Genomic DNA, 110022 nt, shown 5'->3' on the forward strand with positions numbered 1-110022 from the left:
GCCCTGATTAATTTCCATACATTGCACAGCAATTCCACGTATTGACATAGCATCTGGAGTACAATAAGGGTCCTAAGGCCCTTCAAAGAAGTCAAATAACTTAAAGGAGACAACAGTGGCACTTCGTAGATAGCTTTGGGAAAGAATTACCAGAGTTTAGGGCCTGGGCAGGTGAAGACACAGCCACCAAAGGTGGAGCAATTAAAATCGGGATTCTGAAGAGACTAGAATTAGTTGAGCCAGAAATTTTACAGGTGGTGGTTCTGGACAATATTAGAAGGTTGGAGTGGGTTTATTTTGAGGTCAAAATTTGCACCGCCATTGTGATTGGTCTGGTTTAACCTTAGGTAGTTGCTTGAGAAAGGCTCGAAGTTGGGAATGAGTTTGTTTTAGTGTTTAATTGAATGGGTTTCGCTACACAGTATTTAATTGAAGGAAATTTCTGCTGTTCCAGTACAGGCTTTCAGATCAACTGTCTGTTAATTCAGTAACCAGTGGAAGTGTCCAGAATGATGAAGCTGAGATAGAACTGTGTTATGTCAGCATACACTTAGAAAGTGAAGCTTTCAAATGATGTCAGGAAGGGATGAGGGCTTTTGCCCGAAATGTTGACTCTCCTGCTCCTGGGATGCTGCTTGACCTGCTGTGCTTTTCCAGCACCACACTCTCCAGCATCTGCAGTCCTCACTTTCACCAAGATGTCGGTAATGTCTAGAATGTAGATAGATCTCAGTAGATGCTAGAGGGAGGAGTAGCAAATACAGGTGATAAAACCAGTGGGAAGAGTAGCAACTACAGGTGATAAAACCAAACTGTGGATGCTGAAAATTTGAAACAAAAACAGAAATTGTTGGAGAAACTCAATAGATCTGGCTTCATCTGTGGAAAGAATGTAGAATTAATGTTTCAGCTCCAGTGAGCCTTCTCGACTGAAGGGTTACTGAATCTGAAATGATAACTAATTACACTTGATACTATTGCTTGGATTACATAGGGAAAGTGGAACCAGAACCAAAGTACTTTTCAGGGAAATATGTTCAATGATCTCAGAAATAAGGACTATACTCACTGGAGTTTCGAAGAATGAGGAGGGATCTCATAGAAGTCTATAAAATTCTAACCAGGACGAGACAGGATAGATGCAGGAAGGATGTGGTCAACGTCTTAGGGCACAGGGTAAACCATTGAGGACAGAGATGAGGAGAAATTTCTTCACCCAGAGAATTATGAGCCTGTGGCATTTGCTACCACAGAAAGCCATTGAGTCAAAACATTAATTGGTTTCAAAAAGGAATAGATATTGCACTTATGGCAAAAGAGCTCAAAGAATATGGGGGAAAAGGAACAGGCTATCAGCCATGATCATAATGTATGTCAGAGCAGGCTCAAAGGGATATATGGTCTACTCCTGCTCCTATTTTCTGTGTTATCTATGTTTCTATGTTAATAAATGTTTTAAAAATAGTAAAAGAATGTATATTTCCATTTTTGAGATTTCACGTTGAAGAGTTTTAAATATCATTTAGTAATAATGAATCCATAAGATTGATGTATGGTAAGGTGGTTAGCCATCTCACACTGTAGCACAGACGAACTTCGGAAAACAAAGGAGAACCACCTATACAACGAATTCAAGAATGGATACTCAAAAAATACAATCTGCAGATTCCTCAAGAACAAACCACGACAAGCAGACCAAACACAGCCAGAAACCCTAACCACCTTACCATACATCAAAGAAGTTTCAGAAATGACAGCCAGACTACTAAGACCCCTCGGAATCCTAGTAGCACACAAACCCACCAACACTCTCAAACAAAAACTAACAAACTTAAAAGACCCAGTACAACCCATGGACAAAACCAACGTCGTCTACAAAATTCCATGCAAGGACTGCCACAAACATTACGTAGGACAAACAGGAAGAAAGTTAGCCACCAGGATACACGAACACCAGCTAGCCATAAAAAGACACGACCCTCTCTCCCTTGTAGCCCTACACACGGAGGAAAAAAAACCCCACCATTTCAACTGGGACAACATCTCTATCCTGGGACAGGCTAAGCAAAGACATGCCAGAGAATTGCTAGAGGCCTGGCACTCTGACCACAATGCCATAAACAAACACATAGATCTAGATACCATCTATCAACCCCTCAGAAAACGAACAGGAAATTACATCACCACAAACCCCAGGAACCCCATCCACAACAAACATATAAATAGAAAGCAGGAGACAACAGCTTAGCTTCACTTGGAGGTCACCACTGATGATGTTACCTAGCCAGGTAATGAAACGTCTGGATATCAAACCTATAGCTCAGCAAGCAAACCTACACCCTAAAACTCAACCTGAGCTACAAACCTTCACAAACCTTGCAAAAATAACTTGGCAAAAAAATCCAACTGGCTCAAGAGTGCAAGGCTTCAGTACTATTTTCAGAATGTTGTCAGGGCCAATAGGTTTTGCAGTATCAAGTGCTATCAGCCATTTCTTGATATCAAGAAAATCAAATTGTCCAGACACTAGCACCTGTAATGATGGGGACTTCCTGAATGAATCATCCCCTCAGGACCTCTGGCTGAAGATTGTTATGAATGCTTCAGCCTTATCTTTTGAACTGATGTACTGGGCTCCATCTATTATTAACAATGGGTGTTTGTGGACCCTGCTCCTCCACAGAATTGTTCAATTATTCACCATCATTCATGTTTAGATATGGCAGGATTGCAGAGCTTAGTTCTGACCAGTTTGTTGTGACATCTGTTAGCTATTTATCACTTGCTGGATATGTTGTTAGGTATGAGGTAGTCCTGATTTGTGGTTTCACCAGGTTGACACTTTCTTTTTGGGTATGACAAGTGCTGCTGCTGGCATGCCCTATTACACTCTTCACTTATAAAAACATAGGAACTTGGAGCAGGAGTAGGAATTCAGCCACCTGAGCTTGCTCCATCATTTAACATAATCTTGGCTGAGTTCATCTTGGCCTCAACTCCACTTTCCATTGATGTCATAGAAGAAGTACAAATAGTGTTAAATGTGACAGTTGTTGAGACATATACTGGGGTTGATGTGAAAAGAATTTAATGAAGAATGGAAAGGTACATTACATCCAAGGTGATAGTGTTTCCTAGATTGGAGGTAAAGTCATTTGCAGGAGATGAGTGTACTGGGGCAGTGCAACTAAATGAGGTCAGTCTAACATTGAGTGATTTTACAACACACCATACCAGGTTATAGTCCAAAAGGTTTATTTGCAGGCACTAGCTTTCAAAGCACTGCTTCATCATCACATGGTTGTGGAACAAATGATGACCACCTGATGAACCAGTGCTTTGAAAGCTAGTGCCTCCAAATAAACTTGTTGGGCAATAACCTGGTGTTGTGTGATTTTTAACTTTGTCCACACCAGCCCAACACCAGTACCTCCAAATCATAGAGTCATAGAGATGTACAGCATGGAAACAGACCCTTCGGTCCAACCCGTCCATGCCGACCACATATCCCAACTCAATCTTGTCCCACCTGCCAGCACCCGGCCCATATCCCTCCAAACCTTTCCTATTCATATACCCATCCAAATGCCACTTAAATGTTGCAATTGTACCAGCCTCCACCACTTCCTCTTGCAGCTCATTCCATACGCGTACCACCCTCTGCGTGAAAACGTTGCCCCTTGGGTCTCTTTTATATCTTTCCCCTCTCACCCTAAACCTATGCCCTCTAGTTCTGGACTCCCCGATGTCAGGGACAAGACTTTGTCTATTTATCCTATCCATGCCCCTCATAATTTTGTAAACTTCTATAAGGTCACCCCTCAGCCTCCGATGCTCCAGGGAAGACAGCCCCAGCCTGTTCAGCCTCTCCCTGTAGCACAGATCCTCCAACCCTGGCAACATCCTTGTAAATCTTTACTGAACCCTTTCAAGTTTTACAACATCTTTCCAATCGGAAGGAGACCAGAATTGCATGCAATCTTCCAACAGTGGCCTAACCAATGTCCTGTACAGCCGTAACATGACCTCCCAACTCCTGTACTCAATACTCTGACCAATAAAGAAAAGCATATCAAACGCCTTCTTCACTATCCTATCTACCTGCGTCTCCACTTTCAAGGAGCTATGGACCTGCACTCCAAGGTCCCTTTGTTCAGCAACACACCCTAGGACCTTACCATTAAGTGTATAAGTCATGCTAAGATTTGCTTTCCCAAAATGCAGCACCTCGCATTTATCTGAATTAAACTCCATCTGCCACTTCTCAGCCCATTGGCCCATCTGGTCCAGATCTTGTTGTAATCTGAGGTAACCCTCTTCGCTGTCCACTACACCTCCAATTTGCGTCATCTGCAAACTTACTAACTGTACCTCTTATACTCGCATCCAAATCATTTATGTAAATGACAAAAAGCAGAGGGCCCAGCATCGATCCTTGTGGCACCCCACTGGTCACAGGCCTCCAGTCTGAAAAACAACTCTCCACCACCACCCTCTGTCTTCTACCTTTGAGCCAGTTCTGTATCCAAATGGCTAGTTCTCCCTGTATTCCATGAGATCTAACCTTGCTAATCAGTCTCCCATGGGGAACCTTGTCGAACGCCTTACTGAAGTCCATATAGATAACATCTACTACTCTGCCCTCATCAATCTTCTTTGTTACTTCATCAAAAAGCTCAGTCAAGTTTGTGAGACATGATTTCCCATGCACAAAGCCATGTTGACTATCCCAAATCAGTCCTTGCCTTTCCAAATACATATACATCCTGTCCCTCAGGATTCCCTCCAACAACTTGCCCACCACCGAGGTCAGGCCCACTGGTCTATAGTTCCCTGTCTTGTCCTTACCACCCTTCTTAAACAGTGGCACCACGTTAGCCAACCTCCAGTCTTCTGGCACTTCACCTGTGACTATTGATGATACAAATGTCTCAGCAAGAGGCCCAGCAATCACTTCTCTAGCTTCCGACAGAGTTCTCGGGTACACCTGATCAGGTCCTGGGGATTTATCCACCTTTAACTGTTTCAAGACATCCAGCACTTCCTCCTCTGTAATCTGGACATTTTGCAAGATGTCACCATCTATTTCCCTACAGTCTATATCTTCCATATCCTTTTCCACAGTGAATACTGATGCAAAATATTCATTTAGTATCTCCCCCATTTTCTGTGGCTCCACACAAAGGCTGCCTTGCTGATCTTTGAAAGGCCCTATTCTCTCCTTAGTTACCCTTTTGTCCTTAATAGATTTGTAAAATCCCTTTGGATTCTCCTTAATTCTACTTGCCAAAGCTATCTCATGTCCCCGTTTTGCCCTCCTGATTTCCCTCTTAAGTATGCTCCGACTTTCTTTATACTCTAAGGGTTCACTCGATCTATCCTGTCTGTACCTGACATATGCTTCCTTCTTTTCCTTAACCAAACCCTCAATTTCTTTAGTCATCCAGCATTCCCTATAGTTACCAGCCTTCCCTTTCACCCTGACAGGAATATACTTTCTCTGGATCCTTGCTATCTCATTTCTGAAGGCTTCCCCTTTTCCAGCCGTCCCTTTACCTGCGAACATCTGCCTCCAATCAGCTTTTGAAAGTTCTTGCCTAATACTGTCAAAATTGGCCTTTCTCCAATTTAGAACTTCAACTTTTAGATCTGGTCTATCCTTTTCAATCACTATTTTAAAACAAATAGAATTATGGTCGCTGGCCCCAAAGTGCTCCCCCACTGACACCTCAGTCACCTGCCCTGCCTTATTTCCCAAGAGTAGGTCAGGTTCTGCACCTTTTCTAGTAGGTACATCCACATACTGAATCAGAAAATTGTCTTGTACACACTTAACAAATTCCTCTCCATCTAAACCTTTAACACTATGGCAGTCCCAGTCGATGTTTGGAAAGTTAAAATCCCCTACCATAACCACCATATTGCTCTTACAGATAGCTGAGATCTCCTTCCAAGTTTATTTCTCAATTTCCCTCTATTGGGGGGTCGATAATACAATCCCAATAAGGTGATCATCCCTTTCTTATTTCTCAGTTCCACCCAAATAACTTCCCTGGATGTATTTCCGGGAATATCCTCCCTCAGCATAGCTGTAATGCTATCCCTTATCAAAAATGCCACTCCCCCTCCTCTCTTGCCTCCCTTTCTGTCCTTCCAGTAGCATTTGTATCCTGGATCATTAAGCTGCCTGTCCTGCCCATTCCTGAGCCATGTTTCCGTAATTGCTATGATATCCCAGTCCCATGTTCCTAACCATGCCGAGTTCATCTGCCTTCCCTGTTAGGCCCCTTGCATTGAAATAAATGCAGTTTAATTTATTAGTCCTACCTTGTCCCTCCCTGCCTTGACTGTTTGACTCACTTCTGTTCTCAGCTGTACGCATCTTAGAATCGATCTCTTTCCTCACTGTCTCCCTGGGTCCCACCCCCCCACCTTACTAGTTTAAATCCTCCCAAGCAGTTCTAGCAAATTTCCCTGCCAGTATATTAATCCCCTTCCAATTTAGGTTCAATCCGTCCTTCTTGTAGAGGTCACTTCTACCCCAAAAGATTCCAATGATCCAAAAATGTGAATCCTTCTCCCACATACCAGCTCCTCAGCCATGCAATTATCTGCTCTATCCTCCTATTCCTGCCCTCACTAGCTCGTAGCACTGGGAGTAATCCAGATATTACTACCCTTGAGGACCTCCTTTTTAAATTTCTACCTAACTCTCTGTAATCTCCCTTCAGAATCTCAACCTTTTCCCTTCCAATGTCGTTGGTTCCAATGTGGACAATGATCTCCTGCTGGCCCCTCTCCCCCGTGAGAACATTCTGCACCCTCAGACATCCTTGATCCTGGCACCAGGGAAACAACACACAATTCTGCTTTTTCTCTGCTGGCCACAGAAACGTCTGTCTGTACCTCTGACTACAGAATACCCTAACACAATTGATCTCTTGGAAGCCGACGTACTCCTCATTGCATTAGAGCCAGTCTCAATACCAGAAACTTGTCTGTTTGAGCTACATTCCCCTGAGAATCCATCACCCCCTACATTTTCCAAGACAGCACACCTGTTTGAAATGGGTATATCCACAAAAGACTCCTGCTCTAGTTGCCTACCTCTCCTACCCTTCCTGGAGGTAACCCATCTATGTGACTGTATTTGAGACTTGCCCCCCTTTCTATAACTGCCATCCATCACATACTGTTGCTGTTGCAAATTCCTCATCGCTTCTATTTGTCTCTCCAACCGATCCACTTGATCTGATAAGATTCGCATCCAACAGCATTTATGGCAGATATAATCCACAGTAACCCTTAAACTCCCACATCTGACAAGAAGTACATATCACTGCAAAGGCCAATTTTGCTCTTTCACAATCTACAGACCCAGAAAATAACACTGTCTTATTCCTCTACAAACACTGCCCCAGGTTAAATTAATAGCTATGGCTTATATTTTAAGTTTAATCAGGAGACTTATCTCCAAAAACATATAATCAAGAAAGAATCCACTGTACTCACTACTACAGCCTTTCTCTTGGACAGACTTAAAACAACAATTAACTTATCTGATTCTATGTTGTGAACTTCGCCCAACAGTTCCTCCAAGATTAGTTGTGAATTTCACTGTTTGTTAATTTTCCCAGATGCACACCGATGTCCAGCAATGCATGAATTCAAACAGCAAAGGCAGTAACTGTGCAGGTTTTCTCTCTCTCCTGCACTGTGCTTCCTTTGTCTGCTCTTCTCCCTTTTAAACTGCTGTTTTGACTTTTTTTTTCTCCAAAGCACATGGTGAGTGATGATAACATTAAATATCTCAGATAAAAGTAGAACGCATAATGTATTACGGCAGTAACAAAATGTGTTTAGTCAATCTGACCTTGACAGTCTCAATTTGAAAGGGTGGGTAGGTCCGGTGGAGGGGGTGGGAAGTGGCGGCAGATCTGAAGCGATTTGAACAGTAACTAATAGGAAAGAAAGGAATAGGATTGGATGGGAAATAATATGCTGTGCGTCAAGCTGTGATTCAGTCAGAAAGTTGCAAGCTTTGAGTCCTATTCCTGGACCTAAACACAGTAATCTACTCTGAAACTCCGCAGCAGTATTAAAGGAATGGTGCGCTGTCAAAAGGAATCATTTTTCAGATGAGCGATTAAAGTGAAACTGCATTTGCCTCCAAGATCAATGTAAAAGATGTGGAGATGCCAAAGTTGGACTGGGGTGGACAAGATCAAAACTCAAACGACAACAGGTTATAGTCCAACAGGTTCATCTGAAATTGCTAGCTTTTGGAACTCAACTCCTTCATCAGGTATGGCATGATACAGAGGTATAAGACACACTGTTTATAAGCAAAGAGTTAACTTTAAAAGTAGCTGCCCTTGTTGAATCCTTTAATTAATTAGGAGGTAGACTGGTGATTAAAATGCAAAATCCAGATTCCTTTCAAGTCTTTATCCCTAGATAATTAAAGGTATTATCAATGTACATGAGGTGATATCTCAATTAGACATTGCACTTTAGGTGTAAGGTCCTGCTTTGAATCTGTCTGCGTTTTAAACTGAGGTTGGGTTTTAGCTTTTTTTGACAGAAAAAAATCTTGAATGGAATAATTTCCCCCAGTGTATGCATGTGTAGGGGTGAGAGAGAGAGAGAGAGAGAGCATATATGTGTGCCTAGATTAGAGTGGTGCTGGAAAAGCACACCAGGTCAGGCAGCATCCCAGGAGTAGGAAAATCGACGTTTCGGGCAAAAGTTCTTCATCAGGACTGAAGGCAGGGAGCCTCCAGGGTGGAGAGTTAAATGGGAGGGGGTGGGGGTGGGGAGAAGGTAGCAAAGAGTACAATAGGTGTATGGGGGTGGGGAAGGTGGTGATAGGTCAGAGAGGAGGGTGGAGTGGATAGGTGGGAAGGAAGATTGGAAAGTCATGAGGATGGTGCTGAGCTGCAAGTATGGAACTGGGGTAAGGTGGGTGGAGGGAAAATGAGGAAACTGGTGGAGTCCACATTGATGCCCTGGGGTTGACGTGTTTCGAGGCGGAAGATGAGGCATTCTTCCTCCAGGCATGGGCTGGTGAGGGAGTGGCAGTGGAGGCCGCCCAGGACCTGCATGTCCTCAGCAGAATGGGAGGGGGAGTTGAAATGTTGGGCCACAGGACAGTGGGGTTGATTGATGCGGGTGTCCCAGAGATCTTCCCTAAAGTGTGTGTCTGTCTGTGTGGGTGGCAGAGAGAGAGAGAGAGAGAGACAGACAGACAGACACACACACACACACAGACATACGAGGCTGATTTCATTCAAAATTCTTGTTTGTCAAACAAATAGATAACACCCAACCTCGTCTTAAGACAGACATATTCAAAGCAGGACCTCACACCTAAAGTGCATTATCTAACCTGAGATTTTATCCCTTGTACATTGATAAAACCTTTAATTATCGACTTGAAAGGGATTTGGATTTTGCATTTTAATCATCCGTCTACCTCCTAACTAACTAAAGGATTCAGCAAGGGCAGCTAGTTCTAAAGTTGTTAACTTTTTGCTTATAAATACGATATCTTATACATCTCTATCATACCACTCCAGAGGAAGGAGCTGAGCTCCGAAAGCTTGCAATTTCAAATATACCCGTGGAATTAAAAAAGATGCCACAGCATTACTTCAATGCTCCTGCTCCACTAGCTACCTGATGAAGGAGCAGAGCTCAGAAAACTTGTACTTTCAAATAAACCTGTTGGACTATAACCTGGTGTTGTGTGATTTTTAACTTTGTCCACTCCAGTCCAACACTGGCACCTCCTCATCATTATTTCAAAGAGTAGGAGGGTTAGCCCCAGTGTCCTTGTCAATACTTACACTTAATCAACAACACATGATCTGGTCATTATAATCAGTTGCATTTGAGAGCCTGTCATACGCAAATGGCTATTATATTTCCTGTATTACAATAGAAATTACATTCCCAAAGGATATAATTCCCTGCAAAGTGCCAAGAGATTTTCTGGGACCCTGAAAGATGAATTTTAGTCATTTTCCTTGCCCATGTTTAGAAACATGGAGTGAGAAGAAACATTGGAAATAGAATGGTAGTTGGAAGAAATAGAGGAATCAAAAATAAGCCATGTGAATGGGATGACGGTGGCATTTTTGAAGAACAAAGGAAAGGGCTGAAATGGAAGGTGCCATTGACAACATTCAGTCAAAAATCACACGATACTCGGTTATAGTTCAACAGGTTTAATTGAGACAAGTTTTCGAACCCCCGCTCCTTAGCTGCCTAAGGTGGTTTCAAATAAACCTTTTGGACTATAACCTGGTGTCGTGTGATGTTTGACTTTGTTCACCACAGTCCAACACCGACATCTCCGAAATATTGACCAGTGCTCGCTAATGTTGGTAATCAGCAAGTGGTGTGTGATGCTGATGCACAGGACAATCAGTATCTTTGATTATTCCTCATTATATAGTCTCTTGGTTCAGAAAATTCAGAACTATAATACTCAACTTTAGTTTAGGAAAATAATTTAGAAGCTTAATACAGTTTACAATACAAAGAAGCACCTTTTTACTACATAGCAGTATGACACAAGACATGTACAAAATGCCAACTTTCAAACATTCTTTTATATTAATATCAAATACAGTTTGAGTCAATGACATAATGGAACAATTCTACAATTCTTCAATAATAATGCACTAATGGCAATGGTGTGAAATTATGACCTGACCTAGTGGGAGATGATAGTGTTCTAACCAAACAGGGCCATACAATGTACATTCTATACTAGAATTCTCCAAATAATTTAGTTAGTACATGCTGTCTTAAATCCTGAGAGAAGGAATGAGTCATCAAATTACTCAGGAAAGCAGGTAAGATAGCAGGACTGCTCTCAGGTCAACACAGGCAAGACTTATGTTGAGAATAATTGATCATAAAACTAAAAAGTTCACAATAATGTGACTGGAACTAAAACTCTTCTGATGTTAGAAAACTGCAGGGCCCTAAGGAGGAGAGCAATAACAAGAAATTAAGATTACAGTTTCAACAACAGAAACAAAATGTCAAAAGCTCCATCTGTCAGAAGTTAGCCATGTATTTGAAATGATCAGACACACCATCATGCTTAAAATTGTCTAAGCATGTAGAATTTCTGTTTCACAAGAATGGGAACCAGTCCTCAGGGTATACACCGTTCTGGATATCTTTAACATCGATCTGCAGAGTGAATGTTTTGGGACATTTCTATAAATAGCACCCTGGTGAGTGTTACTAATCGACCAGCTAATCCGACTTCCTAATGGAATATGGAAGAATTGAAGTGGGAACTAGATTTCTTCCAATTATGACTATGGAGTCTCACCTCATATTTAATAGGTAAACCTCTTTGCAGTTTGGACCATAATGTACACAGCAGCGGTGGGGGTGGTTGTGGGGGCGGCATTGTTTGACAGGACACTCTGGAGTAGGGCTGTGGAATGCCAGTTTCCACCTTCCTTGAGTACTACAAGCCCACAGCCATTGAGAAAAACTGACTGCTTAATAGTCTACATTGTCAACTTGCTTTATTCAGGTACCAGATTACTAGTGTGCCATTGATGGATGAATTAATTCTAAATTTCCATTGCCACATTTATCATTTGCCATCTCACATTTAAGGAAATACCATTTGAAGACTCTGACGACACCTCATCCCTAACCCAAAAAGGGGTACAGGGGTGGTAGTCACCGATCAGTAAATCTTAAGCCCCCAAATATTACGAGTTTACAAATTAATTTGATGATTATTCACTGAGGTTCCTATTCAATAATCAAGTAGTTAGAATAATTCCTTCTACTGAAGTATGAAATTTTTCTCCCCCCTACAAAACTAATCTTGGTGTCTAGCTTTCCTTCAGTACTTCAAACAAATAGGCTCAACTTATGGTGCTTGGATAACATATTTTCCAATTCAGTGATGATGGTTTATTAAATAAATGTTTATAAAGCAAATCTGGAGTCAAGTTCACCAGCAGTTAGTCTATCATCATCACAATCAAACTTGGATCTAGAATAATGTCTCGTTTTTCCACCATTCCTGAATTACAATCAGAATATCAATTGATATATTGTCAAATATAAACATTTTCAAGCACTCCCTCAAGGAACTCAGATGATGCATCTAATAGTTCGAATAACTGATTCTTCTGTGACTACCAGAGGTGTCAGCCCATCATTCCCTAATCTTCAACAGCAACTTCAGCAAATGAGCCTCAATAACCTGTTGAACTATAAAAAAAATTCTTGAATTAGAAAATACAAAAACAAAATGGGACCAATGTAAGATAAACAGTGCAAAATAGCTTTCATGAACAGGGAAGAATGAGTAAGAAAGCATCATTTCCGAAGTACAATATAATTATATTTACTTAACAATATGCACCAGCAAGAAAGAAATGACAAAGCAGGAAGATGGAGTTCTACTTAGTGTTATTACTTGCAAGATAGTTACTGCAAGTAGCAAAATGATAAATCATTCTTTTCTAATGTTAATCAATATAATACTCCACATTTTTGAAGGAATTACACAGCTTAAATAAATTCCTGAATCAAACAATTTAGTTTGTTATTTTTCCTAGAAAGATATGCAAAATACTTAACAAAATAGCCTCAAATTTCTTGGCAGTTTGTTATAGTATTGGAAACATAATGGTACAGTACTTCACTCACCAGCCTCTGCTCTACCTTGACTTTTGACTCCATCTCAACCTTTGGAGTTGAAGCCATTTGTACAATACAGTTAGGCACCCACAGTACTACATTGGGTGGAATTTTTAAAAAAAATCCAACTTGTAGTTGCTGCTTCTCCAGCTCTGCAAGTGAGTATTGCATTAAAATTGACTCAAACAACTAGTGGATTCAAAATTGGTCTATTACATAGGTGACAAGAATTCAACACCCAGGCTACTGTGGTCATGTGGATAGCATCATCTTTGCCAAAGAATTTGGACTATCTTCAAGGTCTGTTTCAAACAGACTGCAGAGCTATTCAAGAAGAGGAAACCTCAAGTTTTCAAAGAAAATAAAAAGTGCCCAAACACATGGACTCAGGATTCTCTAGAACAGTCTAAATTGGAAACAAGCAGCAAGTGATATTTTCAAAGTTGAAATTCATAGTGCAAGATCAACCAAGAAAGAAGACAAAGCTATCCTCCTGACCACCTGTCTATCATGAATGCAATGGCTCAAAATACCTTTGTGAAGAATACTTTTTGTTATTACTGTTAAATATTTTAATGCTTAAATTAATTTTGTCTTATTTAATTTTGTCACAGTTCTATTTTTAATGACACATCAGTATTTATTCAAATTACAGCATTTGAGTTTGCAGCTTTTTTCTGAAAACTTTGGTGACATTACTGCGTACTTAAGCCAATTGGGGGACAAAGAACAAGTTTATTCAAGGAGCCATTTTCCTAAGTCACGTCATGGTTGGGCCTATCTCCTCTGGAATATGGCACCTACATAGATTTTATGATTGCTTCATACAGGTATAGAGTTCTTTGAGGGCAACTAACGAATTTAGGATATTTAACAACAATACATCACTCTTGGTTCTTCTAGCGTGACTTTCATGGAGCATGACAAAAATGCACAGAAATCTGTAAGAATTATGTTCTATTGATTTGAATCACAACACCAAATTAAATTAAAATTAATTTTAAGACTAGCATTCTTAATGTTATTCATTAGTACTATTGTACTTTTGAACTCTTATTACAAACCATTTTAAGCAGCTTAGGAACTTATTAAGAAGCTTAAAAAATACTCAGATATAGATCCAACTTTGACTAAGTGATAGAGAACCTAATCGCTTCCTTCGCTGCAATACTGAAGACTTTGTGCTAATCAGAAAACAGTGGTATTTCTTGCAGATATCATACAAGTGACCCTACCTATCAGTGAAACAAGTAGAACACAAAGTAAATATATTTGTATTGATGATGATTGGCATGAGCCCTAGCTCACTAATATTTAGATATATCACAAGGTACAGGTGCATGTCCTCTTCAGCTTAGTTTCTGAGTTCAGTCATGTCATATGGAAATATGTCAAAATGCAGGCTGTGGCATGAGAGAGAAATTGGGAGGACAAAAATATAATCCATTCCCAAATCTTCCAGTATCAGTGGCAGCTGACCAGAAGGTACTAGCCCTGAGCTGGTAATGTTTTTGTAAGCTGTTCTGTTGCACACAAGATTTCAAGCAATGTATAGAATAAAGGGAAAATATAGGGAATAAAGTTTTATCAATTATCCCATTCTGCTTGTCAAATGAAAATGTTTGTACAGGGGATATTTAACACAGTTTTTTTAAAAAAAGAGTAATGTACACCCAGAATATATTTAAGTTTTATTTTAAAATATATTAAGTAATAAAATCAAAATCAATAATTACCATTCTTGAAACCCAACCCAACAGCCATATCCATAGCATTGAATCCAGAATCAGTTTCAACAGTTGGATCAGCACCATATTCTGTAAAGTGAACAAGAACTTGTCAGATCAAAGATTAACTTAAACCACAAGATGTTGTTCTATTTAAGACCTTATAACTCAATTAATTGAATAGTTTGTATCAGAGGACACAGAGCAGGACAGATGAGCATCAACAATAAAATTTCAGTGGCACATGAGCTGAAAATGAAATATGTAGTATCAATAGTTTTGCATTAGATATGGTAATTGATATTCTGCTTGGAGGATGTGGTGAAGTGTTTGTGTACTGAGACTATGATTAGGCATTTTCAAAACAGTAAAACCTTGTAATTGATAGGCAAAGATCCTCAATTGTTTTACAGGACGAGTTGCTACATTTTCTCCAAACTGATTACTACTGTAACGTGTTCAGTGAATTCTGATTGATTTAGCTCACTGCACTTTTCTTGAAAAATGCAGGAAAAGTGATTCTGCAAAATCTTACCCATGTTTACATGGAATGAGAGAAAACCTGGCAGATCACTCATGCAAGCTTTGGAGATGTTATATAACAATCAAAAGTGTACTGCATTGTATCTAGTATTCAAATAGTTTGGGAGATATTAATGTAGATGTAGCAACTTAACTGTGGAGACACTTTGCTTTGATACAGAAAATGAATGATGTGGATCAGAAATTAAGTTAACTTTGTACAAGACTCCTTGTATTCTAAAGCACATTTCCAAAGGTGAAAGCTGTTCATCCTAGGCAATTTCAAAGCATATGTTGTAATGGAGAGAGATTCATGGCCAACATGTGTTGGTCACCATGGGCTGAAAAATGGGCTGAAGAAGGGCTTATGCCCGAAACGTCGATTCTCCTGCTCCTTGGATGCTGCCTGACCTGCTATGCTTTTCCAGCAACACAGTTTTCAGCTCTGATCTCCAGCATCTGCAGTCCTCACTTTCACCATGGGGTGGTCAAGACCAATAACAAGAGGTCTGAGCTTTGTCTGAGAATGAACTCTATATCACCAATATTTTCATTCAACTCAAAACATCACCATAAGACATCATGTTGTCATCCAAAATCTGGCTAGCGCGAATTGACTTGATCACTGAACGATATGATCAATGAGAGAATGTCCAGTCCACAAAAAGAAGGATAAATTCAACCAGTCCAATTACTGCCCTATTAATCTGCTGCTGACCAAAGTGCTGGAATATGTTGTTAACACAGCTATCGAGTGGTACTTACTCAATAATAATTTGCTCTCTGGCACTTAGTTTGGGTTCTGCCAAGGCCATTCAATTTCTAACCTAATTACAGACTTGGTCCAAACACAGAACAGCCAAATTCCAGACGTGAGATGGGGACTCCTCTTGACATCAATGCAATATTAGACTACATATGGATTCAAAGAGCCTCTAGCATAACTGAAGTTAACCGTCCTTGGTGCTGTGAGGTAGCAGTGCTAATCACTGAGCTACTGCGCTGCCCAGCATAATCTCCTCTTACATCATCAACACAGATTGTAAACAACTGAGGTCCATGTGTGTTGCACTCCATCCCACCAACTTGGAAATGCCTTGACGATCCTAACTGGGTGAATGACAGTGGTGAAGTATTGGAGAAGGATTATGTAGTCAATCACAAAGGATGAAGATATGGCAAGAAGAATGAAAAGGGAAGCTTTACTTTTGTTATAGTCACATTGCTTATCATTTGTGACTTCGACAAAGAGCTACCTTGGTACAGCAGCAAATGCAGAAACTTGATCAAACAGATTCAAACATGGAATTCCAGGAAAGGTGAGTGCAGATTTGGGAGGCTACATTGGGCAGAATCGGGAGTTTGGAGATGGGATGATAGCCTGCAAGGAACGTGCGTCAAAGGTTAGATTTTTGAAGAGCTGTGGAAAAGATAATTTAAAGGAAAAAAAGGGACAACACCCAGAGTGAGAGCTGTTAACAATAATCAATTACCATGGGAATTAAGAGGGGAAGGTGTGTTATCAAAGCTTGTAGTGGGAATTAAGTAAAGCAAACTGAAGGTGTGCCTTCTGAACTAAATGACCTTGGCAAAGGCACAAGGAGCAATCGTAAATAACAGAGAAAGATACAAAATATACTTTAGCATAAATCTGGTAAAAACAATGACTGCAGATGCTGGAAACCAGATTCTGGATTAGTGGTGCTGGAAGAGTACAGCAATTCAGGCAGCATCCGAGGACAGGCTCACCACCAGACGCATGGAAGAAGAACGCCTCATCTTCCGCCTTGGAACATTTCAACCCCAGGGCATCAACAGTTTCCTCATTTCCCCTTCCCCCACCTCATCCTAGTTTCTAACCTCCAGCCCAACACTGTCCCCTTGTCTTGTCCGGACTTGTCCGACCTGCCCAGCTCCTTTTCCACCTATCCACTCCACCCGCTCCTCCCTGACTATCACCTTCATCTCCTCCCCCACTGACCCATTGTACTCTATGCGACTCTCTCCCCAACCCCACCCTCCTCTAGCTTATCTCTCCACGCTTCAGGCTCTCTGCCTTTATTCCTGATGAAGGGCTTTTGCCCGAAACGTCAATTTTGTCTATCCTCGGATGCTGCCTGAATTGCTGTGCTCTTCCAGCACCACTAATCCATAAATCTGGTCCCAGTGGTTTCACAAAATGAACAAGTGCAGCAGAGGTTCATAAGGGTTGATCTGAATCTTTGTGGCAAAGGTGTCCATTAATTCCTCATAGCTATTATTGGTGGGGAGGATGGAGGAGGTGGGGATAAAAAAGGTTTCAGAAGAGAATTTGCAGCAATAATTAAGAAGAAAAATATTTAGGACTTCTTTTACAAAAAACCAACAAAATGTTACAATTCATCCACAGCCAAAGTTTGTGTTTCATACAGGAGGACCAACACCTTAGACACAATAATTTATAGGGCAGATTAAAACCACATTATCAGGTGTTATGTTAGCTCACCCAACAGAGTCTCCACACATTTGACATGATTTCCATGTACAGCATAAAGCAAAGGAGTTCCACCATTCTGTAAACAAAGACAAAGCAATAAAATTTTCAAAATGATTTCACTAAATATGTTACCTAAATTTGAGAAACAAAAATTGATCATACTCGTTTCTCACTCGTTAATGTTTGGTGTAAGTAACCATGGCGTGGTGGGACTGTTGTAAAAATTCAGCTGGTTCAACAAATGCCATCAAGAAAATATACTGCTCTTCCTTGGTCTGACCTTCATTTGATGACCAGCCCTACATTAAATGGTTTTCTCTTAAAAAAAAATTGAAAAATTCTGCCAATGATATAAACTTGAAATGATATCAGAAAATAATGGAAACACTAAGCACATGTTGCATATCTGTGGAGTGTAACAACATTTTAGATTGACCAGCTTTCATTAGAGCTTACTCTTATTTGTCCTCTGAAAATGGCCTACCAAGCCACTCACTTGATAAAATGCAGTAGTTCATGAACGTTCACTACATCACCAGACTCCCCAAAGCCTGTCCACCATTTCCAAGGTACAAGTTGAAGTGTGAAGGGATACTCCCCATTTGCCTGGATAGTGGACCTCCAACAACACTCAAGAAGCTTGACACTATCCAAAGCCATATCCAGAAACATACATTCCCTCTTCTACTCGGTAGCAGCGATGAGAACCATCTACAACATGCACTGGAGAAGGCTAATTAGGCAGAACCTTCTAAATCCATGACCACTTCCATCCAGAAGAACAGAGTCAGCAGATGCCTGGGAAAACCTCCTACTACAAGTTCCCCTCCAAGCTACTTACCATCCTTACTTGAAAATATATCACCCTTCCTTCAGTGTAACTGGGTCAAAATTCTGAACTCTCTTCCTCATGGCATTACAGGTCTATCTACTGCACATAGGCTGCAGCAGTTCAAGAAAGCAGTTCTTCACCACTTCCTCAAAGTAACAAGGGATGGGAAATAAATGCTGGCCTAGCCAGTGATGCTCACATCCCATGAATATTTTTTCAAAATGGGAAATAAATGTCAGTCTGGTCAGCGACACTTAAATACAGAAAGATTAATTTCTGCAGTGTTTTGGGCTGTTCTGATTCACTCCATCTCCCCCACTTCACCTGATGAAGGAGCAGCACCCTGAAAGCTTGTGATTTCCAATAAACCTGTTGGACCATAACCTGGCATTGTGTGACTTCGGACTTCATCCCTCGAAAACAGTATGGGTCATTAAACAATGCCTAGCATATTTTGGGCCCAGGCCCAAGTGGTCAGCTAACTTTAAGAGTTCCCAATGAGCAGTTTGGTGAGAAGTACAACCATTAAACATGTGATGTATTTGTTCTATCATCCTTCTCAGCACATTTTGGATGAAATATAGCTCTTTACATAATTATTCAACCAACTGCAAAATCCTGATTTCTAGGAATAACTGCAAACTTCATTGTAGCCCATACCAAGGTAGGTACCAATCCGTGAATATCTAATCCTGGTGTTCTCATGCAAGTTTTTCCAACATTGCCTTCTAGTAGCTGACATTCTGAATCCTAAAGAGTTTCTTATTAGTTGTATGAATCCAAAACAAACAATCAAAACTAGAGGGCAGCTTATGTGCTAGCTTAAACCTTGAAATTACATATACTCAAATTCAGTTTTGCATACTACACTTGTTGATCATCTTTAAAGTTTTAACAATTTTCTAATGTTATTTAAATAATGAATGTAACATTCATTCAGCCGATACACCTTTCAATTCATTCAGACGAAACCCCAGAATACATAGCAAGTACAATCAAACTTCCTAGATTATCACGGTATACATTAGTATTTACTTTTACTAAGAATTCTTGCCCATTTATTTTACTCCTGGTTTCCCAGGTATGAACTCACAACCAGTTTCACATATTCAAATAGATAAACAATATTATAACTTTATGACTTTTACATGAAATTGCAATAACATACCAAGAGGTTTACATTTCACTAATTAGTAGAGATATTTAAAAATATAAAGTTCTATTGTAGCAAATTCTACTTGGGACTATATTTTCCAGCAAAGGATTTATTAAATTCATGGGGAACAGGCATTGAGCAACCTTTGTGTACAAGGCCATCATGATGGTAATGAATAAATACCACATTACTTAGACATTATTATAAATGGAATAATGGATGCAGAGACACAGAAGCCATTTCAAACAATTTAGTTAAATTTTACACACCTACAATAGGCTATTTGAGAATATATAGCGAAGTAGAAATTATAGATATAGTTACTACTTCAATTCGATTGTCTCAAATTAATAACAAGACAGGATACTACAACCATTTAATAATTAAAATGCTAATTTAGTATTTTTCTGAGAATTTATTTATCTTCTGAAGTCTTGTGATTGATTATTGAACACAGTTTGAGATTTTGCTGCATTCACCAAAACCCGTGTGAGATAAATCACCCCAATCACATGCTTCTCAACTCACTACCTATGCATGTGAGATGTTGTGCGAATCAATCAGTAAATCATGTGGCTAGCAAACCAGGAGATCTCATTACAAGGAACCTCGATCATCCGAATATCGGATTATCCAAAGGGGATCTCAAGGTCCCGATTAGAGACATTACGTCAATGAGCTGTTTCAACCCTGATCGCGTTTTTTCTTTACAGGTACAATGATTAAAAACGAACTTGGTTCACTGAAATGTTGCCGAGGACAGTACTGGGCAATCCAGGCACATTCTCCAAATGAATGACCTCCCGCCTTCTCTCTGTTCCCTGGCATTTTCCCTGGAGTTCTACACAGCGGTGAACCCTAAACCTCCCTTCCCCAGTTAATCTCTCAAACATTGTCTGTGCAGACAAAGTAGGAACTTGTAAAAATGTTGTGTGTATGTCCTATTTGGAGAGTTATGCCACAAAGGCGGCGACAGCAGCAGCAGCCTTACAGTCTGGCTGCCCCAGAAAGCAGCTGTGTGTGTGTGTGTGCTGCACGGGTGCGGGTCGGACAAAGGTTGGGGGCGTGGATGGGATTCGGACTGTGGGTGAAGATGGAAGGAGGTTGGGAGGGGGGAGGAGGTTAGTGTTGGACAGGGGTGGGGCGGGCATGAGTGGGGTGTAAGTGGACAAAAGGGGAGCGGACGGGGGTTGGGAGTGGACAGGGTGGGAGTGGACGGGGTTGGGGGCAGGGTCTTGCGTGCAGTGTGCTTTTGCCTAGTCTCCTGAATGGGGAACAGACTTCACAGAAAACTCTAAGCCCCAGATGAAAGCAATTAACTGAATAATCTATTATTAGTGCCCATCCACCTCGTTCAGATAATCGAGGTTCCTCTGTATTTGCAAGACTTTCCAGGGTGGAATGCTCTAGCACTATATTTGAAGACCAGCTGGACACCACTTCATTCACTACAAGCCAGGAATCTCCTCTCAGTCTGTGGCGGCTTCCACCAGAACCTCAGCGATTCTCCAAGTAGTCCACACTGGCTCTCACTGGCTGCTGGATTTGTACTCAGACCTATATACCATTGCTCTAGCTATGGTACTCTGCATCAATGCACAGTGATGGGATGAAGCAATGTGCCAAGATGAACCCACAGAGATAAAAAGGAGCAGATAGGCACCGAGACAACTTTATCTCAGACACTCCAGAGATGCCCTGCCTGAATAGCTCCTCACTGCCAGTGACCGCATTAGTTTCAGCAACTCAGGCCAAGGTGGGGGCAGACAGCCTGCACCTGCAGCCATGCTGGAAACTCTCAGCAGATCGAGATCATCTGGGGTCTGATCCTCAGGGATGCCAAAGTCTTCAAGTCACCACAGCATACCAATCAGCATACGTCCTCCACCTCAGGTGAGGAAGTGAACCTGCATCTAGACATAGTGGGAAAGAAAACCTTCTCAGGGCACATCAATGGCATAAGTGTTCAATTATTGTACAGAATAAGCACTTCTGTAAAGATATCTTCATTTGTAATGTTCTACTTTCTATTGTAGTCTTATTGTCCCAATATGACCAGAGAAGGTTCTTTGAAGTGAAAGATGTAGTGCATCTTCAATTAGCAAAAGGATATGTTACATTTCAATCATCATACCTTGGTTCTTCTCTCATAAGTAAGAAAGTGGATGACCAGAAGTCATTTCATCCAACATGGAATCTCACAACTGCAATTTGAAGAATGGAGTCTATGCACTACAGATGGATCTTGGGGACATTGACTGTGATGATATGATCTAGGGGAGGAGCCAGGACCGCAGATGTCCATTTGACAGACACAACTTTTGGGAGTGATGGGATATGGGATACCTCAGAAGCACATTAATAGGTTAAGTAAATGGGCAAAAAGTTGGCAAATGGAATATAATACAGGAAAATGTGAATTGTTCATTTTGGAAGGGACAAAAGAACAGAATATTATTTAAATGGAGAAAAATTGCAGAAAGCTGCAACACAAAGGGACTTGGGTACTTATGCATGGAACACAGAAAGCCAGCACACAGGTGCAGAAGGTAATCAGAAAAGCTAATGGAATGTTGGCCCTTACTTCAAGATGTTGGGCTACAGCAGTAAGGAAATCTTACTGCCACTGTAGAAAGTGCTTGACAGACCACATCTGGAGTACTGTGATCAGTTCTGGTCTCCCTATTTCAGGAAAAATATTGCAGGGGAGGCAGTTCACAGAAGGTTCTTAGGACAATCCCTGTGTTATGAGCAAAGACTAAACTAGTTGGGGCTCTACTTACTGAAGTTTAGAAGAATGAGTGGTGACCTCTTTGAAACCTATAGAATTCTTAAAGGGCTTAACAGGATTAATTCTAAGAGGACATTTCCCCTCATGGGAGAGTTTAGGACCAGAGAGCATAGCTTCAGAATGAAGTGCCAATTTTAAACTGAAATAAAGAGGAATGTCTTCATTCAGAGGGTTGATTATATTTGGAACTCCTTGCCACAGTGAACTACAGGAGCAGAGTCCTTGTGTATGTTTAAGACTGAAATAGATAGATTCTTTATCAGTAGGGGAATTGAGGGTTATGAGGCAAGAGCAGGAAAGTGGATGTGAGGAATGTCAAATCAGTTGAATGGTGAAACAGGCTGCAGGGGACAAATGGCCTGCTCCTGTTCCCATTTCTTATAGTCTTATGGTCTAGGTATTCACCAGGGATAAATCCTTTGTTCAAGGATCATTTTAGCACAAACATGCAAGCAGATGAGGCAGTGGAAGTGCTGCATGTATCACAACTGTTTTAACATTAAAGTTGGTCCAGGGCATCAAGGGCAAAGTTTATACATATACTGTAGCTTTTATAGAGTTGAGGATATTAGAGCTTTAGCTGAATGGATAAATCAAAATTTTATTGCATGAATACAATCAGCAAAATAGGTCAATGAGGATTGCAAACTGCAAACAGAGTCGAGAGCCAACTATCCGAATGAAATATAAAAACAAAATCAGAAAAGGTCTCAAACCATTCATCCTAGAAGCAGGCAGTTGTAAAGTTCTCTACGGACTCTTGGGCTTAACAGACTACTGCCCTATTTTCCTCTGTTTGATAAGTCACCTGGTGTATGTTAGGATCCTTCATCTTCCTTCTCAGAGGTTTCCTCTCACTTCTGCATCTTCTTGTTTGTCAATACTTCCCCTTTTGGCAAGTGAGATTGTGGATGGTGCAACAGACCACGATGATGCAGGACACCCTATTTAGGAACTCCGTGGGTTTACTCTGAGTGCTCCAGTTTCCTCCCACAATCCAAAGATGTGCAGGTTAGGTGGATTGACCATGCTAAATTGCCCAAAGTGTTCATGGATGTGTGGGTTAGATGCATTAGTTAGGGGTAAATGTTCAGTAATTGAGAATGGATTTGGGTGGGATACTATTCGGCAGGTCAGTGTGGACTTGCTGGGCAGAAAGGGCCTGTTCCCAGTGCATGACACCATGTGATCTCTTCAGGCATCAGAACCTCATTATCAGGAGGGCTATGGTATGTTCCACAATGGCTCTGACTGAAAGTATAGCAGTATAGTATCTTTCTTTGGTGGATTCTTCTTCTGAGTTGTGATCAGCCAGGTGTGTAGAGGGCGTCTCTCATTGCCCAAGAGCTACAAGTGTATGGGCAGAAAATCTTTGAAAAGGCCCACCACCTGCAAGTACTCCAAGATAGACATGTCATGGCATCTTCCCGGTATCTGGGTTAGACCTGCAAAATCTGTTGCGGTCATCAATAATTTGAACATTAAGGGATTGGAATCCTTTTCTGTTGACGAAGACTGCTGGTTCATGATGGGGTGCATTTGTTTGCATCTTGCACCTGCAGGAAACCAGCAATGGCGAAGCATTCTAATGCCCAATGATCTGACTCTCAGTGTCAAGGGGCAAAAAGATGAATCGGTAAGCTGTTGTGAAGAAAGCATCCCAAATGTAATTATGAGTTGTGGACTGTGAAATGCCCCAGAAGTTCCCTGAAATGACATGCTGACAAAACAATTAAAGACACCCGATACGGGATTGGGGTAGCCCAAAAGGTGAGTGCAAATTCTCATCCAGAAGCTAGCATAGGTGTGACACCATAGTTCAGATATCATAGAATCCTTACAGTGTGGAAACAGGCCCTTCAGCCCAACAAGTCCACACTGACCCGCCAAAGAGTATCCTACCCAAACACATTCACTTTTACTGTACATTTACCCCACTCATGCACCTAACCTACACATCCCTGAACACCTTGGGCAATCCACCTAATCTGCACACCTTTGGATTGTGGGGGAGGAAACCTGAGCACACGGACAGGGAGAGAATACGCAAACCCCACATAGACAGTCGTCTTGAGGCTAGAATCGAACCCGGGTCCTTGGCGCTGTGAGGCAGCAGTGCTAACCACGGAGCCACCGTGCCATTCCATGCAGATATTCTTGCAGATAACTGCACACATACTTGTAGATCTTGTCCTGAACAAGATCCCTATTCCCAGTCATGTTCTGCTGCTTCTTCCTTTGAAGGCTGTTTGGCAGCCAGTGCTAGCTGCTGCTATTATTGCTGCAGGCAGAGTTGTTTTTGTTATCTTCTGCAATGGTCCCTTTGCATAAGACCACAGAATTGCTGGTTTGACCTCTAACATCCTCAACTTATAGCAGATCTGTGAGAACAGTAGAAGTATAAAGTCTTAGCAAAGGGATATTTCAGTTCTAACACCCTTTCCCCATTAAGGTCCAGGTTATGGTCCCTCAGAGGGGGGTGTTGCACTTGGGCAGGGCACCAAGCAACATGCACTGACCGACCATCGTTCACTTCTCGCCCAATAACCATGCCTCCCCTTCCTTTTTCACAACAGGCCATGCTCTTAATGCACATGCAGTGTGTTGGCTGTGTAAGCTCCTGGAACAGGAGAACCTGATATTGACAGAGCACCGTGCCACACAGCAACATGCACCCCTCCCACCCCCGACTTGAATATCATGTTTAACTATTTGCCATGGCTACATGTTCCTATCTTTCATTCTAAAGCTTCTCCTTCAGTGACAAGCTGCCTTGTTTTCTACACTGAACTGTCACCTGAGAAGCTAATGTGTCATTGTGATACAGTTGGTTGGAGCAACATTAAATTGAATGTTAACTAACACACAGTCATCTACTACATTTAGAGGAAAAAAATGTAGACAAGAAGCATTCCAAAATAATTGGCAAAAACTATGTACTCACCTGGATTGGAGCCAAATAATCAAAGTCATCAGCTCAACAGCTCAATGATGCAGTTGAGTCTCTGAAGTGTTGGTTGTCTCAACAGACAGAACTTATTGGAAAGAGCAAGTTAATTCCAACTAAGGATGGAGGACTTACTTGTGAAAGTTTATTTCAAAAGGGAAGAATCTGATTTTTGGACACTTGCCCAATTAATTCATACTCACCATTATTTTTGACACCCTAGTGAGTGGAAAATCACGCCTATTCTATTCACAAGCCTTTAAGAGGTATTAAACTTGGCAATGTGGGAAAACTTAATTAGCATCTACATCTGAAACGTAAAACTGCTGAAATGAGGTTAATGACTACCCCTACTGATATTATTTCAGCTATATTAGATTGTCAGGCTGAGCAACGGCTTACAAATTTCTCAGAACATATGGTTTGAATGAACAGAAGGGGAAAAACTAGAAGGGTTTATTTGATAAATGACAATAAATTCAACATAAATTGTTCCCAGCTGGCAGTTTTACTTTCTACTGAATTTGCTTTTAATTTTACTTAAAATATTATTTCTATATAAACAGGAAAAGTATTGGCTGATGGGTCCCTGATATTACTTACCCAGTCATATTCATTCACATCACAACCATAGTCAAGCAGCATGTTTACAATGTTCGAGTAGCCTTTACTGCTGGCAAGTGACAGTGCACTCTCCCTCCCATTGGCTAAAAGATGTGGATCTCCTCCCTTTCAAAAGGAAATACACAAGATGCAATTTAACTTCAAAAGCATAAAACTAATAGATGGCCTTAAGTTAAAATGACTTAGGACACACATTTTAAAAAGACAAAATCATAAATTAACTAAATCAGGAGTAAAGCTATTTACAACATATAAAAATCAGTTTTGGAAGATTACATTTTCAGGATTCAGCTATTTTAATAGATATGGAAAATTAAAATGGCTTACTCAAGGGTTATGTATGCCATGTCAAAACATAGCTAAATTAGGAGACACAGCAAAGAATGTGGGGTCCCAGCAACTGTCAGGCCAAAGCTCTGAAGACTTAGACACCAGAAAGAAGGAAAAAAAGTCACAGGCTTGCATTCATATTGTACCTTTCATGATCACCTCAAAGCACATTACAGCTAATGAGCTACCGTAGAACTGCAGTCACTGATGTAATGTAGGAAACTTGCTCATAGCAAGCTCCCAAAAATGGCAATGTGATAATAACACAATAACTTATTTTGGTGATGCTAATTGAGCAGAGAGATCATCAAGTCAACCCGACCCCCACCAACCCAACTCAAACCCCTGATAGTATTTGAAGAATCTTCCAAACACGTAACCACCATCATCTTGAAGGTCAAAGGATACATGGAAAGATCATGATTTGCAAATTCTCCACTGAGACACTCACCATCCTAACTTGGAAATGTATTGCTGTTCATTTAGTGTCATTGAGTCAAAATCCAGGAACTCTCTATCTAACAGCATTGTGGGTGTCCTTACAGACGGCAGTGATTCAGGAAGGCAACTCACCACTACTTCTCAAGAGCAACTAGCAATAGGCCCTGGTAGTGACAACCATATCTTGTGAATAAAAAAAAAGTGCAATGGGATTTACCTGAAATGACAGATAGGATCTTGGTTTAACCTCTTATCCAAAAGACAGAAGCGCAGACAACAAAAACAAAAACAAATTTAACTTGCCACTGATTAACTCTCCAGTCAACAGGAAAGTGATGGAAGAAGTGATCTTAAGAAGTTGTTCAATCTAGTGTGGCAAAGAGTCCGAATCAATAGGGATCTGGCAGAGATGGGGTATTGCATTTATTGGCTGAAGTCATACTTGGCACACAGGAAAATGGTTGTTGTTGGTGGTGGCTAATCATATCAGCTCCAAGACATTGATTGAGTGCCTTGCTGCAGATTTATTTAATGACTTGTCCTCCAACATTAGATCAATGAAGATAGGCAGTGGATGTTGGTTATGTAGACTTTACTAAAGCATATAACAAGGTCCCACATAGTATGCTGGTCCATAAGAATAAGAATATGGGATCCATGGTGAGTTGATAAGTTTGAATACAAAATTGGCTTGGTCATTAAAGGCCTGTTACCAGTGGATTTCCGCAAGGATCAGTGCTGGGATCTCAGTTGTTTGTAATTTATATAAACAAACAGTTTGGATGAAAATCTAAGTGGTCTAATTCGTACATTTGCAGACGACATGAAAATTGGAGGAGTTGTAGATAGTGAGGAGCAGATACGATAGCGACATTTAAGAGGGGTTTAGAAAGATGTGGACAGGCAGGGAAGAGAGAGATAGGGTCAGACAGATTGGATTAATTTAGAATGGCATAGTGGTTGGCACAGATGTGGTAGGTTGAACGGGCCATTCCTGTGCTGTACTGTTCTACATTCGATAAGATGGTTAATCACCATCCCATTCACTAGCTCACAAAACTCTCCATACTGTACAGAATCTACAGAATGTACTACATTAATTGCCATGGCTTCTTAAACAGCAGTTCCAAAACTTTCAGCCTCCACTTATCCAGATAGACAAGGACATAAAGAACATGAGAGTACTATTGCCTTCATGCCATCCTAACTTGGAAATTTTACAATATTCTTCATGACTGGATCTAATCTCCTGAACCTTCTACCTAACCACCTATAGGAATTTCTTTACCACATGGACTAAAGTAGTTTATGAAGGTCAGATCATCTGTAGTGTAATTACGAATGGGTGATAAATGTTAGCCTGCCAAAATGCACACATACCAAAGAATAATTAAAAGCAAGGACATCCTTTGCACACAATTTTATTCAACATTACTAAATTTTGTTGAAATTTGTGGTATATGTTTCCTTCTTACTGCTGAGTTGAACATTTAGCTAATACCTGCTCTCATATGGGTCAAGATTGATAAATACAACACTATTACCAACATAAATCCAGTTGCTCCTCAATACCCTTGTAGGTAAATATAGTAATATTATAGTACTATTCCATGTAGATCATTAAACACCCAGCTGAGTTCATTAATTTTAGTGGAGATGCACAACTGTACTAAGAAAGGCTCAGGCTCAAGGTTCTCTCAGTTGTTTGCAGAATGGGTTGAAGCAAAAAGAGCCTCTCCTTTGTTGTGAAAGAAGTTGGTTGAATCATCTTCTAAAAATAATTGTTTAAGTTCGCACCCAGAAAGCTAACAGCCATTAAGTCCTACTTGAGATAGCACCTTCAGGACAGGAGTAAAACAAAAAAAAAGAAACAAAAACGAACTCCAAATTCAAAATGTTGTATTGCATTGCCAGTCACAAAGTTACATGGGCACCAATAAGCTGCATTATTAAAACTTTAATGAGGACTTCTGTAACTATGTAGGGGAATAATGGTTAGAGACAATTGGGCTGAAGATTTTGGCATGTATTTTCATGTTTGATACTTCATGAGCACAATCAACATCATTGCACTATTGGAAAGTTAAATAACATACAACTTAAAATACACATCTTGTCTATTCTACTCATTAAATAAAAGGGAACCTAAGTCTTTGTTTCATTTACTCTCTAATAATTTAATAATTGACTTTTAATTTATTAGAATTACTATATACAGAACAGAAATAAATTCCTTACATTCTGTAGCAAAAATTCCACCACAGCAATTTGTCCATGAGCTGCTGCCCACATCAATGGTGTAAAGCCTTGCTCATCTTGCATGTTTAGCAGATTGTCTAGAAAAGTAATAAAATAGAGGCTTTCATTCAGGTCTACAGGCTTGTGTACAAGCTCAACAGGCATCAAGGTCATTTTACAATTCATGCATCTTATTTGTACAAATCAAAAACTCAACCTCTAAGAACTTACCTTGCTCTATACGGCTTGCCAAATAAATTAATTCCCCTTGTGCAGCCAACTGATGTACAGACAAAGCTATAAAAAATATATTAACAAATTAGTGCCTGATAGAAACCAATTAAACTATTTAGCTAAGGCAATTTATTTGACAAAACTTCAATTAAAGCAATATTTTCCTTAAAATAGACGATTAACAAAACCCCTCGTTTCTTCTCATTTTATTTGCATTTCTATTTTTCCTAAACCACCGTGGTGCCCATCACTTCATGCCACTACATGCACAAACTGGCTAATGACACAAAGAGCACATTGGGAGCCTGTGAACAGATTTGAATATTTTGCTAGCTAATGAAAAAGACAAACAAGAGAAATGGAATTTGATAAAAGAATAAGGAATGTTAAAACTAACCATAACAACATTTGGCCCATTCTATTGTAAAGCAACAACTGATTTGGACTTTGGTTTCAGCAAACTATCTAGTCTTCGCGCACTCATGCAATAAACCTGCGCCATTATTAAAGATTATGTTTGGTAGTACACGTTAAATCCAAGGTCATTTGGATGCAAATCAATTATGTTTACACAAGACTTACAGTGCAAGAGTAAAGGTGCAGCTGAGATTTCATTGCCACGATGTTTGTTAGTCAGAGTTGTCGACTGTTTAATGGGCGAGAAATGCTTGGTCACTGATGGTGTGTAGACATGTCTTACTTGAATTCCAGGAGAAGCAGAGGTGTGTATGTTGCACTCAGCTGCAAACAACATAAGTTAACACCTGAAAATTGGCCTTATCTATGCAAAAACTAATCATACAGTAATCTTCACAATTACAAGCAAATTATAATAGTTTCCACATGTATGCAATATAGGATTGACTGAAATGTGGTTGGGAGCTGGTTGGAGATATGTAAATTGATCTTGCTAAATAATCAGAATGTTAAAATAGAACCAAAGTCAGCGGATGCTGGAAATCGGAAACAAACAGTAATTGCTGGAAAAACTCAGGTCTGGTAGAATTTGTGGAGAGAAAGGATCAGTGGTGCTGGAAGAGCACAGCAATTCAGGCAGCATCCGAGGACAGGCAAAATCGACGTTTCGGGCAAAAGCCCTTCCTGATGAAGGGCTTTTGCCCGAAACGTCGATTTTGCCTGTCCTCGGATGCTGCCTGAATTGCTGTGCTCTTCCAGCATCACTGATCCAGAATCTGGTTTCCAGCATCTGCAGTCATTGTTTTTACCTTGTGGAGAGAAAGCAGAGTTAATGTTTCAGTGACAGTTCTGAAGAATGGTCAGTGGTCTCAAAACATTAACTCTGTTTTCTCTTCACAAATGCTGCCAGACATACTGAGTTTTTTCAGCAATTTCTATTCATCAGAATGAGAGTTACTTTGCTTTCAATTGTTACTCTTATCTGTGCTTCTCTTCAACTCAGTGATCAGGCTACAGAATAATGTAACAACATTTCTTCTTTTCCCTGTCCACCCAATGAAAAAAATAATTGGAGGCAATTGGTCTTCTTTTATCTCCGTGCAAGTGAATCTGTTTTGAGAGAGTTAAAAATTACACAACATCAGGTTATAGTCCAGCAGGTTAATTTGGAAGCACTAGCTTTCGGAGCGCCACTCCTTCATCAGGTGGTTGTGGAGTATAAGATTGTAAGACATAGATCCATGCAAGATTCTGTAAATCCATTTTTTAAGATTAGAATCAGTCTGGCAATTGTGGCGCAGACAGCCTCACACAGGGCACTCGCATCTTCAATGCATTATCTGGACCGATATGACACCAATTGTTAAAGTTCACTTGAGAATATAACTTTTAAAAAAAGTTTTGCAATTTACATATGAAAGAACTGAAACCAACACGGTCATTCTAAAAGATGAGAGACTTAACAAACGATGCAGGTTTTTTTCAATATATAATTTCAGTTACATCACAGTGTAAACTTTTGCTATAAATTGTGTGTCTTACAATCTTATACTCCACAATAACCTGATGAAGGAGCATCGCATCGAAAGCTAGTACTTCCAAATAAACCTGTTGGACTATAACCTGGTGTTGTGTGATTTTTAACTTTGTACACTTCAATCCAACACCGACATCGCCAAATCATGTTTTGAGAAGAGTTCAAATCCAACCCAAAATGCCATATAGTCAGCAAGCCACACAAGATGCTTGTCACTTTGTTTCCCAAGCTTTCCTATCTTACTACTGGCATTTAGAATTTGGGATTAGAAAGAAGATATTCAAGTTTATAGATGACACTACAATAGTCAGGTGAATGGTGACATGCAGAATATTGAAAAAGGGGATTGTGCAAGCAACTGGACAGTAATTCCACTGGAACTGCAGTCTAAATGAAAGATATTAAAAGGAAGAGAATCAGCAGCAGCTTTGAAGGTTCAGATCTGCAGATACTTAGGACAATTAGACAAATGATAGGTAAGCATTTCACCCTCTAAATTTTCTGTCCACCAGCTCCAGCAGTGCAGCACTTCTTCAGTACTGAAACAGATGCCGACTTTGTTATTTGTGCTGAAGTCCTGAAGTGGGAATAGAATTCACAAGCTTATGACTTGGTGAGCTACCATAGCTAATAAAATGAAAGTAAAAGCCTCATATATTCCTGTTCATCGACTGGATCATGTTGAAAGCGGAAATTGATTTCACTTCTGATACATGACCTAATGTAGAATTTCAAATATTTACAATAGTTGTTTATAATTATTCAAAATAGCTATATTAAACTTACAATTCACTGATGTAACATGCCCTACAAACATTTCTATAATGCTACAACAAATATTTTGGTCTATACTATTAATTAAATCCCTTCAACTCTAGAATATTATGCAGCACGGTGGCTCAGTGATTAGTACTGCTCCTTCAAAGCACCAGGGACCTGGGGGTCAATTCCACCCTTGGGCATCTGTCTGTTTGGAGTTTGCAGATTTCGCCGGATGCTCTGGTTTCCTTCCACAATTCAAGGATTAGGTGGATTAGCTATGGGGAATGCAGAGTTACAGGGATAGGATAAGGGGTGGGTCTGGGTGGCATGCTCTTTGGAGGGTCAGTATGGACTTGAGCCAAAATGTCTGCTTCCACACTGTCGGGATTCTATGATTCTAACACAAAGACATTTTTGTGTAATGTAACAATCAGCACTGAATGGTTCTCTTAGATCCTAATCATCACTGCTGTTTACACTTGTTTTCCATTGTTCTGATTGTATCTCAATAAATTATTAAAACACATGCTCTACGTTTTTCCAAAGCATAACTGACATGACCATTGTATATCATCTATTAATTTAATTCATTTTAGTTTTCTTTCATGAAAGAATTTCCATATTTCTAAATTCATAAGTACCTTTTGTTATGTTAGTATAAACATAATCAATAACCTCTTGTTGGTCTCACCTTTTCTCTTTGTTTTCTAAGAGGAACTCACTTGATTTCTCTCTCTTAATTTATTAATTTCAAACTGTTTTTACATTGGCACTTTTAAAGTAATATAATGTCCCAACGTTCTTCCCAGAGACATTATAAAATAAAATGTGACACTGAGCTAGAAGATGATATTGGGGATGATGATCAAAAGCTTGTTCAAAGTGTTAGATGTCAGGCATGTCTTAAAGGAGGAATGCAAGATAGAGAGATGGAGAGGTGTCCAGAACTTAGGACCAAGGCAACTGAAGGCAATAAGGAATAATTTAAAAATGGATGCTGAAGAGGCATAGATATGTGAGAAGATTATGGGGAAGAAGGAGATAACACAGACATATCTAGGCCAAACCATGAGATAACTAAAAACAAGATTGAGAAGATTAAAATAAAATTGTACATGGCTTAATTGCAAGTCAGTGTGGCTCAGAAAACAAATACTTTCTGAGTTCTTAAAACCAATTAAGATCCTTGCATTTTATTTACCTTTGAATAGTACAGAGGCAACTTCTAGATCAGAGTTCACCTGATCTTGAATATTTTTACTCTCTTCTTCATTCAGAGATTTTACAAACCGAGAGCAGACATTCATATCAAATCTATTTGGTAGGACAAATTTCATTCCCATGGCAACATTCTGGGAGGGACCACCATCTTCATTAATTTCTGCACGAGGCTCCAGCTTGATATATGGAAGTTCAGCAAAGGAGGATTGATTTTCACTTCCATCTCCAGAAGGGTCAGCTTCAACAGTTGGGTTCTCTACTGCAGACATTCCTGCTCTGTTCAGATGGTACAATCTGTTACTCCATCTGTTGGTACAACATTGAATTACAGCAGTTTAGCATACATGAATTTGAACACCTGAATCTACCAATGTAACGAATACCATGAAGGCAAGGTTCACCAAATTGTTGTGGTTCTGTTCGCCGAGCTGGGAATTTGTGTTGCAGACCGTTCGTCCCCTGTCGAGGTGACATCCTCGGTGCTTGGGAGCCTCCTGTGAAGCAGCTTTTACAGGAGGCTCCCAAGCACTGAGGATGTCACCTCGACAGGGGACGAAAGGTCTGCAACACAAATTCCCAGCTCGGCGAACAGAACCACAACAACGAACACCTGAGCTACAAATCTTCTCACAAACTTTGTTCACCACATTAGCAGCCATAAGCTCATCTGGTAGATTTTTTTACCAGAGTCAGAAGGTTGCAAAATCCCACACCAGTCCAAATCTTGACAGCACATCTTCCAGGTTGATGTCTCAGTTCAATAATAAAGAATTTCTGCATCAGCAGAATGACTGAATTGTTCTAACATTGGTTATAGGTTGTAAGTCATTTACCTGACCTTTGGATAATAAACCAGGGTTCTGCTTATTCATGCCAGTGGTCTCTGTACAACACTGCATGCTGCCCTCGAAGCAGCTGTGTTAGTGCAGAGAATGTCACACATCTCCTTTTGGAACGTGCCTTTGCAAAGAAATTCTGAACAAAGATTCAGTGATTTTTGTCCAGAGCAACTCCATGATACAATATGGCTGTTTGTTGGGACACACCCTGAGACAAACATTGACTGCGCCTAAGGATCATCAACTTGGTGAAAACTGATCTTTGGTCTGCCCGAAACTTGTTGGTCTTTCAGTGTAAAGATTTGAATTCAACTACATGTTGTAGACTGGCACATTCCAAGCTCCAGGACTACATTGTGAGGGATATACTAAAGCTTCAGGCATCTACCAAGGCATAGTTGGTCAAGACCGCTGTCTAAAGTCTTTCTGTTGAAGTACAATAAGGGTCCGTTCAGTTGTCATACCCCCTCAGTGCCTCAGAATGAATATAAATGGTTTCATGCACAACTAGAAAATGCATTTTGTTTTGCAACTGTAGAGAACTGTAGACAAATGTCAAAATTCCAACGTTTTGACTGTTTTCTCCTCTTTGCAAAGATTGCCCAGAACAGATTTAGAACCTTTGTATGTGCTTATGGATCATTTTTGTGAATAAAGTATATTTTTGAAATAAAAATAAATGAGAGGGGAAATGAAGAGACCACTGACTCATCCATCTGGAAAGTGCTTTGAAAAGGTCTCGAGAGACTTACAGTGCTTATTGTCAGGTTCATTTCATGCAGCTCTGATGCAGTTTTCCTTAGGACACGCACTGGGACAAACATCAGCTATGTCTGGGGGGGCCATTTACCTATGAAAGATGTTCTTAAGTCTGCTTGAAATGCATTGATCTTCCAGTGGATCTAAGACGTTTCTGCACTAATATATGAAGGGGCTGTTAAATTATAGACACCTCATAACTTATCTTGAAATATATTATGTTTCTGGTCATATTGGTAAATTGTTCCAATTTTGCTTTTGCTTGAAGACACCCAAGAATGCAATGCTCAAAATAAAGAACACGATTTCTAAAATTATATTTTCTAGAACATCTGATTTGAACTGTTTTTCAATGTGCTTACAGCTAATTTATGAATAAAGAACATTTTTGCACAAAGTAAGAGGATAAAAAATTCTAAAAGATACAGTGAGGAAAGACAACCATCTAAGGCCTTCCGCCGTGATATCCTGAGGGGTTGTTAACTTGTAAAATCTCTTGTAGCTTGTAGTGGAATGTAAATAGTTTCTTATTTTTTTCTTCCAAACTGGCAAAGGCAAAGTAAAAACTTACAGACACAAGAGAAGGGGCTGATCAGTGAGCAAAGTTAAAGAATTTCTACTTTCTATGTGTCTTCAGTTTTTAGCTTATAACACAACAGTAAGGTTAAAGTAACTAAAGCAGCTCGGCCAAGTTGAATGCCTCCTGTGGCATGTGTGCAGTCGTGGGCATTTCTTGTGATCTAGACAAACAATGTGTAGTATCACCAATTGCACAAGTTTGCGTTCTAGATTTCAGAGCTTGAAAAGTGGCCAGAGCCATTGGGTGTACCCGTGAGGCAGAGAACTACATAGTGCCATAGACAGAGTCATACAGCATGCAAACAGACCCTTCGGTCCAAGCCATCCATGCCAACTAGACATCCCAATTTAATCTCGTCCCACTTGCCAGCATTTGGCTCATATCCCTCTAACCCCTTCCTATTCATATACCCATCCAGATTCCTTTCAAATGTCGTAATTGTACCCACCTCCACCACTTCCTCTTACACCTTGTTCCATACACGCACCACTCTCTGCGTGAAAAAGCTTCCCCCCAACATTCTTTTCAAATCTTTCCCCTCCTATCCTAAACCTATGTCCTCTTGTTTTGGATTCCCTCATCCTAGGAAAAAGACCTTGGCTGTTCACCCTACCCATATCCCTTATGATTTCATAAACCTCTAGAAGGTCACCCGTCAGTCTCTGACTGTCCAGGGAAAAGACCCAGCCTACTAAGCCTCTCCCTATAGCTCAAACCCTCCAGTCCCGACAATATCCTTGTAAACTTTTTCTGCACCCTCTCAAGTTTAACAACATCCTTCCTGTGGAAGACAACCAGAATTGTATGCAGTATTCCAAAAGTGGCCTCATCAATGACCTGTACAGCCATAACATGATGTCCCAACTCCTATACTCAAATTTATGACCAATGAAGGTAAATTCCTTCTTCACGTTCCTGTTTTCCTGCGATTTCACTTTCAAGGAACTTTGCACCTGCACCCTCTAGGTCTCTGTTTGGCAAAACTCCCCAGGGCCCTACCATTAACTGTATAAGTTAATGAGTTAAGTTAATAAGTAAACAGCTGGTTTTCCTCACAAAAATGCAACACCTCATATTTATCTGAAGTAAATTCCATCTGGCACTTCTCGGCCCATTGGCCCATCTCATCAAGGTCCTGTTGTACAGGTAATTCTCCTATATCGTCATAGCTGCATTCCAGCAAAACTTCACTTCATAGAAAATTGCTTAATAGAAATAATGGTGCCTATGGAAAAAGTGAGGTTCAGGGCAGACCAGCAAAAAATATCATTCACGATTGCTCACAAAATCACCCAAAAGCTTAACACAAAGAGTATAACAGCCTGAACGAAAATTTAAGTCATATTTATTAACAAAACAAAAGTAAATTTAATACATTAAATTGAAAAAAACATCGTTAATGCAGGGACAGAGAGTCATCGTCATCACTACCTCCACCATCAGGTGCAGTTGTGGTTACAGAAGTGGATGGCTGTGGTTGATTGTCTTCTGACTGTTTCTTGGGGGTTGGTTTAGATTGTGTGATATGCAGGTACAAGAACAAATTAGAAAGGCAAATGCTATGTAAAAGAGTAATGCCCTCCTACAGGAATTATACAAGAATATTCTTGTCTCAGAGGGACAGCAATGAGCATTCATTAGTTTAATTTTTGAGATTAAGCTGTTCAATGTATTGTACTGTACCGATCACGCGGCCTGATGGCAGCTGACATTGGTGCATGCACAGAATGAAGCGTATGAAAGGATTGCCGCTGGAATCGCGCTGTAGCGAACAGAGGTAAGCGTTATCAAAAACACAGATCCCGAACTTTTCAGCGATGTTATGGTTAAATTGCACTGCTGAAGCAAGCTTTATATACAAGAGCTATCTGTACCTTCTTCACTGCCCAGTACACCATCTATTTTGGTGTCATCTGCAAACTTACTAATCATACCTCCTATATTTAAATACAAATAAATAATGAAAAGCAGTGGACCTAACACTAATCCTTGTGGTGCACTACGGGCCACATGCATTCAGCGCCACCCGCTGTCTCCTACCTTCAAGCCAATTTTGTCTTCAATTGGCTGGGTCATAGAGTCATAGAGATGTACAGCATGGAAACAGACGCTTCGGTCCAACCCGTCCATGCCGACCAGATATCCCAACCCAATCTAGTCCCACATCTATAAGGTCACCCCTCGGCCTCCGGCGCTCCAGGGAAAACAGCCCCAGCCTGTTCAGCCTCTGGGCTATGGAGGATAGCTCAAATCCTCCAACCCTGGCAACATCCTTGTAAATCTTTTCTGAACCCTTTCAAGTTTCACAACATCTTTCTCCAATTTAGAACTTCAACTTTTAGATCTGGCTTATCCTTCTCTATCACTATTTTAAAACGAATAGAATTATGGTCGCTGGCCCCAAAGTGCTCCCCCACTGACACCTCAGTCACTTGCCCTGCCTTATTTCCCAAGAGTAGGTCAAGTTTTGCACCTTCTCTAGTAGGTACATCCACATACTGAATCAGAAAATTGTCTTGTACACACTTAAGAAATTCCTCTCCATCTGAACCTTTAACACTATGGCAGTCCCAGTTGATGTTTGGAAAGCTAAAATCCCCTACCATAACTACCCTATTATTCTTACAGATAGCTGAGATCTCCTTCCAAGTTTGTTTCTCAATTTCTCTCTGACTATTAGGGGCTCTATAGTACAATCCCAATAAGGTGATCATCCCTTTCTTATTTCTCAGTTCCACCCAAATAACTTCCCTCGATGTATTTCCAGGAATATCCTCCCTCAGCACAGCTGTAATGCCATCCCTTATCAAAAATGCCACTCCCCCTCCTCTCTTGCCTCCCTTTCTATCCTTCCTGTAGCATTTGTATCCTGGATCATTAAGCTGCCAGTCCTGCCCATCCCTGAGCCATGCTTCCGTAATTACTATGATATCCCAGTCCCATGTTCCTAACCATGCCTGGAGTTCATCTGCCTTCCCTGTTAGGCCCCTTGCATTGGAATAAATGCAGTTTAATTTATTAATCCTACCTTGTCCCTGCCTGTTCTGACTGTATGTCTCACTTCTGTTCTCAACTGTATCAGTCTCAGATTGATCTCTTTCCTCACTATCTCCCTGGGTCCCACCCCCCCAACCTACTAGTTTAAATCCTCCCAAGCAGTTCTAGCAAATTTCCCTGCCAGTATATTAATCCCCTCCCAATTTAGGTGCAATCTGTCCTTCTTGTACAGGTCACCTCTACCCCAAAAGAGATTCCAATGATCCAAAAAATTGTGAATCCTTCTCCCATACACCAGTTCCTCAGCCATGCATTCATCTGCTGTATCCTCCTATTCCTGCCCTCGTAGCAATAGGAGTAATCCAGATATTACTACCCTTGAGGACCTCTTTTTCAAATTTCTGCCTAACTCTCTGTAATCTTCCTTCAGAATCTCAACCTTTTCCCTTCCAATATCATTGGTTCCAATGTAGACAATGACTTCTTGCTGGCCCCTCTCCCCTTGATCCTGGCACCAGGGAAACAACACACCATTCTGCTTTTTCCTCTGCTGGCCACAGAAACGTCTGTCTGTACCTCGGACTACAGAATCCCCTAACACCATTGATCTCTTAGAAGCCGACGTACCCTCATTGCATTAGAGCCAGTCTCAATACCAGAAACTTGGCTGTTCGTGCTACGTTGCTCTGAGAATCCATCACCCCCTACATTTTCCAAAACAGCATACCTGTTTAAAATGGGTATATCCACAAAAGACTCCTGCACTAGCTGCCTACCTCTCTTACCCTTCCTGGAGTTAACCCATCTGTGTGACTGTATCTGAGACTTGCCCCTCTTTCTATAACTGCCATCCATCACATACTGTTGCTGTTGCAAATTCCTCATCGCTTCTATTTGTCTCTCCAACCGATCCACTTGATCTGATAAGATTCGCATCCAACAGCATTTATGGCAGATATAATCCACAGTAACCCTTAAACTCTTGTTAAACTCCCACATCTGACAAGAAGTACATATCACTGCAAAGGCCATTTTTGCTCCTTCACAATCTACAGACCCAGAAAATAACACTGTCGTAGTCCTCTACAAAACACTGCCCCAGGTTAAATTAATAGCTATGGCTTATATTTTAAGTTTAATCAAGAGACTTATCTCCAAAAACATATAAATCAAGAAAGAACCCACTGTACTCACTAATACAGCCTTTCTCTTGGACAAACTTAAAACAACAGTTAACTCGTCTGATTCTGTGTTGTGAACTTCTCCCAAACCGGCTCCTCCAAGATTAGTTGTGAAATTCACTGTTTATTAATTTTCCCAGATGCACTTCAATGTCCAGTTACACATGAATTCAAAAACAGCAAAGGCAGTAACTATGCAGGTTCGTTCTCTCTCTCTCTCTCTCTCTCCTGCACTGTCCTCACCATGTGCCAACCCCTGGATTCCATATGATCTAACCTTACTAACCAGTCTCCCATGCGGAAACTTGTTGAATGCTTTGCTGAAGTCCATAGAGAGGTGGGCACATTAAGTTAGGGCAAACAGGCAGATAGAGAATGGATGACTGCCAGACAGTCCAAGAAAAACAGGTGGTAGTGCTGGAATCCCCAGAGATCTCATTTACTCACCACACTTCTGTTCTACATATTGGTGAGGACAATGGATCATTAGTAGGGTGTATGTGTAATGTTAAAAGATTAAATTGTAATATCTCTCTGGACATTAACATAATATTAAAGGATTAAACTGCACTGACCGAACATTCTGGAATGGGTAGGGACGACATTCATGCAGGAATGCAGATGGTCATTTGCTACTACTCCCCTACTGTTATCAAATTAAATCAGCATTCAGTGCCTTCCATTCTGAAATGCTTTCATAGCCATCCCCTGAAGCTAGGTATGTCGCACCTGCATTGTCTCGGGGAATCACAGAATCAGGAAATGGTCTGCAAAATGATTCCCCAAGATTAGGGCATTTACATTTACATTATCTCAGAGTATGACCTCATCCTACCATTGTACCTGGGGTCACATGTGACTGTGAGGGAGTGGCCAGAGTATCTGTAAACATTATGAACTGACCTGTATACAGGTGGTGTTTTCTTTGTTTCAGGGCCTCTTTGACTTGACCTTGCATGCCTGCGAAGAGGGTTTTCGGGTCACCTAGCTTAAACAGGCTTTAATAAACTTTAATTGTTTGCAGAAGTTAGTGTGTGCAAATTGCATCGTGTGTGTGAAACCTCAGGAAAAAAGCCTAATATAATGGTGGGATTCCAACATACACGGAGTGGACTGAATAAGTGATTATCTGAATGTTGGTTGCATGAGATGGATTGGCCTACAAATTAAGCTTCACCTTGATATCTCTCTCTCTCTAAACTTAACACTCAGTTGACCCATTGTCTCCTAGGGCTCGGTGGTGACGGAATCTTTGAGGTAACTGCACACCAATGAGTTGCTTTGTGTGAATCATGGTTAATTTGGGGTTAGAGTCCCCAGGGTTAAAAAGGGGTTTGAGTCCCTGTGAGAAGTAACAAAGGGATTAAGGTCCTCTCGGGAAAAAGGAGTTTAAAGTTCTCTACAGACACAAGGTTTGACGCTCCAGCGCATAAAAAAAGTTAGCTAGAATTTGGTACTACTTAAAGTTAAAGTTATCGCCTTTGTCCCCCATGGCTCCCCTGAGCAGTACTTTTGGGATGAAATGGCGTCACTGGAAAAAGGGGGAGCCAGTCCACTCGGGTCCCGACAGTGGACTGCCAGGGAAGTTTTGTCAGAGTTTTTGTTGTGGGAGTCTCAGTTTCTGGGCTGTGGACGCGACTCGGCGAGTCTTTCTTCTGGGAGGAGTGGCTTGGACTGCGGTGCTGTGTGGTCTGCTGCAAAGCTTTTCTCTTTTTGTGGGTATGATTTCATTGGGAGGATACGGCTGGTCTTTCTTTCCGTCACGGCCTTGTTCAGTGGTGGGGCGGTGTTCCTCAATCCAGTTTCCACCGAGGTGAGAATGTTTTAGTGATCCTTTTGTGTGCACACGTGCCAGGTGGTGTGGGGTTTGCGGAGCTTTGGGAATCTTGGACCAATGTTTGTGTTTTTCTTCTGTATCATGGTGGTTGATTGGGAGTCTGTGGACATGATATATTTTTGTCCGACTTTGGTGTGGATCTTTTGGGGCCACCTCTTCCATTTTTTTGACTCGTTTTCCATTTCATGGATTGTCACTGGGTAAACTGAGGGGGGTCTCAAGTGTGTGCATTTCTCCCTCGTATTAAAATGAAAAACAATTCTGACCAGAGGCTCTTCAAAAAAAATTCTGAAAATAAGGTTGTACTAATACTTGGGTCACCGAGGGGGGTTGGTGGTGGTGGGTGGGGGGGAAGAAAGAGTTTCAATTGTGCCGTGCTGAAAGTGTTTGTTATTTAAATAATTTGGTTTGTCAAAATACTGGTTCAGAAAATCATTTTAAGTAACTGTTTTGCCTTCAACTGTGTTTTGTGGGCTATGTAACAGGTCAGATTTTGTTTTTACATTTAAATTGTACAACATTATGTCCTTTTTAAAATTATCAAACTTGTAACTGTAAAACAAATTGATTGAGGACCTTGAACCCCTGATTTGTTTGAAATTTGAAAAAAAAAAGCCTATTTGAGTCAATGGTCATGCTTTAGTCAGATGAGAGTATTGCATTAAAATATGGATGTAGGTTTGTTCGCTGAGCTGGAAGGTTCATTTTCAGATGTTTTGTCACCATACTAGGTAACATCTTCAGTGTGGCTCCAGATGTCTAAATATGAACTTTCCAGCTCACAAACCTCAACCTGAGCTACAAATCTTCTCAAAACTTGCTGTATTAAAATATTTTTGAATTTTTTTTTTAAAATGCAGAGTGTCCACAAAAAGAAGAGTGCGTTTTAAGTTTGATGTTTTGTTAAGGTTTTGTTAAGAGAATACTAGAAATTGAGGCTGAGCTGTTTCAGTTCTTCAATTATTGTTAAGACTTCATGAATCCCATTCAAATTGCAAATTCAAAGAATGTTGATCTCTACCAAAGTTGCTACTGTAATTCTGACTGTTTTATTTGAGAAATTTCATTTGGAGAACATAATTTAAAACATTCTGTAATTGTTTCCCACGAATATTTGAGACTTAGATGTGAACTGAAACTGCTTCTTAAATGACAGGAAACATTTTGTTGTTTTCTTACTGTTCCAGATTTTTGAAATACAGTAGTGCCTTGAAATACGAATGACCCCGTTCACGAACAAATTGGTTTTAGAACAGGATTGTACGTAAAACTTTGCTTCAACGTATGTACGAAATTCAAGGTACGAACGAAGGTACGAACGCAAAAAGCCCGTGTGCGACCACCTGGTTTCATTGTTCTGCTTTGCTATGCGCTTGTTGAACGCAAAAGCTCTCGGGCCCAGTGTGATCTCATTCAGTTCGTCTTTGGCGTGTGCGCTCTGAACAGCAGTCCAAGCATTCTTAACGCTATCCGAGCAATGGGAAAAATTGATTCAGTTCGCAAACTGCGTCCTGGAACGGATTAAGTTCGTAAGTCGAGGCGCTACTGTACTTTCCCTAACAGCTTTCACATTAGCCAAGTATTAATTTGTTAAAGGAAAATAATTTTTGAATAACCTGAATGAGGTATCTGAGGATTTTAGGACCATCGATTGTTATTTATAAATGACTGAATTGTTCAGGCAATTTTATATTTTATAAGTTTATGGATTGAAAAAACTTGATAATGTCATAAATGGTGAACAGAGTAACAGACTTCAAGACGACTGAGAATGTTAAAATAGGCAGACACAATTTAGTATAGTGAAATGTATGACTGTCTTCATATTGTTTGTTTAGAAGAACTGGGGACATCTGTTCTTAGTGTCAATGAATCGGTGTAAATAAGGTGATAACATTTGCTCACTTGTGGAATATGTGGCAGTACTTCCTTCTCACTGCGGCCTTCTCACACTGGGGCTGGAAGATTGCGCATGTTTTTCAATTGGATGTTGGATAACTAAATTTCTGTTTATATCAAAGACTCTTTAAAAAAACTCATACTCAATAGGAAAATAACTTGTAATTTAATAAGCTGAGTGGAATATGCACATAATAGAACAATCCTGATATGTTTTCATGTATACCACACTGATCAGATTTGAATTTATGAAGCTCAGCTCCTTAATCTTGATTGTTCTCGGATGTGAATGTCTCATTACCCTTACAGGCTAGGAAAACACAAGGGCTAAAACTGACATAGTAAGGAAGTTGGAAGATGTTCATGTGTGAGTGAGAGCGCCAAAATATTTTTCTGTAAACTCCATTCACCGACTGAAGATTCAAGAGACAGACAGGATGGAAGCTGGTGGAAAGATTAATTCTGTGATCTGATTTGAGTGAACACTTGCTTGTCATGGATTGAATGTTCCCTGGAGCTCAAGATCCTTGAATGTTATTAATTTAATTTGTGTTCTAGGAATCTAAGATGATTTTTATTGGACTTATTAGTCCAACAAGGTTACCTCATGACCTTTTCCACATAGTTTAGGCTACTCTCTCGTTATGATGTACTGTTATCTAGCCAAAGCAAACAGCCATTTGGGGCCTGGCTTGATCAAGGTTTCCCACTTTGATGTGCATGTGGCTTAATTAGTCAAGCGTACTCAGACCTGTCAATGAGTTTCTCTTCCTCTGCAAACTTTTGCCATTTTATTGCTGCTTATCTGATTAAGTACATGTGGTGTTTTTATAATTTTAATATCAAATTCTGTATGCAGCAATAAGGAGTGTAGCCTGAAAGAGCTCTCAGGGGTAAGAGCTGGCACCACTACTCTGCTAATGGTTTTAGAACCTTAGGTCAAGCCTGGCTTCTAAGTATCTGTGTTATAATGTAACATGATACCATTGGTAAATAAAGGTAATAATTTAAACTAAATTGTCTGTAAGAGTTATATATTCCACACTACCCGGGACGAACTAAGACAGGCTTACAGATTAAATCCATCAGGGATTCCCTGAGCCGCCTTGAATGGTTACTTTAACGTACTGATAGAGGATTCTTCAGATAGGGGAACAGACAGGTATTTCTGCAGATGTGACTCTAGGTTGCTTCTCTGGTGCAATGGTCAAGGATGTCACAGAATGGTTGCAGGACATTCTTTTAGGGGAGAGCGAACAGCCAGAGGTCATGGTCCACTTTGGTATTAACAGCATTGGTAGGAAGGAGGATCCTGCAATCAGAATTTAAGGAGCTAGGTAGAAGACTAACAAGCAGTACCTATAATGTAGTAATTCTTGAATTAACCAGTACCACATACAAGTGAGCACAGAAATAGGAACATCAGACAGATGATTATGTAGCTAGAAACTTGGTGCAGGAAGGAGGACTCCAAATACTTGGGATTGGCTCTGGAGGAGATGGCACCTGCACAAAATGCACTTGAACAGGACTGGGATGAGGATGCAGTTTTGTCCAGGGTTTTTTGCTACTATACTGTGGAGGGTTTCAATTCAATCAGTAGAAATGTTGGAACCAGGAAAGAATTTTAGAAAGTAATGCCAGGGTGCACAAAATACTGGGAGAGGCAGAATCTAAAGTTAATTTTAGAGTCAGAGTAAAGGACAAAATAGTGGAATCTAAATTAGGGTTACACGGCAGGTATGAGAATAATAACTATTTTAGTTTAAGAGGAGGGAGTTCAAGTACAGATTGCCATGTAGAATCATAATGATTTGGTGGCATATATAAGAAAGCTGGCTCAACAGTAGATCTGAGTGTTAAATATTCCTGGTACAAAGCATTAAGAAATGTTAGGAAAGGGAAAAAAAAAACAAGTAGGGGGTGCTTTGAATAAGAAGAGCATTGCAGAAAGAAGATGTCTCAGAGGGGACAAGGACAGAATTGATTTGGCAAGAGGTAAGGATCAGGGAAGGTGCAATTACATGGTTGGTAGAATCTATCAATTGCCAATTAGTGGGAAAGATTACAGGTACAAATTTGCAAGGATATTATGGAAAGGCATAAACAATATATTGTAGTTATAATGAGGGACTTTAATTATGCAGATATATACTGGGATAGAGGTAGCATAAGGAGCAGTGAGGGGTGGGTGACCCCAGATTTTGTTCAAAGAATTTCCTACAGCAAGGTGTCAATTTCAACAAGAAAGGGGGCACTTCTAGATCTGGTTCTTGGGCATGAGGTAGATCAAAAGACAGGTGGGAGAACTTTGGGGGACAGTGATCATTGAATCTTTCTTGTCCATGGGATGGTGGCATTGCTGGCTGGACTAACAGTCACTGCCCATCCCAAAATGCTCTGATAGTAGCTATTAGTTAACCACATTGTTGAGGGTCTGGAGTCACACATAGGCCAAACCAGTTAAGGATGGCAGATTTCTTTTACTTAAAACATTAGGTTCATAAGATTTAGAATGACAGTGGAAATCCAGAGAAATAATCATCAATTGACAAAAAGCCAACTTCAATAGGTCAAGAAAGAAGCAGGGCTGGAAACAGTGGCACCAAAGATTGGCAATAAAAAACAGTAGCTGAATAATGGGCTACCTTTGAAAAGGTTATGGCTTGGACAGTCAAAGTATATGCCATCAAAAAGGAAAGATAGGATAAACAAATTGAGAGCTCAATGGATTTCAAATGGAAATAGGAATGAAGCTAAAGAAAAAAAATTATGCTTATGACAAGCTTCCAGTGGCAAATACATTTGAGAATCAAGCTGAATACTGAAGGTTCAGAAAAGAGGTGAAAAAACAAATGAGAAAGAAAAAGAGATTATGAAAAAGTGACTTGCAGCTAACAAAGGAAAATCCCAAATTTTTCTCTAAGCACATTGATACTAAACGGATGATAAAATGATAAATAAGCCGATTAGAGATAAAAAAGGGTATTTAAACATTAAGGCAAGAGGCATGGCTGAGGTGTTATATTGATACTTTGCATAAGTCTTTAGCTAGGAGGCAGATGCTGCCCAGGTCATGGTCATAGATGAAAAAACTCAGTTATTGGAAGGATTTAAAATTGGTAAGGAGAAGATATTGGAAAAGTTGTCAGTACATAAATGGTGATAAGGCAGCCAGACTGGATGAAATAAGATACTGAAGCAGAGTGAAAATTGCAAAGACCCAGGCAATAATCTTTCAGTTTACCCTGGATTCAGGGGTGGTGCTGGAGAAATGAAGAATTGCAAACAATATGCCTTTGTTCAAAAAAAGTTGTCAGGAGAGGCTTAATAATTACAGACTAGCCTTTAACTTTGTTGTTGAAAACTTCTAAAAATAATTCATGTGTCATATGGAAAAATGTGGGTTAATTTGGAAGATTCGTGGTAGATTTATTCAGGGCAAATTATGCCTAGCTAACTTTCTTGAGTTTTGAAGTGACAGAGAGTGTTGATAAGGGGAAAGCCTGTTGATGTGCCGAACATGGACTTCCAACAGATATTTGATACAGCGTCACACAATGGACACGTTAGAAAAGAGATAAGGCATGGAATGAAAGTGACAGTAGCAATACGGATACAAAATTAGGTCAGCTACAGGAAACAAAGAGCAATGGTCAATGAGGCTTAGGGGAGATGAATAGAAATTTTCAAAACCTTGAGGGGTCTGTGTAGAGTAGCTAGGGATAAGTTATTTCTCCACATAAAAGAATTGAGAGCCGGTGACACTTTCCAAGCGTTTTTCCCAAAAAAGCAAATATTAAGTGAGAAAAACAGCAAATGGTCTGGTTTGAAATGCACTGCCTGGGAGTATGGGAAAGCAGTTTCGATTGAGGGCATAGGTTGATCATTTAAACAGAAGTAACTGCAGAGTTATAGGGAAAAGACACGAGTCTGCTGTAAAGTCAAAATGCTCAAACAGCCAGTGGAGTCAAAATGAGTCAAATGGCCTCCGTCTGCAAGAAAACAATTCTGTGAGTATGTGAACAGGAACCTGGGATGAATACCTGAAGGGAAAACACAGATCAGACAATGGGAAACAGGCAGAACAGGGACTAGTTAAATAGCTTTTGCAAAGAGACAGCATGGACACTACCTGGGCCATCCAGGTGCAGATGCAGCATCATCCTCCAAGGGTCTGAGTAATGGTCACTTGACCCAAAACGTTAACTCTGATTTCTTTGCACAGATGTTGCCAGACCCGCTGAGCTTTTCCAGCAATTTGTTTTTGTTTCTGATTTACAGCAGCCACAGTTCTTTCAGTTTTCATCTAGATCTGGAGATGTCTACCCAGGGAATCATTAATGCACACTCACAAGATCCTCTGGCTTGTTAATTGTGCTTCCCCACCAAACAACCAAAGATTAAGAGAATGGGCAATGTATGCAACAGGTATGCAGAGTGTTTTCAGCACTTTGTTTTTAGTTAATTTTTCCAACTTCAAGAATATTTTGCTTTAGCATTAAGTTTAAAATAACAAATAGAATGCAATAAAATAATTTTTATAGTATAATCTTGTAAAATGTATCACAGAGAATTGTCAGCACAGCCTAGTCCATCACAAAATCAGCTTACCTTCCATTGACACTGTCTATATTTACCCCGCCTGAGGAAAGCATCCAACATAATCAAATACCCCTCTCATCCCCATTATACTCTCTTCCACTCTTCTGCAGAGGGCAGAAGATACATGTATCTACGCTACTTTCAGAATTAAGAATGGACATTTCATATATATTCTCTGCAACAATGTAGCTGTAACACTATATTCAGCATTCTGCTCTATTACCCTGGTGTAAGGTATGATTTGTCTGGATAGGATGTAAAACAATACTTTTTGCTGTATCTCTGTACATGTGACAGTAAGTCAAATAATTAATCAAATTGTAGCAAGCTATTTCACAGCAGGATAAAGTGACAAAAACAAATATTAAGCTAAATTAAAGAGATATTAGACAGGTGTCTAGTTGGTCAAATATATTATTAAATGACAGTCTTAAACGAAGAATTAAAACAGATGGACAGAGGAAGGGTCAAATTGTTGAAGGCATAACCCCAATGGTTGAATGAAGGGAATGCAAGAGACACAAGAGACCAGAGTAAAAGGAGCACAAAATTCTCCAATTGTTACAATAACGTGATAGAATTTTACATTCAGTTTGACAGTGAGAAACTTGAGTTGGAAACCACTCTGTTTAACTAAACTAAAGGGAATGACAATAAGGATAAAATCAGTTAAAGTGAACTGGGCAGATAGATTAACAGGAATAATAGTAGGCAAGAAGCGGCAGACGTTTAAGTAGGTCACTCATGACTCGAAGTAAAAATACATAGTCAAGAGGAAAGTTTCTAAGAGAGGGATAAATCAACCATGGCTAACCAAGGAATTTAAGGAAAGTACTGAGTTGAACGAAAAGGCACATAATGAGTCAAAAATCAGTGATAGCGCCGAATACTGGGAAAATTCAGAATCCAGCAAAGGAGGACAAAAAGATAATCAACCTCAAGAAATAACTTACGAGCGCAATCTAGCGAGAAATATAAAAACTGACAATAAGAGCTTATTTAAATATATAAAAAGGAAAAGAGGGCTCAAATCAACAGAGATCCCTTAGAAAATGAATCTGGAGAGACAGGGAAACCAGGACATGGCACAGAAGTTAACCTGGTATTTTGCATCAGTCTTTACGGTATAAGATAATCCAAACGTTCCATTAATACTAGAGAATATGGGGCAGAAATTAAAAACCATCACAATCACTAGGGAAGCACAATTAGGCAATATAATGGTGCTAAAGGCCCTGATGGCTTGCATCCTAGGATCTTAAAAGAGGTAGCTACAGAGATAGTAGATGCAATTTTCCAAATTTCCTTGGATTCTGGAAAAGGACCAGAGAATTGGAAAACTGCTAATGTCACACTCTTAATCAAAAAGGGAGGAAGAAAGTAGGTAGCCATAAGCCAATTAGCCTAACATCTATTGTTGGAAAAGTAATGGAATCCATTATTAAGGAAGTAATAGCAGAATATTTCAAAAATCAGTCTAATCTAGCAGAATCAGCATGGCTTCATGAAAAGGAAGTCGTGTCTAACTAACCGGAGACTTTTTGAGGAAGTATTTGGATTTCCAGAAGGTGTTTGGTGAGGTACGTCACAAAAGGTTAAGACATGAGAACCCATAATGCTGGAGGTAGCATATTGGCACGGATAGGGAACTGGCCAATGGGCAGGAAATAGAGGTGGGGATAAGTGGCTCTTTTTTGGGTTGGCTATCTGTGACTAGTGAGGTTCCACAGGGATAAGTACAGGGATCACGATGGTTTACAATATATAGTAATGACCTGGAGTAAGGAAGCGAATGTATTTAGACAAATTTACAAATGACTCAAAAATAGTTGGAAAGGCATGGTGTGAAAAGGATAAAGACAGTTCACAGAGAGAAACTGAGAGATTAAATAAGCAGACAAAAAGTTGGAAAATGGAACTTAATGTAGGAAAATGCAAAGTTTTTCATTTTGAATGGGAAAACAAAAAGAACAAAAACTGCAGAAAGTTGCAACATAAAGGGGGTACTTGTGCATGAAAAACACAATGTTAACATACAGATACTGCAGATAATCAGGAAGGCCAATGGAATGTTGGCTCGTTTAAAGGGGTTGGAGTATAAGACTCAGGAAGTCTTACTGCAATGTACAAGTGATGCTTAGACCACATCTGGACTACTTAGAACACTTTAAGTCTCCTTAATTAAGAAAAGATATCAGCTCATTGGAAGCAATTCAGAGAAAGGATATTAGATGTCCTCAGCATGGAGGGATTGTCTTCGATGCAAAGGTTAATTACGTTGGGACTCTACTTATCAGAATTTAGATAATTGAGATGTGATCGTATTGAAAAATATAGGATTTTTAAGGGGCTTCATTGGGTAAATGCTGAGGTAACGTTGCCACCTGTTGAGAGAGTCTAAGACCAGACAGCTTAGTCTCAGAATTAAATGGTGCCAATTTAAGATTGGAATAAGGAGGAAGTTATTCTCTGAAGGTTGAGTGTCTTTGGAACTCCTTGTTGCAGAGAGCTGTGGGGACAGATTACCTTTATGCATTTAATGCTGAAATAGATACATTCCTGATCAGTAGCAGAATCAAAGATTATGCGGAAAGGGCAAGAAAATGTACGTTATAAATGTTTGATTAACCATGATCCTCCTGCGTGGCACAGCAGGCTTGAGGGGCCAAACGGCCTACTCCTGTTCCTATTCATTATGGTCATTGAGCTAGACTTGCTGACAAAGGTCAAGAAATGTGAAAAATTCAGATTTGTTTTCCTCCAACCATACCCTAATGAAGCTAAACTCCTTTCATAGTCCACTGGTGTCACACTGCAAGTCACAGTCCAGACATGTATCTATCATTGAGTCAGAGATGTACAGCATGGAAACAGACCCTTTGGTCCAACCTGTCCATGCCGACCAGATATCCCAACCCAATCTAGTCCCACCTACCAGCATCCGGCCCATATCCCTCCAAACCCTTCCTATTCATATACCCATCCAAATGCCTCTTAAATGCTGCAATTGTACCAGCCTCCACCGCATCCTCTGGCAGCTCATTCCATTCACGTACCATCCTCTGCATGAAAAAGTTGCCTCTTAGGTCTCTTTTATATCTTTCCCCTCTCACCCTAAACCTATGCCCTCTAGTACTGGACTCCCCGACCCCAGGGAAAAGACTTTGTCTACTTATCCAATCTATGCCCCTCATAATTTTGTTAACCTCTATAAAGGTCACCCCTCAGCCTCCGACTCTCCAGGCAAAACAGCCCAGCCTGTTCAGCCTCTCCCCATAAGAGCCTATAGCGATCATTTCAGATCCTAAAAACAAGGGCAAAAACAAAATGTAGAAAATCTGACAAAAAATAACAGAAAGTGCTGGGGAAACTCAGCAGGTTTGGCAGCATGTGTGGTGAGAGAAACAGAGTTAACGTTTCGAGTCAGATATGACTTCTTCAGATCATGTTAACTCTGTTTCTCCACAAAGATGCTGCCTGAAATACCTAGTTTCGCAGCACTTGCTGTTTTATTAAACATAAGGGTTCCCAAACTCCCTGCTTCCTCACAGCTTTGCATAAATTTAGGCCTCTCTGGCAACGTATAACCATTAGCCTGATTTCAGGACCCACTGATATAGATTGCCTACGGTTTCAAAACTATATGCACTAAAGGGGTGCTGCACAGACCTATTGGCTGTTCAAACGTAAGTTACAGAAAGTAACAAGAACCAAATCATAAATGTGTTTTAAATCAGTGTTGCTTACCTTTGAACAGCGACCCACCTTCAGGGTCTGCTGTTTAAATGGCATCATCAGTCTCAGGCTCCTCTCCCCATCCCATGAAGCCCAGCAGTGAAATGCGTATCAATAAAGTTTGTTCAAAATTTGCATCCGTCCCTTCAACTAGAGAAAGGGTTTTTTTTCCACAAAAAAGGGAGGAAAGGTCATCGCCCGAAACATCAAGTCGCATTCTCGCTCCACAGACGGATGCATCGTTGAGAATATCCAGTATTTTTCTATCAAATAATACTTATAGTGGCTGGGTGTGCCATCTTTGTGCGGGGCATCACCTCCCTTCAAAAAAAGAAAACTTAGCTCATCTAAGCCAGAAGTCTCACCTTATACTTCAATGGCTCCAGCTTGAACAATGATACAGATTTGACAAAAAGAGTCCATGTGCTTCTTTCAATCAGAAATAGTCGTCAAACACTGGTGCCCATCTGTTAGTGCCGATAAAGTTGATTTAAGAGGGGCGGAAGTGACGCTACAGAGGGACGTGGTTGCCGGTCGGTGTTGGTGGAGGACGGTGAGAGAAGCCGCGTGAGTGGCGGCGCGAGCTGGGCACCGCTGACGGTTACTGTTTAAAAGGTGGATGGCGCTGACGGTTAGTATTTAAATGGCGGGCGCCATTCGAATGATCCTACGTGATGAGCGGTTGCGAGGGCCTGGCGATCGTCACTTTTAGACCGTGTCAAGCAGCGTGTGGGGTGGTGTGGGCCATTCCCAGCCTTTTCCCCCATAGCTATTCAATAAGTTGAATCTGCCTGCACTCACTTCAGTGTGCATTACAGAACCCAGCTGCAATTTCTTTTATCAATGTTTTGATTCTTGGACCTGATTTCTCTCTGACTAAATGTTGAGTACTTGCATTAAATTTCCTTTATGTAGAATCGTACAGATTTTACAGGACGAGGAGAGGCCCTTTCGCCCATCGTGTCTGTGCCAGGCATCAAACGTGCATCTTTTTAATTCCATTTTCCACCACTTAGTCTGGACCCATGTATGCAAAGGCGTTTCAAGTCATAGAGATGTACAGCATGGAAACAGATCCTTCGGTCCAACTCGTCCATGCTGACCTGATATCCAAATGGCTAGTTTCCTTGTATTCCATGAGATCTAACCTTGCTAACCAGTCTCCCATGGAGAACCTTGTTGAACACCTTACTGAAGTCCATATGATAGTTGCCATCAAGATACTACTTAAATGTATTGTAGGTTCCTGCTTCTACTATCCTTTTAGGCAGTGATTTCCAGATACACCCAACCTTTTGGGTGTGGAAAAAAAAACTTTCCTCAAATCCATTCTATGCCTCCAATTCCTTATTTTAAAACTCTGATCCAGCTATTGACCTCTATACCAAGGAGAAAAGTTTCTCCCAGTCTGTCCCATCAATGCTAATTAGAACTTTGTACATCTCAATCAGACTGTACAACTGCCCCCACCCCACCACTTCTGTGCTGTAACGAAACAACCCAGTCCTGAAGAAGGCTTATACCTGAAATGTTGACTTCTCCACCTCCTGATGCTGCCTGGCTTGCTGTGTTCTTTCACCTCCTGTTTGTCTTCTTTGGATTCCAGCATCTGTAGTTTTTTTTGTCTAACTTGGCCCCAATCTGGCCTCTCCGTAGCTGAATTGCTCCAGCCCAGGCAGCATCCTGATGAACATTCTGACAACAGAACTAGCCAAGTGGTTCTAGTACAGCTGCTACACTAGCATCAACCTGACAATGTGGAAAATTATCCATGTATGTTCTTTATACAAAAAGCTGGTCAAATCCAACATGGCCAATTACCATCCCAAGAGTCTAGTCTTGATCATGTGAGAAATAAAACTCTCATATTAATAAATATCAGTCCGAGTCAAATTCTGAAGCTGCAAATTTTATTGATATGTACTTGCAAGAATGGGTACCTAACGAGTTAGCACACCGATCTGAGGGTTACATTCTGATTTATGCTGTTCAGCTGCGTCTCTCGGTCCTCCCCTTTCACCCCATAGGCTACGCGCTACAGCAAAAGTAACCAATCACAAGCTCTAGCTTCACTCCACCTTTGTCTAGCTTCTCTCCGCCTCTGTTTACTTCTCCCATTACTCTAAGTCTGTCGCCCCTTACTCTTATTTATCTCATTCCTTGTATGTGACTATCCTGGCATAGATTGCTGTCTTCATGCGATCATCCTGCCAAACTAAATTCGATCTGTTGGCCACATCTCTCCTGCGACTGGCACACTATTCTCCTGTTACTGGTACATCCCGCTACATGGTCACTCTGCCCTATTTGTCATAGATAATTCTATCTATTTTCACTTCTTCTGTTTTCCTATGCCTGGTACATCCTGCTACACGGTTGCTCTGCCCTATTAGTCATAGATAATTCTACCTGTTTTCACTTCTCACTGTTTAGTGTTGGCATGTGCAGCCTAATTTTATAATGTAAGCTTTTGCAGAAGCAACACCTGTTCCCTTATTGTGCACAACTTTAACCCTATACCTTACAATCCCCCCCCTTTTCTTCTTGGCTACTAAGTGTTGTCTTCCGCATTTGTCTCATACATTGCCTTCCAGTTCGCTAGCATCATCCCTGAGACTTCATTTAAAGTGGCTAATTCCTTAAGGTCACCCATCCCCTCATTGTTCAAGAGGTTGAGTTCCTCTGCCTGATTACCTTTTAGAGGCATTTGTTTTGCCAAGGCCGTCTCAATTAACCGCTGGATTAACCCTTGCACACAAGGTATGATACAACAGCCAATTGCTGTCAGTACCCCTGCTACCACTATCAGGGAGGTGAGGATGGAGACTACCTCACCTTTCCTCTTCCCAAACCATGATTCCAGCCATCCCGTGAATGATGTGTCCACTCCTGAATTCTCAGCCAATTCTTCCGCCAAGGTGGTCAGTCCTCGCAAGGCACGAGTGATTGACCGATCAGGTGCTGTATTATTTGGAATAAAGGTACAACAGCTACCTCCTAACATCACACATATGCCCCTTTTTTGGCTAGGATCATATCTAAGGCCAATCTGTTTTCCCAGGCCATTCTGCTGGTTGCATCAAGTTACTCAGAAATACCATAAACTGCATCTCTAGTGTAATTGATTAATCTTTGCTGGTTGTAAAAAAATATATAGTTTATCCAATCCACATTCTTGTTGACCGTTACCCACCAAAATAGGGCCGATTCAAAACCTGCTGCAATCTGGTTGCGGGCCTTGAACTCATCGGGGACCCCTCTAGGAACTCCTATAGAGTCGAGATAAATCCTATCGTCAAAGGAAGTATTTAATAATGACCTTTAATTCCTCTCCTTCTTTGTTACTACCACCTTCTCCTTCTCAAATGCCAAGGTGAATGGGATTGCCAATTGCACATATCCCTCTCCAGTCAGGAGGTAGGGTAAGTCGCAATATTCTGCCTCTACAGTACCACCAGAGATCCGCCCAGGGAACCCCGAGTGCTGAATAGTTCCCTCCTTTGTTTGTTTCGGTGTCATTCTGAGTTTCTATACATAACCTCAGCTCCCCCAAGTCCCTAGACCGATTTGTACCCTGTCGGCTTATACACGATGTGTGATTCTCGACCGTGGTCAAAAATGGTGAGGGGGTGCTTTCAAATCTGTCTTCTCCAAGGGAGGGAACATTAGAGATAGGGATATACAATTCCTATCATTCCATGCAGTCTTATCCTGATACAGAGCTATCATACATTCCATGCCCTTCCTGTTTTGGTTCCACCCGAGTGGAAAAGGGACTATGTGGGCAACTGGTCTACTGGAGGCACATGCATAGCAATTGCTTTTATTCAGAGTTTTAACAGTGAACTTTATCCATTCAAACCAGACATTTGCGTCCCCGTATCCAGTTTCTATTTCAATGGTTTGCTTCAAGTCCTTTGCCTCTATAATTTTTACCACCTTTGGGTCGTTGGGAGGGGCAAAAGGTTGTATCTTACTATCAAGTTGTTTGACTCGTTTTCCGTTTCCTACCACTATTCGGAAACTGCAGCCCGAAAAACACTTGCCAGTGGCTTCCATTACTATCTTTAAATCATTGCTAAGGAATCGAGACCCGTTTTTTTTTTTACAGGGAAAGGAATCTTCAGAGGAGGTATTTTTGATGGTGAGATATGTCGGGTGGCACTTTTTGTCAGGACAGTCTAGGGCTGGGCGAAATGGATAGTGATGCCAGGTGGCGGTTTTTGCGAACCATACCTTGTGTCCAGTTGGGTCTTGAGTAGGATTTCGGAGGAAATATCCTCCCTCTGACACTTTACATCTGTGCATTTTACTAGGCCACAAGCATCGACCTCTATTGCTTGTGGATATTCAGACTCGGGGACCGTTAATAACAAATATGGAGATGACAGCATTGTTTGACAAAATCCCAATACTAAGAAGGCTAATATGGTAATCCTAAGAGTCTCCAGCATCATACAATAGTATTGAAGGACCGAGCGATTTAACATGCATTACAATATATAGATATCAAACAGAAACTATCCCGCGTCCGCATAAAAATCAGTTACTTAAAGTCTTTTGAGTCTGAGTTTCATTGGTTCTTCTGTTGATTCGGCTGTCCAGACTTCTTTCTTAACCGGGGATTCCACCGGTCCTTTAATCCTGGTGTAGTGAGTCCAGCCTTTCTCCGCCATCCGTATCGCCGTTTCAGTAGTCAAAAGAGCCTGGCATGGTCCCTCCCAATCCGGTTGCAATTTACTTTCTGTCCATGACTTAATTAGGACCAAATCTCCCGGCAGGATGGGATGAACGGCGAATTCAAGGGGCGGAGTCTGTGCCAGTCATCCTTGTCTGCTAAGAAAAGACAAAGAAGAGGACACACCAGTATATACTTCTTTAAGAACAGAGCTTTAGTCTCTAGGGTTGGCAGTTTCCCTTTCGTTCCCAGATAAGGCAGGCCAAACAATATCCCATAAGGGGACAGCCCCATATTCTTGGGGCCGTTCGCACTCGCAAAAGGGCTTTGGTAAACACTTAGTCCAAGGGAGTCTGGTTCCTACTATTAATTTAGATAACTGCTTCTTGAGTGTCTGGTTCATTCTCTGAACCTTTCCTGATGAAGATGGGTGCCAAGGGGTGTGGAACTCCCAGGAGATTCCTAACCTTTCATTTATGTGGACTATTGCTATTTCCTTTGGCAACAAAAGGGATTCCAATACTTGCTTTACCAATTCCTCATGAGCCAGTTCTTTACCCCTATTGTTTATCAGTCCCCTCTCCTGCCACATCTTCCCAAATGTGTGCGCCACCCCAAAGGCATACTTAGAATCTCTGTAAACAGTTCCTTCTTTGCCTTCCAAGGTCTTAAGGGCCCTTCCTAGTGCATAAAGTTTGCAAGTCTCTGCTGACCAATCATTGGGTAGTCAACTAGCCTCAATAACACTCCCCCTCTATTCCATTCATTACTGCATATCCATTGTGTCTTTTACCTTCAATCAGTCTGGAGGACCCATCAATGAACAGTCTGGCCCCTGCATGTAGAGGGATATCTCTAAGGTCCATTCTTACTTTAGTCTGATATTTTATAATGTCAATGTTCTGGGTTTGAGGGAGCTTCATCCTCCCCTTTCCAGAGAAAGTTAGCTGGATTCAGACAAATGTCTATGATCAGTGTTAGGTCATCCCGCTCTATTAGAATTGCTTCGGATTTTAGAATCCGTAAGCCACCGCCCTTATTTAATATGGTCCGTACCTGATGTGGGGTGCTGACTATTAAGGCTCCCCCAAAAGTAAGTTTCCAACTTTCTTCTACCAATAAGGCTGTTACTGCCACTGCCTGCACACACTCCGGCCAGTAATGTAGCTTTCCATTCTTTAATTAACAATGAATTAATGCTGTCATATTTTAAATTAGCTATGAATCAATATGACAGGTCACTGAGAGAGTGTGAAGCAATTCTGCCAATTAATATTGAGTCAGGCTAATACAATTGATTTATTATAAATATTAATTATTAATTATATATATAAATCTGTAATTCAGGGTGGAAATGCAACAAATGACTAAAACGTTTTAGAAACTAATTGCGCAGTTCTGTTTGTTTACCAGTCACTTGTGACTTCTCATTCTGTTTCTGTAATTGTTTTGCTCGAGCACATTCATTTTTAAAAACCTCAACAGATTCCATAGCACCATTTGCAGTTAATTCAATCCCCAATTTGGTGGCAGTATCTTGTCATGAGCGCAAAACTGATTCTTATTGCCTCTCATCACAAAACTGTTGCCATAGTCCAATTAACTCTTTCGTTCCTGCTCCCATGTTACGTTGCCAGATCAATTGCTGAGCCGATTTAACCAATTGAACAGCTTTAGGGCCACCTAATGGCCATTCTTCATCACCCAATGTTTTGTTTAGACCTTGATTTTTTTTAAAGAAATATTGCAATATTTCTTGCTCCCTATAGCTTCAAATACCAATTTATCAATTTGTTTGTCTAACTTTAAAGCCTATTCCTAACTATACATTTTGGAATCTTACTTGTAAATATATATTTATATATTATAAATTCATTTATTCAGTATTTAATATTTAAAATGTAAAATGCATACAGTTCCCAACTTTGAAATCCACTATTATTACCCGGTTTTAGTCCCTTAATTTAAATCCAAAATTAGTTTTCTTAAGTAGTCCTGACCAGTCATTGCTCAATTACAATGCTATAGGTTGCGAAATAACCAGAGCTGTCTTAAAAGGATTTGGCTATTCAAGTTAAAAAAACTTCTAATGCATGAATAATGGCTGAATCCAAGGTCACAGATATTAACCATAGGATTGATTTATTACAATCTAATGTTGAACTGAAACTTCAACTGTCATTGAGGGAGGGAACTTTCTGAATAAAGCTACGGCTTAAAATTAAGTGAAAACAAATGAGTCTGAAACACAAAAAAAGGTTATCATGTTGTTTTCCTCCGTATTAAGCTGATTTGAAATCGCTTTTATGTAATGATAAAAGAGATTAGTTAGAAACTGATAGTAAGGCAGTCATGACCTGTAAAAAGAACAGGAGTTAACATTTTATTTCATAATCATTTTATTTCATAATTATTTCATAATAAAATCCTTAACCTTAAAAGAAATCATGTTAAATTTTCATAATAGAAATCAGATTCAAAACAGTCCCGGATCTCAAGCTCCAGGGAACCAAACACAAATATTCAATCACCAACAAACAAATGTGCATTCAAACCGAATCACAAAGGGTTAAAGTTTCTATCAGCTGTACAGCTCTTTTCTCTCTCTCTCTCTCTCTCTCACTCACTCTCTCACACATACACACACACACACTATATCTCACAGTCACCTTTTGAGCTACCCACAACAACAACTCTCGAGGCTTCTTACTCCACCCCTCTATCTTTTGAATTTTTTTTTCTGGATGTAACACCCTGCTTGTTGGGGTCTCCACCTCTCTTTGTCCCTGTTGACTGGACCCTACGAAAGGTCCTCCTCGTCCTCTACCCCTTCCTCTATATTCTACGTGCTGTCACCTCCACTCCGGTTGCTAGTCACTGATTTGATTCTTTTCTTGACTACTTCATCAACCATGGCTACCATCATTTTTGCCTTCTGTTTTTGCTTCTTATCCTCTCTCTTTACAAACATTTTCTATGCCTCTCTTAATAATTCCTCAAGTGATTTCTCACTTCACCCATCTATTTTCTGAATTTTATTTTTGGATGTCTGGCCATGATTTAGTTACAAAGTGTACCGTCAGTAGCCCTTCCAACACTAAGCATAATCTGATCCCTCCTGACTGAAAGACTGTTTTCTGTTGACATATAAATTCAAATATTTACAAACACAGTCTTGGTCCAACCCGTACTTTGGCCAGAAGACGGCGGGACGAAGAATGGATTCCTTAGGCCATACGAAGTAACAATATTTAATCATCTTTTTGCTATCTTTTCCCCTTGTGCAAGTATTATTTTTCCAATTCCACAACATCCTGCCCAACGGACTTTCTGGAGGTATGTTGTCAGGGACCCCGCCTTCATTTCCATTTTTTTTCCCCAGAGGCTTATACTTTACCCTCGGCACAGTCCATATTGAGTTCCTTCGTTAGACACTTATTAACAACTAGAACTCAATCCCAGCCACCAAGGCAATACTTAAAAATCACTTTTCCTACCTTGGTCCATGCACGGAGTTGCCTGGCTCCCTGTGCCTACTTACTTTTGCCTGGTTCAGATAGACTCTCATTGGATCTCAATCAGTCAACCAGAAGGGGGAACCCACCGCCGAGGAACACGGGACCGTTCTAAAACACGGTGCCCACCTCTGTTGGTGATGATGGACATCCCAGATGAGCCCCCAAATTGTGAGAAATAAAACTCACGTATTAATAAATTTCAGTCCGAGTCAAATTCTGAAGCAGCAAATTTTATTGATACGTACTTGCAAGAACTGGTGCCTAACGAGTAAGCATCCAGACCTGAGGGTTACATTCTGATTTATGCTGTTCAGCTGTGTCTCTCGGTCCTCCCCTTTCACCCCATTGGTTACTTTTGTTGTAGCGCATAGCCTATCACAAGCTCTAGCTTTACTCCACCTTTGTCTAGCTTCTCTCCGCCTCTGTTTACTTCTCCCATTACTCTTAAGTCTGTCGCCCCTTACTCTTATTTATCTCATTCCTTATATGTGACTATCCTGGCATAGTTTGCTGTCTTCTTGCGATCATCCTGCCAAACTAAATTCCATCCGTTGGCCACATCTGTCCTGCGACTGGCACACTATTCTCCTGTTACTGGTACATCCTGCTACACGGTCACTCTACCCTATTAGTCATAGATAATTCTACCTGTTTTCACTTCTCACTGTTTAGTGTTGGCATACGCAGCCTAATTTTATAATGTAAGCTTTTGCAGAAGCAACACCTGTTCCCTTATTGTGCACAATTGTATACCTTACAATCATCAGTAAAGTGATGATCACGCAGCAGTTACTCAGCAATAACCTGCTCGATGATGCTACTTAGCTCCTGATGTCATTATAGTCTTGGTTCAAACACGGACAAACGAACTGTATTCCAGAAGTGACAGTGACCTTGAAGTGACTGAGCATGACATCAACGAGCTGAAGCAAAACTGAAGTCACTGGGAATTGGCGTGGGGGGAAGAATCCTTCCGCTGGTTGTAGTTGTACTTAGAATAAAGGAAGGTAGTTTCAGTTGTTGGAGGTCAGCCATCTCTGTTCCAGGATATTCTTCGAGGGTTCTGATGCTAGTGCTTGAGACCTGACCATCTTCAGATGCTTCTTCGCTGACCTTCCCATTGTACTATAATTGGCAAACTTCACCAATGTTCAGCACTATCCGGGACTCCTGAGAAACTGAAGCAGTCCATCTCCAAATTCAGCAAGACCTGGAGGATATTCAGCTTAGGCTGATATGTGTTGAGTATCATTTGTGCCAGACTAATGCCAGGCAATGAATACCTCCAAAAAGAGACAATGTAACCATCACCCTTTGATATTGAATGGTCCTACCACCACTGAATTCCCCACAACACCATCCAGGACAAAGTAGCCCATTTGATTGGCACCACATCCATAAACATCACTTTCTCCACCACCCATGTTCAGTAGCTGCAGTGTATATCATCTACAAGTAAGAGACCAATGCTGCTATGATGACACTTTCCAAACCAACAAACTCTATAAGGAGAAAGTGAGGTCTGCAGATGCTGGAGATCAGAGTTGAAAATGTGTTGCTGGAAAAGCGCAGCAGGTCAGGCAGCATCCAGGGTACAGGAGAATCGACGTTTCGGGCATAGGGCTTATGCCCGAAACGTCGATTCTCCTGTTCCCTGGATGCTGCCTGACCTGCTGCGCTTTTCCAGCAACACATTTTCAACAACAAACTCTATAACCTAGGAGGACAAAGGCAGCAAATACACGGTAACAGAATCACTGCAAGTTCCCCTCCAAATCACCCACTGTCCAGACTTGGAAATGTATTGCTGTTCCTTCAATTTTGTTGGGCCAAAACCCTGGAATTCCCTTCCTAATGGCATTGTGGATCTATCCACAGCACGTGGACTATAGCAGTTCAAGAAAGCAACTCACCACCGTGTATGAAAGGTAACTAGGAATGGACCATAAATGCTGGCCCAGTCAGTGATGTTCACATCCCATGAGCAAATTTTAAAAGTAATTATTTTCTGCATACCCTCAAGTGCAATCATTTTATTTGTACACTATGGCAATTGTAATTGCATTCAATACTCCAGCTGTAGCTCAGCTAACATTATATATAGTTCTATCAGAATCTCCTTACCCTGTTTTCTTAATTCTCTCATGGGATCTAGGCATCGCGAGCTGATCAGCATTTATTTGTCTTGTCCCTATTTGTCCTCATGAAAGTGGTGAACTGCTGTCTTGAACTGCAGTTCATGTGCTGTAGGTAGACCCACAATGGAATTGCAAAGGTGGTGGTGGTGGTGCCTTTAATAGATATCTTGCTTTGACTAATAAAGGCAAGTATCTTATTTGCCTTTGTAACCACTTCCTCTACCTGTGCTGCTATCTTGAAGGATCTATGGACATGTGCACCAACATTCCTCTGATACTGTACTACTTAGGGTCCTATCATTCATCGTGTACTTCCTTGCCTTGTTAGTCTATCTCTCACATTTAAGGATTAAGCTCCACTCAGCACTTTTCAGCCTATCTGACTAGTCTATTTATATTAATCTCTGAGGAAAATAACTTGAACTGCTTCAACCTGCGTATAAAATCAAAACACTTCATCACCAGAACCATTCTTTCCAATATTTCCATGCCCCTACCTTGGTGTAGTGTTTTATTCTTCATCATAACAGCATTAACATAATCTGGGAGCAGACACTTTGTTTATTTGGGATAGATAACTGCTTGGTAACATCAGTAGACTGTTGATGAATTCACTCAAGAAAATGCAATCTTGGGCTCAGTGGCCATCACTCTTACCACGGAGGCAGACAGCTGCAGATCCACTGTGGATCTATGGTGATACTTAGGCCACTGTTGGAATATTGTGTGCAGTTCTGGTCTTCTTCCTATCAGTAAGATGTTGTGAAATTTGAAAGGGTTCAGAAAAGATTTACAAGGATGTTGCCAGGATTGGAGGATCTGAGCTACAGGGAGAGGCTGAACAGGCTGGGGCTGTTTTCCCTGGAGCGTCGGAGGCTGAGGGGTGACCTTATAGAGGTTTACAAAATTATGAGGGGCATGGATAGGATAAATAGGCAAAGTCTTTTCCCTGGGGTCGGGGAGTCCAGAACTAGAGGGCATAGGTTGAGGGTGAGAGGGGAAAGATATAAAAGAGACCTGAGGAGCAACATTTTCACGCAGAGGGTGGTACGTGTATGAAATGAGCTGCCAGAGGATGTGGTGGTCGCTGGTACAATTGCAACATTTAAGAGGCATTTGGATGGGTATATGAATAGGAAAGGTTTGGAGGGATATGGGCCGGGTGCTGGCAGGTGGGGCTAGATTGGGTTGGGATATCTGGTCGGCATGGACGGGTTGGATCGAAGGGTCTGTTTCTGTGCTGTACATCTCTGACTCTATAAGTGCATGTAAAGGTCTTAATACACTATTTTGAATAAAGGACAAAAGATTTTTTTCCCAGTGCCTTTACCAATATTTAGCTTTAATTCATTATGAATAGTAATGTGTTCGCAGTGGACAGAGGATTGGTTAACTTAGAGAGTGAGGATAATGGGGTGTTTCCAAATTAATAGGCTGTGACTAATAAAGTTCCACAAGGATCAGTGCGATCAGCTATATTAATGACTGACGAATTGACTGAAAGTGATATGTCTTAGTTTGCTAATGATAATGCACTATGGGGAGAATAGCAAGAGGCTGCAGAGACATTCTGGTTACATCAGTGTGCAGCTGCATGATAGATATGGTATAACACTGATAAATGATGATTTGTAGCACCTGCAACTTGCAACCAAATATCATTTTTGATGCCAAAAGTTCTAAGAGGTATTCTATACAGGGGGAGAAAGATAAAAAGATAATAAGAAGAGCATGAGTCCTAATGGAACAGACTTAAGAAATGGTATCCTAAAACTGGGTTTGTATGAACACCTTTGAAAGGGAATATAAAGAGGAATGGAGAGTTTGAATATACATTACAGGGAACAGGTGATTAAAACTAGTTAGTAGAAACAGATAGAATCAGAATAGTCCAGAAGAGGCCCTCTTGTGGTACAGTGGTAGTGTTCTTGCACCTAGATTGGGAGGTTAGGATACAAGTTCTACTTGCTCCAGAGTTTTGTAATAACATCTCTGAACAGGTTGATTAGAAACAATATAGGTACAGAAGATGGCCTTCTTCCGAACGAGTGTGTACTGTCAAAATAAGACAACTGCCTATACTAGTCCCACTTGCCTGCAGTACAGCCATTTAAAAAAATTATTAATTTGACCAAACTAGGCTAGTGATTGTACTATTCCTAATCTGTTCCCATTCTATCGACATCATCTCAACCTTTCAGCACTTCTTTCAATTGCTTTATCTTTAATATGGTTAACATAATTTTCTTTTGAAAACATTGAAACTGCTGCTTCAATCACTTCTTATGATATAGGTCTCCACATTCTGAGTAAAGAAACTTCTCCTTATTTCTCCTTATTATATTTATCTGTTTTGGTTTTGTATTTATGCTGAAACCACTAAAGACAGACACAGGGTCTCAGGACCTATCAACAGTGTAACTAATTTAGTGAAACTGAAAAAGAGCTACTGTTTTATAAAGAAATTTATATTGATAGGAATGGAACGCATTAGGGTGAGAGGAGAAAGATAAAAAAGAGACCTAAGAGGCAACCTTTTCACTCAGCGTGGTATGTGTATGGAATGAGCTGCCAGAGGAAGTGGGGGAGGCTGGTACAATTGCAACATTTAAAAGGCATCTGGTTGGGTATATGAATAGGAAGGGTTTAGAGGGATATGGGCCAGGTGCTGGCAAATGGGACTAGATTGGATTGGGACATCTGGTCAGCATGGACAAGTTGGACCGAAGGGTCTGTTTCCATGCTGTACATCTCTATGACTCTAAAATCCCTTCTCTCTTCTTCTTCTCTTTTTATAGCCTCAAAAACATTTCTTGAACTTTCCCTTTGATAATGCTGCTCATCATGACTTTATATTTAAACATGCTATAGTAAAACAGAATTGTTTATTATATCAGTAGATATGGTGGAAAATGTACAGAAATTAATAGACCAAGAGTAACAATTAGAAACCAAAATGGTTGCTAAATACAATTGAAGAGCAAAATGTAACTAAGTATGGACATTGGAAACAAAAACCTGAAGATCTTATCCCAGCAACAATTGAAAGGGAAATTTAAAAGGGAGAAGCAAAAACAGATTAGCAAATAACATTTAGAGATACACTAATCGAGATTTTAAGAAAGCTAGAGAAGAAGCAAGGAAGGCTGACAGCAAAACTAATATTAGTATGAAAATGACCAAATAAATAAGAGGCTCATTCTTTTCAAATTTAACTCCTTTTTTTTTGATCATTCTTAAATAGTAGTTGTTCTCTTCCCTAATGAACTGTTTGATGCAGGTACTTGAGCTTTTGTAGAAATTCCAGTTGTACACATTAGACCAAACTCTTAGTGAATGAAATGCCCTGAAACTAGCATTAAATATTGCTGAAAAGTGTACCAAATCATTCATATTCATGACTGTATTGTAGACCTCCAAACTATATCGACAATCTGAAGATGACAGAAGTCAGATAGTTGGTCAGCATGTTGGCTTTATTGCAAATGTTTAGTTTTGTATGGTGGTACTTGAAACAAACTTACAAAAAGACGATTTAAGTCACCTGGTACAAAAGCAGTACTGGGCACTACCTAACTTGTATTAGAATTTTTTGTTTTTCCCAGTGCTCGAGAGAAGGCTGTGACTTCTGCTAGAATAAAAAAAGAAAGACAATGTTGTCTTACAAACCAACCGTTATTCAGACCTATCCAAAACTTGGCAACAAGGTCACACAGGACACATTATACTGGAAAAATTATAAGGTAAGATGAGAAAGGATGATCTTTGTTCAAAGAACAGAATCTATGTATGTTCTATTATACTCTTTATTTGCTGGTGCGAATAGAAGAAGGAGACAGAGAAGGCCATTTTATCCATTGAGCCTGATTCACCATTCAATGTGATCATGGCTGATCCAGTACTGCAATGACATACGTCTGTGCTGTCCTTGATACACCTTGATATTTTTAGCCTCTATAAATCTATTTATTTCTTCATTAAATGTGTTCGGTGACTTTGTTTCCACAGCTTTCAGTGGTAGAGGTTCACAGGTTCACCAATCTCTCAGTGAAGAAATTCCTTCTCATCTCTGCCTGAAATGTCCCATTGTTTATCTGAAGAGCCTGCATCCAATCTGTCAGAATTTTGTGTATTAATGTGATGCCCTCTTGTTCTTCTAATCTCCTGTAAGTACAGGCCCAGTTGGTCCAACTTCTCCTCAGATGACAAATCTGCCATCTTAGGAAACAATCTAGTGAGCCTTCTCCATACTCCCTCTATGGCCAATATATCTCCTGAAGTAAGAAGGCCAAAAGTGCAAAGATTACTTCAGATGTGGTCTCAACAAGGTCCTATACAGCTGCTGTGAGACTTTCTTGCACCTGTACTCAAAACCTCTGGCCTTGAAGACCAATATGCCTTCCTTGTAGGCTGCATAACTGCTTGCTGCACCCACACTTATTTTCAGTGATTGGTACAAGAGCACCAAGTTCCCTTTGTACATCCGCATTTTCCAATCTGTCACCATTAACTCACACTGTTCGATTTTGTATTAACTCCTGGAATGGACATCTTCACTCTTATCTGCATCATACTGTAACTGCACCAAAAACAGACATTTCTGGAGAAACTCAGCAGCTTTGGCAGCATTTGTGGGAAGAAAGCAGAGTTAACATTTTGAGTCTGATGATTCTTCAGAACATGTGCTGTGCTTTCTTCCTATAGATGCTACAAGATCTGCTAAGTTTCTCTAGCAATTTCTGTTTTTATTTTGGGTCTCCAGCATCCACAGTTTTTATTATTATATTGCAACTGCCATCTGCCCACTCATTCAACTTTTCTAAATCACCTTGAAGACTCCTTGCACCTTCCTCACCACTCTCAACCTTACTCCATCTATTGTAACCAACACCCCCCCTCATACCTTCTTGGTTACCTTTGTTTAGATATGGGATCTTAGTTTCATATTGGACTATCACAAGATTCTACTTGTATTATGGTCACTTCTTTTCTGAATGGACCGCTAAACAAGGTTATTAATTAACAGCTTGTTATTGCACAAAATCAAATCTAGGTTAGTCTGTCTAGTTAGTTACTCAATGTACTGGTCTAAAAGAAATCTTTTACATGCATCAGGAATTCATCCACATTATTGGTAATGTGGTTTGCCCTGTGCAAATGTAGATTAAAGTTACCGATGATTACTTTAACACCATTGTTGCATGCATTTCTTCCTGTTTAATACCATTCCCTACCTTACTACTGCTGTTTGGAGACCGATAACACTCACTAATTTTTTTTTACTAATTGTATCGAAGCTTTGCCCAGACTGATTCCACATCGATATTTTTCCTTCTCACTCTTGCACTAATCTTTCACTGACCATGACATTCCACCTCCTTTTCCTTTTTTCCTGTTCTTTGTAAAAATTAAATACCCTTGGATTTACCCATTTACAATTATCTGTGCTGGTAATCCATTTACTTCAGTGCAAATGCACCATGCATTCAGATATAGGTACTTTAGACCTGTCTTTTTGACATTTTTACATAGCTTTGTTTGTCCTTCAATCCTATTTGCAGTTAGCCTTTCTTCCCTTGCCTTCCACTTTTGTTTTCTACTTTCGTATTATTAATTTCCATCTTTGTGTCCTGGTCCCTGAGACACACCGATGTAAACCCCAGTTTAATTGTTCACATTCATAGATTTTGTAAAGTTTGACTCTATTTAAGCCTATTTGATTTCCCACAATGCCATTATTATACTTATAATGATGGCAGTGCTTTCAGCTACAACTGAATGTCTGCTGGGGCATTCGTAAATATCACCAGAATCACGAGTTCCAGTTAATTCTGAGCTTTGGACTCTAATGTAAAATATTGGTTGAGTTCTGGTGAAATCACATGTTCATTTACCATATAGTAACTGGGTGTTACGTTAAAAACATTGTTTATGTCACTGAATTTTGAACTGGCCTACACTTATGCAACATCACTAACATTTGAAACTGTATATCTGTTGGAAATGGCAATAACAGCTTAATGTTATCTTTGTTTCAGAGCCCTGTTCAAATAAAAGAGTTTGGTGCTGTGACGAACATAAATTTTTCTCCAATTGCTCCCTACAATTATGCAGTAACTGCTTCTACAAGGGTGAGCACATTTGTGTAAGAAAAAAAGAAACTTGATTTGATTAACTACTCTTAAAAGTAGTTTTTTCACTGACATACGATGGTGATGATCTCTTTCTGTAATTTTCCAGAGGTATTCAAATCTGAAGCAATATTTGCTTATTTACCATTCTACTTAAGTGTTCTATTATGAAAGGCATACTTACACTTGGGTAGGGCATTTCACTTTAGAAATTATTGTCCTTCAATTTCTGTGTTTGAAGGGTCAGAAATAGTTTTTATTTTAAAAAAAGGCAACATAGATGTACAAACTTGTTCAATTAAATTGAAGCTTATAAAGGCAGCAATTAGGAAATGTTTAAGGACTGAATGCTTTCTGCATTGGTGGAATCTTTGTGGAATATAATTGGTCAGAATTGTTGCATTATCTTAACATCTTGTGGGTGGTACTTCAGGATTTGAAAGACGTTTCATACAGTTTTCATAGAAAGTTTGAATGAGTTGTGTAGAGTTTATGACAGGTCAAATACCTTTTTTCAGAAAGCAAGTTTATCTTTTCAATTATCTTCTATGACCTCAAGATATCTTAAAATGCTTTGCAGCCAATTAAGTAATTCTAGAAAGTAGTCACATGCAGAAAAGAGAACAAGTAATCAATTTTTTTTTTAGATTAGATTACAGTGTGGAAACAGGCCCTTCGGCCCAACAAGTCCACACCGACCCGCCGAAGCGAAACCCACCCATACCCTTACATTTACCCCTTACCTAACACTACGGGCAATTTAGCATGGCCAATTCACCTGACCCTGCACATCTTTTGGACTGTGGGAGGAAACCGGAGCACCCGGAGGAAACCCACGCAGACACGGGGAGAACGTGCAAACTCCACACAGTCAGTCGCCTGAGGCGGGAATTGAACCCGGGACTCAGGCGCTGTGAGGCAGCAGTGCTAACCACTGTGCCACCGTGCCGCCCACAATTTGTAAGTAGCAAGGACCCAAAAACACACATGAGATGTGGATATTTAACCTTTATTTAGTTAAGAATAAAATGAGGGGTAAACATCTATAAGAGTGCAGAATGCCAGATGTCTTAATATAAGATCTCATGGCAATTTTCAAAAGATGGTATCTTGCATGATATAGCAACCTCTCAATGTTCAACAGTGTCTTTGTGGATTATGTGCACAACTCTTTGGAATGGGTTTGAACCCATACCTTTTTGAATTGGAAATGAAAAAGCTACCAGTGACCTGAAGTCATACTCGTCAATTGAATAGCCCTATCTTATGTATAGCCCTATCTTATATATTGGACAAGTTAGATCTCAGACTGAAATATGACTTGATAGTTTTTTTTTATTTAGTGAGGTGGGCTTTCACTGAAATACAAGCGTGTAATTAGGTTTTACAATAAAATAGAAATTTATTATGCAAAAGAAAATAAGATAGAATAAGTGGCCTAATGATATTATCATGAGGCTAATAATCCATGGACCCAGGGAATCATCTGGGGGAAAGGGGTTCAAATCCAGCCATGCAGTTGTTAGAATTTGAACTTAATAAAAATATGGAAATACAGGTCTAATGATGACGATGGAATCATTGTCAAATAAACCGAAATAGTTCACTAATGTCATTTAGGGGAGGAAACTTGTCTGGCCTCTGTGACTCCAGACCCACAGCAATATAGTTGACACTTAATTGTCCTCTGGGTGATAAATGCTGGACCAACAGGTGACACCCACATCCCACAAGTGAACTAAAACAAAATAAACCAGGGCTGATTACAGAATCATACAAATCCCTTCAATACAGATTGAGCCCATTCAGCCCATCAAGTTTGCACCAACCCTCTGAAGAGCATCCTATCCAGACCCAACCCCTTAAGCTATGGCTAATCGACCTAACCTGCACATCCCTGGACACTAATGGGGCAATTTAGAAGGCCAGTCTCAACCTAACCTGCACATCTTTGGAGTGTGGAAGGAAACCTGGCAGAAACCAATGTAGACACATGGAGAATATGCAAACTCCACACAGTCACCCAAGGCTGGAATTGAACCCAAACTGTGAGGCAGCAGCATTGACCACAGTGCCACTGTTCTGCGATATTTACATAAGGCACAGTTTAAAAGTTTTTGAAACATATAGTCAAAATACAATCTGACGTATCCCAACGTCATATTTTAAAGAACTCTAACACCAGAGATAATTCTGTTAAATCCACGGTTTGACATAACTTTCTTTTAGTTCGTGGTCTTGAGAATTTGTTGGTCTCTTCCTTGATTAGTTACACAACCGAAATTAGATTTTTTGCAGTTTTAAAAAGCACTTTTAAGTGTTCTAACCAAGCATCTCTGGTCTGGAATATTCAAGCTAAAACCTGAGATAAACTACTTTACACTTGTCTGAACTAACTCCTTTCTCTAGGAGAAACTGTGGGTTTCTGTGCAACTGTGCAAACTTGATGGGCTGAATGGGCTCAATCTGTACTGTAGGGATTTGTATGATTCTGTAATCAGCCCTGGTTTATTTTGTTTTAGTTCACTTGTGGGATGTGGGTGTCACCTGTTGGTCCAGCATTTATCGCCCAGAGGACAATTAAGTGTCAACCATATTGCTGTGGGTCTGGAGTCACATAGAGGCCAGACCAGTTTCCTCCCCTAAATGACATTAGTGAACTATTTCGTTTTTTTTGGCAATGATTCCACCGTCATCATTAGACCCGTAATTCCATACATACGTCTAACTTGAATCAAGATTTCTGCAAACTGAAATCCAAAGCTTTCCAGCTCTGTTTTCACTTAAGAAAAACAATCAATTCCTGATCCTTCTCACTGAAAGCAGGCTTCTACTCTTCAGTGTTTATGCTGTCCCCTTGTAAAACATTCCCTGATGTAAACAAATTCCAATTATCACTCGAAGGACTCACTTTTTTACACTGATTTTAAAAAATGGCTCTAGAAGTATGGGCAAGTTAATCGTTAAACCCCTTCATTCACATAGATCCAAACTCACATGCCACTAACTCAAAATGCAAATTGTAAAAGAAGTGATATTAACATAAGTGCAAATCTCACACTTTGCATCACAGTATACCCTTCAGCCTCCTGGTTTTTGGGAAATTGAATTGATTACATTAGAGGACGTGATGGATGCTGTAATATGACCAGATTGTGTCAGTGTTATAATTCTTGATGTCTTCTCAGTATTGCATACAATTCTAGTGTAGCATCAGCTGGTGCTAAATTAGGGTTTTTAGAAAAGACACCCACTAATTTGTATACCACAATACTGGGCAGAAACTCCAGTGGGTGGCAAGGTGGCACAGTGGTTAGCACTGCTGCCTCACAGCGCCAGAGACCTGGATTCAATTCCCGCCTCAGGCGACTGACTGTGTGGAGTTTGCACATTCTCCCCGTGTCTGTGTGGGTTTCCTCCGGGTGCTCCGGTTTCCTCCCACAGTCCAAAGATGTGCAGGTCAGGTGAATTGGCCATGCTAAATTGCCCGTAGTGTTAGGTAAGGGGTAAATGTAGGGGTATGGGTGGGTTGCGCTTCGGCGGGTCGGTGTGGACTTGTTGGGCTGAAGGGCCTGTTTCCACACTGTAAGTAATCTAAATCAATGTAATCTAATTCAATGTATGACTCGATACCTTTCTCGCACATTATTTAAATCAGCTGCTGCAACAAAGGACCTGATGAATGGTTTCATAATGCCGACATGTTTTTGATTTAGATCAACATATATGGTCGATATTCTCAAGAACCCTTAAAAACGTTTTCCCGATTTAAAGACACAGCATATTGCGGTACATACAGAAGTGATGGAAGGCTGCTTGCTGCAGGCAGTGAGGATGGTATTGTTCGCCTCTTTGATGTTGCTGGCCGAGCAGCCCTTAGACAATACAGTGGCCACACTAAGTAAGTTGTTTGCGAAAACTTAAAATCGAAGAGAAAATAATTTGTGTGACTAAGTACAGTTATGTATGAACATGCAAATTTTTGATGTTCACAAAGTTTCTGTTTCTCTGTATGAAAGACTTCACTTTGGAAGAAATTTGTAAAACAATATTTTGCCTAGAGTAGAAATCCTGTTTACACTTGAGTTCCAAATTTTGTTTGTCCCAGTGAAGATTAGTTAATTTGTGTTCCAGCTTTCACCTGGGATTTATGCGTCTAAGCCCAGGAAATGATGGTTCCAGCATGGGCTCTAAAACTGGTCAGACCTAATGGACGATTAAAATATTTAGTTATGAAAATCACTGGATCATAGAAGGTTTAGTTTTGAAAAATCTTGTAAAATGAAGATGATTTGGCTTATAGCGTTTGCCACCACCTTTACAGCAATCAGAATTGATCCCTTCTGCGTCTTCCTTTATCGTGAGAAAAACCTCAAGAAGTTCTAAACCGAGGTTAAAATTAGAGCGGCAAAAGCAAAATAACTTGGATGCTAACAATCTGCAAAAAAGCAAAACATGGGGAGTAGCCAGCAGGTCAGGCAGCATTTCTGAGAAACAATTATGACTTTTCATCAAATAGAATGACAGGAAATTTGAAGAGAGCCGTGATTCTATGATAAAAATCCAGAATAGATTTGTTTATTCTTATAAAATTTGTAGGCACAAAAGATCAATTGAGTCTCAATAAAATCTATTTTTCAGAGCAGTTCAAGTCACTGCATTCACCTCTGACAAATATCATTTGATGTCTGGATCAGATGATTATTCAGTCCGGCTTTGGGACATTCCAAGCACAACAGAACTTCACTGCTTTAAAGAACATACTGATTATATACGATGTGGTTGTACCAGCAATTTGAATGCAGATCTCTTTGTTACAGGTATGTAATTACTATTGGAACAAGAGCGTGCAAGTAAATATGTTCAGTAACAATGTTCCTTTGATTCTACTTCTACTGAAACAACTCAACATCAATTCTTCACTCAGTATGCCCTACTTCTTGGATGCTAATAGATTCCAGCCAGTTTTTCAGTGTTTGGCTGTTTGTAAGTGCAATGTAATTTTATGCTTCTGCTCTTTGTGCTGTAGTTGCTCCTATGATTACTTAAATATGTTGAAGTAGAGCAAAATCTATTCACTGATCATTATTCTCTCAGTTGGGATTTAAAAAAAAATTGGAGTTGAATGTCACTGGCTAGATCAGCATTTATTACCTATGTCTAATTGCCATTGAGAAGTTATTGGTGTACTGCCTTTTCAAAATGCTGCAGTCGTTTAGTAGGATATTCACAGAGCTATGGAGTGAGAGTTCCAGGATTTTGACTCTGTGACAGTGAAGGGGTAATGATATATTGCTAAATCAGGATGTTATGTGCTCCTTAGAGAAGAGCATGCAGGTATTGGTGTCCCTGTGTCTGTCTCATTTGTCTAGGTGGTAGAAACACTGGTTTTGGAAAGTATTATCTAATGATCCTTAGTGAATTATTGCAGTATTTAGATAGTGCACACTACTGCCACTGTGTATTGGTGGTAGAGGGAGTTACTTGGATGTCAATCAAGTCATTGCTTTGTCCTGGATGGTGTTGAGCTTCTTGGGCATTGATGGAGCTACGCTCATCCAGGCAAATGGAGAGTATTCCATCACATATTACTGACTTCTGCTTTGAAGGTGGTGAACAGACTTTGAGGAGTCAGTGGATTACTCACTTCAGGATTCCTAAACTCAACCTGCTTTACATGCACAGTATTTTATGGATATCCTAGTTCAATTTCTTGTCAATGGTAATCCCCAGGATATTCTTGGTTGAGGATTAGCTATGGTAATGCCATTGAATCTGAAGGGGTGATGGTTAGGTTTCCTCTTACTGGAAATAGATATTGTTCTGTGGCACGATTACTACTTGTCAAATATTAGGCCAAGCCTGAGAGTTGTCCAGGTCTTGTTACATTTGGACATAGGCTGCTTCAATGTATGTATTAATATTGTTCATATGGTGCCTTTTTTGTACTCTGCTCTCCCAACGATCTCTAATATTCTTCTTATTCATAGGTTCGTATGATCACACGGTGAAGGTGTTTGATGCCCGAATGGATAAAAGTGTAATAACTATGGAACATGGACAGCCAGTAGAGAGTGTGTTGCTTTTTCCATCAGGTGGACTTCTTATATCAGCAGGTCAGTATACTTTTGTTGTTTAGAAAAATTAGTGTCCTAAATTATTGATATTTTTAAATTAGCTGTGTGACAAACATGAAGGAGCTAGCTAAGGTAGCCTACTAGTTTTCATCAAGTTGACTGTCATTCACATCTTTTTCCCTTCATGCATGGTCTCCATTGTCAGTAGATTCATATATTGTGTCAGATACCTTTAAGATGCCATATAACCTGGAGAGTAGACCAATACTTGTTAGCATACTTCCAGTCTTCACAGCCCAAAACATGTTTTTGTTTCTTTTGTAAGTTTTTCTATAACTGCAAAAGCATTGATGCAGTGACTGACATTTTGAGTATCAATGTTAATGTGCCTTGTGAATTGTTTTTCTATATTCCTTTATGAAATCTAGTTATCAGTCATCATCATTTGTAATGAAACTTGTCTGCTGTCTTGATAACTATGACTTTTATATACCTTTATATACCTGTGTAAAGCTTCAGTTTCAAAGATGAAAGTTTTTACTGTGAAATTGAAGGGTCAACTTTTACACAACATTATGGAGAGTTTGAAATCCACCCTCTTCCATTGTTTCACGATCACTGATTTGACATATTCGTGACCGTTCCCATCATCCCCACCTCTCTTATCACCACCCCCCAAAAGTAGCACGGATCTGTGAGATGGTAGTCTTGACATGTTGAGATATGCAGACCTGAGAAGCTGACCAATTGCTTTCAGTATGTTGTTCTAAGATTCTATCAATTGGGTTTGCATCAGGATGAATTTGACCACCACGCTAAGTGGGAAGTGGGTGGTAAATACAAAGAGTTTGGATTTTATTTTTGCCAAATGCTGGAGGTTGAATTATGCACAAGGAGAATGAAAAATGAATAACTTTTTGATCAAAGGTTGGGGTTTAACTTTTACATGACATCAACCATTTCATGAGTGTGTAAGTATGTGTTTGTTAACTTGTCCACCTAATTGACTGCATTTTCTTTTTATGAAGGTGGGCGGTATGTTAAAGTCTGGGATATGCTGAAAGGAGGACAGCTGCTGGTTTCATTACGAAACCACCACAAGACCGTCACCTGCTTATGTCTAAGTAGCTCAGGACAGAGGCTCCTCTCAGGCTCTCTTGATAGGTAGGAAGCTCTTTGTTAATTCAGCGGAATTGAAATAGCATCTGCATGTGCATGATGTGGTTTTTGCTTTTCTTTTAAAATAGCTATTTGTTTTAGCTTGTTTAAAGTTGTGTTCATTAATAGAAATTTCCAATGCAATCTATGTAAAGCTAAGCTGGTTTACATCCTGATAGTTTGCATATCAAATTATTTAAAATTGGAAAGTTCTAATGTGCTAAGTAAGATGAGCTGTTTACATTAGTAAGCAATTAGAAGGTATAATTTAAGATAATTGTATGGAATACTTGGCAGGTTTATGGTGGTAGAAACAGAAACACATAATAGCTTTTAAAGTGGAATGGACAAATATTTTAAAAACATAAAAGACATTGGATAACTCTCGTAACGTGCAGTTGTAGTGGACCAGGTGTCCTCCTCTGATGCTTTAAAAGTCTTTGATTTTGTAATTGAAGAGTTTCTGTTAGCATTTTAAGCATATTATGAAAGTGGTTTTAATGCTATCTCTTACTAAGTAGTTGCAATCCTGGTAGAAACCAATGATTTAAATTATCTGAATTCACAGTGACGAACCAAAAGGAACCCACAAGATTAAGGTGTAAGACTTTACTGTAGCAAATTAAATTCAACATTGACTAGACGTTATGTTGCCAAACTCTAACCCTAATCCTAACTCCACTATAACCCTAAATTATTGCAAAGACATCCCTTATTAGCATTACAACACACTAATCCCATGGATAATTCTTTCCTTTCTGTGTAAGTGCAGTCTTTATAGGAACAGTCCAAAGTTATTCCCAGCTTCCAACATACTCACTTCTGCCTCTTGTGCTGAGTCGCAATGTTTAGTGACCATTAAAATGTCTTCTCTACAGTCTTCCGAGAATTCTGGAAACACCTCCAGCTGTATGACTCACTCAGATATGTTTTTTCTGTGGCCTCAACAGGATAAATATTTCCAGGTCCTTTAAATTTCCACAGCTTCTATCTTGTCGCCTTACTTTCTGCATTTTGTTTGGAAGTAAACAGATAAAATCAGCACTTTACTCTCTGCTGTTCCTTCTTTCTCTTGAGAAGAATTACTCTGTCCAGATTTATTTTTAATCAGACTGCCTGGAGGTCTAACACAAACAAGAACAGCTCACCTGCTCTGTGTTCAGGTGAGAAGTATGCCACTTGGTTTCGATAAGTCTTGACCTGAACTTCCTCTCGCCGTGGTGATCATCATCAGGCATGTAGCTGGGCAGAGTCCAACGCACCTTCACACCATCCCCTTTTCCAGGGCATCCGGAAAGACAGTCCAAAACATAACCATCTTCTAAAATGAGAATTATCTATTTATACAATTATAATATCTTAGAACTTAAATTTGCAGGCATGTGAAAATCTACAGTACATCAACATACAAAGTAGTCCACAGTCTGGATTATGCGGCAGCCATTCTGAGCTTGGCTTTAGCTGTAAGTATGAGATGCGTTTGTAACTATATAGGTAATTATGATCTTTTCTAAGCATGTGCAGAGTCACTTAAATCGTTTTACAACAACTGAGCCATTTAACATTGTATGTAGCGTAAAATTTATTGCTGTGCTGAAGCGGATCTTTGTGTGGCAGCAGACCTGAGATAGTTACAAACATAATCTATCGTCCACGCTCGTGTGTGTGTTTTTTATGGCAGTAATTACTAGGTAATGATTAAGAAGAATTTGGAGAAAAATTTCTGTCTTTGTTCACAAAACGTAGGGACTGAAGCCTGTTTTAGTATCACATTTCTTCTGCAGTGAACAGGTTTAAAAAAAATTAATAAATTCTAGTGATTCATTCCACTGTTACAAAAATACATTCCTCTCTAGCCTGAAAATGAAGCCATTGTTGTTGGAATGACTAACAGTGTCTTGAATATACGTCATCGAAAGCACAATGAAAATAAGCAAGAAAAAAAGAAAAAGGGACCGTCTTACAGATTTTTCATAAAAGGAAAAGATTACATGCCAAAAAAGGTGAAATGTTTATAAAACCTGTATAATATAATTGTTTTTTTTTGTTTATCCACTTGTAGAATGATCTTAAATAATGTACTTTGGCATATGATCAATAATGGATGCTCCACATTGTGTGTTGAACTTACTGTTTTTGTGGTCAGATTTACTTAATTTTAATTTTATTTGTGAAATGCAATAGATCATCTGTTAATGTGACCAAATATCTCCAAGGTTTAACAAAACAATTATAAAATAGTTTGAGAACAGTTCTGTAAAAGCTATCTTTTTAAAAACCGTTTTCATCAGTATGTTGATTTTCTACCTTTGCTGTATGCATTTACTGTTTCCATCCACTACACCTCACCAATGCTTGACTGCTTATAAATTCTAATCATTATCTGTTATTTTGATTTCTACTCTTTGTTTTGTCACGTTAAATACTATTACATGTTCCATACAGATCTTGGATTAGACACTTGCATCTTACTGTGCAGTTCGTTGTTGCTGTTTCAATGTGGCTCATTTCTGAAATCTGTTTTTCTTCAACAATATTCACATATTTTCTGTGTTTACAAATAAATGGATCACATTTCATGATGAAATTATGAATTCTTGGTACTTTATTTGAAAAATCGGTTTTGCTTTGCTATAATATTATCCAGCATTTTATATTTTCATTAATATCCTGCAACTAATTTATTTTCATGTTCATTTTATCACAGGGTGATCTTTTGGTCAGTAAGCCAGTGAAATTTCACCTGAAGAAGTACGACAAGCTATTGAAAGGTTTCCAAGTTTCTCTTGCACTTGATGCTGTTTTGGAGGTAAAGAGCTCTCTTTTACTTCACTGTACATCATCTTTAGTTTGTAAGCTAGTGCTGAGTGATTTTTGCAGTGAATTACAAACATAATAAATGGAGTTTTGTTTTTTTCAATTTTGGAATGGATCCTGAATTTCAGCATGAATTGTTTTTGCTTAAGAAATAATGCATCTAATTTTGCTGCCAGAGTACCAGAAAATTTAATGGCGTATGTTGTTGTTAACGTGTAACTCCAGCAACATATGGCAAGGAAGCGAGAACTCGTGAATTGCCACAAGTTGCTCATGATTTGTGACGTTAGGAAAAATGGTGGCCCACCTTCATCTCCTTCAATTTTGCGAAGTTGCTGCATTAGAACATTAATTGCTAATTAACTTTAATGTCGCAATGTAAATTTAATACATAATAGTGTCAGTACCCTTTTAATGAGATTTTATTCTTGCAATGCCAATCAACTACTTCACTTCAGAAATATCATGATTTTAACTGGTTTTATATTTTTTTCTCTAAATGATTCAGCAACTGTTCTGGGAACAGACCTTCCTTTTTGGAATTAAATCGTGAATATGTATCTCTTCAGCACTCCTCACGTACTTGCACAGACTTAGAACCTTTAATGTCTGTATGACTGAGCTGTTCATTAAGTAAACACATTGACCTAGAATTGGGTAAACTATACTTGTTAATTCATACGTTAAACTTGCACAATCTTTTAATATTGTGTACCTTACAATGATGACTTGTAAGTTCACCATTTTATTATGTCAAGTTTAGTGTAAATTTGGACACATGCACTGTTCTGAATTGAGTGATATTACCTTGCAGACAAATATCAGGGTAAAGACGCCAGAGATTACCACAGGGGTAATGCAAGAACTTAACCGCCGAGGAGTACTTCAAAATGCACTTGCAGGAAGAGATGAAAAACAGCTCAGCGTTCTCCTTAGCTTCCTTATCAGGTATGAGCCTTCATCTTTGCATGTACACTATAGATATAAATGTACACAATTAGATGGCTTAACTCTTTACTTAATTAATTACTCTGATTTCAGAAAGTACAAGTGTAAATGATTTGGGTGTAACTCACGTGTTTAAAATCCAATTTTCTTTTCCACCCATTGCACTGATATTACCAGTAGAACCATGCTCCCCAACTCCTCCTCCTGTGTGAAAGATCTAAGTTGTTAAATTTTCTTCCGTGTTTTCTGTGCTCTTTTTATGCCCCCTCATTGGCAGCACAGAAGGCCATTACACGGGCCTCTTTCATTATCTAGTAGGTGCACAAATGGACAGATTTCATTGCTTCTATATAAGTAAGACAATATATAGAAAAGGTCTATGATACTTTTCATGGCTATAGAATACCCTAAAACACTTTACAGATAATAAAGTAATTTTGAAGTGTACTCATGTTGTAATGTCAGAAATGTGGCAGCCAATTTTCTTACAGCAAACTCCAACAGCAACAGATGGCCTGTTTTTGAGTATTTGAGGGATACGTGAGATATTTTAGGCAGGATACTGGATAACTCCCCTGTTCTTTAGAATAGTATTTACTTGATAACTCTCTCCTCTTTGTTTTATTCTTGTATGGAATGTACAAGAGGCAGGTGGATAAAAGAGTGGCTTTTGTAGCCCATCTTTAATTGTTCTTTAACTTATTGATGGTCTAGTTCATTTCAGAGGGCACTGAAGAGGGAACCACATTGTCTGGATCTGGAGTCACATGGAGGCTAGACTAGGCAAGGATGGTGGATTTCCTTCTGTTGAGCATATTGGGCTGACAGTAGGCTAGCTGATTTTCCTTGAATTCAAATTTCACCATTTGCTGCGGTCCCAGAATATTAGCCTGGAGCTCTGACCTTTAGTTACATTACCATTATGCTACTGACTCCTCTAGTGATTAGGGATCTGCTGTTCAGCATCATGCTATACCACTCTTAACAGAAAATAAGAGGTATGGTGCATTGCATAAACATAACATCAGAAATGAGTAGAGAGCATTAACAGTTATTGAGGCAATCGGAAACCTGACAGTTCTGTCTTCGTATCCTAAATTGTCACATGCTGCTCCAGCATAAATTAGAAACTATACAAAAATGACAAAAAAGACATCTAGCAAATAGCTTATGTTAATCAAAAACATAAATGTTCAAGTTTATCTGACACACAGATAATACTGCTTCCTCTTGTGGGTTTCTGGGGAAAATTGATATTTAATGGCTTATCTTCATATTTTCAGGAACGTTGTTGATCCAAGGTTTACATCTGTTCTAGTAAATGTTGCAGAGATTATTGTTGGTAAGTTTTTTTTTCTTTGTTATTTGTACCTCACGTTTTAACGTTTGAATTTAACATATTGCCCCTTGGTGACATCGACAGATCATAGAATGCAGGCCATTCGGCTCATCAAGTCCACACTGACCCTTTGAAGAGCATCCCACCCGCACCCATATCCCATGGCTTAAACAACTTCACCTATACATTCCTGGACAATGTAGCATGGCCAATCCGCCTAACCTGCACAACTTTGGACTGTGGGAGGAAACTGGTGCACCTGGAGGAATCTCATTCAGACAGTCCCCCAAGATTGGAATTGAACCTGGGTCCCTGGCATTGAGAGACAGCAGTGATAACTACTGAGCTATCATGACAGATTTCTTGTGTATGCTGAGGACACCCATCTGTATCTTTACCATTTTTTCTATGCTGCCTCTTAATTGTCATGCTGTTTGTCCAAATCTAGTATTGAATGAGCAAAAATGTACTTTCAGTTAAATATCTGCGAGGCTGAAACCTTTGGTTTTAGTCTCTGCCACTAATTCCAACTCCTCTCTGGCTATTGACAAAAGCTGAATCAGACTGTTCCTACATGATGTCCTATTAACTTTGATCTGAGCTTCTCACTGATATTCTGTACATCACCAAATCTGCCTGCCTCCATTTCTTGCCTTGCGTGCCCCAGTTCATTCATGCTGTTGTTTCCTTTGGATTCAATTTTGTTCTGGCTAGCTTTCCATCTTTTGAGAATTTTGCTGAATCAAATCTCTGTATCTTAGCTCACACCAAGTGCAGTTCAACCAATTCCTATGCACAAAATCTATCATCCTTGCTTTTAAATTACTTCCGTAGCTCTGTAACCATCTTCACCAATGCGATTTTATTTGTTCTGTTGTGATGTTGTTGTCACCGATGAGACCAGTATTTGTTGTCCATTTCTAATTGCTCTTGAATGTGTGACTTGCTTGGGCCAGTTTAGAGTCAACTGCATTGATATAGGTCGGGAGTCATGAAAAGACCAGACCAGTTAAAAATGGCAGATTTCTATTCTTAAAGGACATTAGACCAACCTAGTGGGTTTTTCTGACAATCGATGGTTTTACGGAAATCTGAAACAAACATGAAAAATGCTGCAGAAATTCATAAAATTTTGGCAACAACTTTGGAGAGAGAAAAACAAGGTTAACATTTAGAGTCTGATATGACTCTTTAGAGTTAATATGTTCTGAAGGAGAGTCATATCAAACTAGAAATATTAATGCAGTTTCACTCTCCGAAGATAATGCCAAACCTTTTAAGCTTCCCTAGGACTTTTTGTTTTGTGGTTGTTATTACTGGGACTAGCTTGTGGTTGTTTTTTATTTATTTAATTTAAGTTCTAATAGGGAATTTGAATCCATGTCCCCAGCGTATTAGTCCCCAGATTCTGGATTAGTGATTCATTGACACTACTACTACACTTCCATCTGCCTAAATCCTAAGATTCACTCGTCCATATCTTGACTCTTGTTTTCAGTTTTTATTGCCTCAATGGTGGTGGTTTAGCCTTCAGCTACCTATACCGTTAACTATCTAACTCTTTCTTTCTGTAATTCTCTCCACCTCATTCCCTCTCTTCTTTTAAGAAACTTCTCAAAATCTACTCCTGTTACACAGCTTCATATATTGCGCACTTCAAATGCCTTGAAACATTTTACTGTGTTATATTTTCATAAATGCTTGTTGGAATTTCTGTAACACTGTGTTCTATTCTTTTTGGGAGAGTGCAGGGCAACGTCTGTATATTCCCACTGTTATTGATTTGACCACTATAAGATATTTAGTGCCAGTTTGGAGTAATGTTTTGCTCCCTGCCAATAGAAGGCCCTTGGATCATCTTTATTCCCTATCCCTGAAGAATCAGCATGATGGGAACTTGCTATGTGGTTGAGAATAATCCCACTTTATAGCAAGTGTTGAAGCATTTTCATTTTGTTTTTAAAGAGAAAAGCTAATTCTAGTGAATGTGTACATTGCTCATCTATCAGTCAGTATATTTCCACTTTGCAATTCTATCACAATAATAGCATGTATGCACTCCATTTTGACTAATCATAGTTTGTTGCACCAGTTAAGATTTATAGTTTGATTTTTATACATAATAGACAATGTGTAGTAGACAATGTGTAGTAGATAATGTATCTTTGAGTCTGTTTGTTGCAGTTCCATATTTTGCTGCTGCCTTTCCCGTCCCATTCTCTTGAATAAAGTACATTTGACTGTATTGGTGAAACCATGCTTGGGCCTCAGCAAGACAAGAAGTTTTGATTGCAAGAGTATTTGAGGAAAAACATGCAAGTGTGCTATTCAATACATGTAAATATAAAATCAGTAAGATCATGGAAAGCAGATTAATTATAGAAGGCAGAAGAGAAATCAGCCTCTTAGAATATAGTAGGCAAGGCGTCACCTAACTGAATTCCTAATTCCCCAACATCAACAGAGACCTGGGAGCAGATCAGTTGCAGTTCATATGTGGGAGACTGGGTATTGGGGAATACAGAAGAATAAACTTTTCTTAGTGGTTTGCAACTGCACAAAAAAGCAAGAGATTTTAAGAGTTGAAATCAAGAGAGTATAAATTAATTTTACAGTGAAAAGGTTGATAAAGAAATGCCCTATTCACTTTAATTTATGTTTGCCTTGTCAGATATTTATAGTTCTGTGATTGGTGAGTCACCACTGGTTGATAACCAGTTCCTGAAGCTGCAAGACCTCATAGAGAAAGAGATTGATTATCAGGAAGAACTGCTTGAAGTCCTCGGAATGATGGACACAATATTTGCAACAATGACAACTAAAAAGAATGCTGTTATTTGCGGAAATCAAAACTATGCCTTAATTGCTGGACCTGAGGAAGAACCAATGGTAATTGCCTGAAATCAAAGCTCTTCACTAACATCATAAACTGGATTAGGCACATTTGCACATAAATCTGTATAATCCCCAGGCAAGTGAAGGTAAAGTTTGCAAATGTGAATGGAATATTTACCTACGCATTTGCTATTCTGTTATAACCAGAAACAAATTTGGGGTGATATAGTGTGTGTGGCTAGATACATAAACTTCTTATTAGCTGAATTTCTTTAGGGGAATTAATACTGTGATATTGTACATGTTGAGGAAGTAAAGATTTTTTCTCATTTCTGCCATCAAAACCTCGCCACTCTTATTAATGGACATACAAAGAAAGAAATGCAGATTAAAAACTAGAGATATTAGTATTCTGCACAAATCTTTTAATTCAGAGACTTGAATTTTGTATCAAGGAAACTAAATATTGATCATGGTGGAAAAGTAAAGCTTTTGACTTCAGTGTGCTTCATTTTCGCAGTACAGCATTCCTGTCTGATGGCCTCCCTCTGGAAGACCAAATCCATTTTGTATGTTATTTATATTGAACTTTTCACAAGAAGGAGGAATATTTTATAAAATCAGCTTTTTATGACCAGAATAGGAAGTTAATAATGTTTGTTATACGGTGAATGTTATAAGTTTATTCATGTATTATCCACGTGGAAGCATATTTGTATATCAGTGTTGGACCGTAAAGGTCAAGAAAATCACAGGATATCACAAGATAGCCAGTGTTAATAAGGTGTTAGGAAAACTATAATTGGCTTCACCCTCCATGACCAAGCAATAGGAAAATGTGGCATTGTTGTTACTGGTATTTGCTATCCATTAACTGCAGTTGAAGTGAATATCTGGTGAAGCAATTAAACATTCCTATTATCTCATTTGTTGGTACCTACTGCATGAGTCCATATTTAGATGAGTCCGTCATTAAAGAAAATGATGGAATCAGCCCTCACGCTATAAGTTCTATTTTGCAAAATAGAAGTGAGAAAAATGAAATGAAATTTGGGAAGGATGAAAATTAACATTAGCTATTAAAAATAGCAAACTTGGTGACTCAATTAGAAAAGTGGATTCACATAGTAGAGTGATAATTTGACAATTGATCTTGCATATAATTTTATCTTGAATTTTTCTGTTATAGTATGAAAAAGTTGTTCCAATATTTTTCACCTTCTGAAAATGTCCTATGTGAGAAGGAGAATTAGAAGCAAGGATACCAAGTGTCTGAAAGTAGTCATTACAATCAGAATGTTAATTAGTTAAATATTAAACCACTAAAGGTTGTTCTTTAAGTATTAAGGAAGTAACTGTCATTGAGAGCGTGCAGTCGGATGGTAAAGGTTTTATGTGTGCTGTCTTTGTTGCTGAAATCAAACTGCCCAGTGCGGACATTTTGATTTCAGCTTAGTGTTAACAAGTTTTTTTTAAAAATCAGTAGCATTGGCAATTGGGCATGTGAACTATACTTACAAAACTGAAGCTGTGATTCAGAAAGGGCTCTTTTAATGCATATTTTTTCAGTTTTCTATGGCAAGACATGCAATGATTACGTCTTTGTTTCTGGCATCTCTTTTCATGGTTAGATGGTGCAAAGGTGTTTGTTTGATTTGTTATCTTGGTTACACAACATGTCATAGGAAAATGAGTAGGCCATTCAGCCTGATGAGCCTGCTATACCATTTATTGTGATCATAGCTGATTGAGCATTCTATGGCAATAATATATTGCCTGAGATAAGGAGATTACAACTCACAGTATGTCAGGTGTACTTGAACCAATTTCCCATATGATTGAAGCAATTTTTTACTTCCATACTTGAATCCTTTTGAATCCACTCCGTTCATCTTCCTAATAGCTTGCTGGACCTGTGAACTATAATAGAGCCTAGTAATGAGAGGTAGAAACACTGAATCATTGACATTCTGCTCTTTGAAACACAATTATGGTGGAATAGAGACTGCAAACTGATATTTTTAAAAAAATTGTTAGAATGTTGTGGAATACTTCAGTGTGAGTTTCAGATGAGTTCAGATCATACCGTACAAAGTGCATAAGGGTTACGACTGTAGAGAAGGTGCACAAACAGCAAGGACGTTAAATTTGAATTTTGAGAGGTCCATTCAGAAGTGGGGGAGAAGTTGTTCTTGAATCTGTTGGTACGTGTGGTTAAGCTTTTGTATCTTCTGCCTGATGGAAGAGATTGGAAGAGATTATAACTGGGGTGGGAGTGGTCTTTGATTATGTTGGCTGCCTTTCTGACTTAGCAAGAAGTATGGATGGAGTCAATGGATGGAAGGTTGGCTTGCATGATGGACTGGGCTGTGTGAAGACCAGTTAAGATCTCAATTGGTAAAAATGCATCGTCTTACATTGTAAGTAACTTTATTATTCATCCCCTGAGCTTCCAAATTTAGCTTCTGTATGGTTTCTGAGTCTACTGCTTTTGTACCTTTTATATATTATACTATGCTTTCTGAAAACACTCTGCATTTTGAAATATCTTTTTATAGCTGTGTGCATTTGATTTTTAAATCACTGACTTTTATAATGATCTTGTAAGTATCTTCTTTAAATTTCAAAATTCAGATCTTAGATGCAGGAATTCATGCCTCACTCTGCTGTATTACCATTGATGCTTTACTGTTGCCATAGTGTCTGTTTCAAAATTGATCTGTGATTCAGCCGTATCCACAAATATTATGTCACTGGAACATTGACATCTATTCTATAGTTTTATAGTTCAACAATCTATTTCCTTGTTTACTGCTCTGCATTGTTGGGTATATTAAATGAGATGAACAAGTCTCCCAGATATCTTTCTATTTCATTTTTCATTATTTCAATGTATTCAAGGAAAAATAAATGCAGAACAAGATTTAGCCCATGGAGTCTGCCCTACCATTCAATAAATCATGGCTAATTGAACACTTAAATGCATTCACTCTATCCCTATAATCCTGTATGCCACTCGTAATCAGGAATTATCATTCTCTAAACATACTCAAAGACTGAGCTTCTACATCCCTCTAACGTAAAGAAATTACCACCTTCTGAGTAAAAGGAAATCTCTTCATCTTGAATCTAAGTAGTACCTTCCTTAATTTTACATTGTGCTCATGGCTGTCGACTCCCCACAGGGGAACCATCTTGCCTGTATTTTTTAGGTTTCAACGAGGCCAACTCGTTTTTTGAAATGTGACACAATACAGGCCCAGTTTGACCAATCTCTGACAGACCTGCCATCCTGGGAATACGTCCTGGTCAATTTTAGCTACACTCTGTCAAATGCAATAATTTTCTTGAAATAAGGATAACAAAATTGCACACATTGCTTCAGGTGTGTCCTAACCACACTCCTGCACGACTGATGATGTAATACATAGGTACTTGTCAGATGAAACTCCTTGCAGACAGGGGTGTGGGTGTTCTTCGTCTTACAAGTCCTGAAATGTTACTGAGCACTGTCATTGTTAGAGGCCCAGAGAAGCAAGCAGTGAGCTTGAATTACCAGCTACCTGCCCCCGAGTTTCATCTTCAGAATCATTGCTGTCTAGTTTCTCTTTGGGAGAATAGGAAATTGCATATCAGTGAGGTGGAATTAGACACTGATGGCATGCAAATACATGCAGGTATGCAGCAAGCTGCTCATTAGGAAGAATCTCATCTGGCCATTCAAAGCGTAGTTGTATAATTGGACATGATTCAGGGACTGGGAAAATCCCATATTGTCTTTGATCTCCATTCCCAAGTTGTCTCCTCTAATCATTGAATTCATCCTTCTCCTTGGCGAGTGTCTGAAACTAAACCAAACTCCTCTCGACATTGCAATCATACTCAATCCCGAGATGAGCTTAAGACTGCATGTTTGCCTCGCTAACCCAGTGAAGTCTTGCCTACAAAACATCACCTAACATCATTCATTCCCCAGCACATCAGCTGCTGAACCCGAATTCAATTTTCCTGTTATCTCTAGGCTTGATTATTCTAAGCTTGTTTGTGTTGGCCTCCCACATTTTATCCTCTGTAAACCTGAGGTCACCTCAATCTCAGATCATGGATTAACATCAACCCTGTGACTTACATTTCTTTGTAGCTCAGTGTCTAAATCTACTTTATAATGCTACTGTGAACCTTGAGATATCTATTATATTGATGTTACTGTATAAATATAAACTGTTTACTACAGAGTAAATTGCCCAAGGAAAATATTATGACTAAATAAGCTTGTATATTCACTGTTAAACTATTTACATTGGTATTCTATGTGAGCATCAGTATTGTTGGATTAGTAATATCTCTTTTCAAATATAATAAGCATATATTTTGTTTTATAAGAACAGAGTGAAGAAAAAAAAAGCAGGTTTATGCAGTTGGCCCAATTGGGTCTATTCTGCTATTGATTAAGATAATTGTTAACTACCCACCTGAGTTCCACATTTCCACACTATCCCCATAATCTATTGATTCCTGGTGTATCTGAAACCTTTTTTTTGAGTGGAGACATTTATCTCTAAATGGCCTGCCACATAATATAACACTGTGAACTCTAGGTCTGGTACTAGCCTTTTAAAATTTGTATGTAAGTGTGTAAATGAAAGGGTTAACTTTGCAGTCTATAATAAATTATGTTAGACCTTTATAATAAAAATGTATGTTTGCGAAGTCATTATAAGTTGTGAAGGTGTGATAAAATCATCCATTTCTATAATTTCTTTTCTACTGAGCAGGACAGCAACCTCTGACTGGTAACATCTATGGTACAAACAGTTCCAAAATTTAGTAGATAGCAGTATTCAGTTTTTCCCTGTAATGAAGAAAGGGTTTATTGCAAAGTTTTTGAAAAGTCACTCAGGATAGTCAGGAATCTTTGAAGAGAAGTTGAAAGATTTATAGGAGGTTTGTAGACAGATCGCAGAAGAAGATGACTAAGAGGAATAGAAACTTCATGTTAGACTGTATTGCTGTTGTCTGTACTGCTAAAGGCAGCTGAACTGTGTGTGGGCTTTGCACAATGAGGACTCTGGAACGATATGCGAATATCTGATTATCTGACAAGATCGCAAGGTCCCGATGCTTGGCTAAACTATGTTATCCGGAATTCGATTATTCAAACAAAATACTCTCCACCTGTGTCCTTCGGATAGTTGAGGTTCCTCTGTTGAATAATTCTATTTTGAGAGGATTTGAGGAAGCCATGGGAGCTTACAGTGCATTAGTTGTTTAGTACAGATAAGCAAAGGGCAGGAAGACATTTTTTTTAAAGTTTACCTTGTTTAATTTTTTTTCATGGACACTGTCAGCTATTAAAATAGTTACTATTGTTCACAGAATAAGTTGATTGCTCCCAGAAGTTTCCAGTGATTGCTAGGACAAAAGCAAACACATCACCTAACTAAATGTGACTCTCCTTGCATTGTATGAACATTCAAGGTCAAGCCAACACAAGGACCCATAGGCAAGATGTCTACTGCAACCAGTTCTGGAAAGAGGAGACAATTGAGACCTATTATTGCTTAACTTTGTGCAATTGTCACCACAGTTATCCGCCACTAAATACAATCAATCTTGGCTAGGACATCAAAACAACTCCTATGTGTGAAAGATCTTCTCTCATTGGTCCCTCATCGTCCCGCACCACTAATCCCCCATGACCTCAGTGCTGTCTCCTCACTCATTCAGATCACATTAACACATTTTCCTCAAATGCATCAGCCCTAAAGTCTCTTATTTGTTCACCACCCCGCTCCGCTTTATGTCCTTGCAGGGGAAGACTTCCCACAGGAGGGTTGGGTGACACTGCTCAAATGGGGATGTGCTGAAAATCCATGTTTTAGCCCCTCCAATCAAAGGATTTTTGGCTTGGTGGTAAAAGACAGATGTGGAAAATTCAATGTCCCGACACCTGAGTAAGTAACACTTGCCTTCCCACTACCATGGTGACATTAACTACGCATCAAACACCAATACTAACCAGTGGCTGCAACACATTCCGCCTCTGAGGTACCCCAGGTGGATCCATCCTCCCATAGGCCATCATGTTCTTAAAAGATTGATCCAGGGGAAGTTGAGGATCTATGTGGGGAAGCATTGTAGGGACTGTTGTCTGCACTGCCCCTAACCTCCTCAGCAGCAAAGATGCTGGCACCTTGCTCGGTTCTGTGAGCGCACCTACTACATTTCTCACACTGCAGTTCCACACATGGGTGTTGGAGGGCTGCTGGAGACTAGGCACCTGCTGAGCCCCAAGCAGATGATGACCCTATGGCCTCTGGTAAGATGGACCTCATCCAGCTTCACAGGGCTGAGTAGCAGTGTGAAGCAAGCATTCAGGACTCACTGGCTGTTATGTTTCAAGAAGGACCGGGAGCCGAAACATTAAACAGAGGAAGCTTTATTATGGAGATGTTTATTCCACAGGCAGCATGGTTCGACTTGGCTGTTTCCCACCCAAAATGGCTGATGATGTCATCATTACAACATATGATTGGACTCTTAATGTGACAGTCCACTATACTTACACAAATACATAAAATCCCTCCCCTTTGCATGACAGATTGCAATGGAAACATTTTTACATTACTTGCAGGAATCAACAGGAATGTGCACCTCAGGCATCTGTTTATTTTTCTCATTGGCTTTAACCTCTGGTGTTTGAGGTGTGCTAGGAACATTATTGGCATTCATTTTTTCTTGAGAAAGTTTAATATTCAGAGGTTTGCAATGACATTGTGGTGTTCTCCAGTTCGGTATTGTCAGTTACTATTCTGTCCTCCGATCTGTTTGGCCTTATTTGTGGATCTGCAATTAATGTTGCTTCTGACACATTCAGTTACCCACAGTTGATCTGCATGTCTTCAGAACAGCAACTTCTTTTGTCTGTATGGTGTAGGAGACCAGTCCAGTCTGTACTCCAATGTTGAACGGTCCCCTTTGTCGCCAGTGGTGTAATTCCTCATCAAAACTCCCTGAACTTTTTGAAAAATGTGACATTTGGTTTTATTGTCTTATTGGAACTTGTGATCTTCTTGTTTCCTGGCAAAAATGCCTTTTGTCACAGGAGGTTTCACCAAATCGTTACCAGTGTCGTGGGTTGTGTTCCAGTAGGTTAACAAAAAATGGCTAGGTCCTTTGGATAATGATCCTTGTTCTTGAGTTACATTTAAGGAATGTTTCATAGAAACAGGAGTAGGCTATTTAACCCCTCGAGCCTGTTCCACCATTCAGTGACATTTTGACTGATCTGTGGCCTAATTGCACATACCTACCAGTCTATCTCTGATAACATCATTATGTTGTCTCAGAATTCTGCTAATTTCTTTAAAATTGCTGAGAACTGGGGGATTGCATGAACTTCTCAACAATCATCATTGGTTTTCATTATTTCTTAAGATTTGGAACATGGCTTCTCTGGCTGTACCAGACTCTTCATGAGGTTAAAAAAATCCCCCCTCCCCCATAATATACATGAATGCTCCAATTTTGTTAGCTTGAACAAAACAACAGAGTTTCCCTGTGTCAGAGTTTCAGGTCTCTGCATTTTCAACATGCAGTATTACAGTGCCAAACTTTCCTGCATGTTTTTAAATGGGAAGGGCCTGTGCGTAAGTGTTGCTTTTTTGGCAGGAAAAAAAAACAAAAACTTATTATCTAAGTGGTGAGAGGATGTTGCAGAACTCTGTGGTAGCAAGAGATCTGGGTGTCCTACTGCATGAATCACAGAAGGTTTGTATGCAGGTACAGCAAGTAATCAGAAAAGCTAAAAGAAATGTTATGTTTTATTGTGAAGTGAAGTGAATTCAAGAGGTGTGCTTCAGCTTTACAGGACATTAGTAAGACCAAATTTGGAGTACTGCATGTACTGCTGATAGCCGTACTACAGGAGGATATTAATGCTTTAGAAGTTGTTCAGAGAAGGTTTACTCGCAATCCACTCATTCCAGATGTTATACTTTATGAAAGGCAAAGCTTGTATCCTCTGGAGTTTAAAAAATAGGTGAAATAATTGAAACATACAAGATCCTGAGGGACTTGACCAGATGGATGTTAAAAGGATGTTTCTTTATAGAATTTACAATAGAGAAAGAGCCATTCAATCCTTTGTCTGTACCAGGTCCTAAAAAAGCTAGACTGATTCTCCTGGCCTCTTTCCATAGCCTCTAACTTTATCACTTTCAAATATTATACCCAGGTCTCTTTTGAAACCTCCTCTGGAATCTGCTTCCACCACTCCCCAAGGCAGCAAATCCCAAATCCTAATAACTCTCTGAATAACGAAGATTCTCCTCACCTCACTCCAAGCTTTCTTGTCAATGTTGAACTTGTGACCCCTTTTACTGAAATACCAACTAGTGAAAACAGAATATCCTTTATCTTGTGGGAAAATGTAGAACATGGGTTCATAGCTTAAAAATAAAAGGCCACCAATTTAAGACCGAGATGAGAGAGATTTTTATTTCTCTCACGAGATTGAGAATCTTTGGAATTTCTTTCCTTGGAAGGCAGTGGATACAGAATCTTTAAATATTTTTAAGGCAGAGGTAGATTGATTGCTGATTACCCAGGACATGAAAGATTATCATGGGTATGGAGAAGTGTAGAGTTGAGGTTAAAGTCAAATCAGCCATGATCTTATTGAATGGTGGAGCAGGCTTGAAGTGCCAAGTGGCTAACTTTTATTCCTTACTTGTATGTTGTACGTAGATTGTTGATAATCATATCTGATTTAAACAGTTTGTTTGCTATACTCTGTATGGCCACAGTTTATTTTGAAAACACTTTCATGATTACAGTTTATTACACAACCAGTGATATATAAATAGTTATAACATTTCGTAAGCTGTTGTGTTTCACTGTACATGTGGTTGTCTCTGTTATGACTGTATATACACTTTGTAATGCCCTGCATTACAAGGTCATTGATGAAGCGCAGTGATTGAAGATCTGCAGTTATCCAAATTTATCAAGTAGGACCAAAGGTAGCAATGTGTCTGCATGGTATTGGCTCCCTCTAACTCCTTGATTCCCCCCCCCCCACCACTACATCCTCCTCATTGCTGGTGTTTGGCTGGTTGTGTGTGCAGGAGTGTATATCTCAAGGAGTTCACCGCATTGACAGTTACAGTGAGGTGCGACTGAGACAGTCAATGCTGCAGGAGGTAGTTACCATGCAGTTGTGTTTGGACCACGTATCATCTGTTGGAGGGCAATATTTTTCCTCTGAGAAGACTCGGTGAATGGATGGAGATGCAGGCCCTCCCTCACAAGTCAGCTCGCTTACTGAACCCATTATGAGAGCATTTACAGTCGTTCTCCTCCACATAGTGTGCAGTTGATGTGCTTTATGATTCATATGACAGCGAGTGGTCCTCTCAGTAGCTTCCAGCCTCAGCGCTAATTTGCTACTTAGGCCCTAATATCAGGCCTTGTCTTTCTATGTATCCAGTTTGTGGGCCTCACAGGCTCACACTTCCCTTGGTCATCACTGAAGCCGTTAAAACTGCCTACTTGTCCCCACCTTCCACAAGCACTTCTCTCTTCCCCTGTCTATGGGCAGTGACAATGGAATGCTTGTGGCCCATCCCCTGGAATGACCTGATCTGCCAACATGGGCCCTCACTTACTCAGTCACCCCAAGGACTTTAAGACCTGTTGCACGACTTGCTGCAGATGTTTTGTGTGAACACCGAAGCCACATAGTATTAGTGATGTGGCATGCTGATGTAAGACATGATGCACACATTCTTGACTGAGGGTTGCTATACAGAATGGTGACCTGCCTGGTTGTCTGACTGTGCTGATTGTAAATGCAATACAAGACTTCGCAGGGAAAGCATGCATGGTGAGGGCATGGCAGTAGGCACCTGGTGAATGTGTGTGGAGAGCAAGAAAACACTCCATTAGGCAGCCTGGTAATGTGTCATGGTTTCCTTGCTGTGTGTGGTACCTCTACTTAGAACAGCTGTAAACTGTTGGTTACCATTCTGTCCTCCTAAACCAGTGGGCATGCTGCTGGGACATTGGTCACCACTCTGCAATCCTCCAGACTCCTGAAAGTGTAGTGCCAGTGTCCATGGTAGAAGGGTCTCTGAGGTTTTTGGATCATGCCCGACTCTCCAGTGGACAACGTGGATCTCCTAGAGCAAGCGCAGAGTTAAATCAACCAAAACCCACTCTAGTTTCTATGTTGAGGTTTCCCAATGGCCGATTTCCATGGCAAGTTTGGTAAGATTGTAAACTGTGTTTTTAACAAGCAATAAAGAGGGAATTGGGAACTTAGCATTCCCTGGTGAGAATCTTGCTATGTCCTTGAGCAAAGGAAGTAAGTTGAAGTGAAACAATCTTGACTTCTGAGATAATCATCTTGCCTGAGTTGACCATTCATCTCTCTGTACCAGGCTCTGAACAATGCGACTTGTACATGAATATGCAAAAAGTTCCATAAGGTGGCAATGTAACAACATAAATTCAAGTGTTACTTATCTGGTACATTTATAGATCTGTGATGTGAAACTATACATGATTTATAGTGTGCTGTATAATGCAGCATTGCTGCCCATTCTGCAGATTTGTAAGCCACTCTCAAACTCTTCAATTCTCTACATAAAGAAACTCAGCCTGTTCTTGAATGTTGCCAAAACTAAAAGTATATCAATTCATCTGGTCAACCACATGTAAAGGAAGTGAAACATGTTGGACGAAAGACTTTGGATCATTTTGAGCACTTTTGCCATCGTTATGTTGGCTCCCTAATAAGTCCACTATTTGAGAGGGGATCCAACACAGCTGCCTCAACTTGGCTTTCCATAAACTTAAAGGAATCGAGTGTTTGACTCGTGGAGGTCCGTATAGTCAACAAAAGTACTAGTGTACAGAACAATTAGAGATAATGGCATGGTGTAAAGACATAAGTCTCTCCCTCAATGTCAGCAACATGAAGGAGCTGGTTTTCAATTTCAGCAAGTGGGGGGAGGACACACCTCTGCCTGTATCAATGGTGCTGAGGTGGAGATGGTTGTGGGCTTCATGTTCCTTGGATAAATGTCACCAACAATCTATCCTGGTCTATCCATGTCGATGTTACAGTCAAGAAAACCCCTCCACTTCCTCAAAGGCGAAGGAAATTTTGTTTTCCACAATGACTTACCAGTTTTTAGAGATGTACCACAGAAAGCATTCTATCTGGATTCATCACAGCTTGGTATGGCAACTGCTGTGCCCAAGACCACAAGAAATTAGAGTTGTGAATACAGCCCAGTCCATCACACAAATCAGCCTGCCTTCGACTGACTCTGTCTACACTTCCTCCTGCTTTGGGAAAGTAGCCAACATAATATGATACCACTCTCACCCTAGTTATACTCCATTCCACCTGTTTCGTCAGGTAAAAGATACAAGTTTGAAAATACATAACAACGGATTTAAGAACATCCTCTCCCCTGCTGTTATCAGTGGATGGACCTTTCATATAGACAAATAGATCCTTCTCTGCACCTTCTCTGTAACAGTAACACCATACCCTGTATTCTGTTCTATTACTCTGATGTATGTGTGTGTGTGTGTGTGTGTATAAGGTATGATTTGTCTGGTTAGCATGCAAAGCAATACTTTCCACTTTCTCACTACATGTGATAATAAATCAAATCAAATTGTTGACACCATGTTTCTGTATACAGTAGGGTCCCAGGTTCGATTCCAGCCTCGGGCGACTGTCTGGAGTTTGCACATTCTCCCAGTGTCTGCATGGGTTTCCTTCGGGTACTCCAGTTTCCTCCCACGGTCCAAAGATGTGCAGGTCAGGTGAATTGGCCAAGCTAAAATTGTCCATAGTGTTAGGTGCATTAGTCAGAGGGAAATGGGACTGGGTGGGTACGCTTTGGACTTGTTGGGCCAAAGGGCTTGTTTCCACACTGTAGGGAATCTACTCTAATGGAAAGACTGCAACACCAGAATTTATTCAATATGTTGAAGCCAGATTGAAAAGCATTTGAATAAAACTCCTGCAAAATCAACTTTGATGGACAAGCAAGTGTGTCCAGATGGCCAAAAGTTGTCATCTCCCATCAGGTCCTATTCTTTTAACTCCCAAATGGTCAATGTTTCAAGAGAGGATGTGTATATAACATGCTCCAAAGATACTCTGCAACTGTTTGAAGCACAGCAACATTGACCTTAATGAGGAGGAGCTTGCTACCAATTATTCAAAATGATGACAAGTTGTCTATCAAACTGCATCATGCTTTACTGATGAGGCAGAGTAATGGCGGAAAGGGAAAGAAAAAGGATGCTAGTCCTGTAAGCCAGATCCAACATGAGTTGGAACATACCCAAACATGTGTGTCGAGAATCGTCCTGTTCAGTCACAAGAAAACCATGTCAGGATCTTGTGACTCTGATTAAAAGTCATTCTTGAATGGTGGGAAAATATTTGAATTTTAATCTGTTACCTTTGACTATCAATTTTTGCAAAAATATTGCTCCTATCTGTAATGTTATTTTCTAATAATGCTTTGTTGATTTAATGTTTGCTGCTATCAATGACAACTTGCTCCTGCACCTTTGTCCGTGATCTGTGTAAGATGTCCAAAAGTTGTTTAGTTTAGTTTAGATTACAGTGTGGAAACAGGCCCTTCGGCCCAACAAGTCCACACCGACCCGCCAAAGCGCAACCCACCCTTAGAAACTAAAGTCTTCATCTTCATTGGCTTAGAAGCATGCAACTGAGCTTGAGACTATTAAAGTGTATTTTTAAAAATTGTTTTCTGTGTATATCTCCTCACTCTGTAGTTGTCTGAAGTCAATCCCACAACATTTTCAATGTTATATAAAATGGAAAAGTAACTGCACATATTAGGTTGAAATCAATGAATTAGTTCAGTTAGGTATTCATCTATTCTATGTTTCACAGTCAAATGGTTGGTCTCTTGCACCCTAGGCTATAATGGGACCTAGCAAAACTTGAGTCAATAGGAATCAGACTAAGACGCTCTGTTGGTTGGAGTCACACCTGGCATAAAGGAAGATGTTTGTTGGAAGTTTGTCATCAGAGCACCATCTCTATAGGAGTTCTTTACCATGGTATCCTTGGCCCAGCCATCTTTGACTATTTCATGAATGAGCTTCTCTCCATCATAAGATTAGAAATGGGTGCTAGTTGCTGACGATTGCACAATGTTTAGTATCATTGATGACTCATCGAATGCTGAAGTAGTTCACGTCCAAATGCAGCAAGACCCGGACCACATGTAGGTTTGAGTCAGCAAGTGGCAAGTTACACTCATGCCACACAAGTATCAAGGAATGAGCTTCTCCAAAAAGAGGAAAATCTCACTGTCATCCCTTAACATTCAATGACATTAACTTTATGGAAATCCCCACTATCATCATTCCAGGCATGCCTATTGACCAAAACCTTAACTGGACTCACTATATAAATATAGTAGTTACAAGAGTAGGTAAAAAATAGGGATCTTGCAGTTGGTAATGCACCTCCTGTCCCCCAAAAGTCTGTACATTATCTACAAGGCACAAATCAGGAGTGCAATAAAAAACTCACTTAACTGGGTTAAGCTCTGGCTTGAGTGCAGCTCCAACAATATTCAAGAAGCTTGACACAACCCAGAACAAAGCAGCCCATTTTGTTGGTAATGCATCCACAAAAACTCACTCTCTCCACGATTGATGCACAGTAGCAACATCCGCAAGATGCGCTGCATAAATTTGTTAAAAGTCTAGTTCTGTTGTGTTCCAAGAAGGATCAGGAGATTGAAGTGTTAAACAGCAGGAGCTTTATGAAGGAGATGTTTACTCATGGCAGCAAGGTTGGACAGAAGCTGTTTCTTGCCCAAAATTGCAAGTGATGTCATCATTGCATTATGTGATTGGACTCTTAAAGTGAGAGTCCACCATGCTTACACGTAAACACAATACCTTTCAATTCCACAGCCACGGCCAACTAGGAAAATAAAGGTAGTAGATACATGGGACCACCATCACCTGCAAGTTTCCCTCCAAGCCACATAGCATCCTGATTTGGAAATATATTGATAATACTTCAGTTTTGTTGGGTCAAAATCCTGGAATTCCCTCCTTAACAGTATTGTGAGTGTATCTACTTGAAAGGACTGTAGTGCTTCAAGAAGGCAGCTCAGCCAGCACCTTCTCAAAGGCAATTAGGAATGAGCAATAAAATCTGGCCCAGCCAATAAAGTTAACGTACCAGGAATTAATGAAGAAATTAACAGTACATATTTTACCAATATTGTGGCATTAGGGTTAAGTATAACCAAACAGATAGTTCCCACTTACAATTAGATTGGTATGTGCCAAGAACTTGACTATGATACAAAATAGTTATATTTTAAACACTCAGACACTAACAAAGAAATTTCATGGGGGTTCTCCTAATTATCTGCTGGACTATTGCAAAAGATCCTTAGGAACCCCAGAAAAACGGAATATAGAAAAACTGAATCCCAAGTGTCCTCTGTGGGTCTCCTGGAATAAGGAAGTACTTTAAAATGTTTACAAGTTGCACTTTACCATCTGTGGGGCACTGTAATTTTGCATCTTGATCAAATCCAGCCTCTGCGCTTAGACAAGTGGAGCCATTATATAAACATAGCCAGAGAGATATTGCTCCTACCAGAGGAGCCACATCTGTTAACTTTGACTCTAATTATACCCTTTATCCTAAGTACAACCATATTCAGAATTGTATCAGCCAAGACATATGCAAAATAAAGCACATGATTATAACAGAGTTTTCACATGGATCACTGTCTGTACCTTTGTACTGTTACTGCATAGGAACTGTTGAGATGGCATAATAAATCAGAAGACAATGAAGCAAACTGAGCGTGATCTTCGAAATCAAGACATGGTTTGATAGGGTAGACATGGAGATGCTGTTTCTAGGTGTGGGCAAGTACATGTCTGGAGTCCATAAATATAAGATAATCACCAGGAACTGTGATAAGGGACTCAGGAGAAATACCTTTACATGGAGAGTGTTTAAAAACCTGGAACATGCTGCCACAGAGTGACAAACATTAGTGTGGATGCATTTAAGAGAAAGCTCATTCAACATGTAAGCGAGGGGGCAATTTGAGAGACATGTTGACAGGTGGAGATGAAGTGAAGTAGGAGCAGACTTGTGTGATGCATAAACAATAGCCTGGATTTGTGGGACTGACTGTCTTTATTCTGTACCAAAATATTGCATGTAATTTGATGTAAGTTAATAACTTGGCAATGGACAAACTAAAATGTTTCCCAATTGAGAATGTGAAACTGATTTCAGATGTAATGGTGAGGATACCTAATGCATTAAAGTCATAAAGCTTAAATTTATTCCCAGCTGGAATCCTCATCTTTCCAGCACAAATGTCGGGGGTGAACCCACACACTTTGGCAGTTTGTTTGCAGCAATTTTATGGTCAGCAAACGATTAATTTGGTCAAGCCAGGTTTTCCACTCTCATTTTAAAATCTGATATTATATGGAGAAAACAATGTTTAAAACAGGGCAAACACCTAAAATAGCTGCAGCATTTACCTGACCACAAATTGAGGCAAATTCAGAAAACCAGTGTGATATAAACAAGACTATCTGAATAAAATTATTATTTTATCAAAAGAGATGCAACAAGTCAACTGAATCAGCCATTTGGAAACTGACCTCCTGTTTCAATTTACATCTTTCCTATAAAAGATATATACTAAACATGAAAAACGTCAAGTATTTAGCTTTGAGCAATAACGGTGCCGGACTTAGAAATGCACAAAAGAACCCAACTTCAACAGCTGCTTTTGATTAGAAGAAGAGAGAAAGAAATCTGGATTGGTAACAGCTAGGATTGCATGGGCAGAATTTATCCAGAGCCTGAGTAACTTGGGCTATGATGAGAAATCGCATTGGAAGTCAGGTGAGGCTTTTATTGATATTGAAAGCAGCAACTGTCACATTTTCCAACCAACTTCAGGGTGTCTAGATGAGATTCTCATTAGTGAGTGCTGAGAGGCCTATTAATGAACTTATTGCTCGTTATCTCCCTCACTATTAAGGGCAGCATAAGCGCAGCACCAGGGACCTAGGTTTGATTCTAATGTTGGGCAATTGTGTGGATTTTGTACGTTCTTTCTATATCTGTGTAGGTTTTCTCCAGGTGCTCTGGTTTCCTCCCACAATCCAAAGATGTGCAGGTTGGGTGGATTAGCCATGCTAAATTTCCCTTTAGTGTCCAGAGATATGCAGGTTATGTGGGTGAGCAATGGGAAATGTGGAGCCATGTGTGTGTGGGTGCGGTGAGATTGGTCTGAGTGGGATGCACTTCGAAGAGTTGATACAGATGCAATGGGCTCTATCTGCATTGTGAGGGATTTTATGATTCAATGATTATTACTTAATAACACAACACATTCCTGCACTACCTTACTCCACTTTGCACTGGCAATCTTCATTGAAATGGTGCTGCAAGGTACTTTGTGCACAGGTTCAAGCACAAAAAGTATGGATTATACCAGCTGCATCTCAGGGTTGCATGTTTGATCCTTTAGTGCTCAGTCAGTAAGCACTTACCTGGATGGTCAACACTGCCAAGCCTTGCCTTTCAGTACTTAACCCGCTCAACTGCACTGTAAAGGTTCACAGTACTTATGTATTGCATTGCAGAAATAAATCCAGGCAGCTTGTCAGGCTGGTTAGCTGTCAGTGGGGTGGAAATATTGATGAATGACACAATGCTACCTCATATACAAGCTGCATATGTGGCAAACATACTGCGTTTGTTGCAAGCAAACAGCCATATCACAAAGTCGAAGAGGAGTAGTCCTCCGTTAAGTCCACAGAGACACCTTTCAGGAGGTCCCGGCACAATACATTAAGGGCAGCCTTCAGTTTCAGTTTAGGGGCTTGGACATTGTCACTCAGCTGGCTGGTGTGATCAGGGTTAAGGGGTCTCTACTTCTACAATCTTGGGAGTGAGCCGCAATCAGCCGCAGTACAACCAATCTGGGGAGTCATAGGAAGACAGTCGGGGAGCTATACAGATACCATACAGAGATCTTGTCATTGTTTATGCCATTCAGCTAAGTCACTCAAGGGGATGGACCATATTCCTGGGGACCATCCACTAAATGTCAAGGGGTTACCAGAGGCTACTGCTGTAGGAAGAAGATTGGGGTATATTATTGTGTGGATTGGATTCAGAATGCTGGAAGGCAGAGGTGATTATAGTAGTGAAGGAGCAACTCAATATTGGGAGGAGACAATAAAGTAAGGGAGGATAAGGGCTCATGGAGGGCTTAAGGGAAAGTTGTTGATGCTAAGTAGCATCCTGGCATCCATAGGTTGTGGGGAGGAGAAACAGCATGTTGACTTGATATGCTTTGGCTGGGGTGGTCAAGTGGCCAGCTGAAGTTGCAGATAATTAAGTTGGGTGAGGACTTTGGGAAATGCAAACCGATGGCTTTGGGGAGGTGAGAGAATACCAGGAAGGAATACTCAAGGAGTTGTGGGTTTACTAGATTAGATATGGAACCTGAGACTTCCTGTTCAAGGAGCAATCATTATTGCCATCCATTGTTCAACAAGTGACCATTGGAAATGGAAATGGCTGCAACTACACCCAGAATGGGTGGGGTAAATTCCGTGAGGAATGAGTGCTTCATGTTTGAGTGATGTGAGGCCCTTCAAAGGGAAACACCCCATTAAACTGACATCCATCCACTGAAGCTGAAATACACCTGGGAGCACTACATTCCTTGTGAGCCATATGTATTAGCCTACAATGTGTAGTCCAAACCCTTGCCTACAAATACTCCTGGCCATATCATGCAAGATAATGATGAAGTATTATTAAATGCCTGTAATTGATGGAGATTATATGCCAAAGTAGGTGCGACTTAACCATCATCTGCACATGTTGCACGAGCTGCTGACATCACACCTTAGACAATTGTGCAGTGCTAAGAAGCATGAGCTCTGTACCTTCAATGACTAGACAGACACTCGTGCACACAGATGATGGGCAAATTAAAAGGTATTAACTAATGTGATATCATATTACATCATAACAATGATGTGTTACTCATGCCATCTTTTTGCCTTCAGAAAGTCTATTTTCATTCCCTCTCCTGAGGTCTCAGTGCAGCCCCAAGTCGTACAGCTGAGGTGGAGGAAATCTGCCATACAGTGGAACGTATTGGCCTTGGAGATCTTGTCAGGTGTGTCAGCATTTTTTCCAAGAAGTCTCAGACTTAGTGTGTCCTGCCCAGAAATCAGTACATCCTGCTCAGCTTGACCGTGCACCAGGTTGAGGGGCAGACAGGAGGGGCACCCTCCTATGGAGTGTCCTGTGACGAGTTTTCTGGACATCATGTTTGTGGTTCTTTCTCTGGTTGGTGCTTCCTGGCACCACATGTCTCCTCGTGAGGAAGAACTTGATGAGGTCTAGGTCCCTCAGCCCTTTCACCTTGCCTTTAATGCTGAGTTTCAGTGGCTAGAATGATGAAGGATAGGTCTGTGTGCACATCTTCAGAGAGTTCCAGACCTTGCTTTGAATGGTTGCTGCCAACCCATCCAGGGAGGCAGTGAGACACTTGCATGCCTGAGGCAAGAGGCTCCCATCTGCATTGCCATAGTCCTAATCCTGCTATGTTTGCTCATGCAGGTCGCTGAAGACTATGATTGCTGATACCATGGGGTCTCTCCTGCCTGGTATTGATCTGGTGCCTGATCTCCAGTTGTCTTTCTTGGCCAGTATGGAGATGTAGCAGTGAAGTGCTCACTAGTTGGTGCTCTAGATTCTAATCTGGCAAACACATCCACTGAGGTGTCACAATCTGCACTGGTTGGGTTAGCTGATGGGGGTGCAGGAAGTAGTTTTGCAAGTACATCTATGCTGTCTCCCTCAGAAATAGAGCAGTGTGGGTCTTGTGGGGCAGTTATCTTGACAGTGGACATGTGCTGCTGGTGCCTACAGAATACAAAAGAGACAATGTCGTGACCAAGTGGTAGATGGTATGGCAAGTTAATATTAAATGCGCAGTGGTGCCAATGGGAAAGTGGAATAACAATGTACAATGCTTCTTCCTTAGTTGTTTGGACATGGAAGGTTTTACATCTCCACAGGAACAGACCCAGTCCCAGTGTCCACCATCTGGGGCCAAAGTTCTCTCATTGTAGAGGCTGAGGAGATAAATATCTGTCACCTTGGCAATATCCTGGCCCTTTGAGCCTTGTTATGGAGTGAGAGAAAAGGAGGGTTTGAGTGTGATGATAAAGGTGGAAGCCAGTTAGAGCGGGTGCAGGTGGGGGAAAAGTTGGTATAAGGTTCTGAGTGAGTGAGCATAAAGTATAGAGGCCATTAAGGGTTAGTAGTGTGAGGGAAGTTTCAGGTGGTAAGACTGGGTGGGGTAAGATGTTGCATGCATTAGTAAGAATGGGAGAGCAAGAGCCTTAAAAGGAGGTGGGTGCAGTAGCAGAGATAGAATAAGACCGAGACAGCAGAGAGCTGTTGCTGGCACTTACACAGGCAGAACAGAGAGATCATTTCATATCTTCCTACACTGCAGGCTATTTCTCCAGACTGCACTGACCTGGGTGATGACGTTTGACCAGACTGGCCAGACTAGCAGCATAGCCTTCACTGGTAGTCCGGGGAGAAACCGGACTCCACAACATACCATCCACCAGGATCTCCAAGTCCACGTCAGCAAAGCAGCCTGCCAATTTCCCCTTCTCAGCTGAACATCGGGTGAATGTCTGCAATGGCTGAAAGTCTGAACAGGGCAGATCTAGACCGTCAGCACTTGTCTGGGTGCAAAAACATCTTTTGTAGATGGTGCCAGTGCCAGGGATCTCAACATATTGTAGGAAATTGCAACAATGGCAAGTACTTCTGATTATGGGAAGTGGGAGAATGAAGCTAGCATCAACAAAGAACAAAGAGAACAAAGAAAATTACAGCACAGGAACAGGCCCTTCGGCCCTCCAAGCCTCTGCCTATCCAGATCCTGTATCTAAACCTGTCGCCTGTTCTCTAAGGATCTGTATCGCTCTGCTCCCTGCCCATTTATGTATCTGTCTAGATACATCTTACATGACACTATCATGCCCACCTGTACCACCTCCGCTGGCAAAACATTCCAGGCACCTATCACCCTCTGCATAAAGAACTTTCCACTCATAACTCCCTTAAACGTTTCCCCTCTCACCTTGAATTCATGACCCCCAATAATTGAAGCCCCAACTCTGGGAAAAAGCTTCTTGCTATCCACCTGTCTATACCTCTCCTGATTTTGTAGACTTCAATTAAGTCCCCCTGTCTTTCTAATGAAAATAATCCTAATCTACTCAAACTCTCTTCATAGCTAGCACCCTCCATACCAGGCAACATCCTGGTGAACCTCCTCTTCACCCTCTCCATGGCACATGCTTTTGGGAATATGGTGACCAGAACTGTATGCAGTATTCCAAATGTGGCCAAACCAAAGTCTTATACAACTGTAACATGACCTGCCAACTCTTGTACTCAATATCCCGTCTGATAAAGGAAAGCATGCAGTATGTCTTCTTGACCACTCAATCAACTGCGTTGCCACCTTCAGGGTACAATGGACCTGAACACCTAGATCTCTCTGGACATCAATTTTCTCCATGGCTTTTCCATTTACCATATAGTTCACTCTTGAATTGGATCTTCCAAAATGCATCACCTCACATTTGCCCAGATTGAACTCCATCTGCCATTTCTGCACCCGACTCTCCAATCTATCTATATTCTGCTGTATTCTCTGACAGTCACCTTCACTATCTGCTATTCCACCAAGCTTAGAGTCATCTGCAAACTTGCTAATCAGACGACCTATACCTTCGTCCAGATCATTTATGTATATCACAAACAACAGTGGTCCTAGCACTGATCCCTGTGGAACACCACTTGTCACAGTTCTCCATTTTGAGAGACTCCGACTACTACTCTCTGTCTCCTGTTGCCCAGCCAGTTCTCTATCCATCTAGCTAGTACACCCTGGACCCCATGTGACTTCACTTTGTCCATCAGCCTACCATGGGGAACCTTATCAAATGCCTTAATGAAGTCCATGTATATGACATTTATAGCCCTTCCCTCATTAATCAACTTTGTCACTACCTCAAAAAATTCTATTAAGTTGGTAAGACTTGACCTTCCTTACACAAAACCATGTTGCCCATTACTGATAAGCCTATTTTCTTCCAAATGGGAATAGATCCTATCTCTCAGTATCTTCTCCAGCAGCTTCCCTACCATTGACATCAGGCTCACCTGTCTATAATTACTGGATTATTCCTGCTTCCCTTCTTAAACAAGGGGACAACATTAGCAATTCTCCAGTCCTCTGGGACGTCACCTGTGTTCAAGGATACTGGAAAGATATCTGTTAAGGCCCCAGCTATTTCCTCTTTTGCTTCCCTCAGTAACCTGGGATACTCCAGGCCTGGAGACTTTTCCACCTTAATTCCTTTTTAGAATACATCCTCCTTCCTAATGCTGACTTGACCTAGAGCAATCAAGCATCTATCCCTAACCTCAACATCTGGGGGTGGCATGGTGGCTCTCAGCACCAAGGACCTGGGTTCAATTCCAGCCTTGGGTGACTGTCTGTGTGGAGTTTGCACATTCTCCCCGTGTCTGCGTGGGCTTCCTCCAGGTGGTCCAGTTTCCTCCTACAGTCCAAAGGTGTGTAGGTCAGGTGAATTGGCCATACTAAACTGCCCATAGTGTTAGCTGCATTAGTCAGAGGGAAATTGGTGTGGGTGGATTTGTCTTCTGAGGGTCGGTGTGGACTTGTTGGGGCAAAAGGCCTATTTTCACACTGCAGGGAATCTAATCTAATCTGTCATGTCCGTCTCCTCAGTGAATACTGATGCGAAGTACTTGTTAAGAATCTTACCCATTTTCTCTGACTCCACGTATAACTTTCCTCCTTTGTCCTTGAGTGGGCCAACCCTTTCTCTAGTTACACTTTTGCTTCTTATATATGAATAAAAGGCTGTGGGATTTTCCTTAACCCTGTTTGCTAAAGGTATTTCATGACTCCTTTTAGCCCTCTTAATTCCTCATTTCAGATTGATCCTACTTTCCCGATATTCTTCCAAAGCTTCGTCTGTTTTCAGTCGCTTAGACCTTAGGTATGCTTCCTTTTTCCTCTTCATTAGTCTCACAATTTCACCCGTCATCCGTGGTTCCCTAATCTTGCCATTTCTGTCCCTCATTTTTACAGGGACATGTCTGACATCCACCCTAATCAATCTCTCTTTAAAAGCCTCCCACATATCAAATGTGGATTTACCTTCAAACCACATTCCCCAGCTCCTACCAAATTTTGGTATAGTTGGCCTCCCAATTTAGCACTCATCCTTTAGGACCACTCTTGTCTTTGCCCATGAGTATAACTTACAGAATTGTTATTACTATTCCCAAAGTAATCCCCTACAGAAACTTCAAACAGCTGGCCAGGCTCATTCCAGAACACCAGGTCCAGTATGGCCCCTTCCCGAGTTGGACTATTTACATACTGCTCTGGAAAACCATCCTGGATGCTCCTTACAAATTCTGCTCCATCTCGACCTCTAACACTAAGTGAATCCCAGTCAATGTTAGGAAAATTAAAATCTCCTATCACTACCATCCTGTTACTTCTATATCTTTTCATAATCTGTTTACATATTTGTACCTCTATCTCATGCTCGCTGTTGGGAGGCTTGTAGTACAGCACCCTTGCTATTTATGAACTTTGCTCATATTGCCTCACTGCCTCACCTCACATTTATCTAAATTTAACTCTACCTGCCAGAATTTGGCCCATTGGCCAATCTGATCAAGACCCTATTGTACTCCAAGGTAACCTTTTTTGTTGTTTACTACACCTCCAATTTTGGTGTCATCTGCAAACTTACTAATCAAACCTCCAATGTTCACATCCAAATGTGAAGAGATCAACTCATTTTACTAGAATGAAATGGACTGGACCCCTAACACATTCAATCAACTTGTAAGATCAGTATTGATTAAGAAGCATTCTAGTCAGGATCACTTTAAGAAAATTCATATTAATTTCATTATATTTTTATATCTCCATGCACTTGCAATATCTCCAACACTGGGATGTGAACAAATTACTTCTTGATAGACCGCTATTACTGCTCTTCTGTAATTGGCTACAATGTGAGAGAACAGCTCAGTATAAATCCTTATCATCTTCCCATCTTGCTTCCGCTCAGTGATGAATTGTGCATCATAGAGAGATAAATATAGCAAAGGAAAACATTATCAATTGTTTAAATAGGAGTTTGTCCAATCACCACAGATAATAAATGAAATAAAAATTAAATTGCAACTATCTTTAGGATGATAACAACCTTTACTTAGCCCATAATAGCAGTTGAACTCATTTCATAGATCAAGGGAAATCAGTGCGTCCAGTCGAATAGCACTTAATCTTTGTCAGCATCCTCTCTGAGTCTTTTAATTACATTTTAAGTGTTTATCTCAGTGTAGCTACAGGAAACTAACTTGGGTTAGCCTTCCAAACTGAAAACTAGCAAAGGCAAATAATCCATTTACAACTTCAAGTTCAGCTATAGTTCAGGAAACAGCTCCAGAACTGACTGTAAAGTGAGCACATAGTTGGTGCACAGATTCAACTTGTTGACCTCTCCATTATAAAATGTAGCTCTCAGCTCAATTTATGATATTCTGCTAAAGTGAAATTTCATCAAAAAGAAGGCTTTGATTTAAATGAACGGCAATCATGAAAATTACATTTTAAAATCTAATTAATCAAATTTAGGCCAATGAACACACTAAAATATTATTATTTTTCAGTTGTGACAATCTATATACAATGTACAGTGCAAACTTAAAATGTTTTTACTTGCATCACTGAAAGTGGGTGGAGATAACGTTCATTTTCATTTCTCTGTTGGTTAGTCTATTTGCCTGTATGTCTCAAAAACTAATGGATTTCAAAGAAACTTGGTGCATTGATAGGCTAGGGCCCAAGGAAGGACCGTTTAGCGTTTAATGAAGATATGGACCAGGACCAAGATCCTGGATATTTTTAAAAGGGTTGTTAATTTTGGAAGATAGAGAGAATTGAATTTTTTGTAGAATTTTGTAGTTCTTCATATTTATATGTTATTGATTTTTTTTAGAATGTTGTGGAATGTCTCTATTGCTGTGGTTGAAATGTTCATATTTGTCAAATTTTGACCAGAGTTTTCAAAGCAGGTAGTTGGATATGGATAGCCTGAAGCCTCCTTAGTGAGATGGAAGCTCTTCTAAAATAGAATTATATTTCAGATTTGTGGTTAAAGATCAGCACTGAAGCAGAGAATAGCCTCAGGGAAGAGCTAGGTAATTGTAATCATGTTGAGTTAACAGCTTGGCAGAAGCATGAACGTCCTTAGCTTGGTGCTCTCTGCATTTGTTTGAAAATGTATTCACTAAGCCATGCTATTTCATGTAACACTTGTTTTTAAATTGCCTATACATGAAGCACAAATACATTTGATATATAAAAATAATTTGGAAGAGGATAATTTGAAATTATAACCTACACAATATGAAGAAAGAAGGTGTCTTGTGAAATGAGTTCCAACAGCAAGGCTGACAAATCAGGAGGAGAATGTATGAAATAAGGAGTGGCTACTGGGTCTATCAAGTCTGTTTCTTCTGTAGGTGATCTGAGGTTTGCCCAATTAAGAGAAATATCAGCCACAAGTATAATGACCAAAAGGAAAACCAAAGTTTTGAATTTACCTTAACCTTAAAGAGGAAATACTCCCAAATATTAATACAATTTTACTTGCAGTTTAGATTTCCAATTCTGACTGGATGCTTTCTTTGGAGCCTAGACGACTCATTTATGATCACAGCACAGCAGGGGATATTTCTTACATTATTTCCTACATCTATGCCCATGCTTATGAACCCCGATTCTTAACCAAATACTGATATATACCTTTTTAAAGGAATTAATTGAGATATTAATTTTTTTTTGTTCTTGAGACTCAATCTCATATGTTCATTCCTCTATCCATGCATAGTTAGCCTTTCTAAAACCATGTTATAAATGGTTTAGTGTGTTTTAAGTAAATTAAAATTAGGATCAAAATAGGATTATTTTTGTGTCATTTTGTCAGTCTTATAACTGCATAATTATGAACTTTTTTTGCTGTTCAATGGGACGGGTATTGCTTGTTTTTGACGCTGTACTGAGAAATCTCGGATCAATTGTATATCAGCATTAGGCTCATGTTCCTTTTTCTCAATAGTATGTTTTAGGGTAATTTCAATAAAAATGAACTCTTCATGTGGTTTCCACACAAGCCATTTATGGACCATATGCAAGAATATCAGTTAATGTGTGAATTTATGCTGTAGTCCCACATATGAATAATATGATTGAAACTTAAGTTACTTTTACATAGAGCCTTTACAACTGACAGAGAGAGGCATCTTGCACACCATATATGTATGGATTGATTTTAATCAGATCCCAGAGCCAAAAGTATATTGTAGTTTACTAAAGTTCCACTAGCAGCAAAAAGTAAAATTATTTTGTAAAGCTTCATGATTCCATTGTATTTAAACTTGCTTTGTTTCGGAAGAAAGTTGCACTATTGCTTACACATTGCACTATTTTACTGATGTAAAAGAAATAACTTTAAAAATGGTGCCAGTTACCTGTGCTTTGATGTGTTAACATATATATTTTAAAAATTACCAATTAATATCTGACAAACAGCAGTCTACTCTGCAGTTTATATTAACTTCAGGTTTAAAGTGACACTTGGAGAGATATCTGTCACCTCAAAAAAAATGTAACTGCTCTGTGTTGGAAGGTCATTAAGAAACAGGTATTATTTTATTTCTTACAGCTTGTGTTCTTGGAAGTCATGATATGTCAAATGCCAGGCACCAAATACCAAAGGTAAAAATGTCACTTTTTGATAGGGAATGAATCAAGAGAACTGGTTAAGAATGAATTGTCATATGGGGACTCGGCAAGATGGTGGCGATTCTGTAGAACTGCTGTGGACAGCTCTGCCTAAATTCCAGCTCAGCACCGTCCTCATGACCTGTCCTACCTGCCAATCTCCCTTCCCACATATCCGCTCTATCCTCCCCTCTGACCTATCACTTCCATCCCCACCCCCATTCACCTATTGTACTCTTTGCTCCCTTCCCCCTTCTTCCCCTCTGACCTATCACCTCCATTCCCACCCCCATTCACCTATTGTACTCTTTGCTACCTTCTCCCCAGCCCCACCAACCCCATTTATCTCTCCACCCTGGCGGCTTTCTGCCTCTATTTCTGATGAAGGGCTTTTGCCCGGAACATCAATTTTCCTGCTCCACGGATGCTGCCTAACCTGCTGTGTTTTTCCAGCACTACTCTTATCTAAACTCTGGTTTCCAGCATCTGCAGTCCTCACTTTTGCCGAGCTTTGCCTAACAGCCAAGGCATACCGGTGTTTTTTGCCATCCCTGGCCAACTTATGTGGTGGAATTATTAGTTTAAAACCTTACAGAGCATATATTTGTTAATATTTGGAAATGGGAAGGATGCCAAAGGGAAAAGGAGCAAGCAAACAGCAGCCGGGAGGGCACTCCCCTGCAGCACCTACAACACCAGAGAACAGCAGCAGCAGCAGCAGCCTCTCCTGAACTCCCTGGGGACCTGACAGACTCACAGGAATTGGCTGCGGCAATGGAGAGACTTACCTTGAAAGTTGGGGCTGCGATTGAGGAGATTCGTGCCCAGGTCCAACCTATCGCATCCATGCTGCAGAAGCATGAGCAGGAGATCCAGGGCCTTGGGGAGAGGCTAGTGGAGGTAGAGGGTTGAACTAAAGCCTCGGAAGCTGCGATAAAGTCTTCATCCAGTCGAATCCAGGTGCTGGAGCGAGAGG

General features: G+C 40.1%; 2 protein-coding genes and 1 pseudogene across 2 annotated transcripts; 1 reads left to right on the forward strand and 2 right to left on the reverse strand.

Annotated features, from left to right (window-relative positions):
* Nucleotides 1-10597: 10597 nt before the first annotated feature.
* Nucleotides 10598-51732, reverse strand: ankra2 (ankyrin repeat family A member 2). Its single transcript, XM_043707610.2, has 9 exons — nucleotides 51390-51732; nucleotides 32926-33251; nucleotides 29591-29749; nucleotides 29006-29071; nucleotides 28775-28872; nucleotides 25745-25870; nucleotides 17425-17491; nucleotides 14427-14507; nucleotides 10598-12258 (listed from the first exon to the last, which is right to left on the reverse strand). Exons 2-9 carry the CDS (start codon nucleotides 33212-33214, stop codon nucleotides 12203-12205), a joined length of 942 nt encoding a protein of 313 aa, XP_043563545.1. The 5' UTR covers nucleotides 33215-33251; nucleotides 51390-51732; the 3' UTR covers nucleotides 10598-12202.
* Nucleotides 51733-51881: 149 nt separating this feature from the next.
* Nucleotides 51882-85869, forward strand: utp15 (UTP15 small subunit processome component). Its single transcript, XM_043707587.2, has 13 exons — nucleotides 51882-52008; nucleotides 65317-65454; nucleotides 67750-67842; nucleotides 71559-71743; nucleotides 72484-72662; nucleotides 73833-73958; nucleotides 74948-75083; nucleotides 76456-76540; nucleotides 76934-77080; nucleotides 77785-77886; nucleotides 78709-78842; nucleotides 80126-80184; nucleotides 82853-85869. The coding sequence occupies exons 2-13, from the start codon at nucleotides 65365-65367 to the stop codon at nucleotides 83080-83082; spliced, it is 1566 nt and encodes a 521-aa protein (XP_043563522.1). The 5' UTR covers nucleotides 51882-52008; nucleotides 65317-65364; the 3' UTR covers nucleotides 83083-85869.
* Nucleotides 53516-55694, reverse strand: LOC148151973 (uncharacterized; annotated as a pseudogene).
* Nucleotides 85870-110022: the final 24153 nt, after the last annotated feature.

This window comes from Chiloscyllium plagiosum, unplaced genomic scaffold, assembly GCF_037043375.1.
Source record: "Chiloscyllium plagiosum isolate Xiang-an unplaced genomic scaffold, Cpla_swu_hap1 HiC_scaffold_2, whole genome shotgun sequence".
Classification (NCBI taxonomy): Eukaryota; Metazoa; Chordata; class Chondrichthyes; order Orectolobiformes; family Hemiscylliidae; genus Chiloscyllium; species Chiloscyllium plagiosum.

Excerpts from the sequence above, each read along its gene's own strand:
- ankra2 (XM_043707610.2), bottom strand. The coding sequence starts at position 33,214 with ATGTCTGCAGTAGAGAACCCAACTGTTGAAGCTGACCCTTCTGGAGAT. Across the intron at positions 29,750-32,925 it reads TGCCTCTGTACTATTCAAAG|CTGAGTGCAACATACACACC; the intron begins GTAAATAAAATG and ends TGTTGTTTGCAG. Across the intron at positions 28,873-29,005 it reads GGCAAGCCGTATAGAGCAAG|ACAATCTGCTAAACATGCAA; the intron begins GTAAGTTCTTAG and ends TTACTTTTCTAG.
- utp15 (XM_043707587.2), top strand. The coding sequence starts at position 65,365 with ATGTTGTCTTACAAACCAACCGTTATTCAGACCTATCCAAAACTTGGC. Across the intron at positions 77,081-77,784 it reads AAGATTACATGCCAAAAAAG|GGTGATCTTTTGGTCAGTAA; the intron begins GTGAAATGTTTA and ends ATTTTATCACAG. Across the intron at positions 77,887-78,708 it reads CACTTGATGCTGTTTTGGAG|ACAAATATCAGGGTAAAGAC; the intron begins GTAAAGAGCTCT and ends ATTACCTTGCAG.